Below are 144,179 nucleotides of genomic sequence, written 5' to 3'. Positions count from 1 at the left end.
TATGGTCCTTCAGATGGACTGAACATGTAGATAGCATGTGTTTTCAAGAGGATGCACAGAAGTCAGCACAAGAGAAAATGTGCAGGACTCCACAGCTATGAACATAACTCTATGTTCATAACAGTCTGTAAGACAGAAGTAAACCTCGTACAGACATAACATGGTGACTGTTGTCAGATGATCCTTATGTTTATTAAGGTGCAAGGGGCTGAGCAATGCCCTCATGTAATTCCTGTTGATCCAGGGAGGTAAGAACACCACCCCAAGGTTTAGTGGTCAATACACTGGAAATGTCCCGGAGCCCCTGCCTGCTGCTCTGCCCAACTTCTCAAGACATTGCATTTCCTTGCCAAGCCCCACAGACTTGCCCAGAAAGCTGTAATCAGACCCATGAAGTTACCAGGTCTGCAATCCCTTTGCCTTCTCACCAGTTATCATTTCCCCTGCTCTTCATTCTGGTTGCTGCCCACCTTTGAAGCCTGGCTGGTCTCTGTGATTAGTTGAAGTCCCACACCCCAGTCATGCTGGCAAATCTCAGCAGATGGCATCTTCCATAGTTAGCTTCCACCATGAAGCTCCATGCACTTCAGGCACTGTTCACATTTTAAATGGAAACTAACTCAGATTGTTGTTGTGGAAAAATACTTGTAAGCAGAATATGAGCTGCAGTGGAAGGAAACAAAGTCCTGCATCATCAGCTCTTCCCTTCTTCAGAGACATTTCCCTAAGCAAGAGGAGTCAGGCTAGGGTCAGTTTCAATGTTAGGAAGAGGTTGTGCACCAGAGGGTTGAACCTTCTGCTCCACTGGTTGCAGGGACACAGCCTGCTCCATTGTGGGTCTCTCCATGGGATGCAGAGTACTTCAGCATAGAGAAAATTAGAAAGGTGAAAGTACAGGTAGAGCTTAATCTGGCCATCATTGTAAAAGGTAGCAAAACTGCTTTTTAAATACATTACCAACAAAAGGAGGGCCAAGGAGGACTCCACCCTTCATTGTATGCAGCAGGGAACATCAATACCTAGGATGCGGAAAAGACTGAGGTACTCAATGCCTTCTTTGCTTCAGTCTTTAATAGAACAGTTATTCTCAGGGTACTCTGTCCCCTCAGCTGGAAAACATAGATGGGGAGCAGAATAAATCTCCCAGAGCCTCATACCAATTAAATAAGGGAATTTAGGAAAATGAGGTAGGCTGGGAGGGGGAGTCCCCAAGCAAGGACCTGTTTCCACTCCCCTCTCTCCCCTCCTTTGCCTGATGGTGAAAGGGGAGGGGATTCATCACCACTTTCCTTCTGACAGATCTTCATGCTGGCAATTTGTTCTTCCTAGTCACTGCTTTTCAAATGCCAAGTGCAGGTCTCAAGGAGAATAACAGCTGCCCTTTCCTCACATTCTTCTGCTGATCACCCGTGTTGGGTTGGAACTTGATGATCCTTAAGGTCCCTTCCAACCCAAGCTATTCTATGATTCTATGACTCTATGATTCTATGATTCTGTGATTCTGTGATTCCGTGATTCTGTGATTCTATGATTCTATAATTCTATGTTGGTGTCATGGTTTCATGATTTTTCATTATCGGTGTTCCACATCATAACATCATGCAATGCACTGGGGGTTTGACTGCTGATGCTCAAGTTCCGGGTGCCTGTCCAGAGGAGAAGAGCAGCTACGTTTCCCCAGGGGGCTTTGCGGTCAGCGAGGAGATATAACTCCCGGCAAGGTCACCTGATGCTCTCTTCTTTGCCTGCGCTGCTTCGCTTGCGCTTCTCTGCCTGCGCTTCTCTGCCTGCGCTTCTCTGCCTGCGCTTCTCTGCCTGCGCTTCTCGCCTGCGCTTCTCTGCCTGCGCTTCTCATCTCAGCGTTGTGGTAAGGCCGATCCACCATCAATTTCACATTCTCTCTCCTTATAAAATTCTGTTGATACCATATTTAGTAAATTACTTTGTTTTACCTCAGATTGTTGCCACTGTTTTCAATTATTTCGGGGTCCCTTATTTTTTTTTTTTTTTCCGGGGGCGCGGATCCGCGGATCCCTCCGCCCTTCTAGTCACGGAACCGGGCCGAACCAGCCCGTAAACCGTTGACATTCTTGGTGGAGAATGCGGGCAACAGTTGCTTTTTAGCTTTTTGAACAAATCTCTCTCTCCGCTCTCAGACAGCTTCATTGGGAAAGTTTATCTGTTTCACCAGTACTGTCTGAAAGCGTGACCTTGAAAAGTCCAGGCGGACGGCCAATACTCTAGGATATTTGTAAACTTTGAGCCTTGCTATCTTGTTTCTGTAAAAGAAAAAAAAAAAAAAGAGAAAAAAATGCTTTCTCTACTGAAACTGCCTTTTAAGGGGCTGCATGCCACTGTCTCTTCTTTCTTAATGCTAAAAACATACTGGGCCTTAATTAAGTTCACCACTTTGCTCTATGGAGCAATAGGTATATATAGCCAATTGAAAACATGGATGGAAATAACTATGTGGCATCTGCATATTATGTGGCATACCATTCCAGAGGGAGCTGCTAATTTTACAGGGTTGGGGATTTTTAAGCAGGTTTCCAGCCTCTCCTTTGAATTCTTTATGCGGATTTTCAATGCTCACCTGATCACGTTATTAATCTCCGTGAATGTACTGCTCACCATTTCACTTATTATTAGTATTTATTATATTTTGAGGAAGTCTGCCCCAAAACCAGTAAATACTGAGTGGCAGGGAATGTGGAGAGGCCTGGGTGAGACTTTAGAGAGATGGAAATCTTCGGTGTCATGGAACTTTACTCCAGAACACCTGAAAGACCCTGAAAATTTAAACAGATATTTGAGACAGGAATGTCGCGGCTCGGGAAGATCTGAGGAGGCCCAAATTATTTGGGGCCTGGCTAATGCTTACCGGGCCTTATTCAATACTATCCTGGAGAGGGAGAGAGTTTGTGAAATTGAAAAGGAGAGTCTCAGGGAAACAGTGCAAAATGAGCGAGAGAGTATCCTGGTCGAGAGAAACAGCCTCCAATCTGAGAGAGATGCCCTCCGAATTGAGAGAGACTCCCTGCAATCCAAACTCAACAGTCTTCAATCTCAACAAGACACCCTCCAATCTGAGCTAGATACTCTCATAATCGAACGAGACAGGCTCCGAGCTGAACTGGAGGATGAGAGCATTGGAACTGACCAACCTGATCAACTACAGGAAGCACCACAATTGATGTCACTTGCCCCTGTAAGAGGACGGAAAATGAAACGAATCTCGACTCAGTTAGAAGAGAAGAAAGAAGAGGAGAGAGGTCCAGAGGAGTGGCTCCAAGATCCACAAGAAGCACCCCTAAGTCCAGGGGAGGGGCCCTCAGTAAGACCACGGTCACCGGCGCCAATGAGGGCAACAAGAAGTCCCGAAAGAGTAAGAGGTGAGCAAGATATCGTTACTATTGTTGATCGATCTCTGAAAATGAATGAAATTCGAAGTCTGAGAAAAGACTTTTCACGTCACCCAAATGAGCCTATTGCCACTTGGTTACTTCGATGTTGGGACAATGGGGCCAACAGTGTGTGGCTGGATAGTAGAGAAGCTCGCCAACTGGGTGGCATTGCTAGGGACTCAGCCATTGACAGAGGTATTAGTACATGCCAGAACCAGGCCTTTACCCTCTGGAAGCGGATGTTGTTAGCTGTAAAAGAAAGATACCCCTTCAAAGATGGTCTGATGCCTGAGAAAAAGAAATGGGCTGATATGGAAGAAGGCATCTGTTATTTAAGAGAATATGCTGTGGTGGAAATGCTACATAGCCCCGATTTCATTCCTGACGAGCCAGACCAAGAGCATGATCCCGAGAGAGTCAGGTGTACACCAAACATGTGGCGTACATTCACAAAGACCGCACCAGAAAGGTACGCCAGCACATTTGCAGCAATGTATGGCAGAGGGGAAAGAAGACCCCTTATAAGTGAATTGGTTAATAAACTTCAAGACTTTGAGTTACATTTAAGCCCTCTGCGAGCTTGTGTTTCAGCCATTACAAAAGTAGCTGAAAAGCTGGACAGAATGGAGAACAAACAAGAAGATATAATAGACAAACTATCAACCGTGCCTGAAGCTGATAAATCCGTGGAGGTAACGGATACATCAAATGGGGACCAGAATTCCCAAAACAGCCTATTGGAGGGGCTCATCAACTTGATTTCCTCCCAGCCGGTGGCATCTAATGTCTCAGCCATCAAAAGAAGACGTTCTCCTGCTCGAGCAAGTGACAACAGTAAGACCACATCACGTTTTGCCTTGTGGCATTACCTACGTGACCATGGAGAAGATATGAAGGAGTGGCATAAACAACCTACTCCTGTACTTCAAGCACGGGTAAGAGAGTTACAAGACAAATCAGCCACCAAGGTGAACTTCTCTAAAAAGATTGCTCCAGTTGCTGCAGACAATGAAGGTAACAAATAGAGGGGCCCTGCCCCCAGCCAGGGGGGGGAAAGGGATAATAGAGTTTATTGGACTGTGTGGATTAGATGGCCTGGCACATCAGAATCACGAAAATATAAGGCCCTGGTGGATACTGGTGCACAGTGCACTCTAATGCCCTCGAGTCACCAAGGGACAAAATCAATTTATATTCATGGGGTGACTGGAGGTTCCCAAGAGCTGACTATGTTGGAGGCCGAAATCAGCCTCACTGGTAAAGACTGGCAAAAGCACCCTATTGTGACTGGCCCAGGGGCTCCATGCATACTTGGTATTGATTACCTCAGAAGGGGATATTTTAAGGATCCCAAAGGGTATCGATGGGCCTTTGGAATAGCTGCTGTAGACACAGAAGGTGTTAAGCAGTTGTCTATTTTGCCTGGCCTGTCAGAAGATCCATCTGCCGTGGGGTTGCTACGAGTGAAAGAGCAACAAGTACCGATTGCTACAAAAACGGTGCACAGACGGCAGTACCGCACCAACAGGGATTCCTTGCTCCCCATTCAGAAGCTGATTCACCAACTAGAGAATCAGGGAGTGATTAGCAAGACTCACTCACCTTTTAACAGCCCCATATGGCCAGTGCGTAAAGCCAGTGGAGAATGGAGGCTGACGGTGGACTACCGTGGCCTGAATGAAGTCACACCCCCATTGAGTGCTGCTGTGCCAGATATGTTAGAACTCCAATATGAATTGGAGTCAAAGGCAGCCAAATGGTACGCCACCATTGATATTGCTAACGCCTTTTTCTCCATTCCTTTGACCAAAGAATCTAGGCCACAGTTTGCTTTCACCTGGAGGGGCATTCAGTATACCTGGAATCGTTTGCCCCAGGGGTGGAAACATAGCCCAACCATTTGCCATGGGTTGATCCAAGCTGCACTGGAACAGGGAGGTGCTCCTGAGCACTTACAGTATATTGATGACATCATCGTGTGGGGCAACACAGCAAAGGAAGTTTTTGAGAAAGGAGAGCAAATAATCCAGATCCTTCTGCGTGCTGGTTTCGCTATTAAGCGAAGCAAAGTGAAAGGGCCTGCCCAGGAAATTCAGTTCCTAGGTATAAAGTGGCAAGATGGCCGTCGTCACATCCCAACAGATGTGATCAACAAAATCAGTGCCATGTCTCCACCCACTAATAAGAAAGAGACACAATCGTTCCTGGGTGTAGTGGGTTTTTGGAGAATGCATGTTCCAAACTACAGCCTCATTGTAAGCCCTCTTTATCAGGTGACACGGAAGAAGAATGATTTTATGTGGGGTCCTGAGCAGCAGCAGGCTTTTGAGCAGATTAAACAAGAGATAGCCCGTGCCGTGGCCCTGGGGCCAGTACGGATGGAACAGGATGCGAAGAACATCCTCTACACTGCTGCTGGAGAGAAAGGTCCCACTTGGAGTTTGTGGCAAAGAGCCTCAGGAGAGACCCGAGGCCGACCCCTGGGATTCTGGAGTCGGGCGTACAGAGGGTCTGAAGAGTGCTACACTCCAACTGAGAAGGAGATCTTAGCCGCGTATGAGGGGGTTCGGGCTGCTTCCGAAGTAATCGGTACAGAAACACAGCTCCTTCTGGCACCTCGACTGCCAGTGCTGAACTGGATGTTCAAGGGAAAGGGTCCCTCCACCCATCATGCTACTGATGCCACTTGGAGTAAGTGGATTGCGCTGATTACGCAGCGAGCGCGGATGGGGAATCTCAACCGTCCAGGAATCCTAGAGGTGATCATGGACTGGCCTGAAGGCAAAAAGTTTGGAACACCGCCAGCAGAAGAGATATCACGTGCTAAAGAGGCCCCACCATATAATGAACTACCCGAAAATGAGAAGACATATGCCCTATTCACAGATGGATCGTGTTGTATTGTGGGGAAACACCGCAGATGGAAAGCCGCTGTGTGGAGCCCCACACGACAAGTTGCAGAGGCCACTGAAGGAAAAGGAGAATCGAGCCAATTTGCAGAGGTAAAGGCTGTCCAACTGGCCTTGGATGTTGCTGAACGGGAGAGGTGGCCAATGCTTTATGTTTACACTGACTCGTGGATGGTGGCAAATGCTCTATGGGGATGGTTACAGCAGTGGGAGCAAAACAACTGGCAAAGAAAGGGTAAACCTATTTGGGCTGCTGACCTGTGGAAAGATATTGCTGCCCGAATAAAGAATATGGTTATAAAGGTGCGTCACGTAGATGCCCATGTGCCCAAGAATAGGGCTACTGAAGAGCAGCAAAATAACCATCAGGTAGACAGAGCTGCCAGAATTGAGGTGGCCCAAATAGATCTGGACTGGCAGAACAAGGGTGAATTATTTCTAGCCCGATGGGCCCATGAGACCTCAGGCCATCAAGGGAGAGATGCGACATATAAGTGGGCTAGAGACCGAGGGGTGGATTTAACTATGGATGCTATTGCGCAAATCATTCACGACTGTGACACGTGTGCCACAATTAAACAAGCCAAGAGAATGAAACCTCTCTGGGAGGAAGGGCGATGGCAAAAGTACAAATATGGGGAGGCGTGGCACCTTGCCACGATCTCGTAATGGTAAGCGTTATGTGCTCACCATGGTGGAGGCAACAACTGGGTGGCTTGAAACCTATGCAGTACCCCACGCTACCGCCCGAAATACCATACTAGGTCTTGAGACACAAGTCCTGTGGCGACATGGTACCCCAGAAAGAATTGAGTCAGATAATGGGACTCATTTTAAAAATTCTCTTGTAGATACCTGGGCTAAAGGTCATGGTATTGAGTGGATTTACCATATTCCCTACCATGCACCAGCCTCAGGTAAGATTGAACGATACAATGGGTTGTTAAAAACTATGCTGAAAGCAATGGGAAGCGGTACATTTAAGCACTGGGAGAAGCATTTGGCAGAAGCCACCTGGTTAGTCAATACCAGAGGATCTATCAATCGTGGTGGTCCAACCCAGTCCAGCTCCCTACACACTGTAGAGGGAGATAAAGTCCCTGTTGTACATGTAAAGAATATGTTGGGAAAGGCAGTTTGGGTTATTCCAGCCTCTGAGAAGGACAAACCTCTTCGTGGAACTGTTTTTGCCCAGGGACCTGGGTCCACTTGGTGGGTGATGCAGGAAAACGGGGATGTTCAATGTGTACCGCAAGGGAACTTGATGTTGAGGGAGTGCAGTCAGTAATTCCTAGTGCGTGTGTTTATATTTTGTTTGTATATATTAAGCATGATGTAGTGATGTGGAATAAGGGGTGGAATGTCATGGTTTCATGATTTTTCATTATCGGTGTTCCACATCATAACATCATGCAATGCACTGGGGGTTTGACTGCTGATGCTCAAGTTCCGGGTGCCTGTCCAGAGGAGAAGAGCAGCTACGTTTCCCCAGGGGGCTTTGCGGTCAGCGAGGAGATATAACTCCCGGCAAGGTCACCTGATGCTCTCTTCTTTGCCTGCGCTGCTTCGCTTGCGCTTCTCTGCCTGCGCTTCTCTGCCTGCGCTTCTCGCCTGCGCTTCTCTGCCTGCGCTTCTCATCTCAGCGTTGTGGTAAGGCCGATCCACCATCAATTTCACATTCTCTCTCCTTATAAAATTCTGTTGATACCATATTTAGTAAATTACTTTGTTTTACCTCAGATTGTTGCCACTGTTTTCAATTATTTCGGGGTCCCTTATTTTTTTTTTTTTTTCCGGGGGCGCGGATCCGCGGATCCCTCCGCCCTTCTAGTCACGGAACCGGGCCGAACCAGCCCGTAAACCGTTGACAGTTGGTTGGTCCTATTCTTCTCATTTGCTTTTGGCTATGTCCCTTCCAGACACAGACAGTCTTCCTTCCAAGGACCCTAGGCTAGGAGCAGGGGAGTATCACTTGTTGTCCTCACTACAGAATCACAGAATCACAGAAACACCAAAGTTGGAAAAGACCTACAAGATCATCCAGTCCAACCATCCACCTATCACCAATAGTTCTCACTAAACCATATCCCTCAACACAACATCCAAATGTTCCTTACACACCTCCCAGGGCAGCCCATTCCAGAGCCTGACCACTCTTTCAGAAAAGTAGTATTTCCTAATGTACAGCCTGAATCTCACCTGGTGCAGCTTGAAGCCATTCCCTCTAGTTCAATCACCAGCTACACAAGAGAAGAAGTCAACCCCCAGCTCACTTCAGGTAGTTATGGAGAGCAATAAGGTCTCCCCTGAGCCTCCTCTTCTCCAGACTGAACAATCCCACCTCCTTCAGCCGCTCCTCATAAGGCCTGTACTCCAGACCCCTCACCAGCTTTGTCGTCCTTCTTTGAACCCACTCCAGAGCCTCAATGTCTTTCTTGCAGTGAGGGGCCCAAAATTGCACACAGTACTGGAGGTGCAGGCTCACCAGAGCTGAGTACAGGGGGACAATCATTTCCGTGTTCCTGCTGGCAATGCTGTTTCTGATGCAAGCCAGGATACCGTTTGCCTTCTTGGCCACCTGGGCACACTGCTGGCTCATGTTCAGCTGAGCATCAATTAATACCCCCAGGTCCATTTCCTCTACGCAGTCTTCCAGCAACTCTGCCCCAAGCCTGTAGCATTGCCTGGGGATGTTGTGGCCAAAGTGCAGGATTCGGCATTTGGCCTTGTTGAACCTCATCCCATTGGCTTCAGCCCAGCTATCCAGCCTGCCCAGATCCCTCTGTAGGGCCTCACTATCCCCAGGCAAATTGACACTTCCAGCCAACTTGGTGTCATCTGCAAACTTACTGAGGGTGCACTCAATGCCCTCATCCAGGTCATCAATAAAGATATTGAAGAGGATAGGCCCCAGCACCAACCCCTGGGGAACAATGGACCACCACTGGCCAAGTGCCTGGAGAACATAAGCAATCAAATAATGAGCAGTAGAACTTGTGAGGTCGGTGGTGCACCTTGGTTGTCTTAAATGGCCAGTACTGGCCCTGCAATTCTGCAGGCAGGTCTGAGCCAGCGGTAGGGTGGGCAGCATTGCCTCCTGTCTTCTATGTCTCAAAAGGTGGGTTATTCAGGCTAAGGAAGATGCAGCCTCCCTTCAACTTGGGAGACATTTCCCCCTTTGATATTTCTGTTTTTAAATTCAACAGCAGTCTACAAGTCAAGGGAATTCCCACATCTCCCAACATAAAGCCCTGTGCTGTGTCTAAAAGAGAATTATAGAAGAAATACTCATATGTGGACATAATATACATATATGCACACATGCACAATGCTATAGGGTACCAGCAAGGAGGATTGCTGTCCTTTCTTCTCTAGCAGGCAGATAGTATACTCCAGCCCCTCAATCCGTACTGCCCCAGCATCAAGAGGAGGATGCTGCAAGACAGGGGAGGAGATGCAGGCACAGGCAGGGGAGTGACAGGATATTTTCAGATGGTGCATTTCCATCCACTGAATAGCAGAGTCTCTCTCCTGCTCCATCATCTCTTGTGCCAGACACAGCCAGCTCACAGCTGGGAAGGGGAGAAGACTGCAGCCCAGTGCTGCACATGTGCTTAGCACAGATCCATCTGTAAGGATATGCAAAGCCAGAGCCAAATATGTGAATCTCACATTCTGCACGCAAGGCCTGGCAGACCACTTGTATTCATTAATACTCCTGGGCTTCCTTGTGTCAGCATGAACCACACATATGCAAGACACAATTAAATTCAGTTGATTTGTTGGAAAGATGTTGCCCTTATATGCTGCAAGGTGACCTCAGGTCCTGAGATCAAGGGCTTTATTCAAGAAAATATCCCTTGCTTGGCTGTCATTATATCCTCCAATAAAACATGTCACACTATCATATTTCTTCCTCCTGTTTGCCTTTCCATACAAAATAGTTCTGGTCTTCTTAAACTTCTCCTCATGTGGTTTCTCCTCCCCAGGCATTGCGTAATTTTCACTGCCATACCCTGGACCTCTTCTCTCATACAATAGCCTCCTTTAATCTCTTTTCCAGTGAGAGCCAGTCATCTGCCACAATGTTTTCAGGATATGAGAAGGGAAAATGTTTTCCACATCTCTAATTGTATCACATTGGGACTGCAGCAGAGCCACGTTCTCCCCAAGTATCAGCATCCCCTTATTAAATGGTTCGCCTCCATGAAACTGGCAGCACTCATCAGAGCCAGCCTTGACCTGACCCTCCTCTGAAAGAGGAAGAGTGCCGGAGGCTGGGGTCGCTCCTTTGCTTTGCTTCTTTTCTATAAGGGACCATGGGAAATCAGATCTGACAGACACAAGGAATGAGCAGGGGAAGTGCAGACCCTAAGGAATGAATCTACGGGATGGCAGACAGCAGCAGCATTCAGGCTTGTTAAGAATAAAACCTCTCAGAGCTTAAAAAAAAAAAAAAAAAAAAAAAAAAAAAAAAAGCTGAGAGGAAAAGGAGGAAGGGATGGGAGCACAGAAGACAGAAAAAAAAAAAAATTACTTGCTAACATGTAAGGTGGTCCACAAAAGGGTGAGCTGGCCCACAGGGATACGCAAGCAGCGCTGGTGAGCAGCTAAAGAGGTCAAGTAGGAATCATATGACAAGGGCATGAGGAAAAATCAACAGAAGGAAGGCTCTCACTGTCAGTCTGAGTGGCAGGACACAGAAAAAGGAGAAAAGACCAGAAGCAGGATGCTCCTGGGGCTAATTAAGGGAATGCTTCTGTGCGAGGCAGGTGCCTATCTTCTTGACTGACAGAGAGGAAGGGAAGATCATATTGCCAGAAACCAAGCTGAACAAGCAAGACAGGTGGAAAGGGAAATGAATTCCCCAGCAGACACTGAACAAGGGGTTCCACTTCTTGCTGCAGGGCACTGCCTGCACACTTGTAAAGGCCAGGCATCACCTCACTGGCCTCACCTCACTCCAGGGTTTTTCCTAAAAGCAGATCCAACAAGGGCAGCCAAGCCACTTCTGCGACAGAGAGGTCTAGGAATGGAGCTGTGCAAAGGATGACAAGGTCTTCAGACTCACCATCATCCTTGCTTCTCTGCTCTGAGCTCACCTCTCCTGGTGGACTAAGGGAACCACCAATGCTGGTTCCATGACCGGTGGAGTCTCACCCCATTGGCACAGAGCAGAAGTTCACCACCTCCCAGCACATATTCCCAGACTGTGGTGGTGTTTTCTTGCCATTATTCACACTGTCCAGCTGAATGCCTGATAAAGAGAAAGGTACGTGAATTCTGTAAACTCTGTTTCCTGTGCATCTGTTTCAGACCAATCCCATCATTCCCATCTTTAAACACTTCCCTGGCAAGTGTTAAGCATAGACACTTAACAGATAGTATTAGACAACACTAATATGTGAAAACAATTTTTTAAATATAAAATGCCACTAGCTGTAAGAAACCACAATAAGGGTGTAAAAGCACTGCAGCTGCAAGTTAGGCTCAAAATACCTCATTACTCATATTTCTCAATGAATATCTCTTCTTGGTGTTGTGTATGGAAAAGCTTAGAATGGAAACAACAACACCTCCTGTTGAGATGCTCAGAAACTGCCTGCTTTTCTCCAGAGGTCTTCTTTCAGCACAGAAGCTAAGACTGCTGGAGGATGTTTTCAAATGCTTTGTTTATAACAGGCAGACAGAACTCCTGTGTTTATGAAGGGATTTATTTCAACTCCCACGGACCAGGGGAGCCCTTCAACCTCTGCTGGCTCCACCAGGGGAGAGCAGCTTTCAGATCAGCTTCTGGTGTTAACCATAAGACATCTTGAAGCTCTGTAGCTTTCAGTTGCCTTGTCAACGTCTCCTCCTTGGTCTGTCCCACTGCCACATCAGCTGGTTCAAAGGAGAGTGGACAGCAGGCCACTGACTCTAGGTAGGTTTCCATGTCTAAAAGACAAGGTAATGGAAAGGAATTGCCTGGCAACGAGTCATTTGTGTCCAAAAGAGGGGGACAAAGTAGTCATTATAAACACTTCTGGACAGGGTCAAAAGATTCCTAAATTATATAAAAGTAACTGATATTTGAATGACAGGAGCTACCTTTCACTTGGTGCTGCTACAGCATACAGTACAACGAAGAAATGTTTCATGATATCCCTGCACATTACCGGAATGTAAATACAGACATATTCATAAATAATATCAATTCCCAATGCTGATATCAATGGCAGTTTCATCAACTTATAACTAGAGCTGTGTTACAGGGAAAATGCAACGGTGTGCAGAGAATATAATATTTTACCAGACACATTTTATACTCAAGGAGTGGACATCTTATGGGAAGGTTTGAAGACACCCTTAGAAATCTATTATTTTCTACCATTCTATTGCAAGTGTCTGATTATTTTCAGCCTTTTTAATTATTAAGCCTTTTTTGATTGTACACATGGATGTGGAATTTAATTTTTCCATCAGCAAACCTCTCTGTGGTATTGAACATGAAATACAGAACCAATGAATCAAAGACACTGTGGTCACACTAAAGAACTTGTTGATAAATATCAAGGTGCTAAGGAGAAACAAAGACACTTTCACTTTACTGTTGTGCAGTCAGTAAGGACCTTGATGACAAGAACACTCTAGAAGTCATTTGTTGTAGTTTCATGGAACTTAAAACTTTGCTGCTTAAGCAGCTTCAGCAGTTTTCTCTTTGGAGGCAGCTGCCTCCCCACACACCTCCAATCCAGATAGTAGAAAACTTGTCGTTTGGGACATCTTTATGTCTTCTGCTGAAATATGAATCTTGTGTGGTGGAAAACCAATCTGGAGCCTAGAAGACAACGTTAAAATAGTCAACAATCTAAAAAATATATACACCAGTTTACCATTACTTATTATTTTCCTAGTCTGAAAGTAGAAAATAGGTTTTGCAGGGGAATCACTCAGTTTGAAGAGAGTTTATACCGAAAAAAAACAACTGCTTGTATGTGAGCAAAACTTTATACTCTCTGACTTGTTCATTCTTGTTATCCAGGGATGAAAGGAGAACATATGAGCAGGTTTCTACAAAACTGAAGACTCAACAAAAGAAAATCAGACAAGGGATCCCAGTGTTTTTGCAACTGCTAAAAAGATGAAAAGAGATTTTATAATACGATAACACTTGAGTAAAATCATAGGAAATATTCAGCTAGGTCTTATTTTTCATTTGTTTCAAATGAAGGGCTGTAAGCATCTGAATGTGTGAATGAAACTGCTGATACTATCTTTTTGCTTGATGGTTTTACCTTTCCAGTATCAAGTTGCAATTAAGAGTGGCTTCAGGCAGAGTTTGTGGGAAAGAATTTGAAATCATGTACCTTTTGGACAAAAGACATGCCTCCTGCCACGTCTAAAGACAATCAGTCCACCAGTGCCACCAATCTATTATATCTCTTCTTCACAGATGCAGTCAAGCCAAGGGTTAAGGCAAAAGCTGTAAGAAGCTGTGAATGTCTGTGTAAGAACAATCAGACTCACACACAATTGTATGGTCTCCATTCTTAAAAGCAACTTCAGTATCACATGGTCTCATACACCTATCTCCTCACCAGTACATTTCTTCTCCTCTCATCACTGTGTGAGGGACAGTGAAATAATTTTATTCTTCAAACTCAGTTGCGAGGAAGAGGCTTGGACCAAAGCCCACAGTCTTACAATAAAGTTCAAATGGTGAAACACAACTTTTAGTCTTCACCCAAAGAAGTGTGCTGCCATGTTTATTGTATTTAAAACCAGCTGCAAAAAGTATCTGTCTTTTAAAGAAAGATAGCACTCTGCAATCATTGTCTTCTCCCAAATGACATTAAATTGCATGTATTACTGAGAAACACCCTTTAGTATGAGGCAAACTGTCTGAAAGAAATAAAAGATTATTTTTTATAATTTAGGACCCTTTTCAAATTATACAGTGTTTGATTGAATTCAGAAATCTCTCCCCAGGATAGGGAAGTAAACTTATAGCTGTTAATTTTAAATGAAATATGCCATAGATTTGGCATGATAGTACATTTGCACCAGTCAATGCATCCTTCTGCGACACTACACTTCTTAGTGGATATTAAACAGATAATGTACCAAAATATATGGCTTGAAGGATGTAATTAGCATTAACAGAACATTTCTGGGAGCATTTTCATGCTCTCCCATGAAAACTTTTGTCTCAGTATCCTCGGAGGGGTCATGATTTTATGGGTGTGACAGCAAATACGCTTTGACTGGATTATGTTCAGATGTTCAAAATGGAACGTAGCACTGTGGAGAGAAGCCCCAGGAAAAAAAAAAAAAAATTGACTGGACAACATCAGTTCGAAAACGTAAATTGCTTCACTCAGAATCCAGACTTATTATGAGACAAGTGGAAGGAGTTGTTGGCACTCTGGAGTCTCCAGACTGCTAGAAAAAGAAATTAGGTTGTTTTAAAAACTTCCCAGATTTTACCATGGGAAAGCATAGCATTCTGTTCATTCCTCTTACTCTTAGCATCTGCTGCATAACACTACTGGCAACAGATAAATAGTGCTATCGGGATTTCTTCTTGTCTAGTCCATTCATTTTTATATATGTTGCATATGATCACAACCAGATGTGTTATTATTAAGATCACAGCTTCAGCATATTCATTCCTGAACTTCAGCTTTCCTGAAAAGGAAAACACTTGTGTCAGGTTCTAAGAGTTTACCAGCGATCAAATATCTTCCTTATTTTCCAGCAGTCAAGGAGAAAAAAGTAGGTTTAAGCAACACCTCACCCTCCCCAACAGGTATCAGCAGCTGGACACTGTGAAGTTTTTGACTCCACAGATGCTACTTCCACAGCCACATTTTCTCAGATTATTGAGAAGATATGTAAGGTCTTAAAGGTCATAGTGGTTGTAGTGGTAATTTTGATACTATTAATCTCAGTTGCTGTTGTTTAACACTGGTGAGCAACTCAGGAGCACAATACTATTCTCATTCCCCCTGCTCCAGCATGGGGCTCCTCCATGGCTCCACACAGAGATCTGCCCATGTAGTTCCCAGTATGTTACAGGATACTAACCTCCACACAATTCCAGACCAGCTAACAACACCCTATCAGCCCCCTCTCGTCTGCACCCCTACCCAGCACAGGGACATGAGAGACGCATGCCATAGGGTGTAGCTCAAGTGCCCATTTAATGCTGCACAACAGCTATCTATATACCGGGACACGTGACCGCCCCATGAACCCGTGACCCGTCAAGTACCACCCTGAACCACCCCTGTAACTACCACCCACCTTAGCCCAAGTAACACCCACACTGAGTACCGCCCACATCTCCCCCCTCTCTATGTCCTCCTACTGTGTCCCCTACTTTCCTCTATTATATCCCTCAGTCATTAAAACAAGAATAGTTCGTAAAGGTGCAGATATACTGGATCCGCTGAAAAATTAGTCCTTATCTACGGTGTCATTGAGTAGAACCGTTCCCAACGTCTGTCACTGGGGGATTCTCCAGGGGCAAGGTCTCCTCTGTTGTTGGATTATCAGTCCGGCAAGAAGACTAGATTCCCAGGTCGTGCCTTTCTTAACATCGAGAGCGACGCCTCTGCAGGTGCCACTGTGCGTGCTATTATCAAGGAAGTATTAACCAGGATCAGCCTTGAGGTGTTCAACTTCTTGTGGTGCGCTGCCCAAAGAGGAAGAATGGGTTGCCAGTCGCCATCTTCAGATTGTCTTGTCTGCCACTGCCTTGGCTGGACTCGGGGCTGGCTTTACCCATTTCACAGGGATCCAGCACAGGCTGCCACTACCTCCCACACACGCGTACCTGCGCCCAAGCACCAAGAGCGGCTGGGGCTCTTTTGACCATACCCCATCCAGATCTCAAATGTACACCACCCCAATCGGATGGCAATCCTCCCCAAAATCATGATCACCCCTTCGATGTTCCAAGTGGTTCAAATTGTATAGAGCTCTTAATAACAACGCCGAGGGACGTTGTTTCTCCCAGAGAATCTCTCCCCCTCTCTAAAAGCTGCGAGACGTGCCCCTGCGTGGCAAGTGTCCACTCGATAATGGCCTGACTGGTGCTGTTGCCGACTGTTCCTGTGACGTGCTCGATGCCCCACAGGTACACCAGGAGCGGAACACAGCACTGCGATAACCTGGCCCATTATCAGTTTTTAGGTGCCGCCGCACACCAAGAACCACCACTGCTTGACACAAGGCTTGCACGCAGTGTCGAGCTGTCTGAGCCATTAATGCAGTAGCCCATATCATTCCACTGCAAGTATCTACCACAACATGTAGATACTTCTGGCACCCAAACGGTGCGTACTCGGTTACGTCCGAGTCCCACAACTCTAGGGGATGCAACCCTCGCGGGTTCACCCCTGGATGTAGTGTTGGCAAGTCAGCAGAACAGGTCGAGCAAGCCGCCACAATCTGCTTAGCAGCAGGTAGCGGTAAGTTGTAAAGGTGAGCGAGGGCCAAGGCACTTTGGTGATATAGCTGCTGCAAACACTTTGCAGCTGTGGCTGTGTCTATGTTAGCCGTGTAATATGCTGCGTCAGCCAGCTTGTTGCCCTCTGAGATAAAGCCAGGCAACTTCAAGTGACTGTTGACATGCATGAAGAAGACAGGAACCATGCGCAGGGACAGCGCATTATAGAAGGCAACTGCGGTGGGAGTAGTGCCCCCAATACAGTCCCTGCACAACGTAGCCATGCGAAAGCAATACTGGCTATCAGTTACCACATTCGCAGGTTCTGCCTTGCTAAGTTGCAGAGCTAACAGCACCGTCTTCAGCTCCAATTGTTGGGTAGATGTATCTGGGCAGATCTCAACCCATTTGCACCACTGCCTCCCATTGTGCCACACCACAGCATATTTCCCAGTTTTCCCCGAAGCGTCAGTGAAAAGGGTATGACCAAGTAGGGGCTGATCACTGTCTGGAACCCGCGATATAACTGTCAGCAGCTTACATAGCGTCCCCAGTGAGGTAGTTTGCACTGCTCTTACCTCACCGAAAAAACCCTCCAAACTGGCTTGTACCGCAGGACTATTCTGAAGATATTGCACCCAAATGTCCCCTGCAATCTCAATGGACACGGACTTGGGCTCCTCCCCCATGAGAGTGGTAACCTTTTGCCGCACCCAAGAAATGGCTTGACTAATAAGAGTGCCCCACTGTGGCAAAGCACCTTTGGGCACTGCCATATAGCCCCATAAGATTGGTTGCTGTATTCCCCTTTGATGTAACACTATTATGGCTTCCTCTTGCTGTAAACCAATGTGACCCTGTAGTCTCTCCCTTGGGACCCGACGATAGAGCGCTGCGGATTGCATGTGAGACAACAGAGAAGAGATTATATGTTTTTGTTGCAATGAAAACTCTCATGGAGCTGCTACATCTGTATCACCTTTGAGATCTTTGGTTAGGATTTTCATATCCACCAGCACCAATGGCACGAACTGTTGGAGCCATTGTATAGCCTCTATGAGAAGCTATAAGTCATTCAGGGTTGTCACTGCCGTATTCACCAAGATCTGCAGCTGAATCAGATGCTTCTCCAACAGGGTACCTAAATACTTGATACGAAACATTCTTTGAGTCTTGTCTTCCCCCACTTTCAGGCCTCTTGCTAACAACCCCTCCCAAAGGTCCTTTTCTATGTCAGGTGTCAATTTTTCCCCAGCTACCAAAATGTCATCCATATTGATTCACCATGAGCAGTGGGTACTTCTCTCGAAAGGGTCTCAGGGCCAAAGTGACATACATCTGACAAATGGTGGGGGAATTTTTCATACCTTGTGGCAGTACAGTCCATTGGTACCGCCTTGCCAGTTCTCTTGCATTATTAACAGCTAGGACCGTCATGGCGAACCTAAGAGAATCATCTGGATGTAGGGGAATGCTAAAGAAGCAATACTTCAGGTCAATTAGCAGACACTGCCAGGAGTCACGCACCATGGATGGTAAAGGTAATCCCAGCTGTAAAGGCCCCATATCCTGCAAAACTGCATTGACTCCTCAAAAATCATGCAGCGGTCGCCACTGACCTGACTTCTTTTTGATTACAAAAATCTGGCAATTCCATGGGCTCGTGGATGGTACCAAATGTCCCATAGTGACCTCCCGATTGACTAATTCATTAATAGCTTTCAATTTTTCCAGAACGAGGGGCCACTGAGAAATCCATACTGGGTCATCACTTTTCCAGGTCATTTTCCAGCAGGTTACTTTCCCATCAGCCCCAACTAAAAATCCGGACCACCATCTAACTTGCCTTCAATGGAAATGCGCACACGAATAGCAGTAAGTGCATTATGCCCAAGCAGCGGAATCGGAATGTCCATGACATATGGCCTAATCAGGCTCAACTCCTTCCAGTTGCCATCCTCATCTTGATAACTAAGAATAACAGGATATACACTACGCTGTATATCAAAAATCCCACCAACCCCACCGCACCAGCCACTTCCCTACAGGCATTGCACTCACATCCACACCTGAATCCAACAACACATCACAGTACCACTTCAGTGGCGTCGGTGTCAACAATCCTGTGATGCAAACCTGAATTCAAATGAGAGGTCTATTTTTACCCAGCTCAAGAGAGAGGGCCATAAGCAGAAGTCCTGCCTGCAGCGTAGGCAAACAGCCTGTTGCCCTAGCCAGGATCTGACTGCCATTTGTAGACTGAGGAGGTACTTCTACCCCCAGATCTACTGCCCCTGACACAACTACAACAGTTCCAGGTGTCACCGGCTGTTCTAGTGTTTGGCAGTTCCATGTTTGGGACAGTGGGGGACCTTCTTTGACTTTTAGTTGTGCTCCTGATCCGGCCCCGGCCACAGTGCTCCCCAGGAGAGCGGGGCCGTTCTGTTGTTCTCCTTTGGGACAATTGTAATGCGCTGCTGGGAGCAATGTCCCACCCTCACAGCAGCTGATTCATTTCCCTGATATCTATTTGAGCAGATGTGAGCTACATGAGGTCTGCCACACACCCAACAGGCTAATGATCTAAGAGTAACCTGTGTTCGAGTTGGACATTCCTTACGGATGTGGCCCGACTTCCCACACCCATAGCACTGCACTCTACCTAAAACTACCTGCTGTAAAGCTGCCAGAAGAGGCACCTGTTCCACCGTGCTGAATTCCCCTTTCTATCAATTCTGCTGCTGAAGCTGTCACTGGCAGACTGTCTAACACGCGTTTATACTCCGGTGTTGCTTCTGAGAGCAAGCAGTCGTATAAGACAGCATCTCGAGCCACTGCGGGCCAGCTGCTACTGTTGACTGCAGTCTGGAGGCAATCGGCAAAGCAACCAAAACCCTCACCAGGCTCCTACCGTACCAAGGTATAACTGGGTTCCTTCGTTACCGTACTACCCATGCGTTCAAAGGCCTCTCTCCCTATCCCAGCTGCAATCATCAGTGCAGGTGTCGGTAACTCTTAACTGCTGCTGCGATGATATCCACTGGCCCTGCCCAATTATTTGATCCAATTCCAAACCATGGCCCGCATGCTCTGCATCCATCTGCCCCTGTATAATAATCACCTCTGCCTGAGCCCTCACCTGCTGCTCCCACACTGTACATTGTGCCGGTGTTAAGACTGCCCTGGCCGTCTGCCACCAATCAAACATTAGCAGTCCTGATGTTGCGATGGTATCTAGAAGCAGCTGCGCTCCTGATCCCGTTATCCCTTCTGATTGAACAGCTGATCTCAACTGCAACAGAATTTTATAATCTACAGGATTCCACTGACGGGTCCCATCTGGACCCACCAGGACCGGAAAAGCTGCTGAGGGCAGGGGCGCATCAGGCTCAATGGTCTGCAGCTGACAGTCTGTTAACACACAGTCCTTAGCCTTGATAAGCCATTCCCTTCCAGTTTCTTGCAGGGCGTCATTTAAGGTAGCACCCCTGGTGTTCATCACCACCCTCCTTCCTGCCCACTCTGCTCTTCGAGCAGCTACACCCATTTCCTTGACAGTGTCTCGCATTTTAGCAGCAGGCAATACACCGCGGTCTGCGCAACTGCAGCCTCCTCTACACTCAATTCCTGTTCCGCCGGCCCAGCCCCTTCTCCTCCAATCACTGGCTTCGGTTGCTCTTGTCCCTCCCCCTTTTGCTCCAATCGCAGACCGGCTGCCTCCACCCCCACGGCACTCCCCCCAGCATACAGGGGAGGGGCCGTGGGTGTTGTTACTGAAACAGCGGTGGGCATGGGCACTGTTCCAGGAACATACAAGAACGCGGGTGTAGCCCCACTAGCCCTCCAATTAGATGCTGCGAGAGGCCACTCAGGCACCACCCAAGGCACATCGTCCTCTGCCCCCAGTGCGGCTGCCCCGGCCCCGCCGCTCCTTCCAGATGTATCCATTCCCGACTCCTCCTTCTGTAGCCCAGCCTCTGACTCTGCCTTGCCTCCCTGTTCAATTTCTGCTGCGTCCTCCTGCCCTCCCTTTGCAGGCTCCAGACCCTGCTTCCCAGGTTCCACACCTCTTTCACAGGTTCCACTCCCCCCTTTGAAGGCTCCTTCTCCAATTCCTCGCCTTCCTCCCCAAGCTGACCTAACACCAATTCCCGAGCCATACGCCAACACCGCTCCTCTGTTCCCACTGCTTTAAGAGCTCTCTCTAAGCTTCCCAAGGTAGCAGCGATATCCGCCGCTCCTTTCGTTTCCAGCTTAACCTCCTCCCACAACTCCTCTGCCACCTTATCTAAATTCCTACAGGATAAGCACTCCATAGGAGTACTCCCGTAACCACGGCACTGAACCCAATTAATGAATGTCGTGAGGGATTTCAACGATAGCGAAACCCCTGCCTGCTTTCCCAGCACCTTCAGCATACTGACCACTTGCTGCACAGAAGCCATAACGTGAGCTGCTATCCCCTCATCCCTGTGCACACACCTCATCACGTTGGGGTCACCAATTGTTGCTAGCCTCCATGCAATTCCAGCCCAGCTAACAATACGTTATAGGCCCCTCTCGTCTTCACCCCTACCCGGCAGAGGGACATGAGAGACACCCGCCATAGGGTGTAGTTCAAGTGCCCATTTAATGCTGCGCAACAACTACCTATATACTTTGACACAAGATCGCCCCGTGAACCAGTGACCCATCAAGTACCACCCAGAACCACCCCCTCTAACTACCACCCACCTTAGCCCAAGTACCACCCACACTGAGTACCGCCCACAGAAGGGGACAGCCTGCCTAATCATGGGCCTCTCCACAGGCTGTAGGGTACTTCTGCATTGAGAAAATTAGACAGATATAAGCCCAGCTGCAACTTAACCTGGCCAAGAAGCGAGGTTGTAGAAGAAGCAGCACTTCCAGCCTGATGGCTTCTGCAAACCAGAACCACCCCGAGACCAGATAGCACTGCCAAATGCATGAGGAAACCCCAAGCCTTGACCCATTCCACAGCTGGCTGCAGCCCCAAAGCTGCCCACGTGCCATTAGGAATGGGGCAGTTAGCCTGTTAGTTAGCCTGAGGGATAAGAAGGAAATGCAAAGGCAGTGGAAGCAGGTACACATGGCCTGGGGAGAATACGGGGATGCAATCCAGATGTGCAGAGTTGGGATCAGGAAAGCCAAGGCACAGATGTGGAAGCTGAACAGAGCCAGCAGTGTGTCCAGGTGGCCAAGAAGGCCAATGATACTCTGCCTTGTATCACAGCGCAGCCAGCAGGAGCAGGGACGTAATGGTACTTGATCGCACCTCAAGTACTGCGTTCAGTTTTGGGCCCCTCACTACAGAAAAGACATGGAGGCCCCGGAGCATGGCTAGAGAAGGGTAGTGAAACTGGTGAAGAGTCTAGAGCACAAGTTTTAGGGGAGCAGCTGAGGGAATTGGGTTTCTTCAGTCTGAAGGAGAAGCTCAGGGGAGACCTTATCACCCTCTACAGCTGCCTGAAAGAAGGTTGTGGTGAGGTGGGGATTGGCCTCTTTTCCTAGGTAACAGTGATAGGATGGCAGGGAATGGCCTCAAGTTGCACCAGTGGATGTTCAGGTTCAGTATTAGGAAAAAATTTCTTCTCAGAAAGAGTGGTAAGGTATTGGAACAGGCTGTCCAGGGAGGTGGTAGAGTTCCTGGGGATGTTCAAGAAATGTGTAGATGTGGCACTGAGGGATGTGATTAGTGGGCATCGCTATCGTTGAAATCCCTCACGGCATAGTGGAGGTGGGCTGATGGTTGGACTGGGTGACCTTAGAGGTCTTTTCCAACTATATGATTCCATGATTCTGTAACCTGGGTGCTTGTAGGACTGCTTCTCTCCCGCTGCTCACCCCCTTCTCTCCCAGCTGTTCTCACTGCTCTGCTCTCTCTGAGCACACCCAGCATCACTCACAGCTCAGCTCTGGCAGTTGCGAGTCCCTCTTAGAGCAGCTGGAGCTGTTCTGCTCTGACAGGAGGCACTGCTGGGCTCTACTCACAGAGGCCTACTCTCAGCCTTCTGCTACCAAAATCTTGCTGTGTAAGCAGTGCACTATATAAATATGGCACTAGCACAAAAAATGACTCAATCCTTTACACAGACTGAGAGCACCAAAGTGGGCTTTTCCATCTGGAGGACTATGAAAACACCATAATAGGCCATACCTGCCTGAAGTGGAGTGTTGGAGGAAAATAAGTCTAGATAAAGTTTAGATAAACCAGTGTCAGAAAAACACTCTGTCACTTTACAGTCTTGAATTTTGGAACTGATTTTTTCAACTGATTTTTTCTTCCCCTACAGTGAAGTCTTTTAGTTAAATCATATTTGCCAACTAATTGACCTTAAAAAAGCTATTTTGTTCACAGACTTATAAGAAATTGAAGCCACTTTTCCAGGTCTGAAGTGTCAATGGCAACATAATTTATTTTATCTTCATCCACTAGACTTAACTTTAAACTTTTATATAATTGTTCATATAAAAAAGATCCTACAGCTAGGACTTGCCAAGCAACCCTGGGACGTTTCATGAATTTTTATGTAAGTTATTGGAATTTCAAGGATGTCTTATAAAATGTATGACCTGAAGAAAAATTCTAAATCTGTAATATTTATCTCAAGCAATGAAGTTCCCCTGCACTGTGAGACTTTTAGGGAAATTAGAAGGGGCTAATATGGATTAGGTATTGATTAGTCCTAATGTTTCTGTGCATTTAATAAGAACAGGGAACTGATTATGTTCTTTGCTTTAGGGCTTAGGCTAGGAAGAACATAAACTCTTCAGAAAACAGCATGGCTGAGCAAGAGCAGTCAGGGCCCTTCATGGCCCTCTGTGTCTCAGACCAGCCTCCCCTCTCCTGCTCATCCTCCATAACCCAGCTCAGAAATGTTACCCCAACTTTTCTTCATAATTCCGAGTTCCCTCTTGGTAGTGTGTCCTGGAAGCAATGAGACACAATTCAGGGCTTAGATCCCTTTACTGGACCACGAAACATTCATTAATAATTGCTGTCATGGTTTTGTTTGGAAGTAGAGAGGAAACATGAGTGAGAACCCAGCTCCAAGCCCAGAAGCACATGAAGTGAGGTTATGGTGGTATCACTGAAACAAGCAGCATAGCAGTACTCTCTGGCTTGGCATCATCTGCTGCAGAAATGCTAAATTTCTTAGTGCTAACTGACATTTCTGTGTGTGCAAGACATCAGCTGAAATGACATGTATGTTCTGACAAGCTGCTGGTGGTCAGAGAATGTGGTAGAGTTATCCAGGAAAGGGAAAAAAGGTAAATACTGCTGGATTTATTCTACTTAATTTTTTTTACATGCGCTGAAGCCCTCCTGCGCGTGGGGTTGCGGTGTCCACGTTTGCCCACCAGGGGGCGGCCATGCTCCAGATGAACAAAACGCACCGGGCTGCAAAGGCAGACATAATTCCATCGGTATTAGATAGCCCCACTGCCAGCGGTTGCGTTTACTCCTTTGCAGAACTAAAGAAAATAAATAAGTATTATAACATTGCCTAAAAACATCCTTCTAGCAGCTGGCTAGAACACATCCAGACAAATATGCATGTAGACACTGCTTCAATATGATCTTCCAGCTACTTCCGTGCTGTAAGAGTACTACGTAATACACTCCAGCAGATTTTCCGGAGATCTGAAGTTTTCCTAGTGCCATTGAAAGGGTCTGCACTATCACCACATTCTCTGTGGTGATGACCTACTAATCTCCCCAGTGCCGAAGTAAGATCATATGTGTACTTACGTCTTTTTAACTTTCACTGTGGAGTTTTTGCAAAAATTAAGAAGCTGCATTGCATATTCTGAGAACAGAGGTCCCACCATGGGCTGGCAGAGCATCAGTTTTAGTGTTAGTGTTTATATAAACCATTTCAACTCCTAAACATTCCCTACAGGCAGCAGCCATGCTGACTAACAGGATCCATGAGCTGAACAGCTGGATTTAAAATTACTTCTCTTGGAGTGTAAGCAGCCAAGCTGTTTCAAGCCAAATGGAATGGAAGCACATTTGAGTCAGAGGAACATTAGCATTGAGGCTTTGCTTCCTTGGAAATAGATTTGAGGATTTCTACTGATATAAAGGACAGAAGGGAGCTGACTGGGAAGGATTTTCCATTGACACACCAGGGCAACACTAAACATTTTAGACACCCGCAAAGCAACCTGTGTCTGGGCTGCAAAACTTCTGCACTGTGCTTTCAAATACTGTGTTTTCAAATTCTCCACCATCTTTACCCATTCCTGCTTTCTGTCAGTTCTCCCTCGGGCCCAAAAATTTGTCATTTTTGTCTGTTTCTATTCTCTGAAAAGTGGTTGTGCTATTAGATTGATATTGCTGCATAAAGTACAATGTGATGACCATCTGTGTTTCACACACATCACCTTGCCAGCAGGAATTTGGGCACTGCCCACTGCTCACTGTGTTTAGTTCTAGGACTTTGTACAGTGAATAATGCTTTCCCACTCCTTAAGAAGCCTTGGTTAATACTTTGTGATGGAAATCCACCACTAGAAGTGAAAAATCTGCTCACTGTTGATAAGGAAAAATGCTGCAGCTTCAATGATAAGACCCTGGTGAACTTCAGGCTGTGGGGAGCCACTCTTCAGAACCAGAAATAGAATCATAGAATCACAGAAACATTGAAGTTGGAACAGACCTCTAATCCAGCTGTCGACCTATCCCTGTCATGCCACTAAACCACATCCCTCAGTGCCACATCTACATGTTTCTTGAACACCTCCAGGGAGACAGATTCTACCACTTCCCTGGGCAGCCCATTCCAGTGCCTCACTGCTCTTCCTAAGAAGAAATTTTTCCTAATTTCTCCCTGAATTTCTGTTGATGCAACTTGAGGCCACCCCACTCTGCTCAGCAGGCACCTGTAGGTCAGCAGAGTCTGATACAAACTCAGCAGCCCTGTGCTGCTGCAGTGCAGTCCACCAGCTGCCCCTGCCTGACAAGGCTGGGAATGAATAGTAGCGCTCCTTAAGACACTTTATTAAATATAAGCACTTCTGGTGGCATTCATCCTGCAGTGGAGGAGCTGGGCCCTTTTCTGGACCCTCTCCATTGGGAAGACCAGCTGTAGTAAGAAAACAGTAAGCCTTCTCCAGGCCTGAAGCAGCAGCAGGCTCATGGCCCCCAGGGTGCTTGCTGAGAACAAACTGAAGGAAGCTGTCTGCTATGTACATTGAGATTGTTGGACTGAATGGAGCAACACACATGGCTCTGGCTGGGCACTGTCAAGTTAGTTCAGAAGCTGTCTCATCCAGTTATGGCACTAAGATGAGGAAAGTGTTGTCACGTTTAAACAGAGGGTTATAGAGTAGATGAATGAATACAGAAAAGTGACGTAGGCAGAAATCAGTGCAAATTTCCATCCTAAGTCAATATTCTCTTATGTTCTCAAGCAGCATCTCTCACCTACAAACAGGCTCAGAAGTTACTTGCAAATACAGTTCAGATCTTTAGTTGGCACAGGACGTGATAGATGAAATTATCAGTTGTCAAAAAAAGGGAAAAAAATGAAAAACATTCAGGAAGGTTGAATCTCTTTGTGAGGCATCAAAAACAACACATATCTCTAGCAAATGTACATCACTGACTCAGGAGAAAAAAACAACTACATTTTCTTACAACAGACAAGTTATCAGCTGGGAGGTAAAAAAAAAGTGTAAAGGTGCACATAAAAGGTTTAGCACTTTCTTCTGTTTCTTATCTCATGAGTGGCTTAATTTAACAGGCTGTTCCTCTGAGGTTAAGCCTCTATCTGAAGTTCTACCACAAAAGCACCATTTCTTAGCTTTTGTTCTAAGTTGCCATGGAAGCAACAAAAAACTGTCATGAAGAACAGAGTTTTGAGCAGAGTTTTCATCGGTGCTGACAGCCATCTTTCTGGAAAAGCCAATTACTGCATAGCTGTTCTTCTGCTGCTGCTTTCCTCTTCAGAAACACCTGTAAGTACACCAGCTATGGCCTATGCAAACACTACATATACAAAAGTGGTATTTATTGGAAATCATATGCAGCGTATACTGTTGCTTAAGACACTTTTGGTAGGTTTCTTTGTTCAGTTTCCTCTATGCAGATCTGTGATAATTTTAATTTCAAAGCTCCTCTGTGGTGAGGACTTACTTGTATTTAATGGCTCTCCAGGTTTGCACAGACAGGAGGATGCGGAGCAGCATGGTCCAGAACAGGAAGAGACGGTGCTTCAAGCACAGGAGGCCATACACCATGGCATCCCAATCCCCTGGGCAACATGGAAGTCACAGCTCTTGACATGCTCCTTCAGCTGGGCAGACTGAATTATAATGAAAGATTTGCTATAGTGAGTACGGTTCACATAAATGTTAATAAAGGTTGGGCATCTCTGAAAGTGGCCTGGATTTTTGTTCTGTAACATCAAACACGGCCAGCAGTGTTACAACAAACAAACCAAGGTGTGAACCAGTCAGACATCAGCTGCATGCTCTTTCTCAGTGTCTAATAGAAATGGAGGAAATAATGGGAAGCATTCAAGCAGTGGTGAGCAGACATAATGGGTTGGCTGAACAATAGAAGTTACAGACAGAACCCAAAACCAGTTTGCTGTTACCTGTGACACCAATGTCAGTAACATGGGACGTGGAGCACCAACAAGTGTTGGGTAACTCAGAGCAGCCATCTGTAGAAGAGGATTTGTCCTATCTGTCCAGCACCAAGTGAATACTAAGTTGTGATTTCTTCTCACTTCAGCATTTTTATTATTATTTTAGTGAGTACACATTTCCTGCAACTAACAGGAGTAATTAACAGGAGGTGTACCAAGACATGGAAGGAGTTGCTGACATTTGCTGTCTTCTTCAATCTCTTATCAACGTAACAGCAAAGCTCTTCACAGCTATGCCAAAGTAATGACACAAGCCCTTTTGATACAAAGGAAGCAAAAGGCCTCACGGTGCTACTGCAGTGAGAATTAACACATCAAGAACTAGGAGGAAAATGCCACCATTTTATAAAACTTCAAGTAAAGATGGAAAGCTTTCTTTAGGTTTGCAGGAATTCAGTTCTACTTGCCTGTGGGCCATGTTTTTTCTCCGTCTTCACAGTGACCTCAGCTTCCTGCACTCATAATCAATGCTAAGCCAACAACCCACCACTGCATGTCAAAGAACTCCACTTCCAGCCATTTTAGTTTTCTGCAGGTGTGAAGTTGGCTTATACCAACGTGTGGGGGAATAATTTAAATTTAAACTACTGAAATATATGGTAAAAAAATGTATGCACTGCTTCAGTTTGTTATTATCACAGTGCTCAGTGAGAACTGCAGAGCCCATGAAATCACAGAATCATAGAATCATCAAGGTTGGAAAAGACCACTATGATCATCCAGTCCAACAACTAACCCATCCCCACTGGACCCACAAACCACATCCCTCGGTGCCAAAACTTTCTTGAACACCTTCAGGGACAGTGATTCCACCACCTCCCTGGGCAGCCTGTTACAATGCCATACCAATCCTTCTGAGAAAAAAGTTTCTGATACGCAGCTGCACCTTCCCAGTAGCAAAATTATGCAGCGTGTGGACTGTGTAAAAGAGGTTATCTTTTGTTCAAGACTCTATTAGCGTGAATGTAGCTTGTTTTTGTAGCAGGCAACGTTAACCTGAATTTTCTTACGTCAGAAGCAGAGTGATGGAATGCCTCTGTTGTTTTAAAATGTGCACTTGATAAGGTTTGCTTATCTGCCTCACAGAAAACTGCCTGTCAGGAATGCAGAAATCCAGGCTTTGTCTTTTTCAATCATGGTGCTTGCTTTTACACTGATGCTTTTTGATTCTCGTTCTGCTTCTTCGGTAAAACATCATTAAATCTTTACAAATATGTGTTTCCTCATTCCTGAGCATCATACTTCTTGTCCATCTAACTCAACTGGTGTATTTATCACCCTTTCTGACCATTGCTAGCACACAAGTTGAAATGTGATGATCCTGAGCAAGTTCACTGCTAGGTGAAAAGTCCCAGCAGAGAGGAGATTGTACCAATTGTACTCCATCACCCCTGACACACTAAGTGTAACTGCAACTCTGACATCATTTTGAAAAAGTTGAGAACAGGAGAGATGTTTTTTGCCTTCTTTTGCTGTTTTTTATTCTCTGCATTCTCTTCCTTCCATGAAGTTTGCCTTGCACGTAGTGGGTACAAAATCATCCACCTTGCCCAAGTGCCTCACAGCAGGAAGTGCACACACATCCCCACCTTTAATTCTGGACCAACATTCTGTGCTGACACGTGGGCATCATGTGGACAGGAGAACAGCTAGGGAAGGAGGTAATTTTGAAGGTCAGGCTGCCACTGATGAGTGTCAGTTTTCCCACCTCTGGGGAACATCACCTATTCAGCACTGACATGCTGAGCTCCTAACTTTGCCATCAACCTGTGTCTGTCACTGTGGTGTTTAAGGAAGAAGGAACCATGCCAATGAGTGTTACACCACCTCATGTAGAATGCCATGGACTTTTTATTTGCTGCTCCAAATCTCATTCGGATTCCCAGATATTCCTGTTTTTGCTTGTATCTTTTATGAAACACTTTTATGTTTGGCAGAGATTGGCCACAGGCAGCCCTGCCAAGTCCTCAGAAGCTTATCTCCTACATCTGGCTACAGTTCAAAGATGACATTTATTTTCCTCTGAAGTGCTTCCCTAAATCAACTAACTACTTCATACTTCATGTCTGGTCTGTGTGTCATCTGTGCTAGTAAGTAAGAGCTCTTTGGACATCTCTCAGGATGCTTAAAGAGCATTGCAGGATAGATTAAAAAGTCCATAAACAACTAGCTAGCTCTGTTATTTAAAATAAAAGCATTTGATTATTAAATCTGCTTTTGCAGATTTCCTAACATTTTGGAAATTCTTTTTGCTGCTGGGGAACTTCCAATTCCACTATGCTTGCATGTATCTTCCATTTTAGCATTAGGCATTCTCCATTTAGGTAAAATATTGGAAAACTAAAGGGATTTGATAGAGAAGAATCAAAATCTAGAATTATAGGGCATAATGCTCATAATCCTTCTTTTGGCATAAAGTTGAGCTGGGAAGTTAAGAGTAAGCCTTTGACCAGATGTTTGCTCCTCTGCCAGCAGATCTTTATGGTAAGCCTCCAGCTTATAGAAAAGTATCAAGATGCCTCTGTACCACAACTATCACTGTTTCTTCAGTGTAGTGTGTAATACATAGCTTAAGTGGCTCTGAAGAAGGAGTTCATGCAACAAAGGGGAAGGATGTAATTTGGAATGCCTGAATTAAATATAATGAAAACAGACACTGTAAAATAAACAGATGCTATTTTGTTAGGATACATAGAAGAATAGTCAAAGCAATTACAAAATCAAGAAGACTCTCATTTTCTGTAAGAATGAGCCAATAGATTTTTTTAATTTTATTTATTGTCTCTTTATTTAACTTCAAAAAAATTCTATTAGTGATTCTTCTCTTCAGAAATTAGTAAGCTGGCTGCAAAGGTATGCATTTTGGTTTTGTACTACAGGAATAAACTCCTATCGCATTACATCTGTTACTCACACTGGAATCTTTTTCTCTTGTCCTGTTTTCAAAGGAAACTTTGAGATGGCTATCAGTAAGTAACAGGATAAATTGGATAAACAGTCTATTATCTATTTTTCCTTTCACTGGTTGGTGAAAAATTTGCACAAATTACATAGAACAAGGCCAGTAGAAAAAAATACCACTTTCACTGTTTCACTGAGACAGATAACATGCTGCTAAATATAGATTTTACAAAACTGCTGGCTTCTAAGTTCATAGGATTCATTTCCACTACTTCTCAGTGGCTCTTTCTCATCCCCCATGTCACTGTCTTTCATTTGTGCAAAATAAGCAGGAGAAGCTTTGCATTCATGATGCCTGTCAAGAGATTTCAGGTGGATCAACATATGAAGAGTATAGGCGAGAACCAGCAGCAGAATCAGCGACATAACCAACCCCATAAGAATTGCTGGAGAGAAAAAGGATGCACAATCTTTTGCATAGGCAAAATGTCCTTCTTGAATGTTAAAACCTTGAATCTACAAAGAGAACAAAAGGACTTATATTAAGTAAAATCTTTGCAAACAATTTTTTGAATTTGCTCTGGTGCCACTAAAAATTTTTGATTTAGTTTCATCATATAACAAAATTATATCTTGCAGTGCTATTTGGAGTTCATAGTGAGCTTATCCAGGTCAGTCTTCTGGAAACCAAAAGTTATTCTAATCTGCATCACACTGTTGCCCAAAGCATTTGCAGTTCATATTTTAAACAAAACCTTCCATGATCATTCTCAATACTTGGGTCACATTTAATTTAAGTGTGGTACCTTTCTGGTGCAGTGCATTTCCAGTATCATTTGTTAAGAATTTCCAGACTGTTTTAAACTGCACAAATTTCAATGCACAAAACATGCATAATTGCCTACCCTAGTATTAGAAGATTATCGCCAGATTCAAGCATGTGATACGTGGTAACGAATCAGTCCAACTACAGGAAGGTGCATTCACCTATGGCCAGGACAAGTTTTACTTGTGGCTTCAGTTCTAATGTGAAGTTTATCACATCGGCATTCACAGAGTTGGCTGCTTCACTAAAACGGGTCCATGGACATTTACCAAATGGGGACTAAAAGGGCAGAGAAGTCCCATGTCACTGCATTTACTTCTTAATACTTGTTCTGCTTTACCCTTGCTAAAAAAAAAAGCACTGATGGTGAGGCAGAGTAGAAGTACTCAGTGCAATCACGGCTATTGGGCAATTTAGCTGGGACCCATCCCCTAAAACTTAGGTATCTAAAAGCAAAATATCCAAGCCGAGACATTTTAGGATCAACTATTGCCTAATTCAGAAATATAGGCACTCTCAGCTGATGATTAATCTCATCCTAAAATAAGGATTCAGGATGAGTCAGAAGAATTATCCAATGGCTTTAGAGGCAGACTGGGGTGACTGTAACCAGAGCACAATGTTAACATTTCTTGTCTTCACAAATTGAGTTAGATGAATCCCCACCTTGATGACTGGTTTTAAGAGTCCAGCTCAGAGACATCTAATACTGACAGTTAATTTTACTTATCTCATTAAGAGGAAAACTAAGCAAGACACTACACAAAAGCTACATAGCCCTACGTCTCCTATGACAGGAGAATGACTACAGTAATTTAAACCTCCATTTTTATTTAATTTGTTTAAAATTCTATGGAGGTTAGACAAATTGTACACAGGAGATCATAATACTTTCTTGGAACTTAAGTACAGCATTTCCCATCAGTCTACTTATAGAATCCATTTGGCCTAATTCAACAACATTACCTGGAAATCAATGAAAGTAACTTCCCAGAGCTTTGAAACATCATTTGCAGAGCTCGGTATCAGGAGGGCATCATATCTCTGCAAGCTGCTCACATGTTCACAGTGGAAGGAGTAACTTGCTGGTGCATATATTCTTGTTGCATTAAACGTTGCTTGTACAGAGTGGTTGTAAAGAAGCTGCAGTCTCTGTAAGCTGAACCAATTCTGAACAGACAGCTGGTAATAGTTGGTTGTTAGTAACAATCTGAAAATATTTTATGGAAAAAAGAAGAATAAAATAGTAAGTCTAAGAGTTGGAACTATTAAGTTCATGTCAGATAATCTTAGAAGACCAACCAATATTATCAATTTCCTCCATTTATATTACTGCAAGCTCTCACTCTCTTGAGTCTGGAAAATAATTTGTGGTTCTTCAGTACTGTAGCTGAAAGATTTTGTTGCTCTTCCCCACAGTGAGGAGAAAGGCAGGAGATTTTCCAGAAAAACTGAAATCTGTATCCAACATTGGTATTGCACTTCCATCAACAATAGAGGAAGTCTGTCAAACCTTGGTCTGCTGATACATACGCTCATATGCCCATAAGGCATTTCCTGAGGACTCCAGTGATCACTTTGAGACGTAATGCAATTCACAAGAAAACAGTATAAATTTTATTGACATTAATGAGAACATCTCATATGTGAAATGTGTTTCTCATTCCAAGTGTACTAAATTGTTGTAATGGAAAAGGTAAACTTTTCTTTTGTTACCTACAGTAAAGCTCATTTTTTGCTATGTATTGTTGTTTCTTACAGTTCCTCGGGCTTCACAGAGAACACTACAGGTTCATTACATACTCTAAGATGCTCACCTATTTTAACTTTAGTCATGACACAGTAAATCAGAAAGAGTGCACAGATGTGTAAGAAAAAAGGCTAAATCAATATGATCCAGTATACACTCAATTTATGCATGGAGTCTTGGTAAAATACCATCACATACAAAATTATTTACCAGGAAATGCTTTTTTCTTTGGTCACCAACAAGCAAACATGAAGTAGGTCACAGTCTGATGCCTGTGCAGCCTACACTATCAGTTTTTTCAACAAAATTCACGAACAAAAATTTAGCGAATTAGTAGAGTCTAGGAAATATCTGAGACTACTCAAATGAGATGACATGAACTTTTCTCATGTGTAGAGAATTCAACATAGAAGAAAAAATGCTGTAAGAAAATACAATAGGCAAATAATACAGTTGAAAATGACAGCTCTGTTAAATGCAAATGTCTTGATTATATCACAGAATCTTAAAAACGTTTGGGTTGGAAAGAAGATAATTGAAGATAATCTAGTTCTGTGCCCCCTGCCAAGGACAGGAACACCTGCCACTAGCTCACCATATCAGCAACTCTCTTACATCATTTTTATCATCTCTCCCCTGAAAAAATCGCACAAATAATTGTATACCAACGGATACTACCATACGATTGCGTAATATTATTCTTTATCATATTACTTACCTAATAACAAGCCCCTTTAGATTTCCAATATCACCAAACTTCAGAGAAAGCCTAAGTCAAAAAGCGAGTAATGTCAGGCTAAATGAAAATTTCAAAAGTCTTAAGAGAAAAAACAGCATAGAAAATTAAGCACAGTTACAGACAGTCTTTTACTCAGTATACCTTTAAAATCTGTAGAAAAAAACCTTACAATTATTAAACCTCCTCCATTGAAATCCTATAGTTCATACGTCAATTTGAATACTGCCTCGACTTTCCACAAAGAACACAAGATATTTAAATCCTGCTGTTTCATCCTCAGTTGATAGTTAGGTGCATTTGATCTATGCTCACCTTTTCAAGTCAAAAAGGCTGATTTGTAATACATGTATAGGTCAGGTGTAACTTATACGTGTCATTAAAAAGAGCTACATGTAAACAGGCATGTAATCCTCATCTTTTTAGATACTAGAGTATAATAAAAGCAGATAGTATGAAAGTTCAAATTTTACACATATGCATCATTACAGCAGTATAAATACACTGGCTGTGAGGTAGCTCTACAAAACTGCTGTGCAGTCAGCACAGGCAATTGAAGTGAAAGGCCCTAGCATGTACAAAACTAATCAGAAACATACCGCAAACTATTTTATACTTTTTGTGAGCTTCTTCAGATGCTGAAAATTATAGAACTTGTCAGCATCGAATGAGTATTCTGGATACTTCTTCCCCAGTGTACACGTATTAAATTATTGTACAAGATGATACAAGCCAGTTGAATAATTAAATGAGTAAACTTACATGCCAGCTCAATAACAAAAAGTGCAAGTCTTCACAGGGACATACATATGTAGGTAGGTCTATACATTATCAGCAATCACTGCATTGTATTCACCAAGCTGCACAACTGAAACGTGGCTTAAAATTTGATTATGTGTGCTGGGCACAAGAGGCAGAGCCAGCTGCACTGAACCCACCCTTCTGTAGCACTCCATTGTTACCCACACAATCCATGCTTGAGCTACGCACAACTGACTCATGAAAATTACCACTATAAATGTAATAACATTAAAAGGTTCTGATCACTTGGAGCCACATTACTAGCCACCCAGGGCCACAAGTGGGTTGCCCTCTCCCCCATACCTAGATCTTCCCTTGTTTTATTACAAAGTCATATCATAGTCCAAGGATAGAAACATCACAAAAGATTAGACACTGGCAAATATGACATGAAATTTAGTTGCTTGATCCAGGAATTGGTACATAAAAACCAAACCAACCAACTACTGGCTAGTTTATTACAATAAATTTACACAGCAAATGCATATGCATTTGTAGCCAGGTCCTGGCTCCAGCTACTTCGCATTGATCAGACAGCATAAAGCTTGTATGAAGCTAATCCAAAGCCACAGCACAGGATTGTCTTAGCAAAGAAGGCGTCAGACGAGAGAAGTTTAAGGGACTTCTCTGGGGTGAGAAAAACAGGGCAATTCATCATGTGAGCACTCAGCCAGATGATCCACTAAGTTGTTAAGCCACTATCCATCATATCTGAGAAGTCATGATAGTCTGGTGAAATTCCCAGTGACTGGAAAACGTAGCCCTAATTTTTAAAAACAGAAAAAAGGAAGACCCAGGAACTACAGGCCAGTCAGTCTCCCCTCTGTGCCTGGCAAGACCATGGAGCAGATCCTCCTAGAAACTACATTAAGGTACATGGCAAACAAAGAGGTGGTTGGTGGCAACCAACATGGGTCCACTAAGGGCAAATTGTGACCTTTTACAGCATTGGTGAATAAGGGAAGAACAATTGACATAATCTACCTACAAAGCATTTGACATTGTCCCACATGACATCCTTGTTTCTAAATGAAAGCAACATGGAGTTGACAGATGGGCCACTCAATGGAATTGGCTAGCTGGTTGCACTCAAGGAGTTGAAGTCAGTGGCTCCATGTCCAGGTAGTGATAAAGGGTGATCCTCAGAGGTCCATACTGAGTTTGGTACTATTAAACATCTTTGTTGGTAACACAGACAGTGAGGCTGAGTGCACTCCCAGCAAGTGTGCGGATGACACCAACTGTAGCATCATAGGATATCCCCAGTTGAAAGGGATCCATAAAGATCAACAAGTCCAACTCCTGGCACCACAGAGGTCTACTCAAAAATGAGACTGTATGACTGAAAGCATTGTCCAGACACTTCTTAAACTCCAGCAGCTCAGTGTTATGACCACTGCCCTGGGAGTCCATTCCAATGCAGTCAACTCACTGAAGGGACAGGATGCTATCAAGAGGGACCTGGACAGGCATGAGGGTCCTGGACGCCTATGTGAACCTCCTGGAATTCAAGAAGGATAAGTGCAAAGTTCTGCACCTGGGTCGGGACAATCTCAATTATGAATACAGGTCAGGAGATGACTGGCTTAGGAGCCACTTGGGAGTACTCCCTGCAGTACTTAGGAGTATTGATGAATGAAAAAGTGAACGAGCATTGTGCACTTGCAGCAAAAAACATCAACTGTATTCTGGGCTGCACTAAAAAAAGAGGTGTCGCTAGCAGGTTGAGGGAGCTGATTGTCCCTCTCTACATCACTTTCAAGAGATCCTACCTTGAGCACTGTGTTCAGCCCTGGGGCTCCTAGCACAAAGAAGACATGGATCTGTTGAAATGGGTCCAGAAGAGGCCACAAGGATGCTCAGAGGGTGGAACACCTCTCCAACAAAAAAAGGCTGTGGAAACATCTCTAGGATATTAAAAAAATGCATACCTTTCTAGTACGGCTATGGAATGGGAGGATTTGGGATCCAGTTAGGTTATCTGGTAGGAACAAGGCAATGAACTGTTCATACTAAAGTAATTCATGCCAGAATAGTATGCAAACCTGTAGTTATTTTACCTTTAAGAATCAGCAATTCATAAATCACATTCTGGGACATGGGGCTACTTAAGTCTCTCTCTAAATACATAACTGCATCTTTACATTGTAAACAATAATGGCACATATCCTAGTAATCCACCACCCAAAGTCACATACAGCCAGCCTCTAAATCCTGATATGGGCATAGGGCCCATTATTCACTTCCCCAAACAGCTATTCAAAATAGCTGGAGACTGAAGAGATCAATAACTCCAATCTCACAAGTACAAACGTGAAACTGGCTGGCCACAGGGACTGACATTACTGAAGATGAAGACAGACATATATGTCTATATACTCTATGAAACATTTATCTGAAAGCATCTAATTCACACTGCCTTGCCGGCTGCAATGTGCCTTTGATGTACTGGGGCTCCATACTACATATTACAAAGTTTGTTTCTTCAATATTTACTTACTAGACTTGTTATCTGGTACTAGTTTCACTGACATCTTACATTGCATTGTCTTCACTGCAGTTTGAATCTCCAACATCCACTGTTGCATGGACACCAAATGTCTTCTCTGTCAAATCCAGCTGTGTGTGGTTTTCAAATTTAATCATGATCCTCTTGGCCCAGAAGAGAATGCAAGGGATGCCATTAACTGTGACATTGAGGGGGCTGTAGTGGCTGGGGGTGAATGGCCTCCAGGATGCTCTTTCCAGCTGCTCCTTTCTGCTCAAGTTGTAGCTGACAACCTGAAGGACCATACAGAAGATAGTATTAAAAGAAGGGTAGTGCAAGAGATGTTCTCCATCCTACAATAAGGTGACCACTTGGAAAGCACTGCTAGAGCTAGGTCTTAGCTGCAGCAGTACTGAGGTAGGGATGCACAGAAGTACCTGTCTCACCCCTCCCCACACTGGGCAGTGTACCATACAGACCTTTAGCTCCAACACAACTGGCAAGCTAACACAAGCTAAAGTTGTTTTTCTAGTCACTCTACAGAAGTATTATTACTGACATTTTTTTATCCCATCTCAGCCCAGCACAATCAGAGCTGCCCAATACAAAAAGATGAAGCAATGCTAGAATCACAAGGTGCTCACCCCTGCCAAAAGCTCTCTGGGACTCAGCTGTGGCAAAGCATACAGCCTATCATATCAAAAACACTTTAGGCAGGTCTAAAGGTGAAAAAAAAAAAATCAATTTTAAATTGACCTTAGACAACTGGGCCCAGCATGGCTCAGTGTGGATCTCTGCTTTTACAGAATCAGTAGTTCATAACATTAAACGCTGGAAACTGCAGCTTCCATCATGTTCTCAAAGGACGTCAGAAAAAAAATCTTATCCCCTCTGAGTCAAAGAAAGACAATTTGACCGTGAGATTATATAAAGTGAGACAGTAAGTTAGGGTTCAGAAAGGATTTCAAAATTTGTCATTTTCATACTTTAAAATTTCCAGGTTTTAGCTCCTTTTCAATTATGCATGCATCCTATCTAAATAATAATGCATGTAACGTCTGCATGGCTGTATTGCATTGAGCAAAAATTGAACAAAAACAAAGCAGGTATTCTTTCTAAGTTTCAGTCACAAACAGCACCATACCAGGATCCAGAAGGGACACAGTTAAGCACCAAAGCTTTGTCTTGGCTTAAAGAGAGATGGGTTTTTTGCTGTTAAGATTAGCAAATCACATCTCCCAGCTCAGACCCTGAAAGACCCTTTTGATACTTGACCTCACATATGGCACAAGGCTGCTTTAGGAATTAAAATCAGTAAGTACTCACAGCAACAAGCAGAAAGCAAGGTAAGATCAGCAAGAAACACTGACTATGAATGTTATTTGGATAAGTAATAAGGCTGTGTTCTCAGAATTACCAATAAAATAAATTTTATAAACCAGATATTTACGTTAGAATGCATCACCTGCATGGTTTTTGATAGGGGAGCCTTTTCCTCTTCATTTTTGACAAGACCAACAGAGTGGACTCAGAAAAAACTGACAGAATTTAAACAATCAGTTTTGCTTCAGATATTTTTTTTTTGTACCAAGCAAAATACTGGGCACTGCAGTCAAATGCAATTGTACAGAAGAAGAGTACAATTTGGTTCTTCTAGAACAATCCTGTGCCTGAGCCCAGTGACAGCACCAGCAATGAAGCCTTACCTCACTACTTAGAAAAGCAGAGACACTGAAATGCATGTTGGGAATCAACAGCATACCACAATGACTCAGAATTTTGTTGGCTATTTCTTGTAAATAATAGATTATTTAATTCAATAATAGAAGTTAAAAGATCTCAGCATGTTACTGAAAAAAAAGACAAAGCTTTTCTGATATAGTTCCTGCAAGCATTACCTGTGCAATTGCCACTTGATTTACATTGAATTTTGGCTTCACACCACCATATCGTCGATCTGCAGATAAAAGCGTGTTATGAGCCCACACAGAACGTATCCACTCATTGTACCACCTTAATCTTGCATGTTCTGGCACAAGTAGCCTTGAACAATATCTCTTATTTTGTTTTGGAAAATATGTGTCTCGATGCAAATATCACCTTCAACATCCAACTTATGTTTTAGTTTACCTTGCTCATAAAATAAAGTCTCCTTTTCAGTGACTAGCTTGCCATCCTAGCTGGGAAGAACTCCAGTGGCCAAAAATGACAGGAGTTAGCCTATCCATGTATACATGTGTATACATCTCACACTTAATAAAACCTTACTTTTTCTTTATGCACCAAGCTATTTTCAAAAAGTGTGTGTTGAATTACAAGGCAAGAGCCTGTGTAGGAATTTCTTTCCCTGCAGGGGACAGAGACGGGAAGCTGTGACAAACAGATGGTCTGTCTATCTTCACTGTCAGGACAGTGAAGATTTGTAGGAGTGAACTCGCTTCATGGACTTTCTCACATCTTCACCCTTCAACCTTCAAACCCTTAGCTCTGTTTTCATCTGGTTTAAAAAAAAGAAAGAAAGAAAGAAAGAAAAATAAATAAATGAAGACTTCTTTGTTCTATATTCTCACTATATTTCAGAGTCAATTAGTACATGATTGTTTTAACCAGGCAAATCCCTTAAAGGGTATCTGTTAAAGATGGATATGTTTTAACAGAATATTTGACAAAACAGTCAGCAATACCAGAAGGAGCCACTCCTGGGAATGAAGATTTTTTACAGCTGCACTGTCAGAGCCAATATCCAGGCATTTAGCCCACTGAAAGCCTTACCAGTTCTTTGCAGAGAATCTTCATCTGAAACTACACGTGAACTAGAAGAGAAGAGAAAAATATTTACTTTACAGCATATAAGTCTCCAACACATTCACTAGGAAGAGCTCCTGCTGCTATGTTTCATTCAATGTAACATTCACAATACAAAATACTTGAAAAGATGCATGCAAAGACCAGAACAATGTAAGAACAATGAGCAAGAGTGATACCAACTTAAATGCCTTTACCTTAGTGGCAGAATGGTGTGAGACACAGCATCATAACCTCATATAGAAGGAGCAGAGCAGCCTTGAAATCCATTTCTATCACATCTAAGCAGCTCTGGCAGCAAGGGAATTCGATCCTTCTGCACCTGGTTCACTCAAAACCCATGTAATTCCACAAGCCAGCAGAGTGCCCAGGTGGCCAAGAAGACCAATGGCATCCTGGCTTGTATCAGAAATAGTGCAGCCAGCAGGAGCAGGGAGAGGATTGTCCCCCTGAGCTCAGCTCTGCTGAGGCTGCACCTCGAGTACTGTGTTCAGTTTTGGGACCCTCACTACAAGAAAGTCATCGAGGTTCTGTGTCCAGAGAAGGGCAGTGAAGCTGGTGAGGGGTCTGGAGCACATGTTCTGGGGGAGCAGCTGAGGGAACTGGGTTTGTTCAGTCTGGAGAAAAGGATGCTCAGGGGAGGCCTTAATGCCCTCTACAACTCCCTGAGAGGAGGGCATAGCAAGGTGGGGAGTGGCCTCTTCTCCCAGGTAACAGTGATAGGACAAGAAGGAATGGCCTCAAGTTGCACCAGGGTAGGTCCAAGCTGAACATTAGGAAAAAATTTCTTCTCAGAGTGATGAGGTATTGGAATAGGCTGCCCAGCAAAATGGTGGAGTCAGCATCCCTGGAAGTGTTCAAAAGAAGAGGGGCAGATGTGGCACTGAGGGACATGGGACATGAGCACGTTGGAGGCGGGTTGATGGCTGGACTGGACTGAATAATCTTAGAAGTCTATTCCAGCCTTAATGATTCTATTTTTCTATCATCTCACACATAACATCTTGTTTACACTCATGGTTTGGAAGGGCTTCTTCTGATCAGTGCCTCCCTAGCAAAAGCATATTTTCATAGGCATACTCTATGCTGCCAAGGATAGATCTGTTGTGCACCCCTGCAAACTCCTCTAACCCAGAAGGCAAAACAGAGAAAAGCGAAGGGAGTTCATATCCCAGCTTGTCACTTTGTAACCAAACACCAGGACTGATGAGCAACTCTGCTCCTGACCATACAGGACACTCAGTCCCTTCAGCAATAAAATAGGCAATAAAACAGAAGACAGTCTCCAGAGAAAATGTGACACAGTACAAAAAGACAGCTATGATCTGCAGCACAATACTGTGACTCTAATCTGAGCTGAACAAGCCAAAAAGATCTTATGTTATAAAAAATTCAATATAGATAACACTGTTCAAAATCAGTTTGGCAGTTTTAATTAGACAAAGTGAGCCCAGCTCCTTCTCCAGTCAAGAGCTGTTAAATCCCACAGACTTCAAAGAGATGGTGCACTTTCAGCATGGGTCCCACTCTCGCCACGTTTCTAAGCCAGGTGTTAGTACTAGGATAGTTTTTTTGAACCATTGCTTCATAAGAAAGGAGCAGAAGCAGAGTTGTTTTGCCATGTCTATCAAACCTAAGCAATCCAGAGCGTAATTCCAAAGCAAATTTGTTTACTGTAACTTCAATAGGATCCCACTGAGATACAGGCACTGGGCATATACATCAACTGCCCTTAACCCAAGGCTAATTCTGGCCCAACCTATACCAGAAAGACATTGTTTGATCACACAGCAGACTTCAGCATCTCCAAGAGTCCAGTGCAAGGAACAAAAACTGGCTGTCTCAAGATATGATCAAAACAGACTTCATTTTGTTCTCTTGACCATACAAAGCTCTCTCTAGGCTTCTTTACTGACAGGAGCATAGGCTATGTCATTTTGGCCCAAAGGTAATTTCCTCCCGCAGTTTTTCAGGACAGACTGTGCCTTTGGGACAGAGAAGACAGCAGCTCATCTGGACATTTTTTCATAACAAAAGCTATAAAAACGAGGCACACCAAAAAGAAATTGATGTGAATTATTTAGATACTAACTCTAGTAATATTTAGTTATATCTATATGCACTTAATTACGTTAGTTATACACTTAACTTCCTTGCATATGCTTAGTTAAAAGCTCAAGGCCCATTATTCCATTTGGAAATTGCCATGCTAAAGCAAGCAGACTAAAACTAGGATGTGAGGAGACAGGTGAAATTGCATAATTCACTTAATTTCATCACTGGACTTGAGAGGTTTTTATGTTGATCTGAAAAGAGAAAGGGCTGGTTATGGTATTATGACTGTTGATAAGAAAGTCATTACTTATCTCTCATCTGGGATAATGCTAATACCAAGGCCATACCAAGTGGTTCACCTTAAAGAATAGTATTTGATAAGCAACATGAAGCCCTCAGGAGAGCAGAGAATGAATGAACGTATGAGGCACCACATTCATGACAAAAAACTCCGCAGGGTTATACCTTGAACACAGGTACAAATGCCCTCCACACAGCCTATGAGGCTCAGGCTGAAGTCTGTGACAATGCAGTCTGACTCCTCCACTTCACATGCAATATACCACAGCAATGCACAGCAATGCTGCTCCTGAAGGCCAAATTGCTTTTTTCAGCACAAAGATATTCAAATATAGATGAATGTGCACAGCTGATGAAATATTCATGCTTTCATGAGGAATGTAGCATAGAGCGTGTCCCAGGAATCACCGCTAAGTACCACAGTATGACAAATGCTCTCAGCCACATGGCAGTCTTCTTACACACTTGGGATGCAGGCAGAGGCACAGGAGCAGAATGCCTCCACCTGGGTACTACTTTTTCTTACCCTGCTCACCAGCAACGCCAGCTGCCTCTTACCTCTTGTGTGCTGTGTGAAACCCCACTAAAGGGTTTGCTTTGTTTCACTACAGCCCAACTTCTATGGCACAGAGAGTAGTATATGGTAAGGATCGCCTCCCTTTCTCTGAGTAGAAAAAATCTGACAGTTTTATCAGGTCCATCAACTGCTTTTGACATTTATAACCCTGAGGTTTCATGGAAGCATGTCATCTGTGACAGAAACAGGTGGCCTTCAATAACCATCCCAGTGTCAAATCATAGGCCCTTTCAGCCAAGAGCAATTGACAGGTAATTTCTGGCAGCCAGTTGCTTTTGTCCTCATAAAATGAGAGCATTGTAGGAAATAATGGGAAAAGTTAACAGTGAAATAAGAGCACATATTTGCTTGTATACACAAAACATTAACTACAGTAAGGGGAAAAAGGAAACTATCTCCAGTTAGCCCTAGAGCTTTCTTCTCCACTGCCTGCAAAACTGTCAGTAGAGGGGCTGTGAATCAGTAAGAGCAAATCATTTTAGCAAACAAAACCATACACATGACTTACAAAAACGTAATTCTTTTTCAGCCATTTGTCCTACAGTAACTTCAGATTCAGGAGCACACACAGTGTATGCTTTGAAGACTAACATATTTCTTCACCAATTCAGAAATAACTAGCCCAGACGCAAGCAGGCAATACACTGTATGTTGAACTTACCATTGTTTGTGTGTCAGGAGCCCATATGAAATTGGCTTAGCCCTAATACAAAGCACTGGGATGACTAATCACTATGTAAAACCCAATTAGATAAGATTATAAGAATAAAGAAGTGTAAATTCCCTCTTATCAGACAACATTATCCATCTACATTAGATAACAAAGTCTAACTTTGTATCTAAAATATTCATGTAGACTCCACCCTTGAAGACAGCCTTTTGTCCACTGAAGCAAGCAAAATAAACAAACCTGGGATGCAAAAATGATCAAGTGTGGAGGCCATACTTTACATGCCATCAGCTTAAAATGTTTCAGGTAAAGCAATACAGATAGTTGTCTTTTACTTTTCATATTACTGCTCTCACAAACCACATCAGGTGCCAAAATACACTGCTGCAGTATTTACTCCAACTATCACTCACTCGTATCGTCCAGCTGCAGTCTACCTCACTGACGGTAGAACTGGTGTCAATAATTTATGAAGTATTTATTTGAAAAATAATGTGAACCTTCACACTCACTAAATATGAAATATGATGACCAAAAGAGAGGAATGCTTACTGAGCTGCTGGCAGCAACAACCTGACTGTAGTCCCAGCGACGCTGTTCATATGTAATATCTCCAAAGTTATTAAATTATAATTGTGAGTCACATTCAAAATAAAATCTAGTTCCTCCTAAAAAATGTATCTAACAAAAACTGTAATTAAATTTAGAATACATCTGCTGAAGTTATATCATAAAAAAAACATCTACAAAGCCTCTATCTCTTTACAGATTTTAAATATTTAGTGTCACATTTTGGAAGCTCCATCTGTGATGGAACATAGGGAGACAGATTTACATAATTATTTTATTTTGCACTGACTATTGTTTGATCTGTACTTTAATAGGGTTAGGACCTACAAAAAATTATAGTTTTGAATATAAATAACAAAACTGAGCTCATAGAAAGTCTGGCAAATTATAGGTATGATCTCACCTCCACTGAGTGCAAAAGTTGAATTCCCATTCAATTCAACAGCAAGAGAAGCACAACTACATTTCTTAATTTTTATTAGAATAAAGTTCATGCAGTGTTTCACTCCCTTCTCTCAAATTTTGATCTGATAGCAAAGAAGTGCAGTTATTCTAAGAAGACACTGACAAATCTGAAAACTGGCAGAGGAGAACAAGAAGTAAGCTATCTAAATGAAAACAATATTGTAGCACTTACTGGTAACTGACTACCAGCTCTCTTAATACAAGCTTAAGCAAATCACCACATGTCCTCCTTGCCTAAGTGCAGATTTTATTGCCAGCTGTGATCTTCATCAGCATATTTGATGTTTTTTATTAGTGACTTGGGGACATGATTCAACTAATATAGTTAAGGCTCTTTACACGTTTACAATGCTTGGCATTAGAAAGTTCTCTTTCCCTTAATTTGAGCTTCCTATTACTATTTCATTAAATTAAAAAATGGCACAATAAACAGTGATGAATCCAAATTCCTTCCAATTTCTTAACCTAAGACTTTTTAGCAATGCCGAATTCACGCTTCTGCACAAGTAGAATTCTTTAGCACGCACATTTCATGGAGTAGTTTTCACACCCTTGCTGCTATTCTATTTATATCTCTTAAATAAAAATTAATTAATTAAAAAAAATAATAAAGTAAAAAACAGACAGGGAAAGTCAGAGAAAGAGAGTCAAGAGCAAGAATTTAATGTAAGACAAATGCTCAGAAAACATTCATTTTTAAACCATTTTTAGTGTTACACATAAAATTGTTTTAAAGTTGCTTTTTTACACAGCATAGGCTTCAAAATTTCTACTAATTTCTACATTCACCCCAGCTGTTCTCTGAGAGGAAAACTGAAACCATGCCATGATATTCTAAACCACAGCCAAATCTTCCACACGACACACACCACTAAAGGACCACACTCAACATACACATTCAACTTCACCAAGGGTCAGTCAGCAAGCGCTCCATCACTCACCCGCCATCCTCTGTGGCAAGCGTCTGTTCCACAGCTGCTGAGAAGTCCAGACATGAGAACAGAACGAACAACCTAAGTGCGGCGTTTCTTTCCATGGAGAAGAGCCGGTGCCTCCACACCGAGCACATCTGCTCCTTCGGACTGGGGGGGGCTGCGCGGCCCCGCACGCCCGGCGGTGTGATGGACAGCAGATGCAGCCAACGAGAGTCGTCTCTGCTCTGGTACCCGGCAGGAGAAAGTCTCTGTGTGTTCTCATGTACACTGACTGCATGCACCGACAGTAGGTACGGCCCATGTCCCTGCGAAGGAAAGATCTTACTGGCTTGGGGGGAAAATGGACTGGGATGTGTTAGATGTCTTTCAGGAAGAAAAAAAAAAAAAAAAAGAGAAAAAAAAAAAAAGAAAGAAAGAAGGGGAAAAAAAAGAAAAAAATAATAAAAAAAAAGGGTGGTCTTTACAAGCTCTGACTACACTAAAGCTGCACTGAGCAGTGTTTGTTATCTGTACTCAACCTAAGCCTTACAGAAGGGTAAGGCTGTTTCCAAACAGTTCATAAATTTTCCTATCTGTATAATTAACCTCATAAGGATTATCTGTATTCTAAAGAAGACTTACAATACCTTTACAATACTAGTGCTAGCTCCATTTTACTGATGGAGAATTAGACTTTAAGAGCTCAGAAGTCAAACATTCAGAGTTGGTTAACTTCAGTTTCATTCAATTTGTGTGCACTCACCTCTCTGGCTTAGTTGTTTACTTATCCACAGACAATGCAAAGCAGAACTAACATTGCCAAATGTCCACAAAATGACAGTGCCTCGGTTTGAAGCACCAGGATCCACACCTAGCACAGGTTGGGTCAGGTTGTTCTGACAAGGACAGGTGGATCATGGGCATAGGTACTTCCTTCTATAAGACCTCTGCCCTCATGAGACTCATCAGAATGGACCTTCCAAGTTGGATATTAGGAAAAATGTCCTCACTGGTTGGGTGCTGGAATAGGCTGCCCAGGGTGGTGGTTGGAGTCACTGTTCCTGGAAGTTTTCAAGAAACACAGAGACACAGCATGGATGGACACAGTTAGTGGACACAGTGGGGATGGGTTGAAGTGTTGGACTAGATGATCTTAGTAATCTTTTCCAACCTTAATGATTCTATGGTTCTATGACTGCAGTTCTATCTGTGCAGGGAAAGAAGAGGGTAGGGCACAATGATTTCTCAAACCCTACTGTCCTTTCTTTTCATAAACTCACTAACAGCATAATGCTCACTAACAGCAACTTGAAATCAAAGTATCTACATAGGGAAAGGTGAAGTAAGGGTAGATTCTGCTGGATCCACTGTCAAAACTGTGCTCTTCCACCTGCTCACATCCAGTCTGGCCTCAGTCATGAGCACAGCTATGACTGTTAATCAAATTGAGAAAAAACCTTTGACAGAAATGCCTTTTTAGTATAGCCTTCAGCATCAGCAGCCCACTCTTGAAAGATCAGTCTTCAGAGGCGATTCAGACTAGCGCTCAACTCACATTTGCAGCCATGCTGCACACTTTTCCACTTAAATATCCAGGCAGGAGATAGCCATGACCAGTTTCAGCCAACAGCTGCCTTTATACACCAGTGTATTTTGTTCATACACCATACCCAATCTATACCCAACATAAGGCACGTTAATGCCTTTTGTGGCAGCTAATGTAAGCTACACACTGATGTGATCACGGAATAAGACCTACTTCACTGATTAAGAGCTCCTATCTATTGCATTCCAGATACAAGATTAAGATAGGGGCTTTAGCATTGTAACTATTCAAAAGGATTTGCCATCTTCATTTCTCTTTCAGGGATACAGAGAGTACTCACTAATCTTAAAAATCTCTCAACTGTTTGTCCAGAGTCATGCTGCTTCTATCCAATTTAAGGTGGAATCTAAATACTTATGAGAGTCCTCACATGAAAAATGAAGTGAGAGCAGTGAAAAATAATGAACAAGTGACAGTAAGCTCAACATTTTCCATGAAACACCAGAAATTTATGATGCCAAATGCAGAATAAATACACCAGTAAAGACAAGTGGCTCAACTGAGCACTTTAAGAAATCATGAAAGGAGACAGAAGTATCACACACATTTCTAAAAATTAGTAAGTCACTAAAATAAAGGACATGTTAAATTCTTTAGTATCCCTGATGCATAGTTCCTTTTAAACAAGTTTTTGAGTTTTTTAGTGGGTTTTTTGGTTTGTTTGTTTTGTTTTTAAATAAAAATGCACAGTCTTCCTATTTGTCCCTTGGGATTTCACACATATGGGTATTTTGTACATGCTCATTTTTCACCAGTACAGGAGCAAATGCTAAGAATGAAAAGTGCTGAAATACAAATACTTTCTGCACAGATTAACAAACTATGCATCCTTTGAGGTGAGAAATGGAGATAAAATGGTATCGACAACACTTAGCAGACCACAGCTAAATTAAGTCACTATAGACTGAATTCAATGAAAAGTCCATTCTCTGTCAACAGAATGTATTTCTTCTGCCAGCATATTTCTGTGGGGCTTGCAGTCTTACAGGAAAAATGCTTTTTCAGTCCATGTTTCACAGAACGAGGAGAAAAGTACGTATTTGTGTGCTCAGAAATGAGGTTCTTTTGCAGACAACTAAGAGAACACATAATGCCAAACTGCTAACACAGGTTAAACCAATATGAAAATATACTGACTTTCTCACTACATACTACTAGCACATCCTGGTAGTAATTCACTAACTAGCAGTCATCACCTGACAAACTGAGAGAAGCAATGAACATGAAGAAAAGTCTTTCCTTATCTCTTGGTATTTGCTGATAATATAAAGCATTCTATGCCATTTTTAAAAAGGTTCCTTTTGGTTGAGCCTCAAGAATAAACAGACTATACTGAAAGCAAAGAAGCCCTCATATGCATACACTTTGTTCTTGTGAAAAATTATGACAAACATCCAATTCTGCAACAAAATTTCTATGAAGCTTGTAAAGAAAACTTTTTGAATGGAGCCTCTATGCAGTAGTCTTGAGTAAGAAATGATTAGACGAGCTTTTGTGATTTGGTTGACAAGCTACTGTGTACACTTGCATGTTTTATGTTGAAATCACACAGACAAGCAAAGCTTAATCAAATGTACCTTAATCTGCAACTACATACATACACAGTGGACAAAGGGTGAACAAAGGATCATGGGCAAAACCCAAATTCTGCTTCATGGAACACACAGGGTTACATTCAGTTCCATAAATGCGTCCAACAAAACCAACAATAACAGTTTTGTCTACATCTCACAAGATGGGCTATAGTGGGCTGACTGGCTACTATTTCAAATAAGAAGACTAAAATACTGTTTATTGTCATGATTTCTCCATCTGACAATAAGATACTGCTTAGGATTACTCTTCATGCAAAATTTTTCCACTGTCATGATTAAGCTGCTATCACTTGTTTATTTCTTAGCAACATGGTTATTTCAAACACCTCTGCTGTAAAATGTATAGCAGTCAGAGAGAAGACACAGATCTCACTGTGCCTCTTTTTGGATCTGTTCTTCCTGCTTTTACTGTTCGGCATTTATCTTGCAGAAAAGGTAGTTAAGAAAGTAGTTGGTAATTCAGAGTAAGGATTCAGAGTTTCATGTGGTTTGAAAAGCAAAAAATCACAAAGGCCGATAGGTAAGCCAACCAGCATTCCTGGCCTTCCACACACCCTCAAGTGTGTCACCACAGTTCAGCAAGCCTTCTGTCAAAGATGATGATTACATAAATGTTGACGGAGGCCTAGAGATGACAGCTGTTCTGCCTGATGCTGCAGTGATTATATACACAGTGAGTTTGCATGCAACTAACGAGAGTGCAGACATAATTTTAAACATGGATAATTTATCTCTTTGGAGGGCATTTCCTCAGGCAGACAATGGCACAATTTATTTTCAACAGTTTACCTTCAGATGACATATCAGGTTACTGTGATCAGAACAGCTTTTTAAAGTAACACGCCTAACAAAATAACAAAGTATGACATATAAGCAACTGTACAAACACTTCAGAAAACATTAGTATTTTTCTAGTCTAAGATAAGGTGCTCCTCTGGTTCAAAAACAGCTAGAATTGATTCCTGAAATACAACAAAAGTGTGGGCAAAAAAACTGGCTTTATCTAGAAAAAGTTTATCCCAGTTTCAGCGAAATCTCCTCTTGGAAACTAATTTGCCTATGAGCTTTTCAACCATCTACACCACACAGGTTAGGTTAGGTTAGATCTTATGAGGAAACTCTCCACACTGAGAGTGCTGAGGCCCTGGCACAGCTGTCATGGGGTTGTGGTGCCCTATCCCTGAAGGCCTCAGGTTGGATGGGGCCCTGGGCCGCCTCATCTGGGGGGAGGGCAACGTGTCCACAACAGAGTTGGAACTGGGTAGGCTCTAAGATGTCTTCCAATCCAAGTCACTCTGTGATCCTATAACTGACTATAGTGAAAAAAAAAAAAAAAAAAAGGAAAAAATAGAGCAGTCTGTGTCATGGCATTGATCTCCCACGGAGAAGGGAGATCACAACACCCTAGCGGATGGAGCAAGCGGAACGGACCCTCAGCTCCACGCGAGCACTTTGCGGAGCACAAAGGCATCATGCACACTGGGGTCTCCCCCCGCCTCTCCGCAGTGGCAAAATGGCGGCGCCCGCTCGAGGGCCGGCGAGCTCACAGCGCCCCCTTGGTGACGGGCGGTCCCCAGCTCCCCGGAAAGAGCCGGCGCGGCTCTACGTCCCCGTCGCAGATGACACCTAAGCCTTGGCGCGTTACCGAGCAACTGCCTTAACGCATCGAAGACCATCGTTTGCTTCAGTGCGTTCCGTCACAATTTCCTTCCTAACAGCTTTTATACACTTAATTAGTCCTGATACTCTGTAAGATTTTAAAACATCCTTACGAATTTAATCTCTTTAAACTACCGAACCGGGGCTCTGTAACGCCCCCCACCAGCTCCGCACGCGCCCGAAGCGGTTACGCCCCGCCTCAGGCAGCTCACGGCCGCCCCGCCCGGCGAGGTCGCCCCGAGCCTGCCGGGCGTTTTTAGTCAGGCGCGGCGCGGGCAGCCCGCGCGGGTCCTCGCGACCGCAGCTAGGCGGCGCACAGCAGGCGAAGCGCTTCCTTTTGCGCTCGGCAGCCGCGGCAGTAGGATGGGTGAGCGCGGTTGGGCAGGGCCGGGGGCCCGGGGAATCGGGGCCTGGGCTTAAGGGGTCGGGGCGGGGCGGCGGCGGCGGCGGCGGCGGGGTTGGCGGAGGCTGGTTCCTTCCTTCATCTCGGAGCCTGACGGCCCTGACGGCGCCGCCGTGGTTCCGCGGAAGCGGCGCAGCCATTTCGCACCGCGTGGCCGGGCGGCGGCGGGGCGGCTGGGCCTCGGAGCGCTTCCTCACCTTTCTGTCCCGCCTCTCTCAGGAAAGTGCCGTGGTCTCCGCACCGCTCGCAAGCTGCGCAGCCACCGCCGCGACCAGAAGTGGCACGACAAGCAGTACAAGAAGGCTCACCTGGGCACGGCGCTGAAGGCCAATCCGTTCGGCGGCGCGTCCCACGCCAAGGGGATCGTCCTGGAGAAAGTGTGCGTGAGCCTGCGGTGCGGGGCCGGGGGAGGACCGTGGGGTGGGACTGGGGACGGCGGGCGCGGGGCCTCGGGAAGAGGCCGCGGGGAAGCAGTGAGCGTAAACTGCTTTATTTCATGTATTTTGTTACACAGCACATAGCGTTAGCAAACTCTGGGACATTTGATTATTGCTTCTTTATTTTGCTAGGTTAATAAACATCGTTTAAGAAGTGAAGCAGTACTTTGTTACAGACCTAATATAGGGATGGGTGGGTGGTGGGATTTTTTGCTTTCTTAGAGCTAAGACCTAAGGGCTTCTTATTTTTTAGCTTTATTTGCTGAGTTAGGGTATGTAGGAGATGAGGTATTTGTGTAATTAGTACTTTAGTACTGAGTAGCTCTACATGCATCAGTGATACCTTTCTCTTTTTAAAATACGTGTCCAGCCTGAACATAAAAAAAATACAGTAATATGTTGTGGTGCAGTGAGGGTCTGCTAGCTCATGAAACAATTTTTTTGCTGTTTCCATTTTAGTGGAGTAGAAGCTAAACAGCCTAACTCTGCTATCAGGAAGTGTGTGAGAGTCCAACTCATTAAGAATGGCAAAAAAATAACAGCCTTTGTTCCCAACGATGGTTGCCTGAACTTCATTGAGGTGAGTGATACCCAGGAACTGACTGATACGTGTATTAAGGTAAAGAAAGACAGAATTGATGGATTTAGCACATGGTTAGACAAGGTTACATATCATTCTGAACAGTGTGTATCTTAATGTCGTAGCTGAAGAGGGAGACAGAAGACATCAGAGGCAATTTTCTACTTTCCATTTGGTTGGCAAAGACAGTTTTCAGTGTTCCTGCTGCAAAAAATTACCCTTTCCAAAACGCTGAAGGGGATATTAATCTGTGCCTATTGAAAGCTTTCAGTGTTTCTTTTCCTTTCCTTAGAAAGTTTGTACTGGGGCTCAGATTTATTGCAGATTCTTTCAGATGCCTTGTTGTTTATAGCTTTGTAACTGCATGGTTTTTCATTGCAGGAAAACGATGAAGTGCTGGTAGCTGGTTTTGGTCGGAAGGGTCACGCCGTTGGTGACATTCCTGGAGTTCGCTTCAAGGTTGTCAAAGTAGCCAATGTTTCTCTGTTGGCCTTGTACAAGGGCAAGAAAGAGAGACCAAGATCATAAATTTCTATTAACTTGCCAAGAATATCAATAAAATTTTTGATTGGAAAAGTTTCTATCTCATTATTTTAAGATTTAGAGTATTTTTTAGTGTGTTATTTGCAAGCAATGGCTCTCTCAGAGGTGGGGTACGCTGCCCTTTGTTGCATTAGGTTTTTCCTTAATGTAACACATGCTTTGCTGTTGAACGAAAGCAGACAGAGCATTTTTATAACCAGCATGTTAGCTCAAAAGTTCCCAAGTTAACTCCACAGTAGCTGTTTGCCTGAAAGTCAGAGATTTACTTCATAGTTCGAAATTATGTTTTGGGTCTCCCTCCAGTTGTCAGAGGCTTAAGCCTTTCTGAAAGCTGTTGCAAAGATGGTCCCATCAAAGAAAGTTGCTGAATAGTCATGCTGCCACATGAACCTCAGGTCTGAGTATGATGCTAACTACTATGTGGGGACCTGATGTAAGGAAGCAGGCTGTCTTACAGAAGAAAAAAGAGGTCTCTAATTTTTGCTCTGTAGCCTGTGTTTTCAAGGAATGGAGTACTGTAAGAGCATAGAGAAGGAGACTAGTGCATTATGCCAGCACATGGATAGTCCAACGCAGAGCTGACAAGCCCTGTGTGCCAGTGAACACAGTACCTGCAGCAGCTACAATTTTTGATGGTGTTGGAGCTGAGTTTTCAAGCTCCATGCTTGAGTCTGCAAAATGGCTTCTTGTGGTGGGCTGTTTCTCTGGTGTCAAACCTACAATGATTGTAATAGGGCTGTATCATAAAGCCATTGTCAATCGTTAGGTGTGGCCTCTGGTGGAAAGGGTCAGGGAGTGAGATGTTCACTACTTTATGCAGCAAAGTTGTATCCTTGTTCTCTGTCCACTACAAAGAAAGATCCATTTCTTTGCAGTATTTTGAAAAACACAATAGAACTAATGCCTCCTCTCCTGCAACGTTGGTCCATGGTATTAGAGGCAGATGTTTGTGATATGGCAGGAGAGGCTGAACCTTACAGTCAGTATTCTGTTGCTGTGCAACAGATGGCAGTAGAGGGGCACTCTGACAAAATGGTATCTGACATGGAAGTGCAGATGAAGCAAAAGTGTGTCACCACATTCCTCTCTGCAGAAAAAATGGCACCCACTGACAGTCATTGATGCTTGCTGAATGCTTATGGAGATCAGCCAGTGGATGTGAGCACAGTGAGGCAATGGGTGGTGCATTTCAGCACTGGTGACAGTGGGTCACCTACACCAATGCTTGTGCACAGCATGCACTCTTTTTTCATCACTGGTGAAATTGCATAGTTGATGGTGGTGACTGTGTTGAAAAAGGGTGTTCTGTGGCTGGAAATTTGCTCTATCAAATGGTGATATTGTGTCTTTGTAATGGTTGTAGTTTCCATGAAAATAAACAGGAGGCAGTACTTGCCAAGTAGCTTCATATTTTTTCTTAGTATTCAAATAACAGTGATTCCAGTTTCTAGTGTGAAGGCAGGCAGTGGCACCTGACACAATTTATCACTTAGGTCCCGAAGGATTACTAAGGCATTTACCTAATTTCACCTCTTACCCCTCAGCCCCCAGAACTTCACCCAACTACTTTCATGTTACATGTTATATATTAAATAGTTTGACTGAACAAGTCTTGCTGATTTGAAGATACTGATTTCTTTTAGTGCATTCTGGTTGTTAATCTGTTACCATTTAACAACTGTCATACTGACTAAAATATATCTTTGAATAATACTTCTTGCTTTCCTCTGCCACGTTAAAACAAATTTCTAAATAGAGGATGAGAAGCTGGACATGAGCCAGCAGTGTGCACTTGCAGCCTGGAAGGCCAACTGTGTTTGGGCTGCATTAAAAGAGCAGTGGTCAGCAGGGAGAGGGAAGTGATTGTCCCCCTCAACTCAGCTCTTGTGTGGCCCCATCTGCAGTACTGCATCCAGGCCTGGGACCCCCAGCACAGGAAGGATGTGGAGCTCTTGGAGCGGGTCCAAAGGAGGGCCACGAAGATGATCAGGGCTGGAGCACCTCTCCTATGAGGAAAGGTTGAGGGAACTGGACTTGTTTTGCTTGGAGAAAAGAAGGCTCTAGGGAAACCTCATTGTGCCTTCCAGTACTTGAATGGAGCGTATAAACAGGAGGGGCAACAGCTGTTTATGAGGGTGGATAGTGATAGGACAAAGAGAAATGGTTTCAAACTGACACACGGAAAGTTTAGGTTAGATATTAGGAGAAAGTTTTTCACACAGAGGTTGGCGAAGCACTGGAACAGGTTGCCCAAGGAGGTTGTGGATGTCCCATCCTTGGAGGCATTTAAGACCAGGCTGGATGTGACTATGGGCAGCCTGGTCTGGTGGTTGGTGACCCTGCACATAGCAGGGGGGTTGAAAGTAGATGATCATTGTGGTCCTTTTCAACCCAGGCCATTCTATGACTGTGTGAAGACTATGGATGGACTCCATGCCATCAGCTATCCCCACAGCTTTGATACCCACTGCCACCACTTTTTTACTGAGATACATAGCGTGGTAGCCTTCGTCCCATTTTGGACAGGGGAGGGTTAACTGCTGACATTTTTGTTCTTTCCTGCAATATGTGTTTTCTGGATGCATTCTCTTTTCACCCAAAATTCTAATGTGGACAGATTTTGAGGATATTCTACATCTGCCCAATACTTCTTACAACTTCACAGAATCAAACATACTCTTTATGCAGAGTAACTTCTATTATGCTATTGTAAGTCCAGAAATCCCAGATATATCACTACAACATGTCTGCTGTGGCTCTATGTATCGCTTCTGTGAGACACAGATGCAGTAATCAGAAGTTGCACACGGTAGAAATGCATACATATCCTACTGCGAAATTCTGAAATCTAACCTTAATCTAGGAGCATAACTGAGTATGGTGATGTCTTGACCTGAAAGAATTGGTTGCCATAGCACAGCTGTATTTATCCATGATATGCATCAAACCAAGCACAGGTAAACAGGTAAGAAAAATCATAAACAATTACATGCAAACTGGACCAGCTAAAATGTTTTTTTTCAGGTGATCTTTGATTACAGTAAGATTAGAAACTGCTGGATTAGCAGACCAGCCACTGCACTCAAGGCTGTGATTCAGAGCTTGCAGACCTGACAGCAGTTCTAGAGGAAGAAGCAGGTCCCTGTCCCAGTTTAATCAATAAACCAGTCTCATACACACAAATAATGTTATCCTGTACCACTGCTGGTGTTACATTATTTCACCCAAGTTTATCACCAGCAAGCTGAGTCTTATTGTTCCTATTGTGATTTGCTTTTCTTGCTTAGCAGAAAATATCAGAAAGGCTTTCAGTAAAAAGAGATTATACTGCAGCCATCAAAGAGTTCTGTTAAAGAAGTTGTGGTTCATATTCATTTCAACTTCTGAAGACAAACTGACAATAGAGGAAACGAGGGTTTAGCGGGGGTAAATGGAACTATATTTCTGGAAGTAGGGCACTGTCGTGAGGTAATCTCACCACTAGATGTTGCTGTAAGCATGATGAGGGGAGAAGCTGGAGCACGAAAGTTGTAAACCAACAGTTGTTCATGCACACTTTGACAGAGGAAGTCTTCAAAATGGAAAAGTTAGCTTTTAACTGTTTGGTGAGTTTCCATTAAAAATGGGGCACTTACTGCCTTATCGTCTTTGTGTACCCAACTGGGGGATAGATGCCATACAAAAACCAGAGCCTACAGTGTGAATTCATTGCACATCTTGTTAGATTAAAAAAAAATGGAAGAATACAGATTACTCCTCCATTGGGCATGTGGATGTTTTACAGGCCTAGTTAAATTAGATCTTTTTTTTTGTTTGTTTTAATCTTCTTGTAAAGATAATAGTATGTAATACTAGTTGCAAAAAGTGAGCAAACACACAGAACTGGGAGCAGAAGCAAAGCACTGAGTTATTAAAGTTATTAAAGCAGAGCAAAGCACTAAGTTGCACATTCTGAGTTGCATTTTGCCACTGATTTTATAAACATGTTTAGCATGTCTGGTCAGAATTTGGGCACCAGAATGCTTTTAGGATGTCTGTCTATGGAACCTGTCAGTGCTCAAGAATAACTTCTGTTATTAAGATGCTGCACAAAAGAATTCAGAGGAAGATGAGCCAGGCCAGACTTTATCACAGTCACTAGTAAAGTGGTTCTAAGCCTAATTAAGGCATGTCAGAACTGTGTTATGCAACCAAATCCTCCAAAAGAGAAATCAGAGGTGAACCTGTGCAATAAATATAGCAGACATGTAAATCTTGAAGCAGTTAGCTAACCGTATGAAGTCAGTCATACCTGACTGCTGGATGCAGGAGAATGAACCTTACCAACCCTGGAGAATCACTGTTTGGCCTAGTAAGGCCTGGATGGAATTTACCAAAATTCATGACTTTAATATGGATCAGGTGCAAAGAAAAGAAAGATTAGTTAGTTCCTACAGGCTGCCAGATCTTTTACCACCTCTGCTCAGCCTCGAGCTGTAGACTCTACCTTCCCCTGAAGTGGCATGGCACCAACTGCAACACTTTCTGCAGAGGCAAGAACCACCAAGTTGTGCCTCTGCATTGTAAGCTGATGGATTCCAAGACAAGGATTCCAAACACAACACTGAGATTCCTCTGGTGATGCAGATGACCACTTACTGGGATCGTTCTCTATAGCCTAATCCCAGGAAGCACCAAAGGTTGGGAAATGAGACACCTGAATACTACTTATCTATCTTCCTCTATCTGGCCTCTGCTGCTGGCTCATCATGCATGGCTCCTGAGCCTGACACAGCCACGGGGAAAGACACGGCCTAACCTTTTCAGACAGCATAACTTCCTGCAGTGTGCTGCACTAGCAACGATATTGAAAAATAATACTGCAGGAAAATATGCTGTTTTCTAGCAGGCTCAAGGAAAAAGAAGATGTTCAAGGTGAGACTCTATAAAACCACTCTTTCCAAACATGGCAGTTAACTCTTCTCTCACTTGAAGATGAAATTCATCTTCAGGAGATGATGGTTACAACAAGCTCTCCAGCAGTAAGTGAAAGTTTGCTGGTTTTTTTAGCACTTCAAGACATGAAGGTAACTGCTGCAACACCATCCTAACTCTTCCTGAGCACTCAGTCCAAAGCTACTCTTCAGGGCTATTCCACAAGTATGCCTCTCCTCTGTAATTAGCCTGTCTTTCTAAAATTATGAATTAACACTGCAGCTACTCAACAGGGCAGCTTTGCAGCTATGAACTTTATGCATACACTTTTTATTCTGGGTGGTACAAATTTATTGCTAAGTAATCTTTTACACTAAGAAATCTTTTACACTCTGAAACACTTTTAAAAGCCTACATGTGATAAAAAAAAATATACACTGATATCACATGCTATATTCTCTAGAAGAGAGTATTTTGGAGGAAACAATTGTATTTCACAGCTCAGGAGAAAGAGCAATTGTTTCCCTTTGTGCTGGAGCTGGAATTCTATGTGATATAAATACAGATGTCCAAACAAACTCATTAAATTGTAGTCATAGCAAATGGGGAAAAAAAAAAAAAAGAGACACTGAAGAAGTTCTGCTGAAATTCATGGAGTTGCAACAAGAATTGATATTGATTACTTCACCATATTCTGCTTTAATTGACTAGCACAACACTGACTGTTGTGAAAACAAGCATGTGATTTGACCCAATAAGTGTTTCTTTTAGTAACCAAAACCAAACAACAACAAACCTTCTGGCTGACCAGATGGAGGATAAATTCTAACCTGATCATTCTGACACAAATGAGAAATTATGTAGGTTGGAACTGCATTCCAAAGCAGAGCATGTTTTTGGCTTAGTTAACACACAGAATTCATTTTTCTTGCTGATTCTTGTAACTAACGGCAGGTATGAATTGGTTCCCTTAAAAGAAGTCCCCAGAAGCCATGGTCCTCAACATGTCTTCCCAGATTAGCAAGGATGAACAACTGAGTAAATCAAAACCCAAGTTCAGATCTAAAAGCCTTCCATAGATTTGCTACATGAAACTACTAAATACTGTAGAAGTTAACTTCATTTTGAAATAAAACAGAATTTCTATACATATGCAATCTCTATAGGACATCCTGTAAATTATTAAGGCATAGATGCAAATGGGGACTTAGATGCCTACCTCTACTCAAGTCATTACAAAGTAGATTGTTAACCACGATGATAGCTCACCTTAATCCAAATATTTAGGTTAGTCTGTATTTGTCTCTCAATCTAAGCTTAGAGCATTTGTACTAACTTAACTAGTTGAGTTTTTGTTTGGTGGTATTTTGGGAAAATTTCAAGGAAACCTGAAGCACTCGATGATGATACTGCTCTGTTCCTTAGTTGTTTTGTGGTGTTAAAAGGTTAAGAACTGTAGCGGGGCAAGGAACTGTCAGTTTGTTCATCCACTTCATGCTCTCTATTATCATCATCATGTCCAACTAGCTGGGAAAAGGGTCAAGGCACTGCAAAAGAATTTGAAGAGATTTTATCAGAAGGAAGGAAGAGAGAGACTGCTTCAGAAACCGGGAAGAACTATGACTTTGCAGCTAAGTGAATGTATGGTTATAAGATATGAAGGAGGTAGAGTGATTACCAGCAGAGAATGTCTAGAAGCGGGAGTCTGACTGTCAGGCCACTGACAGAGCAGTACCCTGCTGAGTGAAGCCATCCATTAGCAAGTGCCTGGAGTTTTTCTGACAGGGGAAATCTTTAGTGTAGTACAATTGCAATGCTCTGTCCAAATCATCCTATGTTTTGTTTACAAGTGATAAATTAATGCAGAAAGTAAAGGCTGATGAGAATTACTTCATGTCTAAGAAAATACGTCATATCTTGGAATGGTTTGAGTTGGAAGGGACGTTAAAGCCCACTCCGTTCCAAGCTCCTGCCATGGGCTGGTTGCCACTCGCCAGGGCCCCATCCAACCTGGCCTTGAGAGCTTCCAGAGATGGGGCACCCATAGCTTCTCTGGCCCATGCCAGGGTCTCACCGCCTCTGCATAAAGAATTTCTTCCTAACATCTAACCCAAATCTCCTCTCTTTTAGTTTAAAGCCATTTACTCTCATCCTACCATTATCAAACAGTGTAAAAAGTCCATCTCCCTCATGATCATAAGCTCCCTTCAAATAGTGGAAGGCCACAATGAGGTCTCCCCAGAGCCTTCTCTTCTCCAGGTTGAACAAGCTTCAGCTCCCTTAGACTTCTTTACTGGGAGAGATGCTCCAGTCCTCTGGTCATCTTCACGGTCCTCCTCTGGACTTGCTCCAGAAGCTCCGCATCTTTCTTGTGCTGAGTGCCCCAGAGCTGGATGTAGATCTGCAAATGGGGCCTCATGACAGCAGAATAGAGAGGGACAATCCCCTCTTCCTCCCTTCTGGCTACGCCCCTGTTGATGCAGCCCAGGAAACAGTTGGTCTTCTGGGTTGCAAGCACACATTGCTGGTTCATGTCCTGCTTTTTGTCCACCAGCACCCTCAACTCCTTCACTGCAGGACTGCTTTCAAGTTCTTCCCCCATACTGAACACATATTTGAGATCACTGTGACTGCAGTGCAACAACTTTTTGAGCCTCATTATATTTTCCATGGGTTCACTCTTTCAAGCCTGTTCAAGTCCCCTTGGACAGCATCCCTTCCTTCTGTTGTATCAACTCTACCACTCAACTAAGTGTGATCTGCAAACTTGCACTCAATCCCACTCTCTATGTCACTGATAAAGCTGTCGAAGGGCACACAAATTCATTTTTTATTGCAATTATTGAATGGAAGAATATTAAGGTGCAATGGAAGGCTGAAGGGAAAGGTGATTGGGGTATATTTTCCTAGAGATTTCGTATTTATTTCTCCTTGTCTATAATTACATTCTGCTTAGTTATACTGTCCAATGAACAGCATCCCACAGATAATACTTACCATACTTCTAATAGTCAGTCTTGGCAATGATAATGAGGGAACCCAACTGCTCAAAGCCTGTTTCAAATAGTAATACTGTATCACAGTTTCTGCTTTTGAGGCAGAAACAGCAAGAGCTGACCTCAAAAAAACGTGTATGAAACTATGCTTATAAACACTGCAGCAGCTTGGCAGTTGAATCTTCTTAAGGTGTAACGACTACTTCTGAAAAGAATATTCAAGGGTGTTCAAGGCTCTTCTCATACCTCTTTATCATACTTGATAAAGGAGTCAGGTAACAGCTCTTGTCTGGTATTTGGAAACCTTAATACTAAAATGACATCTGTAAGTTGTTTCAATACCACTCTGTATTCAGGATTATATCTTTTCTTCATATTCCTTAAAAACAGAATTTCTTTCCAGTAATTTATCATCAGCAGAGTACAAGGTAACATATGTGATGATATAGGAAAACGAGTACTTGTGATCCTCAGGTACACTGATGCAGCATTCAGTGTTTATGGTTGATATGAAAAATTCCATCAGTCCTTTCCACTTCGCTGATCCTAAGGATGGCAGGAGCTAATTCAGGCCTTCGTGGAAATAACAGTAGCTGAGGATAATTCTCAGTTATCCTGGGAACAAAGGTCCAAAGGGCTTGCGTGCACAGAGTGGGTGTACCACTGTGCTGGACAGAGGCAGCAGAGCTGGTCAGCAATGTGGAGCAGCTGAGAGCAGCGACTGCTTTCACTCTTTTGTTCTACTGCACTGCAGATGAAGATGACAGAGTAGGGATGAACATTTAACAGCTTTTACAACTGCTGTTATCTGCTTTTTTGTTTTTCCTCCTGTACAAATCTTAAGTTTCAAAATGGGCTATGGATGTAACAACCATCAACCACATGTTACCAAAAGTGTTAAGAAAGATAATGTAGATGCTGCCATAGTACATGAATGGAAGTCCATATTTTATAAATCTTATATGGAAAAATGCCTTTTCTGATTGGTAAGACCCAGAATAGGATAAATGAGGTGGTTTTATTATTAATTTCAGTGGGTTTGAAAACAATACTGCACCAATGAAATTTCAAGGGCTTTATTTCAATCCACTAAAAACATATGATGCAAATTTAAAATATGCAGCCAATTATAATATCAAGAAAAAAAAAATTGAAAACTGCTGTATCTTACATTTCCAGCTATGATGTGGCATACATTAGATAATGCTGAACATAAAAAGTAAAATTTTCAATTCCATCCTGCTTAGGACTAGTGGTCTGTTTTATATTACACATAAATGTGATTGGGAAGGAATCCAAGATGGCTTGTACAGAAGTTACGTCTGTTTCTCACTGACTGCACTACTATGTGATTCCTACTTGCTCAAACTTCAACAGCTGTCAAGGGATGCTTGTGCAAAGACTGCAGGATAGAGACAAAAAGTGAAAACAACTAGTACAATGATAAATACTAATTTGACTACAAGTTACTCCCGTAGGGTATGGCAAAGCCTCCTTCAGAGGCACCAAGGCAGGTTAAAAGCCTGATGTTCTCATAGGATAGCATTAGGCACCTTGAACTCTAGAACCATACCTGCTTAGTAACAATATAATCCTGAGATTTGGATATTTTATGTGTGTAATGTGGAATATGAGGGTCAGTGTATGCTAAAGAAGGTGGTCCCTAGGCAATGTCCCGTACACGGATTGCTACAATCTTAAACCACATTCTGCAAGTCCTTTGTGTACATATTCTCACACACTATGCAGTAGAAACATGAAAGTAGACTCAAACACAGCATTTCAACTCTGTATCCAGGAACCGCAGGTTTGTGCATTTGTGTGAAGCCCTATTAAGGCCATAGCCACAGTAAAGCAGAGGAAGAAAATGAGTGACTTCAGAGGGTCAGTGCTGTCACAGGCAGAACAAGTATTGGTGGTGTCTGGGAGATGCCATCAGAACTGCAGCCAACTCTTAAGGCTTCACCTGTAATTACGCAAGTGCTTGCCCAACAAAGAGTCATGAACAGTTATCTTTCAGCGTTGTACTGCTTACCAATCACACAGAATTCCTTCAGTCTGTGTTTGTTTCTTCTCCAGAAAAGTCTGCAGTAGCTTTACTACATGGCTGTATTACCTGGCTTCAGGCTCAGGGGTCTGAAGTAGAGACATCAAACAGAAAAAGAGAAGGGATGAAATTCAAATTAATGCAGCGGAGTTTTGACAGATGGCACCATCAACCATGAGCTGGAAGGTCTGCCACAATATGCTCTTATACATCTGAGAAATATCTCCCTCTCAGGAGCCTTCTGACAGTTAGGAAAGGTCACAACAATGTGCCAAACATATCTCTCAGTGCAAATTTCCATTGCAAAACATGAAAGGTACAAAGGCAGTTATATAAGCAAAATACCAAAATCTGAGTCCCAGATGAACTGAACAAAGAGCTTCAGAGGCAAAGGTAATGTTTGTTGGGGGATGACTGCGAGAGCAGGGCGGCCATGAGACTGTGTACGAGCATAGCTGGTGCGGCAGCACAGAGTGCATACCCATGAGAAAATATTAGGAGTTAAGATGGAAGACACAACATCCTTAGGGCAGCATGTAAACAGCAGGCCCACATCCGCAGCTGTGCTCTGTGGATGTGTGGGGGGCTGATAAGCGGATGAGCTCAGCGGCACAGGTGTGAATGCTGGCTAAGCATTGGTTGAAGCTAGGCAGCCCACCTAGCCGTCCACCCTGTGCACCAATAGTAAGTGAACACATGTGTATTGGAACCATATATAAACCCTGTGTGTGCAGCAATAAAGAGAAGCTTGATCACTCATATTGAGTACTGTCGTGCTTCCCCGCTTGAGAACAATCTGATTAGGACGCTATCCGTGGCAAATGTTTTTGTCAATGATCTATTTTTTTTATAATTTAGGAGGATGATGTGAGAAAGAAGAGGCGATGGAGGTGATGCAACTTTCTCTTACCTTTCAATAAAATTTCACTCAATTTTGGCATTTGTATACTCTTCAAGTCCTAGCTTTGCATAACTCAAGGGTAGACTTAGACCCACAACTGGGCCTACTGTACTTAGCCACAATACAATGTAATTTCTGTGTCTAGAAAAAAAAAAGACATAAAGAATCCATAAAGCTCTTACTCAACTTTTCCTGGATTACAGATATAGTTGACAGTCGTAAGGTATTTTAAAATGGCGCTACTACTTCACTTGAGGTATATCAAGTGTGTTATAATTTTCAGCAGTGAAGTGACCTTACAGAATCCCCTTCCATTTGGACCAAGGAAGTTGTTCTGCTCATGTCCACTTCCCGGCTGACTCTATGGCATATAAACCTTGCAAAGCACAGTAGTGTTTCTCACCTGTTGTCTTTTTGTGAAGCAGCCATTATAGAGCACATGAACTCATTAGTCCGGCAGGGGTGTAGAACAAAAAACGGCTGTCCAAGTAAGGGGTGCTCCTAAGAAATAATGTCAGTTGTTTTATTATACAGAAAGAAAACAGAAAATACGTCATCTGCATTTGAAAAAGATGCAGAAGGGTTCATTTGATGCAATTCTTCTCTTTTCAGAACTTATCCCACATGGTTTTTCTACTAAGTCATTAACAAATCAATACTTAACAGCACATTATCTTAGCAAAAAAGAGAAATAAAACCACCAAGTACATTATCTCACAGTTTTAGTTCAAATGTAAAGGTTTCCAAAACCAGCTCAAGTTACTGTATTAGTATTTCTCCAATGCAAGTGTAGGCAAAACTATTGCATTTGATCACATGTAATGTGTAAAACAAAGCTGCTCCATGGAAAATCTTTTTAATATAAAGCCCTGTCAAACTTCTGCTGGGAAGTAAACAGAAGCAAGAAGGAGGAAAGCCATGGAGGTGGCTTTAGTTTTCACTAGATGGCATATCCTCATCTAGGCTATTCTACAGAAAAATGTCCTGAATTTTCATTGTCTGTCAGGAAGCCCAAGCAAAATTGTCCTGAGGAAAAACTCATTTTGTGTTTAAGTTTGCAGTCAGACACACTCCCCACAACAAGATTTTCTGTGTTCCGTTCCACACAGCACAGGGAGCTGCTGAAAACTCAATCCAATGTTCCATAAAGCTTTTGCTTTCTTCTCCAACAGCCACTTACACTGAGTATGTGTTCTGACTTAATCAAGCTTGCACTCAATCCCTGGTTGTAACAGGGATCTCGCACCTGCTTTTACATCCATGATACAAGGACATTAGCACATCTGACTGTCTCCATGCACCATGCCTTGGGAAACTGATTCTTTAATGCTGCTGAGGTCATTGTTATTGCTTTCCACTAAAATAAACAACTCCTGCCTCACTCTCACACTCAGCAAGGGTATAAGGACTTCATACAGGATACCACGGAACAGCTAGGGGGTGATCCCAGACAAGGAGGATGTCAGACACAAAGGGCTAAGGTAGCTTGTGTACAACTGAGCACAGTGTGCGTGGCCGTCTGCTGAAACTTCAAAGCACCATGCACAGGAGGGAACCAGGCACAGGCCACCTGGACTAAGCAACAGGATCATCACCTTCACACTATGTCCTCTGTGACATGAGCCTGGCTGGCAGCACAGGGCTGCTCACCGTGACCTCAGCAGATACCAACAACAAGGACTAATGTAACGGGCAACTGATCCTGGGCATAGATCCTGTTCAGTCTGCTTCTAGTGGTAGCTCCATTTCTGGTTGGTTGAGAAAAAACTACACAAATTTAATGCTCTGAGACATACGTATTTCCTTTGTCCAGCCTGTTGCAGCCAAAGTTCCCTGGTTCTGTGACTGCATATTGTGACTGCATTGCCTACACTGAAGAAAGGAGGCTTCATCAAGACACAGTAAAAACTCCTTCTCCAACTCTTTGCTTACGAAGAGAAAACAAATCCTGGCCTGTCATCTTCAGCGAAGAGGGCATATCCCATATTGTCTCTTTCAGTTAAAGGACAGTTGATTCTTATGCTGAAAACACACCCATGAGGAGCCATCATTTTTTGTCTAAGAGAACTTTAAAAAACTTCCAAAAGCTTCAAGAACACATAAAAATCATGTTCAGAAGGCTGTGTTTTTACACTATCGTGCAAGTAGATAACTTATGCATTAATGCTACCATCTGCTGTTGGTGACAGTGAAATGATGCTTTTTTCCATTGAGAAATATTGACAGTTTTAATCAAAAATACATTCAAATTATCTGCTAGCTTAAATCAGTTTATATCTCTAAGAAATTCTAGAAAACACACAGCTTGTGCCAGTGTTAGTCCTCAAAGATAGTAAAAACTGTTAGCTAACAATGTTTACAAAATAATTAAACAAAAATAAAAGCAGTAATTTGAGTCAATTTCCTTGAGCAAAGAGCAAAAAGAGTTAATACACACACACCCAAAAAGAATGGAGAAGATCATCTGGGCTTTAAATATCTTGGCACTCTGAAAAAAAAGCATGATTTTTCAAAGCTGAATATCGAGCCTGAAATCAATCCCAACCATCCTGTGACATGGTATTTCATTCTATCCCCTCCTATTTCTTGGTTGAGCCAACTACCAATGAATGAGAAATGGAGGCCAGAGGTCATTTCTTAAAATAACTAATTAACCTTACGTTCTGCATTTCTCTTTTAGTTCTTCCTCTTACAAGATGACATAGTGAGACTGAAGAATTCCCCAGCTCTAACAATTAGATGTCCATATGAAAAAGCAGAGTGCCTTGCTACCCAGTTTCCCAAGAGGGCAAAATCCGTGGTCCTATCTTTAGTGTCAACATATGACATATGAGCATGTGACAAAGGCTCTGAGAACACTTGGTTTGGTTTAGTCAAACCCTTCTCCTCCCAAGTCTACCATGTTTGTCAACTTATGAAGGGTTGCTTCATGCAGTTTCTGAAGCAACAGATGTGCCAGAGTGGTCCAAATCTTGCTACAATACACATAATTTTTAATCTCAACAGTGAAGAGTCCATGAAGTCAGAAAACTTTTATTAGCACAGATCCTTCAGCAAGAAATTCCATAGGCATAATGTCAAGCAAACAGTCATGTCTGAAGTCTGAATTTTCCAATAAGCTTATTGCATCAGTTTATTTTTCCCACCTTAAATAGAAGGAATGAAACTGCAAGAATGGCACACTGTTCAGAACTGTTCAAAGCCACTGCATGTCTGACAGGAAGAACACAAAAGGAGAAGAGAATAAAAGAAATACCAAGGCCCATTATCGGGAGTCCCTAAAAAGGGAAGTGTCTGAGGCAAGTAAGAGAGCTGCTGAGCAGTCAAGGAAAACATTCTGAGAGCACCAGATCTGATTCAGTCCAATTCTGAAATCCAAATCCTGTACCTAATGGACTCCCCATGAGGCTTAATGTATACTCAAGGTTAAGTGACTGACACAGCAGATCTGAGGTGGAACTACCAGACAGCTGCCAAAAAAAAAAATAATAAAAATCAAGACTTATCAAAGCTCTGAATGATTTCAGAATGGATATCGAGCTACAGAGCCTTTTTATTGTCAGGTCACCAGTTCAGAGTCAGCCTGGGCTGCCAGTGGCTAGAACTCATTATTATATGATGGCTGTATATGCAACTGTCTGGCTTCACACAGGCAAATCAGCATTAATTAGTGCCTTGATGGTGGTGGCTGCAGATGAGTCCAGAACTAAGGGCAGTGGCTTATTTTGTCAAACAATTTTGTCCAGGTAGGAGCAAAGTGCTCTGTCAGGAAATGTAGGCAATGTGCATGTGAAATAGTTTCCTGAGTAAAATGCTAGGACAGCAACACTAGCCTTCAGTTAACCTCTTCTGTACACCTGTTAGGTGGAAAGCATAAAGTCCTACCAAAGTTTTACACACACAAAAAAAGATCACTTTAAATAACAAAGAGTGTTCTCATTTTTGATCACTCATATAGCAGTGCCTTTTACTGTGCATGTGACTTTCAAGTCAATTCTCACAATTAGTCATTGGTATTGTATGGAAAGAACCCATTTAAAGGTTGCTCTCAACTCTTCTGGACAGCAATACCTGGGCGCAGTTTGTCTGAAATTTGCAACTCTATCTTCTTGCAGCTATCCCTGCACTGATCTGTAACACTGCTCAGCAGCAGGCACTGCAGTCCACCACACATCTGTGTATCTCTGAGTCTGAACCAACTTTAATGGGAAAACAGATTTTTACAGCAAGCAACTAGCTCCAGTGAATGTGAAAGCTCAAATCATTGCCAAGTTTACTCCCTGTAGGAAACTGTCTTTACTAGGTAACTTCACGAATGACCCAAAAGGATGACCTGCCCCATTTCTGTAGCTGTTTGCTCAGCTCTCTCATATAAAACCATATAAGAGAGGTGGAAGAGAATATTTTATTGGTAGTTTGCTGATGAATGTACCTTTGCTTAAGAATGCTACTGAAGACTGAATGTGACTGAGCAGTGTGACAGCTTCCTACTTGTTAGCCGAGCAGCTAGACCCATCCCTGCAGCTAGGGTGGACTTACTGGGGTGAGATTATGAGGTCAAACGGGCAAGCTTAAACTTCTTCCACTGAGCTTTATGTTAGAAAGTGTGCTTGAGCTCTTGGCAACAATAATGAAAACGAACACTGTTAGCTACCAGAGATTGAAAAACACCTTTGTTTTAGAAGCAGCGTTTTCTATGTGCTGTAGAAAGGTCTGCTCTCAAAGTCTGTCAGGGACACAAAGGCTCTGTTACCATCCTTCAACCATTCCGTAATCATTTACTAACACAACTGGATTTCCTTCACAAGGTTATCAGGAATGGAGGTGTAAGCTTCATCCCCTCTCTGTGCAGTGCCTGTAACACAGTGAAAGGATAGACATGAATCTGAACAGTGGCAAAAATTGGGTAGTTCCTAAGTGCAAGTAGAATAAAATACAAAACTTCCACTAAATTGGATTATGTCACTTTATCTAGCAGTGCATGTAGGAAATACTATCCATGTCAGATCTAAATTAAAAATAAACATTACTTCAGGTAATGGGTAATTGCCTGTAGGTAGCTGAACTATGCTCTGATGTTCTCCCCAGCCAGCAGGTATTTTGTTGTCAGTACATCTGTTGTAACAGCACCATTTATCTTCTGTGTCATAACTGGAGATTGTCCAGTAGTAATGGCTTCTATTTTCTCCAGTGCTACATTAACCTGCCTCTGAGCGTACATCATAACTTTTATGGCCATTTACGATAGTGCTAGAGATTCGTGCCTGAACTACCTCTACCCAGATCTAGTTTGCATGATGTCACTTTACAAAAATAACTCACTGAGGGGTGTCAAAACTTCCATATGGGATACTTTACCAAACAAGCCAGAACCAATTGTTTTCAGGAATCTTCCCAGCAGTGTTTGCAATCCCAGTTATCAGGACAGAAAAAGATCACAGAATTAATAAATCACAACCTCAAAATCTCTTCCACTTAGGGGTACAAGAATAGTGACACGATGAATAAAGAAGCTGCACGCCCTTCCCTTTTCACCAACTCTTAACCAAAGTTATTCAAACAAATGTTTCTTTTTAAAGAAAAATCCTTGAGTCAGGATTATGATGCTAGAAGTATTTTACAACCTCAAATTCACAAACTCCTTTTTCATTCCTTGTTTTTATATATGCCAACACAACTTACTTTTCAATAAAGTCAAATTCCTTTCATTCAGAGAACAGTAATAAATTTTGCTTTTCAGATTGAACACACGTCCCACAAGCAGAATGATAACTGTGCTCATGTGAAACCTAACATGTGTTGAACCTGAGGTCAAAAGATGACTTCATGTTTCAATTACACATCTGCTCCAGTTCAGGTACAAAAAAGCAAGTAAGAAGTAACAAACTCCCATGAATGAGGACTACGGGAACTTTGAGCCGTATGCACATTGTGATTACAAGAACCAGCAATGGAGCAAAGGCAACAAGACAGCAACAGCTGTCAGATGAAAAATGTTCCAAATGTTTCTCTCCTACTGTTTCCTTCTTACACAAGTTTTTCCTCTAATAATGCAAATACTACAAAAGAAACTCCATTACTATGCTATTGCTGTGTTGCAGCAGCAGCATTATGGAAATGCAATTACACCAGGAGCTTTTATCACTCAGTAAGAAGGTGCAGATCGTAGCAATAAAGCTGCTAGAATACTAACTGTATAGCACTTTTCCATTCTACTGACATGGGTCACAACATTGCTATTAATGCAGCCACTTCATAAAACTAACGTTTAAGTAATAGGATTGGTATCGGTTACAGAGAAATGATAATAATAAAAAAAAAAAACAAAAAACTTCAGACTGGCAAAAAGGCTGGTGAAATAAATGTGCTTGCTGTATTAACAGTTAGATCAAAAGAAAAAAAAATTCAAAAGCTCCTTTTATCTTAGGGAGCATGGGATACAGTTTATTACCTCGGATGGGTAACATATTTAGTCACCTTGATTCCAATTTACAAACAGAAGCTAAGTCATCCTCCTGATATAACTGAGGAAAGTTTCCGTAACTTTGCAGTAAAACCCAGAGAAGCACTCCTACTGCTAAGCCTGCTGAAAATGAAACAACGTACTTCTGTCTGTAAAGACTGCTAAAGAATGACTATAAAAGCGCAGCTATCACTGTTCTCCTGCATTTTCTGAGATGAACAAAATAAATCTGCACTGATACTGAGCTAGGGAAAACTACAGTCTGGCTAAGGACTCCAGTGGAACAAAAAAGTGAAAACCAGACCAAAAAAAGCAAGTTTCTGCAATTACTGAATCACTTTTTGGGGAAGCCTCCGGAGGGATTCTGATTTATGCTCAAGTTCTTTGCAGAAGAGCAGTTGAAATTGTCCTTATGACTTAATAGATGTGTTCCCTGTGTACCTGTAAAGACACACCAACTAACTTCAGTGGCAAGTTTACATTAATCCTTTTATTACTACAAACCCCACACAGCCAACTAAGCTTTCTTTTTGCATTAATTTTGAAGCCCAAGCTGAAAAAGCAATTAATCCAACTGCTATGATTTTTCTTGAGGAAAATGGAGCTGCTTTGGCAGATTCCACAACACAAATACATGATGTTACTTAATACATCCAGAAATTCTGAGATTAAGCACACCTATCTCTTTGTACCTGCTGCTTTGAATCCACCATGGCCAACAAGGTGTAAATTATGGTTCTGAAGAAACACTTCATGGCACAAACTCACAGTGCTTTTCCCATAAATGACATCTAAAACCCTGCTAATGACATTAAGCTTTAATGCAGCCTTTTGTCTAAATTTTACAATAAAATTGTTTTCTTGCTTTGGACAGAGATCTGACCCCCACGTTCCACACACATGTCACCTCCATATTGCTAACTTATTGCTACTTGTATTGACAGCTGCAGCTTCTGCTGAATATGACACTTGAACACGTCTGCAGGCAAATGTCACAAACGCATTAATCTTGCTTTCCTGTTTTTAAAACTATCAGAACTATCAGAGTGTATCCAAAACCAGAACAGTACTTCTGTCCACAATCTCTGAAGACAGTTTTTGCTTCTCTTGTCTAATATACAACACAAGTTAAAAAGTCACAGAAAAAGTTTGTTATCCAGAAATAGTGTTTTCAAGGGCAGCAGATGGAAATGAGTTTAAATAGGAACTTTTACTTCAGTTTACTTAACATCTTATGTCTTTTCTCTTTCAGGTGTATTCAAAAGATAAACATCATCTCTATGTAGTGACTTCTCTAACTAACAACAGTGGTAACAACAGAAATTCTGAAAGGCCTGATGTGTATGTGTACCTTTGAGTTAACAAATTATTGTAATACTTTAAGAGCAGAGAATTTAAAAAGTGTAATAAGCAACTAGATAACCAAGATCTAGTATGTTTCATTCCTGAACTCAATTCATCTGACCAATTCCAGAGCGATGAGGTGATGATCTTTTTTTACTGTTAATATATAAACTTAGTATTTTATTTAACATCTAACATAATATCCTTGAAATGCATACCTAAGACAAGCATAACATACATCAAAAATAGACAACACTACTAATACTTACATTTGTAAAATGAGGTTCTGATTATTAAATTTAAGAACAATTGGAATCAAAGCACTAGATGACACTTAGACAAAATTATGTTTTCAAAGCCTAAACTTCTCAGAAGCATGTAACTTGCATTTAGGATTCTTTAAGAAAACTCTATAGCTAAAAATTGGCAGGTCCATAATTACATTGTCAAGAAATGGCATCTCAGCCATTTTTCCAAGCAAATAAACAGATGATTCCTCTTCCATGCTTGCCAAAATGAGATTAATTCAGTTGTCACAATTTTAGTTATGTAGCATATAGTCTTAATTAATTACTATTTAAAATCTGTTCTTAAGTTAAGAGATTCAACTAAGGCGCAAAGCTGAAAGATCCAGCAAGCTGTGGAAGTATGGAAAAGATACTGGGGACAGATTTCCCACCCTGATTAAAAAAATGGTACATTAAAAAAATAATAATCTGTAATAGCATTTGACAAATGCACCCCTAAAAGGCTCACTTTATAGTTCCAGGAGTTCCTAGACAAAAAGATGTTGGAAAGAGAGGTTTCATTGGAATTTTTAGTTTGAAATACTGCAACTAGCAAATGTGATGGCAAATATTTCCACCTCCTCTTTACCGTTTATCAGTAAGGTAGTATAACTGATAGCCGGAGCACAGTCAAACAGAGACAGTTACCACATGGTAATGAAAGAAAAGCAAAATTTTGCTGCAGCAAAGCAGCAGGATGCTAATTCAACTATATCAGATAGAAGGAGGCAAAAACGGGTCCATAAAAGTGTGAGTGAACCCTCATTCCGAGTTTGGGCCAAGGGAAGACCTTCTTTGTTCCTCATCTCTTCCTATAATGCCAGATGACCGCTTTCTTCTCCTTCTCTTAAAGGACCTTGTATTGCCTGTTACTTGAAATACCATTTGTTGGACTAGTACTCAGGACAACTATTGAAACTGCAGATGTTATATTCTTGCACAGACACTGTAACACTGTCAATTATCACAGCAATTTTACTCGTGACAGGCTCCACAGTAGGCTACAGACAGTGTATGACCTACAAGCCTGACCTGTCACAAGTTTGCTGAAGATAGTCTTCATACACAGTCTAGCAGAGGCAGAAGTTTAAACTGGGATTAATATCCAAGAGAAAAGGAAATGCTGGCACAACAAAGGTGGACAGCAGAAAATGCAGAAAGGGAATGAAATTGCCTCCAGCAATAGTGAAGAGCCTTCTCAGTACTGCAACTAAATGCTTTGATGATTGATCAAATGGATCAATCTGATCCAGCATCCAGAGTTTAAAACAGACTTTGAACACATCAGTGTCTGTAACAGCAGAAGTGAAACACCAGATTCTCTCCTGAGACCAAAAGCTTATGCAAGTGTGAGCTCACCTTTTCTTCAGGAGCCACAAATCCCATTCTGCAAGGGCATTTTGAGTGGTATATTCCCTTATTCTTGAATTACGCTGCAATGCAGCCAGAATGCAATATACAAAAAGGGGAGCCATAGTAGGGCTCCAATCAACTTTCAACTTTAAGAACCATCACATGGCTTTGCAGGCTTTGTAGTCTCCATGCAGTTTCATTAACTATCTGATTCTATAGAGGACATCCATCTCCTTTGATAATTTCGTTTCTTGAAGCTCAGACTGCCATAAGAATGCAAGAAGCATCTTACTGGATTGTACTAAAGGTCCATCCAGCAACATATCTTGTGTCTGCCAGCTACAATTGGAAAGGCCATTTTAGAAAAACAAGTTTGCCCCTTTTCTGACGTTCATCCTCCTTGTACAGCTTCAGCATATTTGTTGCATTAGAGTGTTTGAGGTAATTTTATAGCCATTTATGGACAAGTGGTTCCATTAATTTCTCTAAATGCTTTTGAATTGCTGATAGCAGCTGCTTCCAAAACTTGAGAGCACAGGTGCTTAGGCATAAATACGTAAATTCCATTTGAAATGTCAATTTAGGAGCTTTTTTAATAATAACTTTTAAAAAATAAAAATCTGCAGAAGGGCTTGACCAAAAGTTTACGAAGTTTACAACAGTTTTATGATCGTGTCATCTGTCTTTTACATGGAGTTTAATTGAATATGACGTACGTGATAACCACTTCTCTCATATTGTGCAATTAGTGTTACTATGTGCTTTAGAATTTTTCATGAAAACATTCAATAAGAGAGGAACATTCAGTACCCAGCTTCACTCCAGTAATGAACTGCTGGATCCATACAGGTCTGCTGCAAGGGAAATACACCTCAGATCACAATGAATAATGTCAAACCAGGTAGAAAATAAGTTATTTCATCTCTTTCAAAAAAAACCTCTACCAGAAGATATCTGTGGTATTCCTCTTACCAGAGAACTGCAAATGTGACATATAGCATTGATTCATTTTTTCTATAGAAGAAGAACGATGAGGATCAATACTATTACACTGTAATTCATTCAATTAATTATGAATCAGTGTTGAAACATTATTAAACCTCTACTTCAGAATAACTGATCAATTTAAGTACTGTGCATGAATGCTAGGGCATGAAAGGCTATTCTGAACTGTGTACTGGCAATTGGCAAGGATCCTCCTACCACTTTTTATTTCTATATGAACATTATCAGCTAAGCCTCTTTGTTTATGTTACATCATTTAGTACTAGTCTACCATTTGGTCTTTTCCTCCTATAAAATTAGTCAGAATAGGTTTATGCCCATCAAGTCTTACTGGAAGAAACTTGACCCACTATGACTTTATATTAATGCTTAATTTTTAAACAAAACCTACTTGTTAGATTGTATGCTACTGTTCCCTGTTTTCAGCCATAGAAGTTCAATATAATACAGAAACTCTTAGCTTTAAATAAGTATTCATCCCACTTCTCCATTCTTAGATTTTTTTTCCCTTTGAAACAACCTTCCAATCCATGCTGGTAATATTCCCTTTCCTCAGGATGTTGTACTAATAATTTTCCAAAAATATTAGCAGGGGATCCATAGCAACTGTTGATATGACTCAAAATGATTTAAGAGCAATCTTAGCAACCTTCTGTTAAGATATACTTTATACAGCCTCCCCCACTTAGCAAAATCCCACAATATGGCAAGAAAGATTTGTATGTCTAAGAATAGCTACCTACACACATTTTTCAAGATGACTGAGCCATAATGATTTAAATCCTCCCTACCACAGTTTCAGCAAGATGTGCCTCTACCACACTATATCAATGTGCTCTGCTCAGAGTTTTGAATCTTTTTCCTTTTCTAAATCACACCATTAACATCCCTGACATTTTAGAAATAATGTTTATTGATTTTTCTGTTAACACTGCTATAAATTAAGTGATGTAATGGACAGGATTATTGAAGTACTATAAAGAATATGTCTTTCAGATACTTAACTACATATTGAAAAAGCAAAGACACTAGAAAAATACTGCAGTTCTCCGCTGTTCTTGGAAGTTTAGGTTTGGAAAGCTACTTTATATATGACAGAATGGACATGTAAGAGAGATGATATTACAACTACCTGCTAAGTATCAAATGACCGAAGAAAAACAAATGATTCAGATGAAACTGACAAATAAATATGGAAAGAAAAGTCAGAACTAAGAAAACTCCTTTTTACTTATGATTCTGAAACTTAATATCAGTAGTTAGTGGGACAGAGCTGCTAAAATCTCTTTTTGTCGCAGAGGTATTATTAGTAAATACCAACAGCTTTGATCATTGTAAATGAAGAATCAAAAAAGAGCTGAATAGTCTGAAACTGAAGATGCACGAACAACAGAAGGAAAACAGTAGAATCACCACCAGCCTTCCTCAACCGGTGTTGGTTTCTATTTATGGGTTATACAAGGTGAGCTTTTAAACTAAGACTTCAAACACTGCGGAAGACCTTTTAACAGGCTACTGCATAGACAACAATGATCTTCCTTTCTTAGGAATTTATTCAAGATTACAGGACAGCAGGAACATACCAAAGGAGAAATAACCTTTTAAGGAAGATGTATTCATGAAATAGAGCCATGAAGCTGCGAGGGGTCTGGAGTACAAGTCATATGAGGAGAGGCTGAGGGAACTGGGATTGTTAAGCCTGGACAAGAGGAAGCTTGGGAGAGACCACGTCACCCTCTACAACCGCCTGAAGGGAAGTTGTGACAAGGTGGGGATTGGTCTCTTCTTCAAGGTTACAGTGACAGGACAAGAGGGAATGGCCTCAGCTTTCACCATGGGAGGATCAGGCTGGATGTTAGGAAAAAATTATCCTCAGAAAGAGAGGTGAAGCTGCCCAGGGAAGTGGTGGAATCACTGTCCCTGGAGGTGTTTAAGAAAAGAGTAGAAGTGGCATTTATGGACCTTATTTAGTAGGCATTGTGGTGACAGTTGGATGGTTGGACTGGAAGATCTTACCTGTCTTTTTGAACCTTAATGATTCTGTGATAATTTAGGCCATTCGATCAATCTTTTCTACTGTGCCACAGAAAAGATACTTCCATATCTTTGAAACCACTGGAAACTTCTTAAGAATCTAAGTTTTTGAACCCATTTGGGATCAGAATTTCAGGCTCACAGAAAATGTGAGTTGCTAGAGTCCTGAAATTTAGGCCTGCATCTGACCTCACCAGTTACTGCATTTACAGTCAGTACCCAAATGCTGTCAATGTCTTTCTTTCTGGGGCACCTCCAAGGCACTAATACAAGCAAAACATCAAATCATGATACCATACATGAAACATGTCTGCTCACATGCTTAGGGATACGCACACAGATTTTGAATTCACATTTAGATAATACACTGGGTCTGAACTGTTTGAACTAGCATGGTATGGAAAAGGGGGGAGGAAGCACACAGTCTGTAACTTCCATAATCTTTCAGAGCCCTGAGTCACAGTTTAGTTTTTTAGACTGTTTCTACAGGACCTTCAAGCCACCAAGCTTTCATTCTTGTTTTATTGGGCAGTTTTGCAACTGCTGAACCTCCTATTATAATGCAGTTCGATTTCTATCCTTGGATGTTTGATTTTACATTCTATCATCTTTACGCATTGATTAAGCCTTAGCTCATACGCTTGACTGTGATTATGGGTTTCTAAGAGGAAGGTCGTGGTTTATGACAACATAACACTCACAGTTTTGTTTTTGTAACAAAACTTTTGGTGATGCTTGTTCCTGATTGCAATCAGATTCATTCACAAGCTTTTAAAATTATCTTGTTAGCTTCAAAACAGAAACAAACAAAAAAATAACAAAGACTGGTACAAGTGAAAAGAACAAAAAAATGGACTTGGGCACACATTTTCAGGGGTATATATCTAACATCCTCTGAAATTCTCACTCAGCTTCTTCCTAACCTTAGGAATATCTGTTTTTCAGACTACCAAGTCTGTCCCCCCTGAAAAAAAGAGAAAAAGAAATAAAAAAAAGCAGTTTTCTGCATCTCACTATTTGCATAAACAACTACGACTCGTGAATAAGATCAACATCCTTGACTCCTAGCATGTCTGCAACGAGAGTATCCCACAGCCTTCATATACCAAGCCTATCAAACCTGGTCTCCCATAGAACATATCAAATAGGAAGGAGAGATGGTTGTTTTGCCCCACCTGACTCTACATGCAAGTAGAGAACTCATTTGAATGCAGGAGACCTAGATTCAGCTTTCTTTTCTGCTTGCTTTTCCTAGGAGAGCCATTCACTACCAACCTACATAGTACTTTGAGGTGGGAACATTTCACTTTCCACTACTGACGTTGCTCTATTCTGGACACAGTTTTATAAACACATGTCAGGACAAAGACAAGATGGAAACGAATACTGCCTTCATCTATTGCCCAATCCAATAAATATTTCAATACTTCACAGCAACTTCTAGAAGGTGCCTGGAAAATAAATAGGTCTTTATAGTTCACCTTTTAATAGGTAACTGTATGCATCACCAGAACATAAGTTAGAAAAGCAAGTGTGTAAAAATAGAAGACAAAATTTGATATTCACCAATACTTATGGGCTGGTTGTAACTATGCAGTCACTTTTAATTGCTGCACATCTCCCATTCACATGGGGGGAGATTTCCAAAACAACAGAAGATAAAATACAGCCCTTTTAAATGAACTTAAGTTTAGTTATCTCTGTTCTATGAATTCTTGGTTGATAAACTATATCCTACCCATGGTAAAACCTGTTCACTTAAACAGTAAGGTTTCTCCCACCTTACTTTTTTTCTGTTCTTTGCTCTCCACTGTTTGTTTGGTCTTGATACTTTCTCCTACACTTATGGGTCTTTTCTCGATTAAATTGTCTCATCATTTAGCATTGCACCATGTCACTTTTGGACTTCTGCTAACTGGATGCCTCTGGATTTTCATACGATGGATCTGACATTGGCTTACATAAAGGAGGACAATTAGGTTGGAGCCTTTATACACAATGCCACTATTTATCTACCTAAAATGATACTGGATTTCTCTGCTAAATATCAGAGCATATGTGAGAGAAACACGTCTTGATGGCATCCATTACCATGGTGACTTGTTTCTTCATTCCTTTGTATAGACTACTATTACCATTTACCTTAAATTTCTTTTAGGTGGATGCAGTTACTCAAAGCTTTGCAGAATGTTTCTTGTTTTGTTCTCTACTATGAATTGAAATCTCTTCAAGACTTTTAGAGTTATTTTCACATTCATTCTGTTTTCAACTTCTCTTGTGATATTTCTGTTCCTTCCCAATCCACCCTCTTGAACATTTATATCTCTTATTCATTCTAAAAGCCAATATATAGCTAGCTTAATAAGTACTTTTGAAATGCCATGCAACCGAGGGAAAAAAAAAAAAGGGCTAGAAGCCTGAGGAATCCAGAAGTTCCCCCAGGATACTGACAAAGGGAATGCAGGGCTGGGATTTCATCCTAATTCCCATAGAACAGAATAAATCAACTGCAGGACAGTTGAGGAAAGCTATTCTGTTTGCATTTCAGGAAAAGTTAAACCAGACACTCAGAAAGCAGCTTCTTCAGAAAAAAACATTTTCGAGCAAACATTAATTCACAAAGGCAAAGAGCCATTCTTTTGAAATACGTAGGGAGTAATAACTAATACAGGATATCCTCAAAAGCATTCACCAAGTTACAAGAAAACTATTCAGGACACAGACATGCAATGTCTGCAATTCCATTTCTGACTCTTCATAAAAAGAAACTAAAATCACAGTTGGCAAGGGTTCTAAAATGCAACAGTAATCCATAAATACTCCTTAATTTTCCTGTTATTGCAGAATTAAGCTACTTCCAGCTCACACACAGATCTTACCAGGTGTGCTAAATTGATGTCATTATAAACCATCAGGAAATACCCACAGAGACCTGTAGCAACATTTAGAAGTTTTGTTAAACAGCTGTGTGTTATAATTGATTTGTATTATTTCAAACAGCTAAAGCAAGTTATCTCCGGATGTAGAAAAGGGATGACTGAAGACTCCAGGGAGATTTAACACACAAGAAAGCCAATCATAGGAACTTCATTTGAGCATTTTAAGATTATTACTAGAGGAAGTGCAATTAAATCATCACTGTTTATCAATTATCATTATAAAATACTATGCAACCTTATCATACTAATTTATTTATGAGAAGGTAACTAGATGATTTCTGCTTTCTGCAATAAAAATCATCAAGTCAGTAAAAACATCTGAAGACACGTTCTCTGAAAATGAATGTGACTTTCCAATGGTAATCAAAGGTAGCAAAAAAGTCCAAATTTTACCTAAAATCTGTTTTTAACTACATTGGCAATGTAGCTCCCAAACACCTAAACTGTTTAGCGCTTAGGTAGTGTTCCACTTCTGGTCTCAGATATGTAAGGGAAGAGTATGAACATTTCATAAAAGACACAGAATATAAGTTACAAATGCTCAGTTGACACTTCTGGATCTGTGACTTATATATGGCAGTATGACTTCTTTCCCCCCCCCCCAAACCTACCAACCATTTAAATCAAGGGTTAAAAGTTAAGTAATGTTATCCAGTGACAGTTTTTTGTTCATTTTTTCCCAATGGTGAATTGCTTGTAGAATTTAAAATTTTTTGTCTGTTCTGGAGCAAAATCCTAAATGTTCTTTCTCTGCTGTTCATGTGTACTGAGAGTTCAAGCTTGTTTTGGTGAGTTTGCCCAGTGACTTGCATTATATGATCTGTGTCCCTGCAGGCAAAGCCTAACCCACATAACAAAATGGGTCAGCAGAAATGCAGAAGAGAAGAGAAACTGTGTCTTTCAGTTCAGAACCCTGACCCACTTGAGGGCAAAAAACACGCTTTTTCTTGCAGACCTCACTTGTTTTGATCTGAGCGTTGCAGGCTATTGCTTACAGTATGCTTGTATTATCTTTTATAATTCCTGTGAGAATTCTCTGATTTTCACTGTTGTCTTATACATGATCTGGCATATGTATCTCTCAGTTTACAAGGGGAAGCGTTATACCAGCAGTTGCTGGCACTTGTAATATTATAGTGTTGGCACTGCAAGTTGTGCTGGTGCTTTCCCTCCCTTCCAACTTTGTCAGACACGTACCAAAAACCATGCATTCCCTTCATATTCTGGTCACTGGAATGAATGACCAAAAGTGAATGCACCTTCACTGCCTGGTGCCTTCCTGCTTTCATCTAAAATTAAAACTACAGACCTCTTAAAGCCACTTTCCCAGAGGCTCTCTCTCACAACATGTAGAAAAGCACATTTTCAATCCAGGAATGCAGCTGGGGCCTATGGACCCTGTTCAGTACTGATGTGAAACAGGCTTACCTCACTCAGGACAGTGAAATTCAATGGTCTTAAGCCACAGGTACATAGTCTTCATGGAGAAGACGTACAGAAGATGTAGGGGAAAAAAGTAATTCTAAATTGCACGTTTATTAGAACGGCTGAAGGATCTTACCATCTCCAGCTTCTATCTGCCCGCAATTCCAATATCATGCTTGAGGCTCAGACTGTGTTATTCTAGAAGAAACAGTTTAACTTGGTCTGCAATGTCCTTATTTAATAGAGTAACACCTTGATGTGTTATGTTCCAAATTATTTTGCTATATAACTAATAATTTCTTGAAAATGTTCTTTCTTATATCGTAATTTCTGTTTGTCAGTGATTCCTATAGGCTGAACTGCCCCTTGGAAAGTACCACTAAGTCAAGAGGCTCAGCACACCATACATTTTACCATCCATAAGACATGTGCATGTGTAAGCCTCATACACATCTCTAGTTATAAGATGTAGGACAGTTTTACTTTACTGTTCATTAAGAGTAATCTCGGGGTAGAAGTTTTCTGGTTTTCCTTTTGGCTTCCATTACTTTGATTTTACATATTTCAAACATACTCTTTACACTTTATTCTCAGTAGCACTGCATTATGATTTATTACCTTTACAGGGTTGTAGGTTCTTGCAGTGCTTTGCATCAAACAGAAAGAAAGAAACTGTGCTATCTATTGAATGTGAATGTGGCTTTAGGCCATAGAGGAATCTGGAAGGGTATATTAGAAGGCAAAAACCCCTTCAGTGTACCTCTATACATTTTTACATGTATAAACTATCCACAAGCCAGAACAGCTCAGCTGGGAAATACTAGAGATGTTAACACCAAAAGATTCCTATCATCTGACTGTAGGTCTCTATCTACCAGGAATGCAAGAATATGCATTCAATGAAGGCAAAGTTAATTGAATCCTCTGCTTCTCTATGCAGAAACAATGATCATTTAGCTACAAATCTTAAACTTCAGCTATGAATTACAAAACTTTACAATCTGAACTAGAAAACTTTCTTGTATAGATAGACAGCTACCTGCTAGCATATTATTTTATTAAAATCTAATTTTGTCATCTTCATTCTGCAGTAGACAAGCTGGGTAATTAACACTTTATTTAAAAGCATCTGTTATGAGAGAATCTGCAAACTCACAATTAGAATTCAGAAATGCACAGCGAACATTGGATAACCAATGTCTGTGAGATTCTCAGGGAGCTATTATAATACAAATAATAGTCTGTGGCTGCAAAAACATGAACGTTGCTTGTGTTCCCATGATTGAGTACCATTTACAAACAGTAATTAAGTTGTATTAGTTATGGGAACACCTGTAGATCTCAGTTGAGGTTACATTCTTGTTGTGCCAGCTGCTGTGTTAAGAAACCTGTGTACCTGAAAACAGTTAAGATCAAGAAGCCAGTGACTGAAGCAGTAGAAGAACAGAGGCATCAGTATATTCATCTGATGATAAAGACTTCACACTTGGAGAGTCTCCACTCTTTGTCCAAATTTGAACTGCAGGCCTGGAGCAATCAGCTCAGCTCTGAGCCATGTCACTTTTCCTATGCACAAGTGAGACTGTTTTCAAGACAGCCACCATGCAACTCCAGAAACATGGTATAAATTGCTGAAATAGTCTAGTGACTTCAAGACCACTTCAAATAAAAGTGATTTGAATAGCTCTAAAACAAGGCAGTGATAGCAGAGTTCACTAATCTGTTTCCTCTTGTAAAACAGTATTCATTAATCACTGATTCTTAAGCACAGTTGTCAGGAATAGCATATTATTTGATTGAGAGATAAATTTTCTCTCCTTCAATCCTAGGAATTGCAAGTTTATTTAAAATAAAAAATTATACAGTCTTTTTAGTAATTTGATTAGCAGTCTGGGAAATGTTGCATTACTAGACAAAATTTAGATAAATAAGACTACTTTTTATATATTGAAATCCATGATTACACAGAAATCACCAAGAGGTTTAAAGATTGGCTTTGGAAAATTATTTTAAATGAGAGATAATGTCACATTCAGTTTTAAGTGGTAAATTCTTCAAAATCCAGGTCTGAAACTGTAGTTGGTTAAGTGGCTCAAACAGCACCTCAGTAAGAATTTTACTTGCATACAGGAGAGAAATAAGACCAGTGAGGATTTGGGCATATACTGCATTCATCAATTGTGTAAAGGACTAGTGGCTTCTCACCTGCTGTGTGATAGTGTCCCATGGTCCTTCCTGCAGACGAGCCTGGTAGCACACATGAACACTTTTCCAAATTTCATCCAGCGTTAAAGGTCTTCCATCTGTGGGAGTGGGAAGGGGAAAAAGCACCCACAGTTAACACACTTAAGCAGGCAGTATCTTTAGTAGAGAGTAGCAAAAGTAAATACAAAAAATACTGATTCTCTGGAGGGAGAGGGAAACAATCACATCAAAATGTGATTGAGACACTTCTGGCCTCATAACTCCAGAACAGCACAGCTCAAATCCAAACTGGATGTGTGTATAAAACTATCCTGAATTCTCAAAACTAAACTAAATACTCTGATCATCTTTAGTCTCTGTCACCTGAGAGCAACAACTTACTTTCCAGGTTGCAAGTTGTAAAGTTAAACTAATTATGTAAAACAACACTTGAGTAAAAGAGATTAAAAAATACTGCCCTTTGGTAACCTAGACGGCTGCATTGTTGCAGAATGCTTTTAGTTAGGATTATGCCAAGATGCTAGTGTCAACCATTTTGAAAATAAGCATGTCAGGTTTTTTTCCTGAATATTTGTTTTTGACAAACAGCAGTAGGATATTTGGATATACTTTCAATAAGTAGCTACATCTTAGTATTTGTTAAGTGTCAGAGACTATTATTCTGCGATAACTAGTTTTATTCTACTGACACTTTCACATCTATAAAATGAACAAGATTTATTCACCAAATTAACATATGAATGCCACATTTAGGTGTAAGTTAACAACAGCTGCCTACTGCCTCTGTATAAGTCTCTGCACACATTTTATAATGCAGCTCCAAGTTTTGCCCTTACATAAGCACAACAGAGCAGGAGCATTAAGATTTGTAGCAAATGTATCTCTAAGGCAACAGAATATTCAGTAGATAAGCTAAGCTATCCTCAAGAAGGTGAGACCAGCTAGATCGTCATGTCCTAGAGCCTACGATGGCAGGTTGCTCTGGAGGCAGACTAACACCTACCAAGAAATAGGGTATTAGCGTAAGTCAAGCTTAGAAGGAAATATTTATACTAAGGTCATCAGTGTATAGGTAATACAAAATGCCGTGGATATTTTCAGCTTTCTGATTGCCTGCAAAGGCAGTCCAGAACAAATGTAAAATAACACACATTTCAATAAAAAATTTCATCTGCTCCTCTAGATTTTGCTCTGTACACCTTTGTATTTGTGAATTGTTGGAACATCCCTTGAGCAAATTCAGATTATACACATAGAATGTATTATTCTAACTTTAACGATCTCTAATTTTAACTAATTTAATTAAATTTTACATCAATAGAATGGTCAAGTATATAACAAGTATTAAGAATATTATAGTTAAAAATCACCAGTTTTGCTTTTACTTCATGTATGAAAAGCAGTACATGTTCCATTTCAGTACAGTATTATTTTCACTTTAGACAAAAATACGAATAAATTTAAACTAAAACTTCTAGATTACCTAAGGGAGATCACAGTAAAAAATGTCACTGGTTATTATAAAGTGATTGCAGTGTTTCATATAGGAACAAAAAAACTGATTTGGGCATTCTGATCACGGGATCTACACAGTGAAATATGTTTGGATTTAAGCCCCCTGCAAATTTTGAATTTTCTTCACAAATGTAATATGTCTCACTAAACTTTAAATGAGTTTGAAATCAGTCATTTTTTTATTTTAATTGAGCAAGGTTTCATACATACTCCAAGTAAATTCCTATAAATTCTTAACTGAGCTTGACCAGCTTGGTTTCCTAGGACAGGTGATTAATGGGCAGTTTCCACATTGCCCCTTGCAGGATGAAGACCTGAAAGGCTAGCATTTTCTTTCTGCATAAAAGAAATAAAATACAATAACCAAACTAAAACAAAATAGAATAGAATACATTATGATCCCAAATTTGTGACAGAAGTTTGAGAAATAGAAGAGTTTGAAGTTTTGGTAGTCTGTTTTCTTTTGCTGCTGTTTCCATGTTGGAATACAAGTATTTATGATAAATAAATAAAGACCCACATCTGACTGGATGTGGGTGTTGCATTTTAAACTCCTTGGTTTATGTGAGGACAATACAACTGAAGCCAGTTTTCTCCCAAGCTCCCACCCTTGCACAAATAGATGCATCTGTATTCTCTGGGTACTTTTACTCCATCTCTGCAGGGCTCTCAGCATTCGCAGGCTCAGCAGCCCATTTTGCATCTCTGCAATCCCCAGACATCCAGCTGGCCAGCCAGGCCGGTCAAAAATTGTTGCTGTTGGGCAACAAGAGGCCTGTGGCACCTGCAGGGCCTAGAGCCATTGGGCCTTGCCATTGCTGCATCTCCACACTCAGCTCTCCACACTGGAGCTCAACTCAGAAAGCACTGCTGGAAAAGGAAGGCAGCATCAAGCAAAGAGACACGGCAGCAGAGGAAGGTGTGGGCTGCAGATTCACTCAGCAATGTATTTATTTATTCATCAACCACCCAGAGGCTGAGGTGTCTGCTGCTTGTCCCAAGCCCTGCACTAGATTTAGCTGGAAGTTGGTGTGTTGACAGAGGAGAAAATTTGTGGTTTTGTGTAATTCAGCTTATTAAATAATCACACAGTTTGCCACAAAGAGTGAAAAGAAATGTATACCACACAGCAGGAGCTGTATGTGGGCCAGCCCAGGCTTACTGTACCTTTTTGAAACACTGTGCTCAGAAAGCCACAAACCTGCACATAAGCCATCATTAGTACCAACACAGGTGAAACACAGACTTTGATGCAATAAACATGACATCTACCCTGCAAGAGAGGCCAAAAATGCCTGAGAAACAACCATGAAAGGTTTTTTTTAAGAGAAAGGTGCTAAAGGACAGGAATCAAAAACTCCTAAATATTGGTTCTGCCTCTGCCATTCACTGGCTGTGGGCTTGAATCAATTGGTTCACCTGCACCAGCCACTACAGACTTCCTGTCAGAAGCTCAGATTGCTATGATTTAGATTGTCTTGGCTATAATAAACTTTTCTGAGAAAGCCTTGTTGAAGTCAGCTGAGGTTAACTCACTCGTGTCACCATAAGCTAGTTAAGAATAGTTTAAAAGCAGATGAGCTTTTTTATTTGTTTGGGGTTTTTTGTTTGTTTTTATACTCAAAACCATGACACAACTCATTCTTACAGGACAAGATCTTAAGCAGAACTATTTGTCTGAGAAAGAACAGAGTGGTTGCATGCTTCTGACTTCAGAGAGTAAGCCTGATTTCTGGAAAGCGCATCCATGAGGCTCAGCACTGTTATGAATACAGAAAGTCATGCCTTCGGGGTTGGAGGAAGTTACATTATCTCACAAGCTGTCTCTCTTTAACCACTGATTAGCATGGCTTTTATTGGCAGGGACCTATCTATGACAGAGAGCTAGACTTATTTTGAACCGGTCAATTTGAAAATTCCCTCTCTTCACTCTTTTCTAGGTGAGTGAGGCTGTAGTCTTTACTGACTCCCATTAGTCCTGCTCTTTTTGGTGCTTTGGCAGTATTAAAGATTCTTCTTCTGCCTATGTAGGAAAAAGAAGAAGCAAACTGTGAGACAAGTCAGTCTTTTCTTGCAGGGTGTTTCCCGACTGATGCCTGTGTGCATCTGTGATTTTGTTACTGCTACCTCACTATCAGTGCAAGAGTGTAAGGCTTTAGATGAAGATGGTTCAGGAAAAGAACAAAGTTCCTTGACATCTTAAAGATGAAGAAAAGGGGAAAATACTCTGCTGATTAAAGAAAGCTTACTGGACCTAGCCCAGCCCATCTGGCTGATGCCAGCACTGAAGGGAAAGGCTAATTGCCTAGACCATCTGTCTCTAAGAGGGCTAATTGCTGACATCAGATCTCAGAAAGGGTTCATGCATTTCTTCAGCTACCTCTCTGGTAATCTCAGAAGCCAGAGAAAGAAGGGCCCCTGCTATTGAAATGTTATGGCATAGATAAAACTGATTTTGGAGAACAAACACCTAATTCTCTGACACTCTGAGGTACTGAGGACCACTGCCCTGAGCTCCTGACACAGACTAGGATTTCATAAGGTCTGAATTTAGGAAAATATGCCACAAGGGAAGTATCATGAAGTAGTGAAAAACATTTCTTAGATGTATATATATGTATCCTAAAATCATCTTCCTAACTCCCAAAATGTTTTCAATCATTCTTCCAGGCAGTCATCACATTTCATCATTTTCAGTCAAAGTATATCCTTGCACAGAACAAGATTATCCCTACAAACCTATTCCCAGAGACTACCAAAAAGTTTAGATGCTCTTCAGAACATTTTAGTTCTGTTGCAATTGTACTTGTACCTTGTACTACCTTACATAATTAAGTTCCTCTGACAAAAAAAAAAAAAAAAAAGGGTCTAAAGATGAATACCAGAAAATAAGTGATCACACGCAATTTAAAAAGCAGCAAGTATAAAGATACAATGATGTAGCTTTGCAACTTTTGCCTTCCTCCAGAAAGGACTGACCTGCAATTTTTTTTTTTACAACTGCTAGCTAGGAGTAAAAACCAGACGTCTTCACTTACACAAGCTCCTGAAGATACAAACCCTGCCAAGGAGGATAAGAAAAAAACTCCACAGGAGTATTTTCTGAAGTCTTTTTCCTAAGAGTTTCTCCTGGAGTCAGTAAAAATTCATATATTATGGAAAAAATGAAAGATTTAATTGTTCTAGCAAAGTTCTTAGTGTTTATTTGGAATATTGCACATTTGGACCAGCTGCTATCATAGCACACAAAGTAAGGAAGTGAATATTGCAAAACAAGCAAAACTACTTAGTCAGGTTGAACAAAAAAACTATTATTTCCTAGGCAAGCCTCGAGTTGTAATGGCCACTTAACATTCTGCCAGAGAGGAAGCAGTGTTAAATCCAACCTCCTTGCTCTTCTGCTGGGGAAGACAAGACAGGGCAGGGCTGTGGAAACACTGAAAGGATTATAACTCACCTTCACCTCTTGCAACATGCTCTAATTAGCATGAAGATCAGTATGGACAGGATTCAAGGGAAACCATGAGTAGCTCACAAGAGACTTGTGAAGAACCATTCTACTAGTTAATCTGCAAACAGTAGCAGGAATTTAGAATGGGAAATCGATGCAGGTCTCAGAAGATTCTTCCCTGTCTATTTCAGATTAAGAATGCAGTGAGCATTTCTAGATGTCTAAGAAACAAGGTGAGGAAAGGAATCACAGAAAGACTGTCACCCTTGTAAGGAAAAAAATACTAGGGCTTTGCCTAGTTTCCTACATAATAGACTCAGAGCAAGTCAAAAGATACCTTTCTCAGACAGCTCAGGGGCTGTGACTGCACGTTTCTGGAAACACCACACTGGGGCCTTCAGATAGCATGGGCACAGGCAGGTAAATTATTTGCAGTTATGACAGAATGTTTTGTTTTCAAAACTAAACTATCCAGAACTACAACCAGAGAATATTAGCTGAAAATATTCTTGGAAAAGTACTTATTACCAGTATTTAGTAACCTTCTCTCTTCAAGAGTTAGAGAATGTTAGGTGTTAGAATAAAATGCTAAATATGAAATGCAGGCTAGATGACTTAAGGAATTATCTGAAAAGAGCATTGTTTTCCATTGTGAAAGGTTCCCAAGAAGCATTTTAAACCATGATCTTAGTTGCAAGAACAGTAACAGATTTGTACTGCAAGGGGAGCTGTTGGCACGTAGTACTACAACTGTGCATTAGATCATCCACTAGTTTCTGTAACATCCACTTCCAGATATAAGGAGTCATGTTTCAACACCTCCGATTCCCTGATGCTGACAAGCTAAACAACTTGTTTTGTCTCTAGGAGCTCTTCTCTGGTGATTAACTGCTTATGGTGAATACTAATTATATGAAAGTACAGTACAGTCGTAATAGTGTCCTATTTCTTCTACCTGCAGCATCTCCATCCTCTTCTGCAGAGACTGTGTGCTATTAATTCAGCTAAAACCTAGATGATGACATTTTTCAGGACCACAAATAGGTTAATCTGTCTCTTTCAAGCAAAACTTCCCTCATCCTTCTGTCTGCACAGAAAGTCTAAAAGCAAAACACTGCACATTTATAAATGCTTGCAATAGAACAGAAATTTGCAGCAGGATGTGTGCAAATGAGTTCTGGTGGTGGATGGCAGAGCAATGTCCTCTATTCCCCATGTCTCAGTTTGAAAATTTGCCCCAAATTATCCACTCTTGAAACTGCACCTCCGACTAAAATCTTTTCACCAGGGAATCTATGAGAATTTTTTCTTCAAATTTAAATCTAAAGTGCCTTTTAAAACGCTAACGCTGCAAAATTAGAAACCATTAAACAATATAAGGCAGAGAGTGATTAAATCTACCAAACACATTCAAAGCAGCTTAAGCTACTTTTTAATTAAAAAGAAAAAGATATCTCTGGCAACATTCAGACATCTTTATCTAGATAAAGTTAGGAGATTATTCAAAACACAAAAGATGCTGATGCTACCACGCAGGAGACTGAACAAAATGACTTGAAGATTTCAAACCCTCAGTCCTTGGTACACAGTTGCTGGCTACAGAGGAAGAAAGCACAGCCAGTGCTGCAATATGATCACTCTATGCTTGCTGATTAAATAAGTGACACTAACATTGGCCTTGGAGGGAGGCTCTGTGTTCCTCCTTCCTTCCTGACAGGATGGTGACTGAAATCACAGTGGCTGTAGCAATTCAGTAACGCATAACAAAATGTACATTTTAGGAGGAAAGAATACCTCTTAGTTTCAAAAAACAGTTTTCATAGAGAGAAAAAGGCAATACTTCATCACTATTATTTTTTTTTAATGAGCAAAGTTAAACAGAAAACAATACACATATTTAAAGGTACACTTAGCCCCAGCCTTGGAGCTCAAACTCAGGCTTCAGAGACACAAACACAGTTCTGCTGAAGCACTGTAATTATGTCCACTTATTTCATAGCCAAATTCAGACCTGCAGCTTTAAGGATTTTGTATTCATTTAAAGAAAAGAACAAGAAAAATGACCAGTAGTTTTAGTCAACCACAGGCAAGACGCCAGGAGCCAAAGTTCAGCCTCCTTCAGGCTGAGATGATATCATCTATTCCAAGTCCTGAAGCTCTCTGTCTGGAGTATTACAAAATTTACTGGTGAACAACCTCATCTCTTACTTTCTTGTTACACATGATCATTATTCTGTTTCTCTGTTTAATATAAAATTTGAGTTGATAAAATCTATAGCACCTCACATATTTTTCTACATTACTGTTTAACAGAAAATGGGTTTTACCTAAAAAGCAAGCCCTAAAATAAAGCACAGGCACTTGGTAGCTGCTGGAATACAAGACATGATACTCGTAGCGAATTACTTCTTCTGTTGCACAGACTCCAGCCACTTGAGAATCATCCAAAGATTCCTAAAACAATAAACACAAACACAAAATTATATCAAGTTTTGTATTTCCATCAAGAGGAAATTGATTACAACGATTACAACTGTTGTAATTAATAAACATACAGAACAGAAAAAAATAGCAATCACCCCATTCACAGCACTAGAATTTTAATACAAGAAAATCACAGAAGTCCAAACCCTGCAAAGATGTGTTACACTTAACTTTTAGAAACTGTGAACTCTATGTAAGCACTTGCAGAATTGAGGTCTTTCTAAACGCAGGCTGCTTATGCGGGCAAAAGAAAAAGGCAAAGCTTTCTTTGTGGCAGAATACCTGTACACTAAGGTAAACAAATCTCCACCTTTTCTGATTGCCATTATTATAAACCATTTTAAAAGTGTATTCTTGAACAACCTGGTTTTGCCTGCCAAAGGACAAATCAACAGTATTCACAAAAAAATCTTTGCTCTTTTTTCTTTAAAGGCTTTTTGCAAAAATCTGGTTTGAATAATAACACTTCCAAAGGTAGAGACTGTTTTTCTCTGGTTACTGTATTCTGGGTGCAAAGTAATTAATATATGTAGCAGGCCTGAAATAAGTCTGAAGAGATGGAACTTCTAGCATTAAAATATTTCCCAGCTGGAACAAAAATCTCTTAGCATGTGTATTAATTTTCTTAATTTCAAAATAATATTTAAATTGCGCTAAGCACTCAGCTATTTTGACTTTTCTACAAACTGCCAATTCTTCACAACTCTGAAATTGGAGACATTAAATTACTAATGCCATTAAGACTAAATGCTAGAACAAACTTTCCAAAAAGACACTATGGGTGTGTACTTGTTTGATTTTCAAACCCCCAAATTTTCATGCATGAACTAAGCAATGATAATGCCCCACAGGTTGGGCGTTTACTCCACAAGATTATTATTGCCAACCATGAATATTGGTTTGCTGTGTCTGTCCAAGCACAACGAAAAAGACTGAACGGAAAAGAAGAATCAGCTTTGAATCCCACAATGGTTCAACACACAATTCAAAGAATTTTGCATTTTTATCTCACATTGTCAGCTAAGCCATGAATCAGTCTATGAGGTGGTATAGTAACAGATAAACTATAGCAGTAATGACATGCCAAACACTTTTTTCTTTTTTCTTTTTTTTTGGTAGTCAACATAAAAGATATTTCCCCCACATTTAGTATATTAGACAACCAGCTGCAGCTGAATGAAGCATGTGGATAGCACATCATGAATGAAGAGCCCAGACTGTGGGAAGCTGCAGACCAAGGTACTGTAAATACAGTTTTGGACATGAAATGACAAAATCACAGATGGTCAGAGAATAGAAGGTTTCTGGGAAGTTCTGTGCAGCTGCAGCCCAAGAAACAGGTATGCAAAGCACTGAAAGGGAACGCTAAAGCAAATCTTCTCCATGTTAACCTACTTATAAAAAAATGTATGTGAAGGGATACTAAAGACAACGTGCCAGAAGGGACATTGATAATTGCTGTATCTGACTTCGTAGGACACGTGAAGTTAATTACGCCATGTCTGGTTCCTATAAAACCATTAACAGACTAAGAAAGACAACTTTTCCTCTTCCTGCATGTCAGAACATCTGATCACATGTCAAATACAGACATGCAGAATACCAGTAAAATACATACATCCTGACAAAAAGACAGACTCTCTACAGTAAACAATTTAAATTGTTTACTGTATTGCTATTTAAATCTATCTTTTTTCAGTGCTTTGTGTGAATAATAAAACAAAGAAAACCAGTAGCATGTGATAATGGAAATGAAAAAACAACTTGGCTTTTGAGTTCATACAGGTAGGAAAGCGAAAGAATCCACATTCAGAATGGAACCTAGACTGAAATCTGCAATACCCTTTTGGATCAGCCTTTTGGAATCAAAACAATGCTGCTTTACAGACATCAATTCTGCATCATCTTATGCTTACCTTGCCCTAACACTACTGGAAATGGCAGGACTACCTGGACATGTATTAAATACTGCTGTTCAACCAAAAAAGCTTCTCTCACACTTCTCTCTCCTGCTTTGTGTATGTAAGGTTAAATAACTCTAAACCCTCATACAAACATTGATTCATGATAATTTTAGACCAAATGATAAAGGAATCATACTCTTTACTACCTGCAAATACCAAAGAAAATAAATAACTTAAACTCAAAAATTAAATACTCAAAAGCTGCATACCCTTAGGGAAAACATGTTTTGTAAATAACCTACTTACTATCTCAATAAGTCATAAATTAAGCTAAGAATAACTCTGTCATCAAGAATTCAGATTGCTGGGTTAGCAAGGATTTCAACTGGTAAGCAACTTCTGTCTTAATTTTTGGGATGAGGAAAAGGAAAGTAAAGGAGTCAGTCAGTCCTTCCAATTTTATTGTTCCTTAAGAAGGCCAGAGAGAAAACACTCTTGAGAATTCCTGCCATTACCAGGATATTAGACAGTGGGCCACTTACCAAAACATCCTATTACTTCCAGAGAAAGCTGATTTTCTGCAGAAGTGGCCTTCCCAGAAGATGTACATAGTCTGATGACAGGAGAGGCAGCAGACAAGGGAAGAAGGCTGTATAAACAGCTTTGCTCTAAACAAATTACTGCACTGGAGAGCAGAATGTTTGTGCACACATTCATTTTGCATTATCCCAGACTTCTCTGACTGATGGTTTAAGCGGTGTCTGAAATCAAGTACTCTGCTTTAAGCAGAGCTGGAAGAAGCCTTGAAACTGACATTCTTCTGCTCTGTTACAAGATGGACTTGGGTCTACTACAACATTTCTATGCTTATTCAGAACAGTTTCTGATAATCAGATCTCTTTTTGTGCCACTTCTAGTGACAAGCGGGTGCATTGTACTTGAGATCTGCATAGAAAGACAGATAACTGAAACCTTCTTAGGACTATTTCTAATCTCCTTTCCTTTTGGTAAATGGCAGTGGCAAGACTTCTTACGTAAAAAATGCAACACTGATGTGTAATCCTGTACTTTACAGCCTCCGTACGTATGATGCATAGGATTTATCCAAGGAAAGTACATCTTGGAGCCTAAACGTTCTGATGGTATCTCTCTCACTGATGAGATGAACTTTGCTGATGAGAGGAATAAAATGAGCACAGTCACTTTAGGCGATCTCTGGAACATCTAAAAATTATGCATGGCTGAATAAGGCCCTGGAAGCTCAGAGAGTGTTATATCAGCCCAAAGAAAGAAATTTATTTTTTCCTCTTTAACCAACTACTGGTAAAGCCATAAACATAAAATGTAGGTGTAACTCATTAAAAAAAAAGAAATCACAGAATTTTCTTTTCGCGTGATAGTCTAATAAATTTTTCTTCCAGTAATTGTTCTACATTCCTTTCCAATGTATACAGATGTTCTATCTCTTTCAGCTAATACAAAATTTTAGTTATTCTAATAGACAACACTGAAATCAATTTTAACACTGGGAGATTGCATAACTTTCACAAAACATTCATACATGTACATGAATAAGAAAACAAATTCATAATTTTGCTTTGATCTTGTCAAGATAAACACATCTGTGTGAAGAAAAAAGTTTATTATTGTGTTAACAGAAAATGTTTCTTTTGACTAACTTGCAATCCTTAAAGATGAGACAAAATAACTGAAATAATTTTATTTCCCTTTTTTTCCTTTTTTTTTGATTTTTTTTTTTTGTTTTTGTTTTTGTTTTTGTTTGTTTCTGCATTGCAATTTGCTTGCATGGTTGCCATGCTTCACATTAAAACTGTGAATCCAGGACTCACCAACTGTTTCCTAAACAAATTGGGAATTTGTCATCAGGAAGCATCTGCTACTCTGTTGCTCTCATGTAAAATCGTTCTTGTGCTACTATAATGGACTGCTGAGCAGATGTTTAAAAGCAATGTATCTATTACAAAAAAGATAAGCAGCAACCACCTAATTAATTATATTAGTTCCATCATAAATGAATTATCACTAATTTTAATTGATATAAAATTGTTCTCAACCTTTAAGTATCCCCTAAGCAAATTAAGTTGATTTGTCCCTTTTAAAATGCTAAATTATTTAAATCAACAGATCAGAAATGACGCTGCACATCGCTCTGAAGACAAAGTAATGCATTTACACTATTTCTATTCCTCCTGATGAAGATGACAAGTCAACAACCGCTGGTGACATCTGGGAGCAGGACAGAGCCTCTGGTGTGCTCTGACGTTGCTGCGTGCAATCACAGCAGGCACGGGATAGGGCAGCTTGCTCCTGGAGGGAGGGCTGCAACGGAAAGGGAAGGGACAGGAACGGGCAAGGTGAAATGGAAGGAGGCAGAAGCATCTGATGGAGAAGGGATTTTCCTCTGCTGACGCCTCATATTTCCCTCTCTTCACCTCACAGAGATTGGCTGAGCCAGCATTCCTTCCTCAGCCCAAATTCCCTTTGAAATGCTAAAGCAGGCCCTAAAGTCTTTTTGGGGGGAAATAGGGAAAGAGAAGTAGTTTGAATGACAGCGGGCACACTTCTCCTGAATATCATATCTACCTTTCTCCCAGTTCCCATGTTCTTCATCTCTGTTTTTGGCATCCTGATCTGCATTTCCTCCTGCTTCCAGGGAGCCTCATGGGATTCTCCTCACACACAACTGGGGCAGGGTGGGGCTGTGGGCAGAGAGGGGAGGAAGAGGAGACCAAGGACCAGACGCTGGGACCAGCAGTCTCATTACTAGGGGAAAATGAGATGCAGTCCAGATTAGTAAGAAATTTGTTTTCATTCCTTAGAAAATATTTACACTTAATTATATTTTGGCCTCCAAACTCAAAAACAAATGTATCACACATTTACCTCTGAAACTATTTCTCCAAAAATGAGCTCCCATGTGAAACACAAGAAATCCACAGAACAGCTCCCCTCTCAGTCCAACACTTTCCCTGTGGCAAATACATGAAAAGTGAATGGCAGGACAACGTTCATCAGACAGAATTAAAGCAGAGCTTAATGTGAGGGTGTGGCAGCATGGTGAGATTGTATCTGTACTCTTTATTCTTCCTCCTGGGTGTTCTCCACCTCTACTAGGATTGCGTCTCCTTTCTTTGCCTGCAGCCCCACCATTCCAGTCTCTGCAGGTCACCTTGCTGATGATTTCGTACCTCTAGCACAGACTCTCGCATCATCTCAGAGCGGTGAGGCCTTGGCACAGCTGCCCAGCGAGCTGTGCGTGCCCTATCCCTGGAGGTGCTCAAGGCCAGGTTGCATGGGGCCATGGGCAGCCTCATCTGGTGAGGGGCAACCAGCTCACAGCAGGGGTTGGAGCTGGCTGGGCTTTAAGGTTCCTTCCAGCCCAAGACATTATGTGATTTTATGGTCCCCATCATCACACAGACCCTGGCTGCAATGGCTAAGCGAAGGCTGAATGAGCCGTGGACCTGGACTTTGCTCCCAGAGGATCAGAACAATCTCTGATGTGGGCACTGCAACACAATCTACAAAATGCAAAAAATTCCCTTGTATAAACAAACATCCTGAGAACAAGAGAAAATAAAAAAAAACTTTTAAGAACTTCAAAACCACCGCAGCACATGTTCTTTATTTTAATACACTAAGAACTTCTGTTTGCATTTTTTGATTGTATTTTCCTTTCAACTATCAAATACTCACATTATGCTAAGATTCACAGGCTCTAACACACTTACCTCACTGTATCTAGTCTGTAAAAATGTATAAAAATGTGGACATTTTCCACATTTTAAGCATGAATGGTGTAAAAATGTATTTGCCAACAGCTTCAGCATCTTCATAATCATTAATAAATTGCTCTTTTATCTTAAGCATACACAAGGAATCCAGCAGTCTCTGTGTGCTTTCCAGGGGAGTCATTATTAATGACAGACAAATGACAGACAGATAAAAGTACAACAAAAGAGACCTGTGGAATGACAGTTACCTTATGGATTTATTTCCTGTAAGCTATAGAATGCTCCCTACTGTCTTGTGTTTCTTCAAATTCAATTAGCCAGGTGAAGAACCTAGCTAAATACTGCCCGTTGGTAATAAAAGAAGAAAGCAACCCTGGCTACAGTCAGTGATGCTGCTAACACCAAGCCCAAAGAATTCTGTTCTAGAAGACACAGCCTCCTGGAGAAGCTACTAAGACACCTATGGAAAACAGACACGGATTAAGGTAAACAAGGAATGGATTCCTATAGGCACATGGATCTAGTAAATAATTCATTTCCCAAAGGAACACCTTCTACTGCAAATCAGCACCCTGACTGATGCTGCTAAAGAATCCAGGGATTATTAGAATGGCTGTTTTTCCCCAAAATACACAGGTTGCCAACACAAAAAACACAGCCTTTCGTCATGCAAGGAATACCAAAAGAACAAATCCAACAGTTCCACCCAAAAAGATGCAGCACATAAAATTTTAGTAGTCCCTCATGCATTAACAATTGTTTCTAATGGTTGGAAATTAGATTTGTCTTTTGATTGCTTTAAAACTGTTATCACAAGTGAAAGCAAAATCTATTCAAGTGAAAGAAGCAATGGACCATGAAAACAGAACTGTTTTGATTTTTTTTTTCCTTCATATAAAGGTGGGGAATTCTTTCAAAATCAACTCTTCATTCTTTTCCTGTTGTCACATTCAAAATGCAGAATTTAGTGGCTCCTCTCCTCCCCTTGAAGAGGTATTTTCCTTTTCTTTTAACGTATATAATATGGCATAGATAGAAAATCCCTCCTGGTAGAAATCACAGCACACACAGCTAAGTGCTGGGCGAGAGGCAAGCTAAGCTGGCAACACAGGAGGCATGTCCTAAGCCATGGACATGCATACATGGCCTGATGTGTTAGCTGAAGGCATGTGTTTATGTAAACTCCCTCCAATGAACAGTAGTCATTATTAACATTATTTCTCCATCTCAAGCATGTGCAGCAGCCCTTCTTTTGCAGGATGTATGGTGAGACAAGAAGGCCTTCGACATGGTCTCTCATAGCATCCTTTTCTCCAGGTTGGAAATACATGAATTTGATGAGTGGACTGTTCGATAGATAAGGAACTGGTTACAGGATCAAACCCAGAGAGTGGCGATCAATGCTTCGATGTTCAGAGGGTGATCAGTGACGAGTGGTACCCCAGAGGGATCAGTACTGGAATAGGTGCTCTTTAATATCTCCATCAATGGCATTAACAGTGGGATTGAGTACACCCTCAGCAAGTTTATGGATGGCACCAAGCTTTGGGTGCAGTCAACATACTGAGCAATTGGATGCTATCTAGAGAGGTCTAGACAGACTGAAACTGTGGGCCCAGGAGAATCTCATGAGGTTCAATAAATGCAAGCACAAGGTCCTGCGTCACAAAATCTCCACTATCAGTACCAACCGGGAGATGAAAGGAATGAGCACAGCTCTGCCAAGAAGGTCCTGGTGGATGACAAGCTGCACATGAGCCAGGAATGTGCCCCTGTAGCTTAGAAAGCCAACTGTATCCTGGGCTGCATCAAAAGAAGCATGGCCAGCAGGATGAGAGAGAGGTGATCTGGCCCCTCTGCTGTGCACTGGTGAGACCTCATCTAGAACACTGCATCCAGATGTGGAGTCCTCAGTACAGCGAGATGTGAATCTGTGTATTCAGAGAAGGGCTACAAAAATGATTAATGGGATGGAACATCTTCCCTACAAGAACAGGCTGAGAGAGCTGGGACAGCACAGCCTGGAAAAGAGAAGGTCCAGGTAGGCCTGGGAGCAGTCTTTCAGTATCTACAGAGGGAGGGTATTAGAAAAAGAAGACAAACTTCTTAGCAGAGTCTCTTGTGACAGAACAAAAGGAAATGGTTTCAAACTAAAAGAAGGGAGATTTAGAAGGGATATAAGGAAGAAGTTTTTTAAACTAAGGGTGGTGAGGCACTGGCACAGGTGGCCCAGAGAAGTGATGGAAGCCCTGTCCTTGGAGACACTCAAGGATAGGCTGGAGTGGGCTCTGAGTAACCTGATTTGAGCTGTAGGTGTCCCTGTTCATTGCAGTGAAGTTGGAATAGATGCATTTTAACAGTCCCTTCCCACTTAAATGATTCTATGATTCTATGAAGAAGCAGCTGGAGATGGCGGTGTTCCTATCTCTGCTTTCTCGCCACCAGCCTTACTGTAAAAATTACCATGCAGCACAGATGAGGGGCAGGGATCAAACTCATAGGTCCAGCTGCAGGAACTAAAGACCCAATCTTACTCTAGGTAAGCAGTGCAAGCATCAAGACAAAGTCCTTCTCTTGAATTTTGTCCAGACAGATATAAACGAAATTGCAGCATTTTCTCATTATTTTTATTATCTCGAATTTGTACAGATTATAAGAAGTTACTACAAGACTTAGCATTATTATGTAAGATTATTGCTTTTTTGGACTTAACTGCTTCCCGAATTGAGCTCTATGCTTCACAATTGTATGCTTCATGATAGGTGAAAAAAAAAAAAAAAAATACTGATACATCAGAAGAGAAAGGTAACAGTTCAGCTGTATTTTAGGTCAGTTTTATCTTTTTAGAACAAGATTATTATTTCTGCATTGAGAAGCTCAGCAGCAACCCAGTTTTGGACACAGTTAATTCAACAGGGAGACTGACAGAAATTCCTGCAGCTCTTTACTTTACAGAAGACAAATTCAAATCCTCATTAATTTCTCAGATGGGAAACTGTATGAAAATGGTGCCAAGACTGACAGTGTTTAGCAGTAATTGAAGTGAAAAAGTTACAGACAGAAATGCTCAAATTGTCACAAAATCTGGCACGACAAAAACAAGAAATTTAAAGTTACAGGTTCTGATTACGAGCAGCTGGAAGGGAAACGATGATGGCGAGGTCCAGAAGCCATGTGCCATGCAGAGCCCCTAATCAAGTGCATGTCTGTCAAAATGATACTGCTTGGCCATAAGCTGTACTATACAGTCACAACAATTAGAAACCATGCTCATAAACCAGGTAGCTTAATGACAACCGACTTATTTCAGTATGAGCTCCGATTAAGTTAAATATACATTAAGCCTGAAGCACATACATTAGTATCTTATTAAGACAATAGGAAGAAAAAATTAAAATAGAATGGTCTATTTCAAAATCAAAATTATCATAATTCAAAAAATATAACTATCACAAAAAATAATTATGAACTTGTAAATTCTCAAAAATACTCTGATTTGTTCCCATGCTTATATAAAAACCAGTATCACACTAGGATCCAATGATCTTTTCTTTTTGGAAAGGTGTGAGAATAAATATTTTTTTAAGGAACAGGGCCAGAGTTTACCAAGTCAAATCAGTTCAGCTTTTATCTGCTCTGAAAAGCTGTTTATTAATATGTGATCTAATACAGATGGACTTACTGTCTACTCCGCAGTCCCTGCTACATAGGAAATGCAAAGCTCTGTATTCAGATCTGCCAGGTCAAAAGCCTTTCAATTCATTTTCAAACAGAATACTCTGTATATTCTAAGTATTAATAACTATAATGTTATCAAATGCCGTTTATCACAACTATCCCAAATGTATATTGGTGACATTCATAGTGGATGGAAAGAAAATACTGAATGCTTCTTTTATTAATGTGATATCAAATGAAAATGGCCACGCTATATTACAGGATACTATTAATTTTCAGGAAAAAATTTCAGTATATAATAGAACTCAATGCAAATTTAATCACTAGCAGACTTTACAAAGGAGTAATTGTAATTTGACAAAATGTAGCTAAAATCCACAAAATACAAATGAGAAGATACAATGCAATACATTCTCATAATTAAAAATAGACTGTTACAGCACTGTTTAACAATAAAGACAGTTATGCTATATTCCTACTGTTGAATAGCATTGCTGGGAGACTTCTGTGGGCAAATAGAGAAATACACAAGTAGAAACGTACCTCATCTATAACCAGCAGTTCTGGTACAACACAAGTAGTTTTGGACAACTCAGTACAACTGCACCTAGAAGCTAGCTCTGCTCCAAAACTAAGAAGGTGAAGAGGAAAATTTGAATGAATCTTTTTACAATGTATCCTCTAACAGTTTCCATCTTCAGACAACGTTTGTTTTAATTGACCAGAAAGCTCAATACCACATTAGGAACATTTAAATAGATTTACAACACAACATGGCTGAAAACACTTGGGATGGTCAACAACGCTGCAGTAACCGACCAACACCACTGCAGCAGCAGGTTTGCAAAAGCCAGGATTGGCAGACATGGCCAAGCTCCTGCCTGGTGCTGCCACAGATAATTTACAGAGATACAAAACCCGAACAATCTGTGAACGATTAAATACATGAGTGTCTCTCATCTTAGGGGGCCTAGTGAGTGAGGGACACCATGGTGCACGGGTCTGCACTTTCATGTGCAGGAGGCGCAAACCGTGAGACACTTGACAATCTCAATTTCCTTGGCCCCATCTAAAAGTGATGCACTTGACAACCCATAGGATCAGAAACATGGGATACAATAAGGTAAGAGAAGAGCTAGTAAGTGTGCATATTTGCACAGGTCACATAACATAGCTTTGGCTGTTTGCTGCACTTTACCCTCTAATTTCCCTCAAAAGCTACTCCATAGTTCCTGGAGCTAATTTGTTTCTTCAATTCGATTAAGGTATCTCAGGGACTATTTCAGATATTCACCCCTATTTAAAACAAACCGAAATCACAGCTAAGACGAAGAAGTATTTAATTGGTTAAATTGCTCTTGCTTTTCAAAGCTGAGATATTCCAAGTGTCCCGAAGGCATTTAATTCCAAAACAGGAAGCCAAAGAGGAGAGCACTCAGCAATTCTAATCTTGCGCAGATCTCTTGGAAAGTATTTTCCTAAACATTTGCTGAAAGAACCTTTTATTGTACTGCATGCTGCAGCATGTACCCCAAATAGGGTCCCTCAGAAACTGCAACATATTTCATACTTAAATTACTTTTAGTTATATAAAGGAATCAATCTAGAATCAACTATGAACATGCTTTCCTAAATACCAAACTTCAGGTATTTGCAAAACAAAGGATGTAGAGGAAGAAACAGCTAAATATACATTGGATGTATTTTTAATATCCTATACTATAACTGTATTCATAAGACCAAGGGTATGAATGATAGTGTTGCACCAAAATAAAATACATACTTCTATTGATTTTTTTTCTTAACTGCTGTTTATAGGGTTCTGCAACTCAACTGCAATTCCTGAAAATATAATTTTAGAAGAAATGCTTGATGTCCATATGATATTTTAAGCACTACCACAGAGGTCCCCATTCCACAATAGTTCAGATATAAGAGGACCTCTGCATTTTTGACCTTGCCAAGATGGAAAGACTACATGAGACAAGCAGGAATTTATGGTTGCAGGAATCAGTTCCGAAGTACCAGGACCCTTCATACACTGAATTCCACAAAACCTTATGAACTTAATAGAAAAAAGGCAAATGTAGGCTTTTGATATCAATGCATATGTTTTAACAAACGTTTGCACACAAATGAACAGGATGAGCAGACATACAAGCTTTTTTATTTTTATATCTTTACAGCAGATATTAAGCTGAAGCACTCAAACAGGAACTGAAGTTTCCTAACTAATTGGGTTCCCATGCACATTCGATCCACTTAGGTGGTTTTTTAATCTCTTCTCAGGGGGCTCTTTACCCCCTGCAGTACACAAGGGACAAGCAGCAGCACATCACTTCTTTATTCCTGTTGTTCAATATGCAGTATCCAAGTTAGATTGAGACAGTAGCGTGGGAAGCTCTACTGAGGGTCTCTCATATCAAAATAAATGATAAAATCCAGTTTCTACAGAAATGACTCACAGATGACTACAGAAGATGGCAGAGGAAAATGCTTAAAGAAATGAAGGTTTAATTGAACTTTGGGTGGCAATTTTGTGACTCACTGGGAGTCACCTTTTCAAGAGAAAGCAGGTGGAGGCATGATATCAGTGCTGATTAAGAAATGACTTCGTTGGGAATGCTTAGTCACTGGTAAGCACCCATACATAACTGATTTCTCTCAACAAAATGATATCATTCCATTTGGATCACTAACATTTTCAGTCAGGTCTAGTACAGCTTGTAAGTATTTTAAAATAGGAAATGTGATGGAAAATTTGAAAAATTTATCTATTTACCAAACAGCGAATAAAATCATAAATCAAGAAAAAGTAAAAAATTATCCACGTACACAAAAAAATATAAAATAAAAAAACACCATCATCATATTTGGAAAGTTCTGGCTGTCAGGCAAAGCCCACATGACTGGAAAAAGGGAAACAGCACTCCCATTTATAAGAAAGGGAGGGAGAAGGATGCAGGGAACAACAGGCCCGTGAGCCTTACCTCTGTGCTAGAAAAGATCAAGGAACAGATTCTCCCAGAAGTAATGTTAATGCACATGATGTACAAGCAGGTGATCTGAGATAGCCAGCATGGCCTCACCAAGAAAAGGTCATGCCTCACCAATCTAGTGGCCTTCTGTGATGGAATGACAGCATCTGTAGACAAAAGGGAGGCAAATGATGTCATCTACCAAGATTTGCACAAGCCCTTTTACACAGTCTCCAACCAATCCTTATTTCTAAATTGGAGAGATATGAATTTGAAGAGTGGACTATCCGATGGATATGGAGCTGGTTAGAAGGGTCAACAGCTCTAAGTCCAGGTGGAGGCTGGTGACGAGCATTGTCCGCCAGGGGTACGTCTTGAGTTGAACACTCTTTAACATCATTACCAATGACATAGATGATGGGACTGAGTGCACTCTCAGCAAGTTTGCTGACAACACCAAGCTGAATGGAGCAGCTGATACAGCAGAAAGAAGAGATGTCATCCAGAGGGACCTAAATAAACTCAAAAGGATGGCCCTTGTGAACCTAATGAGGTTCAGCAAAGTAAAGTGCAATGTTTTGCACCTAGGTTGGGGTAATTCCAGATATGTATACAGACTGGCAAAAAAGCTCATTGAGAACAGTCCTGCTGAGAAGGACTTTAGTGTCCTGGCTGATGAAAAACTTAACATGAGCCAGCAGTGTGTACTTCCAGTCCAGAGGGCTGATGATACCCTGGGTTCCATCTGGATAAGGGAGGTGATTGTCCCCCACTACTCTGCCTCTGTGAGGCCCCAGATGAAGTATTGCATCCAGGCCTGGGGCCCCCACACAGGACAGATGTTAATCTTTTGGAGTGGGTCCAGAGAAAGGCCACGAAGATGATCAGAGGGCTGAAGAACCTCTTCTATGAAGACAGACAGAAAAAGGTGGGTTTGTTCAGTCTGGAGAAGACACGACTGCAGGGAGACATCATAACAGCCTTCCAATATTTAAAGGGAGAATATAAACAGGAGGGAAAACAACTTTTTACACAGGTAGACAGTGATAGGACAGGAGGGAATGGTTTTAAACTAAAGGATGGAAGATTTAGATTAGATGTCAGGGTGAAGTTTTTCACTGTGAGGGTGGTGAGGCCCTGGCACAGCTGCCCAGGGAAGCTGTGGATGCCCCATCCATGGAGGTGCTCAACTACAGGTTGGATGGGGCACACCGCAGCCTGATCTGGTGCTTAAGCTAGCAGCTAGCAATCCTGCCCATCGCAGGGGAGCTGGGGCTGGATGAGCCTTGAGGTCCCTTCCAACCCAAGACATTTATGATTTTATGAAAATAAAATCTAGAAAAAGACCTGATAATGTTGTTATCAGAGAGCAAGTACAGTCCTTGAAATTATGGACCACAGTTAGTGAAAGGACTGCATCTGCATTACACAGAACGCTGGCAGAGGTCAAGGAGAGCATTTCCCAGTGTCACACTGATTCAATAACATGAGCAATACAAGAAGAAGCAGGGGTTTCTCATGGGTTTCCGGTGCACGCCCTGAAGCAAAATATTACAGAATTCTCCCTTAGAAATTGCTTTCAAGTGCCTTTATTCCAGCTGTGAATCATGCGGAGAAATACAAGTGGCACAGACAAAGTTAACCCAGTTTGGGTCAAAATCATCTGAGGGAAGAATTATAAAAACAGAGTTTACAGTAGTACAAATAGGATCTACAGGATTTTATGTGGATAGGGATCTCTCAAGTACTGTTAGAGAGATTAGTACCGCCAGAAACCACAGGAGACAAACTCAGTAGCAAAAGATTACAGAATAGATGTTTCTAATATTGACAAGGCCCACTTATTCTTGGATGTGATTCTTGAATAATTTCTTCATCAAAATTTACTGGATAAAAAAAATTAGTTTTATGCATTTTAACAGAGTTTCAACATTATTAAAGGATTGTCACTTATATAAAATGAGTCTGACTCAAAGGTTTCAATTACGCCTAAGTACAAACAAATACAAAAGGACTGGTGTATACATGATACTAAGTGTATCTGATTGCTGTACCTTGGTCAAACATTCAAAACCAACTAATTACAACATCTCCAATCTGCTCTTCTTCCTTCGATTAGCCAGGAGTTCTGCACATTAAAGATGTGGCTTTTAGTACTTTACAACTGATCTTCACCTTCTATAATGAACTGAGAAACCCAGGCTAGATATTAGGACGTTTTTCACACAGAGGTTGGTGACACACTGGTACAGGTTGCCCAAGGAGGTTGTGGATGCCCAGTCCCTGGAAGCATTCAAGGCTAGGCTGGATGTGGCTCTGGGCAGCCTGGTCTAATGGCAACCCCGCACATAGCTCGGGGGTTGAAACTTGATGATCATTGTGGTCCTTTTCAACCCACGTCATTCTATGTTTCTTTGATATGATTCTATGATTTTGGCCTGAAAGATGCACACAATGATGGAACAGTTATACTACAGCTCTTCCAATACTGAGAATCTTTTGAGAGAAACTGTCCACAGAAATCCTTTCTGAATTTCTGTTAATATTTTCTTAAATACTTGAAAAATTAAGACAGATTATGAATTGAAGAATTTCAAAGCATACCAAATAAGATGAAGGAATAGAATTTGGAAAAGATTTAAATCTATTTAAGTCAGAGATATAAAAACTCCCTAAAATCTACATTCTGAATTACTAAAAAAACCCACAGAAAAAAGCTTCAGACTTAACTGAGTGAGTAATCATCTCAGAACAGATTATTAAAAAAAAAAGAAAAACAAACAAACAAAAAAAAACCTTCAGAGAATGAAAGAGAGTAATGGCAAGGGAAAAGAACTACATCTTGAAGCCTAAGTTAGAAGGAGAAAGCAAGAACTGTCTTTACTCAAGGTAAATTGACAGTGATGAACTATGGTGAGCACATAGAAGGCTCACCAGACATGAGTAAAAGAACATCAAGGTAAAAAAAGTGGTGTAAAAAATGTAATAAGACTGAGGTTCAAATAAAAAACTTAACTCAGGAACAGCCACAAACCCAATTTCAGACTCTGTCACAGCGCACTACAGTAGAAGATGAGAACACCCCGTAACTGTTAACAAGGATGAGGGTATATTCATCCTTTGATACACAACCATGACACGTCTTGGTCAGTTGAGGGAGAGCCAAGGAGGGAACCAGAACGGCCTCCAGTTCAAGACTCTGGGGGAGAGACACATGTAAGCAAAGATCCAGCAGCAGGGATTTTTACCACTGAATGTGTTGAGTGAGAATATCTGAATGAAAAAATAACAAAATATTTGCATTTAAAAAAAAGGAAGAAAAAAAAAAATAACCTATCCAGCTAACCATATTCTGACCTCAGCATATGCAGGGGTTAGAACAATTTTTGAATGTAGGAATAATAAAACATAAGCCAGCATGGAAACAGGGACAAAACAGGGACAAGACATTAGCTTACCAAAGAGAGAGCAGTCCTGACAAACCTGCTATCTGTATCTGACAAGATAACTGAATTAGTGGACAAGGAAATGCAGGAGATTTAATCTGCCTGAATTCAGGTAAACATTATATACTGTGCCAAATGAGAAATTACTATTTAAACTGGATAAGTTTCGGTTTACATTAAAAAGTAATGCATGACAATCTGGCAAAACGGAAGTAATATGCCAAAACGGAGGTAATAAGGGGCAAATTATTGACCAGGAGACCACTGACCAGCTGAGTACCTCTAAAACTGGTTCACAGTGTAATCTTGGTTAAATTTTCCTTAATAACCTGAACACAAAAGCAGGAGATCGTAGACACATTTTGCTGATGATACAAAGTTGGGAAGTGCTGTCAATAGAGCAGAGGTAGTGTTACAGGAAATGGTGTTCATAACACAAGTGCTGCCACATCAAGATCATCCACAAGCTGACCTCAGCGCTTCTCTCTCTCTCTGTCAGAAAAGTATTGACAGTATCAACAAAAGAAAAGACAAATGCCCCTCATTCTCATATTGCAGCTATGGGTTTTTTGCACATCTCTTTTTACAAGAAAAGAGAATCTGGACTGCCAGCAATCCAAGCAAATTCTGCTAGTTCCATCTTATGAGGGACTTCAGATTTGTAATATCTGTCTTTCTTTAACCAACATCAAAGTTACACATGAATATTTATCACACAACAAAAATGTTCGGGTTACAGATTGTGAAATATTAAACAAAGAAAACGTCTGCATTTCCAAATAAGATCATGCCATGTAAATCTGCTAACTGATTGACCTAATCCAGATGGACAATCAATGTGATAATTCTAGAAGCATGCATAACTGAATGTAACCCCAGCTTTCACTCATACATTAGGGGCATCTAGCCTGCATTCATAGGCACTTCACCACCCTAATGGCTACAGAGAACAGAAATACTATATTCTACCATCAAAACCTTAATGCAGCTTTCCCCAGAAGAGCGTTGGTAGGGAAAGATGTAATAAACACAGCTATGCTGTGTAATGCAGCATATTGATGAACTCCTGTTTAATACATCATCACACTTTCAGTAGGATTAAGCTGATCCTACGTAAGCTTCTTCATTTTCATCTGAGTAATTAGAAAAACATTTCTTGAAGAAAAAGTTGACTTTACAGAAAACAATTTTTCCATTTAAAAACTTCTCTAACACCTCCACCTCTGCCACAGTATTCATATAGCTCTAAGTAAAAAGAGAATTACAGGCATATAAACCCAACTGCAAATATAATTAAGGGAAAAAAAAAAAAAAAAAAAAAAGGATAGCAAACTAAGACCACTTACTAGTCAAAGAAAATTCATTTATTTAATGTTGATACCAGGGACATTTCAAATCCTCTCATAAGGCTTTTACTGAGTGACTGTACTGAGCACACTGACAAAGTGCTTCATGAGCCAAAGCATGCATTTACATGATAGACTGTAAAACCAAAATCAATTTACTGCAGCTCACGAAGTACCAGCCTCTTACATCAGTTCTGTCCACTGTCTCTGCAAACAACGGACAACACAAATAGAGCATCTACCACCCCTCCAGGCCTGCCTTGTCATCGTGCACAATGTCTAGGCTGCTTGGCGATCCGGAGAGGTGGGACAGCAGTAGCATTTTGATAAAGCAGGAGTGCAGCCTCATGGACTGAGTTTTGGCTTATCAGCCAGATTCACTCCTTGAGAGGCAGGACATGGTCCTACCACAAGAAGAAAAACAGCCAGCTATGACATATGCCCTGCTGCACTGGCATGGCCTGCTGGCAGAGCATGCTTAATGCAGATTTGCATTATTACTGAGATATTTTCAAGTTTATATTCTTTTGGAAGAGCCTTTTAAAATGTTTGCATTTCAGTGGAATTAGAAACAACGTTCCCATTTTTCCCTAAAGTATAAATATGCGTACAAACCCATTCCATACTTCCCAGAAATTACAAGAGATAATAAGAAAAATATTGTATATTTCTCCCACTGTCATCAGAGACTCAGACCTGCAACAGGAAGTCACATTTCATTTCACACTGAATTCTAGGGTAGAGTGGGTTAAGCTAGCCTTCTAGTTTTGCTCTCATGCCATTTCTTTTTCTTCCTTTTCAAATTGTCCTCCAGTCACTCAGAGATATGGGTCACCAGAGAAAAGTGTAACTACCTACAACACAATATGTTAGTACTCAAACAGAAAACATGGTTGCTACTCAAGCCGAATAAACAACTTGCAGCAAGGGAATCTATAATGATATACACGCTCTCATTACTGCAGAACATGCAGGAAGGACTCCTCACATCATTCCCTGTGTTTTATTTGGACAATATAATGTTTTCCCTCTCCTCTATTCAGGGAAAACTGCAAAATTAAAATTGGATGATATTAAAACAATACAAGTCATGTCAAATTTATCCCCTTCTTAATTCTATACACTTTCACGTGTCACATGGAAGGAGTCCTGGTTATATACAGCTTTACTGTAAAATGCAGTTTGCTCTAACTTTAAAGCTTAGGTTGATGATCAGTAATAAATATCAAACAGCTCACTTCTGAGATTTTTACCCTCAGAGACTGTACATATGATTTAAGTCACACCATTTTTAGTTATTACACAATTCCGGCTTGAAAAAAAGAACAAGATGAAATTGTCAGTAATGAGTCTGAAAGGATCAACATGTAATACTAGAAGACAAGATCTTATGTGTTCATCTCGTCATTACTTAAAACAGGAGTGGTCAAAAAGAAAGCAATCATAACGTGAAGAGGAATTCACTCAACATAAAGGTCTTGCCTTCACAGTTTTATTGGGTACTACGAGTAGTTTTTTTTTCCACAAAAAGTGGCATTACAAAATTTACTGCTTATTCTGCATCACCATTGCTAGTTATAAAGTTATTTTACACTGTTAACTTCTACCCCCAGCAAGCACAAGCTATCCTGTGAAGACGGAGATAAGAAAGCTGAAGTGCCTTCATCAATCTTATATGATAAATTCACAAGAGAACTCAGAGTATAAATTACTGAGTCCTTGTGCCAAAACGCTTGTATTTCCAAATGCTCAAACTAATAATTAGCTACCTTGCAACTCTATATTTTAGCAAAATAGCTTTAAATCCATTTCTGTAATTGTTTATTAACATGAGCACTCTTTAGAACAAGTGTATAACAGTAAAACACATAAGTCATATTAAATGCACATTTTTGTTTCCAATACAAACATTCCAAAATGAAGAGAAAGTACTACACAGTGCTTAGAAAGTTATTTTCATAATTGTTTGAATTTAAAGTGAAATCATTAACTGTGCTTAACCATTTAATAAATGTCTGTACTATCTATAATCACAGGACAATACTATCATAGCCCTGTCTCAAAAGACCTTAAAATGTATCTTGGAACCTTCACAGCTTTGGCCACTGCTGAATTTAGTTCCATCTGTGCCTTGACTTCTCTGATCCCATCTCTGCATGTCCGGATGGCATCTCTATATTTTTACCAGGCCACTCAACCCTGCTTCCACTGCCTGTACCTTTCCTCAGTTTAACCAGCAGGTCCTTGCTCAGCCATGCCAGTTTCCTGCCGCCTCTGCTTGATTTCTTATACTGGGGAATGCAGAGTTCTCATGCTCTCAGAAAAGCGCCCTTAAAGAGCTGCCAGCCCTGTTCTGTTCTGTTCCTATGTCCCTAAGGACAGTTTCCAAGGGGATTTCATCCAATAATTCCTTAAAGAGCTGGAAGTTCTCTTTCCTGAAATTTAGGGTCCTCTGATAAATGAGAAGGGAGAAATGGCTTCAAGAAACTGGGGGAAGGCTTAAGTACTCAGTGAGTACTGCCTGGTGTGGTTGCCAAATCACTCTCCATCATATCTGTAAAGTCATTCATGGTTGTCAGGCAAATTCCCTGGTGACTGAAAAAAAGGAAACATCATTCCCATTTTTAAGTGAGAAAGGAAGAGATGTTGAACAACAGGCCAGTGAGCCTTATCTCTGTGCCTGGGAAGTTCAAGGAGCAGATTATAATCATGGAATATATGTTAAATTACATGAGAGAAGAGGAGGTGATCTTTGACAGCCAGCATCATGTCTCCCCAGTCCGGTGGCCTTCTCTTAGGGAGTGACAGTATCAATGGACAAAGAAAGGGCAACTGAAGCTGTCTACCAGGACTTGGAAAGCCTCTGACATGGTAACACATCAATCCTTCTCTCTAAATTGCAGAGATATAATTTGAAGTATGGAATATCAGGTGGAGAAAGAATTGGTTGGCTGGTAGCACCCAGACTGCTGTGGTTAGCAGTTCAACACCCAGGTGGAGGCCAGTCATGATTCCCAGGAGCCCATCTTGGGACAGGTGCTCTTCATTATCTTTAGCAATGACACAAAGTGGAACAGAGCATACTCTCAGCAATTTTGCTGCTGACACCAAGTTGAGTGGTGCAATTGACAGAAATGAAGGAATAAATGCCATCCAGAAGGACCTGGACAAGCTTGAAAAGAATGTAATGAGATTCAAAAAGACCAAATACAAGGTGTTGCACTTGATTCAGGGCAATCTCAAGTATGAATATAAACAAAGAAGAACTCATTGAGAGCAGCCTGTGGAAAAAGACTTAGTGGTCCTGGTGGACAAGAGCCAGCACTGTGTGCTTGCAGCCTAGAGGACCAACTGTATCCTGGGCTGAATCAACAGAGGGGTGGCCAGAAGGGTGTTTGAACCCCTCTGCTCAGCTCCCACGAGGCTCCATCTGGACTACTGCATCCAGGCCTATGGGTCCAACACCAGAAAGATGCAGAGCTTTTGGAATAGGTCCAGAACAAGGCCACAAAGATGATCAGAGGGCTGGAGCACCTCTCCCAGTAAGAAAGGTAGAGGGAGGCGGGATTGTTTAGCCTGGAGAAGAGAAGACTCTGGGGAAACCTGAACTGGAGATGTCCCACCCCTGGAGGTGCTCTACACCAGGTTGGACAGGGCTCTGAGCAGCCTCATCTGATGGGTGAAAACCTGCCCACACTGGGCTGGATGAGCTTTAAGGTCTCTTCTAACCTAAGCCATTCTATGATTCTATAAGCTGATCCTCTGCATTAAATAACTAGATTTAAGAACAAAAAAGACTACCGAACAGTTCCATACATGATTAGATAACATAATGCCCTTTCAAAAAGGACGTCCCTATATCAGCAAGAGTAAAATTAAGCGTTCAGTAACTCTGAAGAACTAAACGGAAAAACACTCAAACCAGTAACACCAAGGCTGTGAATTTCCTCAACCGGCACAAGACTATTACCAGACATAAACAAGAAAAATCATATGACTGTGCCTTTAAAACAAATGTTATCTTTTCAGTAGTTGCTAGATGCTAGAGAAGCATCAGCAAGTGCAAAGTATGTTTAACTTATACTTTAAAGTATATCTTTAACTTAGAAGTATAATTTAAACATTGAAATGGTTAGCTCTTCAACAAATTTATCTTCAACTTAGATAAGGATTGATCATGTAAGTGCATGCTACAACTATACTTAAATATAGTTGCATACACTCCGATTTAAAATTCTCATCTTTTTTTCTGTCAGCATTTATATTAGCTCTTCAATCAGAGTTTTCCTCATAGTAAAGAATCTTAATTTTTTGACACAAGATTGTAGCAGAAAATTTCAGATATTGATAAAATCTTTGGAGAAAAAAATTAAAATAGAAAGAAAAAGAACATGAATTTTACACCAACTAAATAAACACATTTTAACATATATAACTGAACTATGAAGTAGAACTATGTATGCTGGTATGTGCCTTTGAAAACTGACTAGGTGCATCATATGTTCTTAACTACAGTCCACTGTCGATTTGCCTTGTTTCATCTGCCACAGCAGTTGTGCAAAAGCAAACTTCTTGATATAGTTTTACACAATTCCATTTGATTTAGAACAAAAAAGAAAAAAGCATACATGTAAATACAGAATCCCAGAATCGTGTTAGCCTTACAGATTGCACATTAGACTTTCCTGAGGTTCAGGTTTTTCAAAATGAGGAGGCATTAGATAAAAGTCATGCCTACAAATTAACCAATATATGCTGTGAGAGCTGGATGATTATGAACGCAGAAGAACATGCAGCAACAAGGTATTTCTCTCATATAGCAATCTTGCACCTTAAATTCCCTGTTAGCTCTATCCTGAAACCATAATCTCCCTGTCTCACACCTCTTCTTGCAGTCTTGAAGTGTTGGGAGAAACAACCTAACTTCCCACCAGATTTCTGTATCTTTCACCCCTTTCATATCAGATGAAAAAAAAAAAAATAGATGTTAAATAGAAACATGCAACTTTGCTAGATGAAAATGTAAGAAGAGTATGTAAAAGTTATAATTAACCCTTTATTATGGAATTAAGCCTCAAGAAAACAAAAAATATATATATTGATATGATGAAAACCTAAAACATTACTCAGAGATTTCATTTTGTTTTTGAAGTTTAACATTAGAGTCTGTTGAGAAATAGCAGTTACATAAGTTATACTGCTTGTGTAAATTCTGAAATCCTTGTTTTTCTCCCTAAAAGATCATGCACATAACAATGTTCTAGTTTCATGTTAACAAGCTTATGAGATGTCACGTAGAAGCTGCACTCAGTTAAAAATTTCCAACAGGTATTTAGCTACTGATACATGTGTTCAGAATGACTTTTTTTAATGTCCATTCTGTTTAACATTTACACTTCCCTATTTTTACACAAGTCTTTGTTTCTGGTGCTTTATACATCCATTTCTTCGGCCCCCAAGAACTCATTCTTTAGAAAAAAAGCAGAGCAATCACGTCTCTATCTGTGCAGAAAAGCAAACAATTATACTGTCTGCTCTGAGGCTTGTCATTTTGATGAACAAACATGACTTAGTGCTCATATTATTGCTATTGATTGCCAATCACAATTGGGAACTGTCTGAGTCACTCAGACAAAATTAACCAAAAATGAGCATATTAATATTAGATTTTCTGGTATAAGAGCATAATTCTATTATCAAGGTTAATTTCTTTTTTCAGTATAAACCTCTAATAAGACAATGAGTATACAGATGCTATGCCCTCTTCCCTGCCTGTGTGTGCATGGATACACTAACAGGCACAGCTGGTCAGAGAAAGGACAATCCTCCACAAGCCTGTGTGGAGTATGTACAAATCTCATACATCCTGGGGATCCTTCTGTGGCACTGAGCAGAGGGACAACACTAACATAGGTCAGAAGAACAGTGCAAACTCAGAACTACTGGCCTTACTCTTATCATGTAGATAAGGACTGCTGAAAGTCTGGATTAAAAATGAAATACAAGTGAAGATATTATTTTTGAAAAAAATAAGAATGCTCATCTGGTTTAGAAAAAGGAAATGAAAATTCAACACTTTTGCAGATGACGTCGTTTATTCAGTCTTCATTTTATCACTATGAAAAAAGTATTCATCACAAATTCTTTACTATGCACTGGCTCATTTTTTCCTCAAATGAAAGTAAAATAATAAATCAAACAAAAATCATAAAGTTGCATAGGATTGAGAACAAGGGCAAGGGAAGTTAAGAACAATGTTAATATTCAAAACTCATCTATTTCAGTAGGGCAAGCTTTCAATACCAATGTGTAAAATTGGCACTTTCAAAAACATTTGTTCTTATTTCAAATGATTGCGTCTTCAGCCACTAACAAGTAATAAGGACCACTTAAGAGCACATCTGCTTCAACTCATAGCACAGTTCCTGAATATCAGTCATTTGTACCAATCGGTTAGAAGTCGTGCTCTAAAGCTAGAAGCATACAGAAGTATGCAATAACCTGAGGGATTGCCTAGGGTTTTATTTTACTCCATCTGTACCTTGACTGCCAGGACGTTTCCTATCAGTTAGCAGCTGATGCCAGGGGCACTTGGACCATGCCAATTGGTGGGAGTCATGCCCAGCTCCAGAAAGTCTCCACCTTCTCAGGTTGTAGATCCCTGGTACTTGACAGCTTTACATGCTGCTTCTCTTGGCCACATCTTCTCTGGAGAAATATGTTTATCAGTTCCGTTCATTTTTAACACAAGATAACTTAGAAATGAAAACAAACTTCATCTAGCAAAGCAAAAGATTATGTTCTTGGCTACAAAGTTGGCAACAAGATTTCCAAGAAAAAAGCATATAGCTAGAGCTGTGTATAAACTAAAATTGTATTTCATTAAAAACAGCATTGTTAACTATCAGAGTGTCCCCCTGTTTAAAGGCAAATCTCAGCTACACAGGTCAAGCCAATGCCTGACTTTGCAGCATCCTTTCCTCCTCAGTCCACCAATGACCTTCTGCCTATCCCTTCTATCTGTTCTGTCTCGTGTTTCCCTGTATGTCCCACTCATGGCCTTTCTGTGCAGGATTCTACTGTAGAAAATGCATTAACTTTAAACACCCATCTTTCACCACAGTCATGGATAACAACAAATGAAAAATAGGAACGTCTGAAATACAAAGGGAAGGGACCTTCTGGGTCATAAAGTTCAGACTCTCTTCATCACAGGATCAAACATCATATAATGCTTTATACTAAATTTATGTAGCTTAACCTGAAAATTAAATGGCTTCAGGATACTGCTGTTTCTTTTGGAAAGATACTGCAGCATCTCACTTTACTGGTTCTAGTGCATGTTTTTCCGTGGTCAGTTTACAACTTTTAGTTCCAAAGCCAACATTTTAGTTGGGTTTAAATACTCTTTCATTCCCAGACATTTCCAACCTCTTTTCTCCAATGTATTAACACAGATAAATCACATTCTTTTTGAGGCTCTGTTTTTTTTTTAGACTAAACAAGATAAATTCTTCTAAATGTTTCTCCTAAGATGGGCTTCTCCCAAATGCAGTTGGATTAGATGATCTCTGAAGGCCCCTTTTCACAGAAGTGTCCCGATCACCCCCCCAAAAAAATACACCTTTTTGCACAGTGCCCATTTCACCTAAGAGCACCACTCAGAACCTAAAACTGTTTTTATTTCCTTTATGCCCATTAGCAACTCACAGTAATCCTATGGTCAAGTGAAACACTCATTTCTTTCTCCTTCTCAGTCATTTCCATCTAATGAGCCACAAGCTTCTGACACAGAATTATCTTATCCTTACTCCCTGAGTACCTGACCTTATGCTTTGCACCAATACATTTCATCCTGCTTCTGCTGTATCAATCCTCACGGTCCTCTGGTTTTCTCTACAGGAATTTCTTCTTTTCTTTCAATATAGACGATGCCTCCAGATTTTTTTTTGCCATCAGCAAATTTAATTAACCCACTCCTACTTCCTGTACTATAATTACTAGTTAAAATGTTAGATCTGTCCACAGACTAACATTTGTGGTATTACCATTCACTTTCATCTTCCTCTATGCTTTTAATAAAATACTTTTTATTGAACTATAAACAGATTAGAAGGTATATTTTCTTTTCTCCAACTCATGAGCTATTTTGCCAAATAATGTCACTTTTCAATATGCCTGGCTTCCATAAATCCATCCTGCACTCCATTCTACACTCTTTTTCAGTGGCCATATATTTATTCTTTAAGACCCTACTTACTAGAAAATACTGAATACTACTGATTTCAGGCTTAGAAGCCTACAGCTTTTCACATTTTTAAATTAAAAATAAAAATTCTTTCCTTTTTCTTTCATTTCAAAAATTTCTCTCAAACAAGACAGACATCTAACAAAAATTCTAGTGTGGAGAAGCTATTTGTTGCCTTCTGCCCCCTCAAATGTTGCTTTTTCTCCATCAAAGCAATTTCTACATACAGTCGCATTCTTACCAGCAATCCTGCCTCCTCCAAAACAGTTTATACTAAAAATGGGAATTTTTTCTCATTTATTTAGAGAGTAAAATATAGTTGTCTGCAATCTTTTCACTGGGCTTGCTTCTCTTCCTTTCTTTCTATCCAGTAGGCATAAAGAACCATTTGACATTCATTTTAGCAAAATTTCAGACCTGCTTTCAAGGTGTAATACAGGTTCACTTCAGGGAAGTTCTTATTTTGCATCAAACTGAAACACTGTATCGTTACTACATTCCTTAAAGTTGTTTCACTCTCCTTCTAATCCTATTTTAACAGTTGAGTTTCAGACTATTCTGCATTTTCAATTCAAGAGTAGTAAAAGTGTATTTCAGCTAAAATGATTAAATATATTCAATAAGCTACAGTTTGACCTTTTGTAATTAATAAACTCAAGGTAGGCAAATAACTTAAGTGTATTTTAAACAGAATAAAATCATGATACAACCAATCAAGTTTGTCTTCTAAGGCCAGCTATTAAGTAATTCCTACTAAATACTAAAACCAAATCTGGAAGTGTTCTAGCTTTTTCTCATTTAAAACCCAACTGCTACAAAAAAATCCACCAAGAGAAGACTCTTATCATTTTTATAAATAACAACTGAGTAATAATTAAGTTTAATAATGTCATAATTATGAACAAACCATACCGTGGGGGAATATAATTCCACAAGCTTGCTTTCAAATTTTGTTACTGTCATGGTGAAAACTTCTTTTTCAATTAATAGCTGAAGTTGTAAAACCTCCAGAATTGATTTCTAATTTCACAATATCTTTCCTTACCTATTTTTGGAGAGAGAGTTTACAGAGCCTTTCTGGTTTCTTCCAAAATACTACAGAGGCAATTGCTACTTATCTATCATTATGAAAAACAGTCAAGACAAACATTATCTAATTAAACTGCACCAACAGGAAAGATGAAAAATAAGGAGACAAAAAGGATTACACGTTCTTGTGAATCTTGCTCTGAAATGAACAGGAGTACAACACTGTACAGAATCCAAATACCAAAGGTATGAACAGATGGAAACTATTCAGTGCATGCAGCCCTTTTATTTTATTGTTTGGTTCCCAGCATTATCAGTATAAATCACCTGTTCTATCAAAAAATCATCTTCAGAATGTCTCCAGAGACAGCTCAGGTACCAGAAACAACACAGGCACACACATTACTACGATACTCTGCTAGGAATAACATAATATCCTACCTTTCTACGACGTTAATTACGCCTAACAAAGCAATACATAATGGCTAATCTGCTTCCAGAAGAAAGCACTTGTAACTACTTCGACAACAGAAGAAAGTGAAAGTCCCTTAAAAACCAGCTTACAACCCAACTTATTTCCTGGTTAAAGCCACATATCCGAAATATTAGAAAAAGTCTTTTTATCTTTTTATCAGTACTGTGTTATTTGAAAGATAACCACAAATAATTATAAACTTTGTAGGTGTAGTGGGAGTTCCAGTCTAACTGCCTATTTCAATGATTTCTATAGCAGCTAATCAATGCTTTGAATTCCTAGCATCTTACTAAAATATTACTAAAAAGTGTGTATGTTTCAGAGCCAGATGAACACAACTGTATTTACCCAATAGCCACAGATATTTTTAAATACCTGTTTTTTGGTATTATCAAGTGACAATTTAAGAGGCAGACTAACAGAAGATAAAAGGGGGGAAAAAACACCATTTTGCTCTCCTTTCCACTCTCCTGATGCGGAAAATTATACTGTTCTTACCCTCACTTCTAGCATTCTGAAACTGCTATAAAGCTAGTCTCCAATAACTAGAATAAACCCATGCCCTTCCCTGTCAAAGTACTGCACCAGCTCAATTCCCTCCTACTCACAGCACTTGTTTATACTCATCCACTCATTCCTTGTAAGTATATCTCCGCATTTTTAGTAAGTTCAATTTGAAGTGTAAGAGATCATTTCTTAATAATTATGATTTTAAAATTTGCTAGGTACTTGATTTTGATTTGCTTTAGTAAATTGTTGCATTCCCCATGTAAGGTTATTAAATGTTCTTCAGTCACTAAAGAAAACTGATTATGCTTTTTAACTGCATATTATTTACACACGTAAAGAGCCTATAAGAGGGACTTAACACATATAAGGGGCCATCTTGCCTCAGAAAGATTTCTAGTCAATACTGAGAAGAAATTCACTGGAACGCCTATAATATAACTAGCTGCCAACACATTAGATACTTGGAAATCTGGTGCTCACACACAGATAGGAATCTGCTGATAAAGGGCTGCCGCTGAAAAACAACAGGTAGAAGCTAATTCTCAAATATGCACCTTACAATAGCACCAGCAGGCAAAATCTGAAATTATCAGCTAGATAAAACACTGAGGACACCATCCAGGAGAAAATAAGTGTATCAGATTACAACAGGGATTTCAACTGAAGCTAATAAAGTGCATTAACTAAAAGACATCAGTAACAACTCCTCTCGTGTTACTTCTTTGTTTCTTCCTTTTTACCGATATTTCCATCAGAGCAGTTTTCAGAAAGATTTTTTTTACAGAAAAAGTAACTGTTCTAAGAGGTATTTCTACAGATAGACTTGAAATAAAGTTCTATAGCAAGGTGCTACTGTAGCAGCAAAATATCCTTTTCTTGCAGAACAAAGAAAATAGGTAATGACAGTAGAGGGGGCAAAAAACCTGGAGAAATGCACAGGACAGTAACCAAAGTCTAATATTAAAAATCTGACCACAGTGGTAAAAAGCATTTTGTCTAGTTTAATGACAGTCAGGTTGCTCTAGATGCCTAGGGAACACAGGTGCCTAAGAATTTAGCCTAGCTAACGTGTTTGAAAACATGGTTTAGAAATATATTTACTTCATTGGTAAGTGTGCGAATTCAGTTTGATTCAAACATTTGGGTTTTATCAAGCTTGGCATATCTGATCACTAAGTCTGTTGTTACATGTAAAGCAGATTCAGATACAGTTCACAGTAGGGTGAGTCTTTATGTAAGCTTCAGCAAAATCTGTAAAGGATTTCAATACACTTTCACTCTGCTACAGCTACCATTCTCTGTGCAATAGCATCATTAAAAATTATGAAATCAACCAGACAAAATAATACCCAAACATTAAAAAAGATTGAGAAAGCAAGTATTTCCCATACTGAATTGGAAAAAAAAAATATTCCAGTTTATCTTCCTTTCAAATACAACCACTTATGATAACTGTGAGAGAGATCCAGCACTACACAGTGTCTGTGCTGTAAGTCCAATGTTTTCCCTGGAAGCACGAAGACCTGTTGCATATACAAAGAAATTTCTATTAAGGCGCAGCGCAAGCACTGGGAATTCAACAGAGGTACTGGATTTACTATGTGTGGAAATTCAGCAGTTGGGACCACGTTTGTCCAGAAATTTAGGTCAAGTTAACCAAGTCCCAGGTATCTATACAACAAAGGATCAGAAATGCTACAAGAAAGGTTTTGCACAGTTTTGCTATTCACAGACATTCAAATCTGCCATTCATGAGGACGAGGGTGCACAAGTGAAAGCATGGCAGGCTTCCCTGAAAAATGTAATGGCTTAATATTCATATGTTCTGCACATTGCCACAGGGCTACAGAACTGCCCATGAGGAATATCACTTTATCCACAGTTAGTCAATGTACTCCCTGATTTCCCAAAGCATACCTGCTTGAGGAAAGAGGAAAACATTTGAAATAGCAAATAAAACAAAACCAAACAAACAAAAAGCAAAACAACTATTTGTTAGTCTAGTTCTTTAATCAACTCATGTTTGTTTCCCCATATTGCATCAAACCCACATGACAAAACATTTTGAAGTTGCCCATCAAGTTGCTTATTAAATGTTGTACGATCAGAATTACCTTGAATTAGTTCTCAGTGTTTTCTCTGATTGATTTTTCTTTCCTTCAGATTTGAATCTTATAGTCAACTGATTTTTGGGTGTAAGGAATGACAAGGCTGGGACATTCACAAGGTCCACCTCATGTGGCTTTCCTGGCACACCACAAATTATAAATGCACATTGCAAGTTATGCTCTCTGTCTTCAACTCAGCCACCGATTTTCACAGAATTTACAGGAGCTTAATTATATTTCAGAACCTCCATCTTGCTCAAATCACTCCACTGATAAAAAAATAAATAAATTTGCATAGAGACATAAATAAGTATTGAAGAAAATCAAAACAGAATTGAAAGAAGAGTGTTATACCTTGCTAACTCTAGGTCTGTCAGACCTCCTGGATTCTCATTTTCACAATGTTTAATATTATTCCTAGAATTCTGTGCAGTTACGGTTTTCTCAAAAACTTGAATAATTATGGTTTACATAGAAATCATGTCTTTAAGTGACAAATATGTTCTTGTTTATTCAAAGTACGGGAGAAAAAAAACAAGTTATGTGAATAGTAGACAACCAACAACAGACAGCAAATAAAATATTTTAAAAAATGAAGTCATACAAGTTTCTACAATTAACACTATTTAAACAGCTATAGTTTTTAATATTTATTTTAGAAAATGAAATAATTCCACCTAATGTCACACTACAGCATGAAAGTTTTGATTGTCTTGTCTCTATTGTTCTTTAATTGTATTTCTACAATCTTCTGTTTGGTGAGTAATCATGCTTCTTTAACTTCCTACAGCAAAAGGGAAACAATTTCTTAGCTTTTTTTTTTTCACCAGTCATTACTGGACTGTTAAAACTGCTTTGGCATACATTAAAACAGATGCTGTGAAACTACTGAAGCATAAGACCCCTGAAAAACAATATTTAAATAACATTCTATGCATCCTGCATGGGAATTAGGAATTCAAACAGAAAGCTTTTTCTTGTTCATGTTCATTTCTGCAAATGTATAACCACTCAGGACAACTAATCATATTTTACCTTACCTCCTAAATCTTGGGTAAGATTCTTCCAATCAGAAATTTTCACTCAAATAAGCAGGTTTCTATTTAAGCACCTATGTGGGCTTACTTTTCAAAGATCTACACACTGGAAAGATTCCACTAAAAACAGCTGAAGACTCGCCACTCCTAAGTATCAGATCAGTTGAGAAACCCACACCTAGCTTCTAGGGATTACTCAAGATCTTACAGTTCAGATGCAAAAAATTGGACGATGATTACTCATTTTTAAATAATTCCTTTTCATACTCTTCACTTCCAAAGTGATCAGTACTATCTGCAAACATTCCAGAAGTGAGGATTTGACTGCATAGTGCATAAAGGATGAAAAACAAAGCTTTTGTGAGCAGAAGATGGAATTCCATTTGCTTAAGTTAGACAATTAATTCCAGTTTGCTCTACATTTTGTTAAACAGTCCTCATAAAGGGTTTGTGTTTTAACTTAATTGGTGAAGAAATAATTGAAGGGAGACACAGTCTGTTTTCAGAAACCAAACTACTACCTGAATTCAAGCAGACAAGATCTTGATTTGGAGACTCTCAAGGGCACATACTACTTTTCACTGACTAGGTGTGAATTTCGATTATTTCTTTAGAGGACTACTTTAATAGGCACAAACAGTCCACAACAGGTGCTTAGAGGCTGTGCTTGTACCAGCAAGTAACCCAGGTGGGAAAAGAACCCAACACAGACAGTACACACAGCTCCAAAACTTACATCACAGGTTCACTGTGGTGGAGTGAAAAACATACAGTATGACCCTTTAAGATAATTACTGTAGGAAATCAACCAAAAAACAGTTATCTACAGTCTGGCTTTACCATCCTATTATCCCTTGAAGCTATGCTTTCACCCAAAATGTCTCAATACCAAGCCCTTAAGAGAACACCAGAGCATAAGCCGCACTTTATAAGAAGTTTCACATTTGTTTCAATTATTTTGAAATCTTGTAACACAGTAGCTGATGTTTGAAATGGAAATCCACAACTTATCAGCATACTATGCATAACAATGAATTGTAAAGAGTGGCTAAGACATGAATATTTTAAAACTCTGGGAAGAACAAACTGTCCAACTTTAAAGAAGCCTTCAAAAGTGCATTTATCGCTTGAACCGTGATGCCACATATCTGCATCCAGATTATACCTTACCAAATTTCTTCTGCAGTACCATCAGCGTGCAGCTTAGGTCTTTAAACCTCTTATTAGCTACGAGACAAAATGCATTTTACTTCACTTTCCATGAAATAGTGATCTTTTTTTCTCCCACAAATAACCTATCAACAGGAGATGAACATCAATGACATTCTAGCACCTATATACTGGTCCTTCTCCACATGAGTTTTCCAGTCTCATCAATGGCCAGAAGGGGAAAAGCCAAGAGAGGTTGGTATTTCATCAGCACCACTGTACGTGAGGGATACAACACCCAGTGACAAGCTCCATGAACAACTGTGGTTAAATCATTGCAAAGCTCTATCACTATCGAATCTTTCTAAAGTTCCATACAAGCGAAAGTGAAAGTTTCCCGTGTAGTCTCACTCAGTCCAGCCCCTTGTTCACGTCTTCTGAAAGCAAGACAAGAAGATTTACATACACGTTATTATAAAGCATTTAGTTGTAATGGACAGAATGGAAAGAATTCCTACCAGAATTTTCAAGAGAACAGTCAGCAAGTTCACTTACCTGCTCACTGCTGCGGGACGTGCAGGAGAGGTAATGGCTAACCTAGCACCTTGCTACGAATGCATCACAAATGGCCAGACGAACAGCATTATTTCAGACGCTCAGGAATGACCAAGAGCTGGACTCCTTTAACTGGTCTGTGCTGACAAATTACACATCACCTACCCCCATCTCCTGTTCTGGCAAGAAGTAAGCACACTAATCTTGACTTTCCTCCTAATACAACTCCACAACTTCAATTAAGAAAGCAACAAATACAAACACTGCCAGAAAGCTGAGACATATGGTTCCTCCAAAGGTTCCTCATGAAGACCTAAGGACAATCCTCATTCTGCATCAGAGTGAGGAAATTGGCAACTCCAATACTGCTCCGTTAAGAACCAATAAAAGGAAATAAGGAGAAACATTTCAAAACAAAGTTGTGTACTTTTGTAACTGGGATTGAAAAAAGTCGGTTCCAGTGCTTCCCCAGCTTTTAGTTCAGGAAACTGCACTTCCCTCACAGAACACCTTCCAGTAGCCATTTCACATCCTGAACATCAATCAGCCCAGATGCAACAAAGAAAACAACTAAAGAGAGGCTAAGAAAGAAGGCTAGGATGTTAGCTGACAGACGCCAGGAAATTTAAAACAAAAACTGAAATTTCAGTCTAAGACAGACATCTTGGCACAGATAATGCATGATTTTCCTTTGAGTATTGTCAGTCAAGATCCTCACTCCTGGGAGTGCACCTTCACAGTACATTCCAAATACACACAACATGCGGAGACGGTTTAAAATTTGATGATATTTGCATTTGGACTGACAACTTCTCATAATACATTTGACACCAAGCACTTCAGGAACAAAGAACTGAGCCGATTTCAACTCAATTCTTTTCCAAAGAATAACGGGCAGCTACACATGAATGAATAAGTGAACAGTTTGCTACAGTAATGAATGCCTCTGAAAACAGCAAGTTTGCAGGCACCAGATGGAAGAAGAACATTACTGCAATTCCTGCATTCCATTGTGCAACAGCCAACAGAGCCGTTAACGCTTTCTGGTGATTTCTAAGCTTTTTAATGTTTTTTTCTTTTGAAGGTGTTTTTTTGTTCCCTGTCAGCCTGCAAGCTAGGTTCAGCTGTCTTGGAAAGAAATTTTATTGGCAAGCTATCAAATAAGGAGAAGTCGAAAATATGGATGAAAATAAATACTATTTATCATATTACAAAGCTTGTTAGATTGACACAAAGCTAAAGTTACAAAATACAACAAATATCTACATCATGAGTTTTCTACCTTGTATAGGACACAGCCTTCTCTCTCCTGTGCTAGAAGGGTCTTTATGCACTTTAGTTTATCGCTGAAATGTCTATCTCATAGTTGTGAGTAGTCTTCACACTTTCTTTTTTTTTTTTTTTAGAAAGCAAATGTATATTTTATTAAGTGATACTGTCTCTCCAGAATTATTTTGATGGATAATGCCTCACATCATCAAGAGAAAGTTTCTCACCAAGTAAAATGAATATGTCCAGTTACAGACATCAGTTTACGCTCCGCAGTGCATTTTCCCATCCTCAAATATATATGATCACTTAAACAATGTTCTCTTTACCTGGAATGTACAAATGAGAATGTCTCATTTAAATTGTCAGTGAACATGTCTAAGCACTGTCTGAACTGGTCTATGGCAAACCAGGGCAGAAAAATTACGCAACATGAACATGCTGAATTCAAGTAAAAAAAAATACCTGCTGTTATTAAAGACCTACTGTCTTATTCATTCAGGAAAACATCTGTGTCTCATACTCACAGAATGAAATTCATTCCTGCTGTAAAGTGAAATAATAATTTTGAAATTGGGCCATTCATAATAGCATCAGTACCACATTTTAACATTCTGCCACGCCAGCCCTGTACAGAAACTTAATTCCACAGCTACATTCCTACAAGACACTTCTTCACTATCCAACCACATGTGCCACGGCTTGAAATTAAGGTCTCCAAAATGCTACTCACAATACAGGCAGCTGTCCTACCTCTCTGTATCCTATACAAGCCAATTCAATACACAGTCCTGTATCCATTATTTTCAGAAGTATTGAAGCCACTTTATCCTTACTTTCATAAAGCCAAACTATTCTGATTCGTCATTGTTTTTTTTAGGAATACAGAGATTTTAATCTTTTTTATTGTATTTAACATCACAGCCAGAGTCATTATATGTTTTTGGAGCATATCCTCTTGTATTGTGCGTATCCCAGTGATTGATCAATTCTAAAGAACTATTGCCAGCTTTTATCATTAACTCTACTCAACTTTAAGGTACATGGTTTTCATTTTTAAATTCACACAATTAAAAAATACAGCAAGGTGTTAGAGTAAAATTAAGAGTAATAAATAAGTGACTTCTACACACTCTAGTGAGCTTTTAATCACAAATCTGTTCCTATTAACGAGCTGTACTGAGAAAAACAGTATGTTGTCTAGTCTCTTGCAACTACTGAACAGTTCTGAAGGCTTAGATGGGTGTTTGGTATCTACCTGCTCATACAAAATAAAATATCATAGTATTCTAATGATACACTCCTCCAATATCTCCATTCCTACTATCCCCAAGATCATTCAAAAAATGAATGCCACAGCAGTGCTATCAGTAGAAGTTCTCCTACTGAGCCAAAGCTGCATTTCTTAAGTTTTAAGATCTTGGTCTAGGTTTTCTTTTCTAGATTTGAAAAAAATCAACCACATAAACTTCTCAGAACCACTTTTTAGAAGTCATCAAGCAATGCACTGAAGTCAGCAAAATGACAATATTTCTTTTTAATACCTATCACATACTATCACTGTGCCAAACGAAGGAGCTTATAAAAAATTTAATCAGTTGCATTACTAGACTGCCAAAGTCTAGGCTCTGGGAAAACCATAATCAGTGACTAGTCTCAATGCATGCTTCATTTACTTATTGCAAAAGCAAGACATTCTGCAGGGATTATGGCATGTCTTCAACTACCATAACTCTAAGTGAACTGTCACATTCACTCATCAAAGCTGAATTACAAATTTTTTTTTAGTGTTTGGTCCAAAACTTATTTGCTAATATTGTCAACTCCAAATACTAAGATAGCACATAAAATGTTGAAACCACTTTAGCCCCTGAACTAAAAAGAAACTACTTTTGAAGGTCACACAATGTGCTTCTCCAGTTCTCCCAAAAGCTTCATAATTAGTTTGTATTTGTATCAATTCTAAGGTTTGTATAAACTTGTGCATATTCTAGCGGATAAATCAGAACTGCAATCAAAGAACATTTAAGATAAAGATTACTATCTCATTATGTACAATGACAGCCAAGCCAACAGCATGTCATCAATGCTCTTGAAAACTAAGACTAACTACTCTTAAAAAGATCTACCTGGATATAAAAGTGACATGCTGAAAGTGATCTGCAAAGGTGTGGGGCCAACGGGAGAGAAAAATTCCCATGCCACTAGAACTCAGTAAAAGAAGAACATAGCTGATTTCCATGAAGATTGAGACATCCCACCAATAAAGGAATCCTGAGGCAGGATACATCTTGGGGCCAAATGACTTCTGTCACCACGGCATTCCTTCTTTATTGAAGTTTCTCCAGTTCAAGGGGAGTAGCCTTGATATCGAAGTTTCTTCCAGACTTGATATTTCTAAACAATGTCATTCTTGTGCCAAGCTTTTTCATCTAAAACACAGTTAATAAAATCCACACCCCATTTTTTTTCTTGTGGTTTAATAAAAACCAATTCCGCTTTCAGATTAATATATTTTTAAACACAATCACAAGGATCTCTGCTGCATTTTCCAGCTCACTATAGGTCTACTTAAAATAAGTAGTTTCTCGATTTATTTATTTTTTAATAGGTTTCCATCAACAATTTGGGTTTTCTGTTTGTGACCTAGCATTTTAGAAGGTTTGTTGCACATATGTTAGACAATGAAGCATTAAGGGAATTTGGGTGACTCAGCCGATCGCTGGCCTGGCTAATATAAAATTATGGGTCACAGTCATGTACTGTGGAAAAATTAAGGCTGCCTAGAGCACTCTGGGCAGCAACTCCGAAGGAAGAGCTTGTTCCACAGAGACCTAATGGAATATAAATAGGACACCCAGCGTACTGAAAGCAGTCTGAATAGGCCTGAGTTGAACCAAAACTAGAATTTTTCCTTCCTACCAAGGTTATCAAACCTTCTTCCATTGGGATTTCAAGAAAACATACTTTGGGTTGAGTGTATACACCATGATTTACTCCCTCCCCAGAGCAAGAGGGAAATTATGGAAAAGACTATTGGTAAACTCACCTGTTTCTGAGGCAGCTGCACTGTTACTAAGCTGTGATCATTCATTATAAACTGATATTTTATGTGAGTATGTAATACTTGATTTTCTTCCTCTGCTACAGACATTTCATTATTTTCTTTAGTGAGTGCTGGATTTCATTAAATGTATTTACATTTTTCTCCTTAAGTACTTTTCCTGGGTTTTCACTTTACATTTTTTAACCATCCAACAAATACTGTGGTTATGCCAATGTTTACACTAAGTTCCTCTTATTTACTTTTGCACACAAAAGGAGTTGTTCTTAATTCTAAAAATACTGGATATGTTTGGAGAAAAAATGATTAATAATTGCTAAGACTTATAATTTTCTAGTTGTAATAAACTGAACACCACAGCTGAACAGCAAATCACACAGAATCAAGAAGTACAAGAAAGATGTCAGACTCATTACCACGTTCTCTATCAGGCAAATCTTCACTTACACTATTGAACATCTGCCAGCAAAGGTAAAGTTGATGTAAAAATAAATATATAACTTAATCAACATGTTTGTGAAGCTCAGTGCCCATTTTCCAAAGGCAACATCAGGTATTAAGAGACCTTCAACATTCCCAACCTGCCTACTCCTACATAAAGTAGCAATGGCTGTAACTTCAGAAACAGTTCCAGGCTGACTCACTACTTCTGCAATACCCAGAAGAACTGAGACAAACCACACACAGAGAATTATGACTCCAAGTTATTGCTTCCCTTGAGCTATTTGAATAATAAACAAAAAGAATGCATAAAGTGAATCCAGATTTTCCTACTTCACTCTTTCAGAATATAAGCTCTTTGAGGCATGTGGACTATCCTGATTTTGAGTTTTTGTACAGGATTGTTCACGTCAACAATTCATGCAATAATATATGGTAGTAATTGTTCTGTCTTTGCTTGAGAGGTGTCTATGTACGGCTTAACAAAAGCTGGAGCTGGATGAAGTTGATGGTAAATACCAACATCCAAGAATCATAGCCAATGTTTCAGTGAAATTCAGACTTACCCAGGCTCATAATAACATAAGTGACATACAACTCCACAGCTTTTAACTAGTTTCAACCTACTAGCTGGGGGGAAAAGAAAAGAAAGAGAAAAAAAAAAGGGTAAGAGTCCAAATTCAAAACAGAAGGTACAACCTCAGTCAAGATACCAATGTCACAGTATCTCTCAAAAATCAAGCCCAGGTTAAGTTCATCAAAATTATTCCTTTCCCTGCACAGCTGGTTATCGTTGCATCTAGGCTCAGTGAAGAGCTTGAGATGCACAACTTACATGAATCTCAGCTATAAATTTGGTCACTATAAGACTGTCAACATAGAAATATGTTGAATAAAACATACATTTCCATATATAAATTAAATTATACAAAAAACTACATGATTCCATGTTCATTGATACAGATCCTGACAGACCTCCTGGCAGGGCAAATCTGGACATTGATCTGGATCAAGACAGAACATAAACTGAATACTGTTGTTGAATTAGCCCAAATACAGTAGAGTGGTTACACAAGATTTATGCTGTCTACAGAAAAGCATAGATGACTCTTACCTGGCATAAAGTGAGGAGAGAAAAGAACAAAAACAGAATAAAAATCAAACCAGCTCAAAATTGCACCTTGCAACTTTCAGATAGCATGATGTGTCTGTATTGCTTTCATGTTTCACATTTCACGTTATTTTCAACTCAGATTTATGATCTCTTCGGCTCATATTCCAGGGATAGAATCCCATCTCACTAGTTAGTTGTGACCATCCTTCACAAAGTTGGTCAAAAATCTGTATACGTTTAGTCACAATGTCATCAGTAGTTTCTGTTTACCAATCTAAATAAGTATACTACCAGATGTAGACACTGGGTAGGATGTAATTCTTCAAGAAAAGGAGCTAAAGTCCTTTTTCTTATTAAACATTCTGATTAAACTAAATCTACAGAAATAACAGAATAGTTTTTCATAGGAACGCTCCCTATCCTTTTCTAGTTAAGGCAGCAAATGGAAAGACATAGAGTTTGCATGAAACATGGCACTCAGGCACTTGGTTAGATAAATAGCTGGACAACTCAGTTACCAACAAGCATACAGAAACTTTCTGAAATTGCTCTAAGTAGGTAACAGCATTTAAACTTACCTGTCTTCAAACAACCTGCCTTTAAAATGTCAGTGCATCTAGGCAGACATAAATTCTTCTGTTTACCTTAAACTAAGCTTATGCTAAATGTCATTTAAATATAATGAACAAAACGCAACTCATGACTCTTACAATGCACCTAATTAAAAGCAGGGTAGCTAACATCATATGCAGTCCTCATATGAGTTCCTGAGCTAACTCCTCTATTGCCTAGGACAGCTAAGGAATTAGCAAGAGCATGTCTGAGTCTTGCAGATGTCAAAGGCTCACTGACATGTGAAAAGATAACTAGGAAACAGTTTGAATTCCACAGGTTTGCTGGTGAGTTGAAGTTATCATCAATTAAGTATTATGTGCACGATAGAACCCTTCAAGTTTAAGAAAATGGAAAACCTGCTTTCTATTAGATAACAATGCCACATTGCTGCAGTTCAGTACAAAAGGTCCCCAAATCTGTCCTCAGTTCCTGCTACATTCTGTTCTGAAATATGTGTAAGCTTTGCTGTCGAAGCAAAATCTCAGCCTCAGTGAAGTCAACAGCAAAAATGGCTACGGCCATTAATGAGTGTACATCCATGCTTCATTGTACAAAATACATACCACAAAATGCAGATTACTACATTGGAGTTAACCATCTAGCTTCCCTGAACAACAGTGAAGAAAAATAGGTGCATCCTCTCTCAAAACAGTTTGATTTATAGACAATAATCACTTTTCACTGCCTCAGGCTGAAACAGAGATTCAAGTTACAAGCTCTATAGTGCAGATATAGAAAAACAGAAAAAGAAAAAAAGCCAACACGTTTTTTTTCTTGGTTTTCAGATGCTTTTCAATCTCTTTATCAAAACACAAGTCATGTTAAGTGGAACCAAACACACCAGGTAATACAGACAACTGTGAAGAAAAGACTAGAATACATATTAACTCCTTACTCCCTCACTAGAAGACCCCAAATATTTAGATGGCAAAGAACGATATGGGAAGTTTGAAAAGCCAGTTGTCCATAACCAATGAGTAGAAATAATTTTCTCTAATAATGTGATTGTTTCTCTGGGGATCCCGTGAGATTGACACATTTTTGATAATCTGATATCTGATAATTGATTTCCTATTTTAATAAGGTTGCTTTGTTCTATACATTTTTTGCACTTTATCATTCTATTTTGCTACTTCTTGACAGATTTAAAAATAAACAAAGCAGGAACAACTTCGTTTCTCTGCAGTTTCAACACAACCTCAAAATTCTTCACTATAATAGGATATACGCACTGAATTATTCAATGTCACATCTTCACCTCAATCTATGACAAGGTGACCCGCTTAGTGGATGAAGGTACGGCTGTTGATGTGGTCTACCTAGACTTCAGTAAAGCCTTTGACACTGTCCCCCACAACATTCTCATGGAGAAGCTGGCTGCCCACGGTTTGGATTCACTCCACTGGGTGAAACAATGACCGGATGGCCAGGCCCAAAGAGTAATGGTCAGTGCAGTTAAATCCAGTTGGTCACTAGTCACAAGTGGTGCCCCCCAGGGCTTGGTACTGGGTCACTTCTATTTAACATCATTAGAAACTATTTTGATAAGGGGATTGAGTTCACCCTCAGTAAGTCTTCAGACGAAACCAAGCTGGGAGGGAGCGCTGACCTGCCTGCAGGGAGAAAGGCACTACAGAAGGACCTGGATGGACTGGATTGATGAGCCAAGGTTAATGACATGAGTTTCAATACGGCCAAGTGTTGGGTCCTGCATTTTGGTCACAACAACCCAAGCAACCCTACAGGCTTGGGGAGGAGTGGCTGGAAAGCTGCCTAATGGAAAGGAACCTTGGTGTTCTGATGGACAGTCAGCTGAATATGAGCCAGCTGTGTGCCCAGGTGACCAAGAAGGCCAATGGCATCCCGGTTTGTATCAGGAATGGTGTGGTGAGCAGGACTAGGGAAGTCATCCTGCCTCTGTGTTTGGCACTGGTGAGGCCTCACCTCGAGTACTGTGTTCAGTTTTGGGCACCTCAGTACAGAAAGGACATTGAGGAGCTGGAGCAGGTCAAAAGAAGGGCAACAAGGCTGGTGAAGGGCTTGGAGACTATGGTCCACGAGGAGAGACTGAAAGAACTGGACTGTTTAGTCCGGGGAAGAGGAGGCTGAGGGGAGACCTTACTGTTCTCTTCCAATATCTGAAAGGTGCTTACAGTGAGAGCGGGGTTGGTCTCTTCTCACTGGTGACAAGGGGGAAATGGCCTTAAGTTGTGCCAGGGGAGATTTAGGTTGGATATCAGGAAAAGCTTCTTTACAGAAAGGGTTGTTAAGCACTGAAATGGGCCCCCAAGAAGGTGGGTGAATCACCATCCCTGGATGTGTTTAAAAACAGTCTGGATGTGGTGCTCAGGGACATGATTTAGCATAGGGTTGTTAGAGTTAGGGTAGTATGGTTAGTTTGTGGTTGGACTTGATGATCTTGAAAGTCTTTTCCAACCTGAGCAATTCTATGATTCTGTGATTCATTGATGGGCCTTCTGGTTCAATTATTTAAATAGGAGTTCCATCCTCATTCTGGATGACTTTCCCTATTTCTAACCAGCTTCAAAATTCTGTCTTCACATTTTCCTGATTTGCACCTGTCAAAACCAGTGTTCCATTCATAATCTCTGAAACAGATTCCCAGGAACACTATAAAGGAGACTGCTGTGACCTTTTATGCCACGCCATACACCACAGTACACTTTTTGCTCTGTCAACGCTTTTTGTTCTTATCAATGGATACCAATTACGACAACTTTAGTTTCCTATTTTTTCCTTCTTGACTATTCCTAATTAAGTATCACACATAAAACTTCCTCCAAGATACCTTAAAGGGGAAGATCATACTATAGACAAATGAAAATAACTCAGTAAGACACAAACAGCAGTGATACAATGTAGTAAATTTATAGATCACAACAGAAATTCTGAAATTTGAAATTCTGAAATATGAATCTATCAATCAGCCAATGACAGTCATTCACAAAAGAAATTAAAATTCTTATTTAGATATCATTTAGCTTTCAAATATATAAAAATAAGATTTCAAAAATTTTCTAAGAAAAAAGCTATGATAAATACTGACTACATAATCAACAAAGAACTTCCCAAGCACTGCAAAGATCACCACTTAAGTTAAAGTTTAATCATCAGAATCTCTTTCAATAAAATACTGTGGCAATCTCACACAATTTATAAGTACAATGTTTATCTTTACAAAAATACGACAGTCTATTTAATAATAGACTGTTATTGAAACAGGACTTGCTTGCAGAGTCTACATTTGTGGGAAAACATGTTTTTCATATATGCAACCAGTTTCACAAAATCACAGAATGGTATGGGTTGAAAGGGACCTTTAAGATCATGTTGTTCCAACTCCCCTCCTATAGGCAGGGACACCTCCCTCTGGACCAGAGCCCCATGCAGTCTGGCCTTGAATGCTTCCAGGGAGGGGGAATCCAAAACCTCACCAGGCAACCTGTTCCAGTGTCTCACCAGCCTCACAATAAAGAATTTCTTCCTAATATCTAGTCTAATCTATCCTCTTCCCATTTAAAACCACACCGCCATACCCTGTCACTACCTGCCTAGATGAAAAGTCCCTCTCCAGCTTTTCTGTAGGCCCCTTGCTATAAGGTCTCCTCAGAGCCTTCTCTTCCCCAGGCTGAAAAGCCATACCACCAATATCCACCTCTGATGTCAGGGGCCAACATCCTAAAACAGGAGGCACTACTTTCAGCCCCTATGAAATATACAGTATCATTAACATATAAGTAAACAAAATTTAATTGTATTTTTCTTAAAACATGTTTAAAAAAGAGGAACAAAGACTGGAGGGTTATTGACCTTGTTTTTGTGATACAAATGCATCACCTTGGTTTGATGGCAGTGGTTGAAATTCTTAGTGAGGTCTCAACGTGTTCATCAGGTTTTCGATGACATTTTACTTTTCTTGTACGTCATCCCTGACAATTTTTCACATATGTGCATACTGCCAAAAAGCAGAGACGTGAATAAGATGTGACTGTGAAGCAAAGGATCTCTCTCTCTGGGAAGAGAGGGCTAATAGAAGTCTTGTAAAGAGACAGGGTCAGATTTTTAAGTTAAATATCTGATTGCAATTCTACATATTCCATTTGAATATTTACAGGTCATGTACTTGTATCAACAGAAAATGGTGTCACAAACACAAATTGATGATCTTTTCAGTCACTCTGAAACCTACTTTCATATCCCTTTATCACAACAGAAAGCATGACTGCATATTCTTTCTTTGCTGTTCAGAGCTCTACATTTAGCCAATATATCAACATGCAGGCAGTTATGTGCCATCACTTGAGTCAGCACTGCCCCCCCTGTGCCCTGCAGTCAGTTGATGCAGCAATAATAGTGCACTGACGTTTGGCTTTTGCAAGCAGTGGTTGTGCCAGGACCCCCTCCCCCAGGGGAAGAGGTGCTGCCTTACAGCATGGAGCAGGAGCAGCCACAGTGCCCGACACACTGGACTGCAGGCAGCCTGCTGGCTGTGGGTTGGAGAGTCTATTCCAAAGGGAGGCCTAAACAGCTTTAAAACATGTCATTTTACCATATACTCTAAAGAAAACTTGATTCATTGTTAAAACAGCCACAATAATTAAGAATAATTCTGAATATAAACAACTGATCTCTTCTCACAAGCCAGGCCTAAAGTATATAAATACTGTTATAAAGACAGCTAAATAACAATCTCTGAAGCACTGATATTTGGCTTCATTTCAAGAAACACTAACATTTCAAGGAAACCTAAAATGCTTCAGCTGCACTTGAGATGACCTACTTAATCTGCCTATCAATTTGTACCTATATAACAAACATAAGGCAATGACTCTAAAAATGACGATAATTCCAATTGGTATCAAATCTGCTGCACCGGCAATGGGGCTGTAAAGCTTTCCAACCTTTCCCAGTGCATCCAAAGAGTTATCAACAATAGAACACAAGCAATTTGCAAATAAGACCAAGGTGCTTCTTTATCTTGCTACATGCACTGACTAGCCAAATAGAGCCCAAGGAATAGAGTTCTACCTGACAGCAAAAGTCATCTTTCACTTGGCCAGACATCAGCTTTCAAATTTCTTAAAAAACAAACTCTCTGAAAGATCTACCCTTCTTTAAAATACAGTTGAAATCCACGAGTGAACTCAAAAAAATCACAAGAAACAACTACCTAACAGATGGTATGATTGCTTAAGTGGCATTTCCTTCAGAAATCAGGCCAAAAGAATACTTATTTCAGACCCTGTACCACAGTCGCTGTGGAGAAAAGTAAAAAAAACTTGTGCTGGTGAAAAAGAAAAGGAATTGCTATAGGAATAGGTAACTGAAAAATACACTATGTCAATCTATTCAACAGCTTGTAACACAAGGAATCCATTATTTTCAGTCAATTATAATCCAAAATTTCTTTTCTTGCGTATGCTAACAACAAAACAAGTGAGTTTCCACTGTTTATATCTTGATTAGTCAATAATCTGTAAGTCCAATGTCAAACAAGCAAATAGTTATTTAAAGCAATTCACCCTCTGTTTATGAGCAGAATTCATTTTCTAAAAGAAAGTTTATTTCCCTTCCAGAATACATAATCTATTTTCTTTCTCATCACTAGTTTAAAAAAAATTGCTCAATATTTTTAAGAATTAGTAAGAAGTAACAGTAGAAAATAAACATACAGTGAGCATAAAATTTCTACACAATACTTATTTCTTTAAAGAAAAATCTTCAAAGAAAAATACATTTCAATCAAGTATTCAGTTAAAAAAAAAACAAGTTTTTTAATGTTAGTGTATATCAATATGCAAAAAAAAATTACCCTTCCATGACAAAAACACATAGATAGATAATGCAGGAGCTTTTCCATTTTCTCCCAGATTTCACCTCCAAAATAACGATACACATTAATAAGAAGCACTGCACGAAAAATAACTAAAAGCCATCGACAACTGAAGATCTGGAAGGACTTAATGCCATGCTCTTTTTTAAAATCTTGTTCATATTTTCTTTTATAAACACAGAAGTTTAAAATCGGTACTTACTTCAACATGTGTAAGCTGCATTTGTTCAATGTTATTGTTTTTCGCCTTGAGATCTGGTGAGATGCTTTTATTTGTTACCTGGAAATGTGTTTTACTGAGATAACCATCACCAAAGTCCTGCATTCAGAACACAAAAAAAAATCTGTAACCAAAATGCTAAGTGCTATCCCTGTTACAGCAAATAAAGCATGATGTATAAGCAGAAGCTCCAAGACTTTTTTTTTTTTTTTTTTAAAAAAAAAAAAAAAAAAACAGAGACCAGTGATTGTGCTGCTTCTCAGAATCTTCTCACTGGTAGTTTATTCTGTTCTCAGTGCTAAGGGAAATCAAAGACCCTAAACATGAAAATAAAACTTCGTCCAGGATGACTGCCAAAGAATCAGAAGACAGTGTGCTAAGGTTTTGAAGAGACAAACAGCCAATAATAACTCGCAATGCATTCATACCAGAACAAACTTCCAAACTCTTAGTAATTTGTTTTTAGATCTGTTTACATTCCAACTTTCATAAAGTAAAAAAAACAAAACAAAACAAAACAACCTAACAACCTTTAGAATTTGCATGTGTAGAGTCAAGACTTATTCGCTTCTCTTGATCACTTCTGAGGGTCAAATGTGAGAGAGAACAGCAACACTACTTTCTCCCAGCTCCCTTTTTATCGTTTTGCTTTCCAGACCACCTGGCCCACTGTGGTAGGCTTTTTTGCCATTTCAGAGTTGCAGCAGAAGCTCTAAACAGCCTTCCCTCTTTATTAACTATCTGCACACATATATAAAAATTATTTTTTCAATTCAAAGAATAGGAAAAAAAAAACAGATCACGAACATACCCTCTGAAAGAAAGAGCGTATGCAACACAAAGAACAGTAGTTGCATGTTAAGAATGTATTTTTCAAAGGAAACAAATAAATTGAGGCTTTATTAGCTGTTTCATTACGTTTTATTTTAGACAAATACAGAAAGCACATGTGCAACATCTGATGAAAAAGAATTCTATTCAAAGCAGTCTCTCTACCGAATTCATTAATGTAGCATTAGATTGCCTGACAAGGCCGCAAATTTAACCATAATAGGACTCTGGTTAATCTATTATTTCTGACACAGTTTGTTTCATGTATTTTGACCTTTAAATCAATGTATGCTTTATTCTGATAGATCAGTTCTCTCCTCCCAGTGACACTGCTGAATATATACACCTCCAACACATTATATCTACATGTGTACTTCTTATCAAGTTTCACACCTTGAATAAAATACTAATACCTTTACATGTATTTTTGCCTATGAATTTTTAAGCACAAACACTATGAGCAATTGTCTTACTCATCAACAGGACAAATTTGCCAAACTTTGCTGGATGTTTTGGTTGTACAACCAACTGCATCCTGTGCTCGGAAGAACCAAGCATGTGGAGGACAACAGAGATGGAAAAACTGAAGCACATCTTGATGACATAAAAACCACTCCATTCATTCTCAGCACTCTCTCAAGTGGAGTTTTGTGCGAGTGTCAGTAGGAATAAAGCTGCCTACATTAGTATTTATTGCCCTAAGAACAGCAAAGGAAGTACTATCACCACCCACAAAGGCAGAATGCCCCAAAGCACAGTGATCTTTGCCAAAGACGATCTGGACACAACTTTCATCTCCTTGAACCAGTTTTTCCAGTGAGAGGAAAGAAGAAGTCATCACTATACAGTAATCCATGGTATTTGAATGCCATGAAAAATGTCTACAGATGGCAGGAAACATGGAACTAGAAACCTCTGTGCTTGACAGCTGTATACATCGGAAGTCAGTAAAGTGGTGGCTGGAAAGAGGAGCATCCTTTCTGCTGCACCCTGTAGACTTCTGCCCCTGCAAATAAATCAATACTGCAGCAAAGATCCTTATGAATGTAGAAAAGGAGTACTTTCTACTCCAGCTGTCTTGTAAGTATCATAAACAAACATGAACTGATACAGACTTTGAAATGGTTACCCAGATTAACCTAACTGATATGAAACAAACTTAAAACAGAAATGAAATGATAGGACAGCTGTCACACATAAGTCCTAATTATCCATCTCTGGTAACAACTTCAGAGTTGCAGTAGAAGCTCTAAACAGCCTTCCCTCTTTATTAACTATCATTTTAACTCCATCAGCTCCTACAACTGAGGTGCTCTTAGCTTTTTATTTTTTTAAAGCTTTCTTTTGAAAGAAAAAAAAGGGATTATAAAAGCAACATATTTTAGAACACTCCACTTTTGGCTGTAAATACAGCTTCTGCTGGGATCACGTGAGCTCATGCCACAGGAGTCAGCCTGTCAAAAACAGCGAGTATTTCATAATCTAAGCTTAATCTTTATCAGAAACATAGGAGACTAAGGCCACAGTACTAGAAGCCTGCGTGGTCTTATTGCCATCAACTGGTCTATTCATGCAAGTATGGAATGAGGAATGGGGTCTGAGCACATTACATTGACAAAACTGAGTGCTTCAAACTTCCTGTATCACAAGTACTGTTAAAAAAAGGCAAAAAGACAATGAGAAATCTTTTTAATGAAAAGCTTCCCTCAGAGATTATATAGTATACACGGACCGTTTCAACAGTCAGCTTTTTGCTACTTTCTGAAATCACAAAGTCATCAACTTGGCCAATTAAAAAAAAAAATCTTTTTTTTTTTAAATACATGAGAACACAAATCCATCATTTTGCTATTTCCAGCAAAGATTCATATTTCACAAAAGTTCAAAGTTTGACCTGCGTGTTGAATTCCCAATAGAGGCTCATGGCATCTTTCTTTGATGAATAAATCCCTCATAAATACAGTCTTCAAATGAAATCTGAAGTTTCAAATGGCTGCCTACAAGAAAGGGTGCATTGTAAAATATTTGCACTGTTTTAAAAACTTCTAAAGCGAATACATTTAAGGCCAAGATCCAAAATTGTTTAATCCATGATGAAAGAGTTACAAATGGTAACCCTTCCACTTGAGTACAATAATTTAAATAGAAATGATGCCACACATGTTCTTGGTCTTCCTGCAATTTCAAAACAGTTTAAGCAAGATTTCTCTCCCCAGAATTACTGAAAGAATGGAACACCAGACATTAAAGCAAAAGACCACCAGTCCACACACATTAAAAAGAAAAGATAAATAAATTCTGCACAGCAAAGAGAAGAAATACAGAGATAACAATGAGAATCTCAAACCCTTCACTACTGAAAATCGGTCTCTCTTGCAAGAGAATGCAAGAAAATCTATGCTGTCCAACAAGCAAAAGAAAAGTAATTGAAAGAGAAACCCTAATACAGCATGAATCTAATACTAGATGGAAAATATTAGAAGCACTCAAAGCAGAAAAATCAAGCGTTCAAAACATTTCTATTGTTATCAGGCATCAAATACAATTGATGCAGCCATGGGTCGCAAGCAGTAGTTAGACAAGACATTAGCATGAAGTGGCAATGACTCAGTATTTTCTAATCAGCACACAAGAACTGCTGATGTTCTTTATGCCTTTGAACTGCTGCAAAAGTTCCAGAGAACTTGGGAGAAGGCCAGAATGTACCCAGGTATCCCTGAAAGTATATACCAGACAACATGCATAGCTATACACTAGTTATCTTGACACTAACCCAAGCAAAGACTTCAAATGGAATTCAATAAATAAAGGAAACTATTTCCTTTTTTTTTCCTTTTGTTTAAGAAAAATAGTCAAAGTAATCTAAGTATGTGCCCATATTTCCCTATGTTAACCACTGATTTCAAAAGCAGAAATTAAAAGAAATAATATAATCCCAAACTAATCTGACACACACTGAAGGATGAAAAAAACAATCACAAACATAACTTAAAAAATGGGGAATCATCATAAAAGAAGTGATTCTAATGGGGTCCCGTGGGATCAGTCTTAGCCCCGCGCTATTTAGAATTTTGATTAATGACCTAGAAACAATATGTAATTATTTTTTATGAAGTTTGAAGATAACAGGGAAGCAAAAAATAACAAGGACTGACCGCATACTGACCAGTAATAGATTATTTCAGATGCTGTATGCAAATAATTAATTGTTTTTAAATATAAAATATAGTCACACATCTAGAACAAAGACAGCAAGCTGAAGAATTAGATCCTAAGGCACAAAATCTGCATAGATTTATGGATAATTAGCTGAACAGGGAAAATCCTACATGCTATGTTAGTTTAAAGAGCTAAAGTCACCTACGAAGGTTTGAACTTCACAGTGATGTAACATCCATCCTCTAGTTCTGACCATGGATGAAGAAGAAAGGATGCTACTATATTGGAAAAGACTTGAGGTTCCACAGGAATACCGGAAAAAATGCCAAGCAGCCAAAGGGGTCAACTTATTTTATTTAGCCCAGACAAGATTAAGGGATGAATTGATCTGAATCCTTAAGTATCAGAACAGGAAGAATTCTGATAAAAGAGAAGCCATCAGCTTCAAAGACAAGGAATAAGTTCAAGTGGCCGAAAGTCTGAACTAGGTAGTTAAGATTAAAAGTAATATTTTCTTCAAATTTCACGCATAGCCAGACATTAGCTAGCCTCCTAACTGTCTCCCCATTCTTGGGAATTCTGAAAGTAAAGATAGGAAAATGCCTTAAAAGGCAGCAAAACAGACATCATCTGAGATTATTCTGTGTCTTTGTTATGTAAGGTCCAGCAGTTGTTTCTAGATTCATTAATTGCATTTAATAGATGTCTTAGCCTAAATGCTTAGATGAACCGCTTCTGCACTCTCTTGTTCACAGACAAGCTGTGAAAAAAATGTCATTTATTTCACGCAATATAAACAATCCTAAAGGATCATATAGCTCCTAGCATTTGCAAACTACTAAGAGAGGCCAGCAAGCTATCTAAAAATGAACACTGATTATTTTTACCTTGGTAGTTTTCCACTCCCAGCCATCCCCTATTTGCTGTGAATGTTTAACAAATTCTTCACAGTACTGCTTGAATCTTTTTTCTTCCAAAAAAAAGACCTCTTCAACAGCCATGCTGCTGGACATCTGCAGAGCAAACTAAATGTTAGTACTGACACACAAACACTAAAAATAACATGTACTGATTTATAGCAACTGAATAGCAAAACAACAAAGCAGTGGAGAATGCTTTGTTTCTATTAGACAAAGAATTATTTCAAGCGCAACACTTTAGAGAATCACAAAATGGATGAGGTCAGAAGGCATCTCTGGGGATCGTCCAGTCCAAGTCTTATGCCCAAAGCTGCATCGGCTACAGAAGGTTGCCCAGGATCATTTCCAGATGGGTTATGACTGTCTCCAAGGAAGATGTCACAACCTCTATTCCACCATTCAATTACCACAGAAGTGACTTTTTGTTTGTTTGTTTAAATAACAAGAAATGTATATACGTGTCAGCTTGCGTTTACTACCTTTCACTGAACAGTACCAGGAATATACTGGCTCCAACTTATTTATACCTTCCTATCTCATATTTACATATACACATTAGTTAGATCTTCTCCATGCTGAAGAGCCCCACCCCTCCCGTGTCTGACACCGCACCCTTGGCCATATTGGCAACCTTCTGCTCAAATCAGGGGAGTACGGCCTTCCTTGTACCGGGAAAACCAGGAGTAGAGAGATGTGGTAAGGGCAGATGCCTCCTCAGCATCACGGACCAGCATGTGTAGACAAGCCTGAACTCACTCGTGGGCTTATTTCACCAGGCCAAACACCTTCTCCACGAGAAGCCAAATGGCAGAAGGTTAACCTGTGTGGTGGCTGCTGCCACACAGCCCAAGTGGATCACCACAAACCTGACAGCCCAGGCACAGCTTCAGGGTGCCGCAGCTTGAGACGGCTTCCCTGCCCTTACATCCTTACCCCCGGCTCTTGCAGGGAACAGGGGCACTCTGACAAGCCTGCCAGCCTCTCTTTCTACTGCCAGAACGGACGAACCACACACACCCCCTGCAATCCAGCTGTGGGCACCAGGTAGGACCGAGCTGTGCAGACACACACACAGGGCAGGTAACATCTCCACGTAGGTAAGGAGAAGTGCCAGCGCCTCGCGCTGTGCTCGCCGCGCTGCAGGATGCGATCGCAGCCACACCGTCACCCTGCCCGCCTGGGGAACAATATCCGACACTTGAAACTGCCTGATTTCCTGTGGCAGGCCGCCCAAGCCCCTAAGCAGCACAAGTTACCTGGATGCGAAGAGACGGGAAATTTGGAAACGGGCTCCACCAACGTGCCCGCGGTTCCCAAATTTCCCAATCCGGATGAGGCACTGCCCGCCCGCCCCAGCGCAGGCAACAAGCTGGGCGCTGCGTTTCAGCGAGCGGGCGGGCAGCGGCCACCCCGCGGCCCCCAGCGGCTAACAGAAACGGACGGGAGGCCTGCGCAGCGAGGGCAGGCTCGAGATGGGCCGCCTCCCCTCGGGGACGAGCTGCAGACCGATGGCTGCGGAGCGGCGGACGGCCCCAGGGCGGGGGTGGCGCGGGGTGAGAGGAGACCGCGCCCGCACACGCCTCGCCTCCCTGTGCCTCCCGCCCGCATCGGCGCGTTGCTCATGCGCACTCGTGGCAGCGGACACCGCTCCGCCCCAGGGAAGCGCGGCGGCTGGGGAAGGGAGAGTGGCCGACGCGCATGCGTGGTGGGAAGAGACTGCCGTGCTTAGGGAGTGCGGTGGTGGTGATTCTCAGCGGGGGTTATGGTGTTTCTCGACGGGTTAGATTTGTAACGCAGTACTCCTTGATATAGCGTGAGGAGTAACAGCTTTAAAGTAAAAAGAGAAATTTCGGTGAGATGTTAGGTGGAAATGCTTCGCTCAGGGCGGTGAGGCCCTGGCACAGCTGCCCACAGAGCTGTGGTGCCCCATCCCTGGAGGCACTCAGGGTGAGGCCCTAGGCAGCCCGAGCTGGGGGTGCAGCCTGCCCATGGCAGGGGTTGGAGCTGATGGGCTTTAAGCTCCCTCCCAACCCAAGCCATTCTGTGATTTTATTTTTTTTTCTGAGAAGCAGGGCTGAAACCTGAGTCCATCTTCCATTCTTCAGATACTGGCTCTAGGGAGGAAGCTTCCCCTCCTCAGGCCCTGATTGCCACAACTGGCAGGAGACAGAGGTGAAGCATTGTGCCCATGTCATCCTCCAGCCCTTTACACTTAGGTGTTTGTCATTTGGGTGATGAAAGTGGCATCTGTGTGTGCATCGCAGACTTAAGTTTGATAAGAATCGTTTGAGTTGGAAGAGACCTTTACAGGCTATCCAGTCTAACTTCTCTGCAGTAAACAGGGACACCTACAGCTTAACCAGGTGTTCAGATTGCTGTCCAGCCTGATCCCAAGTGTCACCAGATATGCAGCACCCATCACCTGTCTGGGCAACATGTGCCAGTGCTTTTCCACTCTTACTGTAAAAAACTTCTTCCTTATATCCTGTCTAAATTTCCCCTCTTTTTGTTTGAAGCCATTTCCCTTTGTCCTGTTGCCATAGACCTTACTAAAGACTCCAGTTCTCCATCTCCTTTCTTACAAACCCCCCTTAAAATACTGAAGCACCACTTTCAGGTCTCACCAGAGCCTCCTCTTATCCAGGGATATGCTGCAAGCCCCTGGAAGGCTTTCCCTTCCTCCAGCTCTTCTCTCTCTGCCCCCTCCTCCCACTGCCCAAACAAGAGGAGTTGTTGGAACTAGATAAATATAGTTCAGGCTGGGCTTCAGCCAGAATCTCTACAATGCCAGTTTTATTTGAATATTTCAAATTAATTTTCAAGAGTTGGGTTCTGTCCCTGCAATATAAATATGTAACAATATATTATGACTTTCATGTAGTAAAAACAAGTAGGAGAGGAACATGAAATTAAAGTAGCCAAGTCACCTGAGCATCATCTTATAACTGACTTTTAAGAGAGAAGTCATGCAAAATGATTATATAGCTTTCTGGAGTGGAACAGAACAGTTGGAAGTGACTTACAATGACCATCAAGTTCAACTGCCTGGCCACTTGAGGCCTAAAAGAAAGCTAAAGCATGCTGCTGAGAGCATTATCCCAGTGTCTTTTAAACACTGACAGTTGTGCGGCATCTCTTAGGAATTTTGTGCCTAAGAGCACCCTCATGATACAGAAACGTGTCCTTATGTCCAATCTGTAGCTCTTAAATTGCTTTTGGCTATGAGTATTTGCTAGGTGCACAAAGCAACTGGCATTTGTCTAGCATTTGCTAGACAGATAATGTGCATCTAATGTGCTAAATATGTATCTATTTTGCTAGATAAATGCTACAAGAATTATTTTGAAGCTCATGAGTCTATTAGACCAAACATTTTTTGGAAGTAAGGTCTTATCCAGTGTGACTAGACTACCCAAACAATTCTTAATTACAGAATTCACAATATTTTGATACACTTAAGTAGAACATGATGTTGACTTTGCCAGTGTGTCTGTAAACTACTGTTTTAAAGAGTTCTGTGACTGCTGTAGGAGTAAGCAAACTGACCCATCATGTTTGAAGTCCATGTTATTCAGTGCAGAGTCCATATCCATAGGATGCTTTGCTACAGCTGACTCTAAGGTGACATTTTTCATCTGCACAGTTCCTAATTTGCCTGTAATCCACAGGGTATGGAAACTTCACAAGGAAGGGCCAAAGCTTTTTGCTGGAATATTCTGAGGTAAACCATTTTTCTTTATTCTTAAAAATTCCGTTTTCTAGTTTTTGGCTGTTAGCAGCCTAGTTCTTCAAATATACATCATGATTCATATTTAAATATAATTTTCACAGTTCTTCCTGAAAAATGTAACGTTCCATGTAAATCCATAATTTTCAACATTGGGTACATAGGAGAAAAGATTTGTTTCACTAAATTATTCTGGAGAATAATTGTGTGCATTGTGCCGTGTGCTTTGAACAGTTTACTGTACCTCCACAGATTATTATTTTGACTGCATATATTAATTTAGAAAGCAGTTGTATGGCATGGATGATGCCATTAAAACTACAAGATGTGATGTTATAGTCATTACTTAATCATTATATGAATTAATTATTTATGTTGTTATTGACTGTTTCCTTTAAATGTTGGTGTTTGGAAATTTGGTACACAAACAGCACATTGTCACCCAGCCTTGATTTCTGAAGGGAGATTTTATATTGTGGAATATATACTGTAAGCCATTTTTGCTAACAGAAAATGCCTGTTATTGAAAAAATGTCACGTAATGTGCATTGCCTTGGAAGCTACAGCTCCTGATTTCTAATTTTAGCTTTGTTACTGTCTCTTTGCATTTTCTCAGGCAAGAATCATAGGTTTAAGACATTGTGCATTTAAAATGTGGCTGCTGGGGCCTCAGATTTTGCACTGAATTTAGCAGAGGATCTGCCATGGCTGGCAGATTCCAGGAAACTAAGCTGTAGTTTCTGTATGTTTGGATCCATTCACTTAAACTAAAATTTGTGTAAACTAATTTTCAAATACAGACCCTTCAAAAATCAAGGACAGGCAGTAATTAGATACTCACTCAGTAGTCATCATTTCTGAAGACTATAGGTTTTAGCCATGCTTAAGTTCAAGTATCTCAAACAGGCTCTTTTATGTATGGGCCTTAAATTGAGCATACACAGTGTTAAGTAATTATATACTGTTAAAAGTAAGCACAAACTGTGGGCCTGAATGTCCCCTTTCAATGCTTTTCAACTTCCTCATGACAATCATAACTAACTCTTAAGGTTATAGAAGTTAAAAATTTAAAACACTTAAGTTTGAAAAACTGTTAGCATCTGCACACCATTAATAGCAATATTAGTGAAATTGTATATTATCTCAAAGTAGACAGGATATTGCAGGGAGTGGATTCTAATCCTGATTATAGTATAGACAAATTAACGCTAGTAATTTCATTTTCCTATGTCCATTTGTCTTTTTGTCCTTCTTCAAAGTAGATCAGACTCAC

At 40.5% G+C, this 144,179-nt stretch overlaps 4 protein-coding genes across 6 annotated transcripts; 2 read left to right on the top strand and 2 right to left on the bottom strand.

Moving 5' to 3' along the window:
- Window positions 1-3,959: 3,959 nt before the first annotated feature.
- Window positions 3,960-8,052, top strand: LOC146542242 (uncharacterized). The gene is made up of 2 exons (XM_085213470.1): window positions 3,960-4,096; window positions 4,419-8,052. Exon 2 carries the CDS (start codon window positions 4,562-4,564, stop codon window positions 6,980-6,982), a length of 2,421 nt encoding a protein of 806 aa, XP_085069596.1. The 5' UTR covers window positions 3,960-4,096; window positions 4,419-4,561; the 3' UTR covers window positions 6,983-8,052.
- Window positions 8,053-30,213: 22,161 nt separating this feature from the next.
- LOC100550368 (V-type proton ATPase subunit S1-like protein) lies at window positions 30,214-45,897 on the bottom strand. Its single transcript, XM_010726085.3, has 7 exons — window positions 45,316-45,897; window positions 39,705-39,745; window positions 38,831-38,889; window positions 36,984-37,225; window positions 33,626-33,676; window positions 32,124-32,367; window positions 30,214-30,847 (listed from the first exon to the last, which is right to left on the bottom strand). The coding sequence occupies exons 1-7, from the start codon at window positions 45,441-45,443 to the stop codon at window positions 30,545-30,547; spliced, it is 1,068 nt and encodes a 355-aa protein (XP_010724387.1). The 5' UTR covers window positions 45,444-45,897; the 3' UTR covers window positions 30,214-30,544.
- A 4,463-nt stretch (window positions 45,898-50,360) lies between these two features.
- Window positions 50,361-52,144, top strand: RPS23 (ribosomal protein S23). Its single transcript, XM_085212879.1, has 4 exons — window positions 50,361-50,515; window positions 50,771-50,930; window positions 51,448-51,568; window positions 51,950-52,144. The coding sequence occupies exons 1-4, from the start codon at window positions 50,512-50,514 to the stop codon at window positions 52,094-52,096; spliced, it is 432 nt and encodes a 143-aa protein (XP_085069005.1). The 5' UTR covers window positions 50,361-50,511; the 3' UTR covers window positions 52,097-52,144.
- An 8,937-nt stretch (window positions 52,145-61,081) lies between these two features.
- ATG10 (autophagy related 10) lies at window positions 61,082-140,806 on the bottom strand. Of its 3 annotated transcripts, none has more exons than XM_085212876.1 (8): window positions 140,436-140,806; window positions 139,147-139,272; window positions 134,252-134,368; window positions 89,318-89,444; window positions 82,025-82,122; window positions 63,373-63,470; window positions 62,979-63,110; window positions 61,082-62,157 (listed from the first exon to the last, which is right to left on the bottom strand). In XM_085212876.1, the coding sequence occupies exons 2-7, from the start codon at window positions 139,270-139,272 to the stop codon at window positions 62,993-62,995; spliced, it is 684 nt and encodes a 227-aa protein (XP_085069002.1). In that variant the 5' UTR covers window positions 140,436-140,806; the 3' UTR covers window positions 61,082-62,157; window positions 62,979-62,992. The 3 variants fall into 3 exon arrangements, with proteins under 3 accessions (XP_085069002.1, XP_085069003.1, XP_085069004.1); XM_085212877.1 differs by lacking the exon at window positions 140,436-140,806 and adding an exon at window positions 140,197-140,336; XM_085212878.1 differs by lacking the exon at window positions 134,252-134,368.
- Between the last annotated feature and the right edge of the window lie 3,373 nt (window positions 140,807-144,179).

This window comes from Meleagris gallopavo, chromosome Z (genome assembly GCF_905368555.1).
Source record: "Meleagris gallopavo chromosome Z, MGAL_WU_HG_1.1, whole genome shotgun sequence".
Taxonomy (NCBI): Eukaryota; Metazoa; Chordata; class Aves; order Galliformes; family Phasianidae; genus Meleagris; species Meleagris gallopavo.
The sequence above is the reverse complement of the archived record's forward strand: the minus strand, read 5'-3'. Positions and strand labels throughout refer to the sequence as shown.

What these genes read in the sequence shown, in the direction of transcription:
- RPS23 (XM_085212879.1), top strand. An exon ending in GGGATCGTCCTGGAGAAAGT is followed by an intron (nt 50,931 to 51,447) that starts GTGCGTGAGCCT and finishes TTTCCATTTTAG; the next exon opens with TGGAGTAGAAGCTAAACAGC. An exon ending in GTTGCCTGAACTTCATTGAG is followed by an intron (nt 51,569 to 51,949) that starts GTGAGTGATACC and finishes TTTTCATTGCAG; the next exon opens with GAAAACGATGAAGTGCTGGT.
- ATG10 (XM_085212876.1), bottom strand. Translation starts at nt 139,272, where the DNA reads ATGTCCAGCAGCATGGCTGTTGAAGAGGTCTTTTTTTTGGAAGAAAAA. An exon ending in TGCAGCTTACACATGTTGAA is followed by an intron (nt 89,445 to 134,251) that starts GTAAGTACCGAT and finishes TTATTGTTTTAG; the next exon opens with GAATCTTTGGATGATTCTCA. An exon ending in TTTTAGGGCTTGCTTTTTAG is followed by an intron (nt 82,123 to 89,317) that starts GTAAAACCCATT and finishes CCACTCCCACAG; the next exon opens with ATGGAAGACCTTTAACGCTG.
- LOC100550368 (XM_010726085.3), bottom strand. Translation starts at nt 45,443, where the DNA reads ATGTGCTCGGTGTGGAGGCACCGGCTCTTCTCCATGGAAAGAAACGCC. An exon ending in CTTGCCACAGAGGATGGCGG is followed by an intron (nt 39,746 to 45,315) that starts GTGAGTGATGGA and finishes CTTCTCTTCTAG; the next exon opens with TTCACGTGTAGTTTCAGATG. An exon ending in AGATTCTCTGCAAAGAACTG is followed by an intron (nt 38,890 to 39,704) that starts GTAAGGCTTTCA and finishes TTTTATCTGCAG; the next exon opens with ATCGACGATATGGTGGTGTG.
- LOC146542242 (XM_085213470.1), top strand. Translation starts at nt 4,562, where the DNA reads ATGCCCTCGAGTCACCAAGGGACAAAATCAATTTATATTCATGGGGTG.